This window comes from Dreissena polymorpha, chromosome 15 (genome assembly GCF_020536995.1).
Source record: "Dreissena polymorpha isolate Duluth1 chromosome 15, UMN_Dpol_1.0, whole genome shotgun sequence".
Classification (NCBI taxonomy): Eukaryota; Metazoa; Mollusca; class Bivalvia; order Myida; family Dreissenidae; genus Dreissena; species Dreissena polymorpha.
The window spans coordinates 36,705,419-36,849,597 of NC_068369.1; the positions used below are offsets into that span (position 1 = coordinate 36,705,419).

Here is a 144,179-nt window from a genome sequence, read left to right on the forward strand (position 1 = left end):
TTTAATAAAAATCAAGGAACAACACTTAATGAATTAAATCTTATCGAGTTCTTTTTAAATGTATTACTTTCAGAAAATAAAATACAGTTTCTAGCTGTTGATATCCCCCTTAAGACAATAAAACAATGATAATTCAAAATGATTGTTTGAAAATCATAAGTTTTATCAAATTAAAAAAAAATGAATTAACCCTTTACCACTTTAATAGATACATATTTTGACGCATTTGTATTCCCTTAGAAAGTTACATTTATTTAAAGATTTTTCTTACTAGATTCAAGTTTTCAAGTCTTCATTTCCAACCCTTAGATACTGATGAGCAGCAAACAGCATAAAACCTGATCAGAGTGCTAGTTACTTGCAGGCTGTTCTGGTTTTTTGCTGTTTGCACATAGCGATTTTATCTTCGCTTCTGAGTGGGAAGGGGTTAAAGAAGTATTCTAATCATGCTTCTGATATTTCGCAACATTTCATTGTGTGTTTGAATATTTAACGCGCTATATTTGTTTTGTTAATTTATTTGTTGTTGCTTGCATTGATAATGAATAAAGATACAAGTACCATTCTTTGGATATTTTGTGATTAGGCTCTAACAAAAAGTTATGTGTTTCAGGCCATTAAAGATATCTTTGCTAAGCTGGGATTTTTGTTATGAGTTTAACTTAAATTATTATAAGTGCTTTTATGGAATGCTACATTTAAGACTAAACCTGGCAAAACCTGCGTGTAACACATACTTTTTTTTATTTGGCCATCTGTGTATCAGGTTAAAAGCTTATGCTATAAAGATGAATGTTGTATTCACGCAAGATAAAAGCACACATTAGGACATACCAACTTTTATTTCCAGCATTTAAAAACAAAATCTAAACAACAACACATTATGTGTTGAAAACATACATAGAAATCAGAATATATTTAATAAATGGAATTATGGACCTCAATATATTCAAATGACATATTAAGAATGAATGATCAATTGTCTTATTTACTGTCTTTTATCAAATTCAACTCTTAGTGTCACAAGCAATATGAATTCAATGAATGAATCAATCCATTTACACAGTTTGATGATTCACATTATCGGTCGAAGAATCCATTCACACAAGTTCCTTTCCGCATTTAATACGTTCCGTAAAGAATTCTGGAACAACATATTGTTCGTAAAACAAATTCAACTTTGATGACATTTCTTTCCAGAAACTAGCATCAAAGGGAATTCTTTCAACATAATGTCCTTTCAATGTCCAAACAAAGAAGTCACACCAATGTCGTCCAGTCAATGCCATCTGACCTTGGATTTGGTAATAGAAAAAATGTGTCTTTTTTAATGAAATCTTTCCTTTGAGCACAGAACAACAAAAGGATTTGTCTTGACAGGCCTCATAAACAGAAGCATTCCAATGTTTGTATGGACATTTAATTTCCAAAACACCACACCTGTCCTGGCACTTCTCACAACAGTCTACAACACCATCGGGACTTGCCCCTAAATGTGGGTGATCTACATTAATAACAAGTCCAGATCCAAAAACCTTCAATCCAGGATGTGATGTCTGAATGATATTCTGGTAAACTCGACGTGCTGCTGCTTCATGGTTTTTCCCCCACCTTGTAGCTTCAGTATCAAATGAAGAATAGTTCATGGTGTTTTTTATGATACTATCAGGTTTTGTATCCACTCTCTTCTTGCATACAGTCCCAAACATAGAACTTGTAATGCGCCCTATCCTAGCTTCCATCAATGTGTCGTTCTTGCTTTGACCTTTTGTCATTTTTTTAATTCGTACACAGTCCTCGGTTGTTATATGTAATGATGACATATGGTTTCGGGACGCTTCTTTACAGACTGGGTTCTCTATGCTTACACTGTCACGATACATATATGGAACTGTATGCAAATTTGGTAGTTTTAAATCCTCTGCTTGTTGCACAATTTCTTTTCCAGTCTCCATACTTAGCAGCAATGCTGCATTCGGGGCACAGCTCTTTAAGACATTTAAGACATAGCGAATGAAGATTGAGCGGTTTTACACCGTCCATTGAACATGTATTTAGTTGTTTCTTGTGTTTAGGTTCACGTTCAGTAGTCTTTTCTTCATATTTACTTTTTTTGAAAGTAATGTTTTGCGACTTCTGAGGACTGAGTTTCCGTTTCCGAGGCCTATTCCACTTACATGGTTTTGAGGTTGATGCTCCTGTTCCATCTTTCCGTTTAACTGTAATGTCAACTAATGCATATAGCAGCGCTGCCACATGGTTGCATGATTCGCCCTCTCTGAAATGAAATTAAACATAATTTTAATTATCAATTTCTTACTTTTCTCTAACTCTTATCAATTGAAAAAATTAAATCATCACATGTAAACGTCAGTGGCCAGATAGTTGCATTTAAAACAATATATCTCAGGTTATATTAAAGTTTCAAATAAATATAGTCCGCATCTACATGTACATGTAAGATGTAACTTGTTTCATAAATCTTTTAACTGTTTAAATCATTGTGTAACAAAGATATATTTTATTCAAACTACATGGGTATACATATGTTTTCGAATCTCAAATCTTAATGGTTTTTACATGAATCTGATAGTCTTACTCTATCCTAGTTCTTACCCAGCAGTGCAGTTGCAGCCAGCAGCATGAACCATTCCTGACATCTTAGCCAAACAGACCCAAGCATCGTAATCTTTGTTCTTATTGTCTGTTAGAAGGGATGGTATAACCTTTGCTCGGACATAGCAATGTGAACACTCTTGGGTAATCTGGTCGTATCGTATACTGTGCACATGTCTGTCTTCGTAAAACACTGCCACTTTCAATTGACACCTGGCATTCCTATTTTCCTTGTCATGAGTCCTTGATTTGCTTAATACCAAATAGTTATGCAAGTCCTCTTTACGAAAATTTGGAACTTTATATAAATTCTCATCCCAGCATTCTTTTATATCCGACGGTGTGGGTAATTTCTCTCCGAGCGGCGTTGTAAATAATTGACATTGACGAACATCATGATCTACGTTGTCCGAGATTTCAATCTCTTTTAGCGTCCTCTTTCCTAGTTTCAAGAGCCCCCTGGCTCTTTTGATCAATTCAGGTCGATTTCCTGATACATTTTCGCCTCGATCTTTCAGATATAATCGTAATTCACGCACTGATAACCGTTCAAAAACTATGTCACACTCTACTTCATTGTTTGTCGCCATCTTTGAATTCTTTGCTAACCGGAAGTTGAATCAATTTAAGAACGACAACTCATCAGGGGAGGCTAATCACTTATTGAACTGGGCAATAGCTAAGGGCTTGTTATTACCTACAAGAACTCTCCACAGAAGGTACCATATGACTATGTTGTTTTTATTTTTGCCGCAACAGTTGTCACACTGGAAGTGAGCATGCTGTTCGCCAAGACCGTATGTTTTGAGATAGTGGTGAACCTGACTGACCACAGCATTTGCACCTTTACCATCATCATGGTCCATGTGACTGGCCTTTTTCTGCAAGTAATAACACCTGCTTTGCTGTGAAACAGAAGACTAATAAATAATCCGTAATAACTTACTAGAGATACCAAAATAGTTCCCTTTTTTACCAATTAATAGGTGGTTTGAAACATTGAGATAATGCATGGTTACTGTCTTATGATAAAAGATTGATATTAGACGAGAATGATATCCTCCACACACGACGTGCACGCACGCATGCACACACACAACAATAAAAAGTAAATAATGGGTAGTTGATTACATTTAGGCCTTAACAAAATGTTGTGGTTCTGGTAACATTGAAAGAATTTCTAGGTAGGGTAGTTAGAGTTATTATTATTATTTTATTTTTTTTCTCCAGACAAGATGCCTGTTTTTAAAAGTCATTCTATGCTGCTTATTTTCACATAAAACATTTATGTGTACACCATAGAAAAGTGTTCCCATTATTGTGTAGTGATCTTTGTATATTTATTATTTAAACAATTCTTTTTTCCCACTATAATTCCGGTTTACGCCCAAAAGCTAAGTTTAGTACGTGTGTATGAAGGTAATGAATGCAACTTGATTAAAGAATATATCGATATTATTAAATCACGTAATTGAAAGTTTAAAAAATCACTGTTTTACCCCACCCACCCACGATCGCATGAAACTTACGGTCCAGTGCTTTACACAGGATTTTTTCAAACGACCCTGGGCCGTTACTGGGGGGGGGGGAGGTATTGGCTGCACCCTCCATACGCTATTGTTTTACATTTGTAGAGTGAAATTACGTTATTTGGTGCGTTAGGACTCTTCAAGAAAAAAACAACAGAAATAAAGTCATTTATAACGACATTTTAAAAAATTGTTTTTACCCTTTCCCGCATAGATACGAATAATCCCGTCTCGATCGATTCCTTAATACATCCGTATCAATCATACTTTTTATCTATTACTGCATATACTAACTACTGCTACTCATAACCCGATAATCCCGTTTATTCCAGTTTTAAAGCAAATTCTAGTAAATACGATAAAAGTGCTCAAGAATTTGAAGAAACACAAACATTTGCCATTTTTCTTGAGAATCAAATACATTTTGCAATTTGTTACTATTTAAAGATGTGATGAAATAACGTCCAATCGGTGCGGTTTTATCCCACTGAACACGCTTAAATCGACTGACGTGATGTTCATGTTTTTATACAGCACAAAATACTACCCCACTTTCCATGCGACGTTCTACATGTCTGCATAATTTTCGAGCGCTTTTTATTAAGACAACGGATAAAGCACTGTTTATTTGATGTTAGAATTTGTTAATTTCGCGTAAGCATTAAAATTCGGAAGCGTGTTTCGGAGTACAAATTGAATAATGCTCATTTGAGAATCGAACGAAACATTTACAGTTGTGCGTAATTAATTCAACGATAATTTGTTAAAGCGCATTACGTGTCGAACAAATGTTTTGACCATAAAATGCACAATATCCACGAGGATTTCACCCGGTTGCCACCATCTGTCTTCTAAGTAAGTGGCCGAGATTTCATCGTCGAGGTGTACTCTATAGGGACCGATGAGTGTGTTAGATAACAAAGCCAACAAACTGCCATAAAATCACACACTTATGAAAATTACGTCACTCGTCGTCTGCATGTTTTTACTGCAGGTACAGGTATTACTGCTTAAGAGTGTTGTCGCTCATTCAAAGCGTGCGCTCTCATTGGCCAATATCGATTTTCCATTACAACGACGATCCGCCTTAAGGCGGGCTTTCGGTGGGTTAAGAGATACATCACGTAAGTGACAGAGGATCATAAATCGGCTCTCGCAATTTTCGATTCAGTCGATATCGCTTTGATAATTATCCAACCGGAAAACTGTAAACAAAGTTTAGGGTCGGCACGGCCAATACAAACTTTAGGGTCGGCGCATTTTCTTAGGTAGGGTCGGGTGACCTAAACCGCAACATTTTTTAGGCCTTAGACTGATTCAGTTTGTGGGCAGAAATGATAATTTATTCAAATATCAGATCCTTCACAGCTGATTAAAAACAACTCACACTTCCTCGGGGTCTTGAAAAATAACTTCCTAGCCTATAGAATATCAAATTATTTATCTACATAACACTTTTTATAATAATTAAATTTGCACGTCAACATTTCTAAAAAACTTTATAAACAATCAACTAATATTCCATTATATGTACATCTTAAATATTTTTTCTTAGTTAAAATCATGTTCTTATTTGTTTCATTGAACAAAAATATTAATAGACAATAATCGGCTAACATACCTGATGCGAGCAGTGGGGATAGTGCAGCTGCTGTGCATAGTCCCATGAATACCCCATCATCCCCTCCAGCGAACAGGGGGCAGCTCCTGAAGAAAGCATATATGTCTGCATGTATAAATATGTACTTATTAACCATACATGTACATTGTATTTTCAATTATTTAAATGCAATAGTAATTGATTAATGTTAAATCACAGACATTCTGAATTATCTGAAAATGGTTTAAACAAAGATTTTTATGAACTCAGTACTCGCTAAAAATTACAATAAATTAACCTTGTATTAAAGATGTGCTTTTAAATATATCCTTGCTTTTCATGCAGTTTTCTCTGTAGAAATCTCTCTCTCTAGCACATTCCAAATGTAATTCATAATCTTGGAGTAAGCATTTCTTAGCACCTTAATCAATATTTCCACCAGCTGACAGTTTGCTTACAAATGTCTGACAAACATGGCACAAGTCCATTTGGGGCTTAGCTAATACAATATAGGGACACAAATCTTTCCATAGGCGGGAGAATGCGGACAAACTAATACTCCTCACTCATGACAATTCTGCAGACTGTTCATAAGTTGAATGAATGTCTGCTTGTCTTTTATCTGAAGGCAACAACATAATTTGGGCCTTCTTGACATAGGGGAGCCTACCAGGAAGTGTTACAAGCATTTTCAGAAGCGTACATATGCAGAAATTGTACAGCCTTCTGTCGGTCTTACAGTGAATGTTAAGCTGTTACGTAGAAGCTGATCTTCATTTCCATGCACTCTTGAATTCAGTCCATCTTGATGTAATGATCTTCCAATTACCTGAAGCTTTTGTTTTCCAACATCATGAACAAAACAAAACATTGCCTGACACACTTGCTCCCCTCTAAAAACATGCTCCCCTTTAAAGACATACTTTTGTTATGGCTTTACGCGCTCACTATATTGTTTTCCTATTCCTCTTTTAACAGTAACACTAGTTTTATGCTGCGCAAACAATTCAGTTTTTATGACAGGATAAAGTGCTTCTTTGGAAAATTCTTGGCTGTATGACCTGAACTAAAATCTTGCCTGTTCTACCTAGCGGAACATTTTCTATCGCAGCCACAAGAGTCAACCTTAAATTTGTTGTGTTTATCAGCTTCTGCCAAATCAAGTTCAAACTTTTCAATAAACACATTGTCTGATGTTTTTTTTTATAACAGCTTCTACATCAATATCAATATCAGACTCATCATAGTTCGACTCAAGGACACTTTCATAATCATCGAACACATCAAACAAATTTTGAGTAGCGGGGTGAGAAGTTTCAAAATAAAGTTCCTTTACATTAGATAAATCATTTAAAAACGACGTGTCCTGGTCTTGTGAAACTTCATATGGAATAGTGCTGGTGTTACTAAATTGAAACATGCTATTTTAAAGTCAAATATAAATCTACCACCATTTCATGTAAACAACTCAGTTGATATCGTACAATTTACTTCAGGGTCAAACTTGCGAATCGCGAAAATTAATTACGAAGCCAGATTACACATATATATTTCACTAACCTATTGTATTCTTGTGGAAATATCATTTCCGAACCTTCTTCGATTGAAAACATCCAACAGTACACGATGTCGCTTTGATTTACAGTGTTTAATAGCCATTGAAAATCTACACGAGACAGGTGGCGCTAGTGTACCTGTATGTGAACTGCTCAAACGAAACAATCGGGAACCCTCGGACAATACCGCCATGACGGTGTGGTGTAGCCCACTGTCCGAAGCGTTCAGATTGCAAACGAAACTTTTTCATTCAAGGGGAATAATTTTAAATAAAAAATGGATTACAAACCACCAATTGTGTCAGTGCTTAAAAGACATATTCATGCTTTATTGTGGAATTTTTCAAAACATGACATAAATTATGAGCCGAGAAATTGTGATAATAATGATAATAATTACGATAATAGGTGCTACCTAATTTACGGGTAAAAGCTTAGATATTTTATTACTATGTTTTGTAATAGATATATGGAAATTATTGTGTACAAAACATTACAAGACTTTCAATAAAAAAGTAATGCATCCAAAAAAATAAATTATATTTTTTGCTTGATGATAGAAGTGTTTTATATCAGCCAAGCTTAATTAAGATCTAATATCTAGCCCCTGTAATTCAAAGGTGGTTCAGTGACTTCGACGAAGTGGATATGGTGTCCGCTTAGCGATTGTGGGGTCTTGGTACGATAGGGGTTGACTAATCATTGGTATGAAGACACTGTCAACGTTTTAATGTGTTTACAACCCACCCCCACCCTCTCACACATATATTTCATGGGCATAATAAAAACAAAAAAATGGTTACAATAAAACAGCATATTTATTTAAACTAAAATGTCTACATCAAAACAAAAAGTTAACATTAAACACAAATAAAATATTTTGATTCTACTGGGGCTCGAACCTTGGGTCTTTCACATGTGAAGCAAGCGTGTAAGCACTACACTACGGAACCGCTTGAAAAATCACCATCTAACTAAGATATTAATAAGTGACTGTAGTGTAACGGTTATCAATAAAGCAATAAACCGTGTAATCGCTGTCGTCTTGTAAAATTGAAAAAAATACGCGTTAACCAAAACTCGAACAACAAAAGCCTGCGCTATTGTTAGAAAAACCACAAAATAATATATTTTGATTATGTTTTGTTTTTATACAAAACCAGAAAGTTTCACCGGTTCGGGTACTTGCCAAGTCCCTGTGATCTTGTATTATTGCCCAGTCCCTGTGATCAGTTATTAATTAAAAGAATTAGCTTTGCATCATTTGCAACAAATGTTGTAGTAAATGTAAAAGGCACAAATGCAGTACTTACTTACACTAATTTACACAAACACTCACCACTATGCAAGATATTCTGACAACAAAATATATACATTGATCCGTAAAATAACTTCTCCTCCCATAAGCGAAAAAAAACCGTATTACATACGAGTCGCCGCAGTTCAGTGCGACGCCAATCATAAATTGTGTTTAATGACCATAACATCATCTGCAACATGTGGTTTATGCAGGAACTCCAAGTAAATGTCCCATGTTTACTTTGTAACTGTCTGGACAGTATCCGATCATAACGAGATAATCGGTTTGTGATGAACAAAGATGCAATTAAACACCGGATTAAAATAATGAAACAAACAGTGTCAAAATTGGTTTGAACAATTAAATAAAAACAATTACATTTATCGAGAGTATTTATTGTATGTGTAACATGGTAAGTTTTTACAGACATATTAAGGTTCAAATCAGAACTATATGTTGCGTACATAAAATCGATCTATTTGTTGTTTGTTTTCATCCTTAATTGTGTTCTTTCATTAAATTAAATTTATTAATAACGAATTTACATTTCTGAGATTTTATTAATCTAAAATGATGTGCTAAGCAGAGAGATCTTTGTGGTAACCACATACCGAGCTCGTGGATGTTTTCTACTCCCGAGTTCGTTTTTAGTAAAAACAAATAATAACAACAATGAAATCGTTCCTAAAATGCATTTCCTTGCATGCTAATGTTTTATTCAGATATAATTTAATTATAAAATTATATTTGTCATAGTGCATGAGTATCAATAAAATCGATGATTATGTTCACCGTCTCTATATGCGCTAATATGAATTCCATCTCTTTTTGCCAACCAGTGGGCGGAGTCTAAACTTTGCAGGTGTGCCTGACGTCACGCGTTTACTCGTCTATACCCACTGAAGACTGGGGCAAAGGAAACGTGAAGCGTAAACAAACGGAGGCAGAATATGTATATGTAGCGGAGAAAAACATATAATGCGATAATATTTAGTGCGATTTGCTACACAATTATGATGTCATTTGTATACTTTTTCCTGAGGTATGTATTTACGTGTGATTTAGCATATGTCAAAGTGTTTAAGATTTGTTCAAGGTCATAAAAAGCATCGCGAAAATACATGTCGCGTGGCAATTTTTTTTTAGATGCATCCCTATGTATATTTTTATGTCTAAATTTCTATATGTATGAAGCGGTCAACGCGCGCCGCTGTGCGGCGTGCTTTTGCCCGTAATAATACTTTTATTAATAACAATTACAATACTAGTACTATTATTTATAATAATTATAACAATTATAATATTATTAATAATAGTAATGTTACAATGCGAGCATGTAAAAATGCGAACGTTATTTCATAGAAATAAACTCTAACTACACAGACCCGGTTATTTTATTGGAGGTCTAACATATGGGTCAGGTATTATGTATAATATATACGAGCGGTTTTCTAGGTTCAATAACATGTGCGTAAAAAATGCTCATTATAAAGTAACTACTCCCAGAGTATTTTTCTTATCACACGCCGTTAAGTTAAGGGATATAGAAATGGAATGGAAGGCCTTATTCTTTCCGGGCGTACACGCGCGTCATGTGTGTGTGCCTCCATCTCCCTATTCTGGGTTCATGCAACTCCTTCGTGTTTCTCGCGATTTACGTAAAACTGTTACAAAATGATTACTATCCAAGGTACAGCATATATGTTCAAGGTTTCGCGATCGAGTTTGTTTTAACTTTAAAGGAGTTATCAATCTTTGTTGAAAATTACATATAAAGGCTTATGTGCCAACACCAACATTTGCAAGCGAGAGTTATCACCGGGGATGAACAACTTTTGTCACGTGACCGCAAAAGTCAACGCCGGTTGCAGAAACAGATTGTAATCTTGTACATTAAGGTAAGTTTTGTTGTTTTTTCATATAATCAAAATTTCAGTTTTTAACAAGTGATAGCCTATGACACAGTATACTAAATAAACTTTTATTTGAAATGATTCCATTGCCTTTACTGTTTCCACTTTCCGAGAACACTTCGACACAAAATTCTGAAATGCATTGCAAACGCTGTTTGTTTATGTGGTGTTGATGATTTTCTTTCAACAATATTGGTTTAACGACTGAATTAGTATGATTTTACACTTCATTTTAATATATTTAATAAGATTCATGACAAAAATAGCGGTGCAAATTGAAAAATATCTTATTTTTTTGTTTTGTTTTGTTTTGCAAACGCAGGTTGGTATTTCTTGAGCAATAGGAAATGGCAAACGCAGGTTGCGAGAATATTCAAAGGATAATGAAACGCACACTGTACACATTTTTGAAAGTCTTCTAAAATATGATATGGTTACAAATACGAAAATATTAACTATTCAACACAATATATGACTACGGAACTTCAATTGAGGACATTTAAACAGAGCGGAAATATGCTTATCAACACATTAAGTACTGTTACAAGTATATTGAACCACAACGTGCGTTGCCTCCTTTAAGCGGACCTCGAATGACGCTAAACGCGCCAAAACTCACGAAAATCCCGTGCATTAGTAAACACGCATGTTTATTGAACTGTGACGAAAAGAATAGCAGATAGTGTGTCACATCCAATCACTTGCGTTTCATATCTCTTTTGGTGTAGTCTTTTGGCGACACGCGATATTTGTACTGTTCAAGTTTCGCTATAATCATATCGCCTGTCGACTGTCGCGTTTTCAAAAAATCAGGGGAGACAAAAAGGGGCTATTTTTACTGCATTCATAATCCGAATGTCAATTTCAAATGCTTCGATTGGTTTTATTGCTCGTTTGTGTTTTCTAATTGCATAACAGTGCTTTCGAAACATTGATTTGGCGTGTTATTATTCTGATTTTATTTTTGGTTTTACAAATGGGCAACATTATTTGTGTTTTCAATTTATTCATTAAGAGAAATAAGATAACATTGGTTGTTATATTTATCCTCATCTGATGATGCGGATGGAATTAAATTATGTTCATATATTGTAATAAGTAGGTATGTCTCTTTTTATCATGGTTAGGTTAAAACAAACAAGCAAGTAAGTTTATCTGGACGAAGCGGGTACAGATTTTTTATTCGAATGAGTGGTGTTGCTCTCAGTAATTTTAATCAGGCTGACAATATATGAATGTGCTAATTAATATTAAGAATGGGTTTTAATATTCTCAAACTTTTTAGACTCGGAAAATTGGGCGTCGCTCTGCGAAAAATGGGTTTAATGCATGTGTGTAAAGTGTTGTCTCAGATTAGCCTGTGTAGTCCGCACAGGCTTATCAGGGACGACTCGTGCCGCTTGTATGATTCTTTTCGTTTCAGAAGTCTCTTCTTAGAAGAACGCCCAGTTTAGACGGAAAGTGGCGTACCTGATTAGCCTGTGCGGACTGCAAATGCTAATATGGGACAACACTTAACGCACATGCTTTCAACCCCCTTTTCACAGAGCGAGGCTCAGTTCAATTTTGCTATTATATTAAATTTATACTGGTACGTTGCTAACGGAGACGCCGTGCTACAACCTGTAACTCGAGCCCATTGTCGTAAAGTGTCTCAACATTCAGGTGTTCAATACGTTTTCCCAAACACCGTATATTTTGTTTTTATTAACTTTCAACATTTTAGTAAAATGCTCGTGTGCCGAAAATATAGTATTATGAATTGCGGAACAGTAGCAACACTGTAGAGATGATTCTCACAGTTCTTCTATAAATTGTTCCCTCAATCTTCACAGCTGAGCAAAACATATGCATACAATTGTGTTCATTCAAATTGCATTCTTTAACTACCAAATCTTAATATTAAGATAATATTTAATATTAAATATATTTGGACAACTAACAAAACAGCATGAGAAAAATAACATTCCGACAAATTATTTTTCAATTCTTTTGAGATCTTCATTTTACAATACTCCGCTCCGAATCGCGATTTATTTTATGATGATAATGGCGATGAAGATGGAGATGATGATGATGAAGATGTTGATGATGATTTGATTTGAACAGTACATATCGAGTATCGCTTCGTGTGTCGTGTGTCGCGGTCTGAAATTAGACCGCGTTACACGAAATTCGGATAATATGGGCGATATTTGAATAATAAAATATCGCGCGTCGCCGCGACTGTCGCGCAAAATATCGTGTATCGCTTCGTGTGTCGTGTGTCGCCCTTGATGAAAGAAGGGCAAGAATATAGATGTCACTATCCGGATTCCGTAATCTTAACCAACCTGCGTTTGCCATAATCCAGCTTCAGCAAACTGCGTTTGCTCAACCAACCCGCGTTTGTAAATTTTTGAAATAGCAAGAACTGCCCAAATTAAATATAACAACAACAACTTATATCGCAAATACAATAAATCATCAAAAATTAAGCATCGTGTGCTCTCATTTTTCTAGAAATATGATTTATTCGTGAATGGAAAGTAAAAAAATATAAAATCAAACTGCGTTTGCATCGAAAATCTAAAGTTTGTGTCGAAGTGTTCTTAAAAACTGCAAAGCTTCGAAACAAGTGCAATGCGTCTTAATATGCGAAAAGGTATGAAGCATGTCATAAGCTTTGTATTGTCCAGAAATTTTAACATATTCTCTATAAAAAGATGAAAATTACCTGACGGAGCGGGATTCCTGATGTAATTCAACAACCTGCGTTGACTTTTGTGGTCACGTGACAAAAGTTGTTCATCCCCGGTGGTTATTTATAATTATTTTTGTTACACCTCACATTGAGTTGAAAATAATCGTTGTATACAATTACATATAAATGCTTCTGTGCGCAACTCGTACGTTTTGAATCCAATTTTTATTTAACTTTTACAGAATGAATATCTCCAAGTAATACAACGTATGTTGTAATGTTATTGCGAACGGTATATTCATATAAATGTGATTTCCCTTTATTAAGAAATGCTTATAAAAGATTATGTACACATTTTGCCGACAGTTAGCATGCACTCTCATATTAATTTCGTCATATTTAGTGTTTGTTAATGTTTGTAATATAATGTTTCGACAAGGTCTGTTGATTCAAAGAATGACCATAGAAAAAGAATCATATGGTAAGTGAGAGCCGACTGGGAGATCCGAATCACAAATGCACTCCATGTTTCTCAGTCAAAGCTAAAATACGAAGGGTGTACAACTCGACAAAGGGATACAGCTTAAACGACAATTAACAGATGGCCATATATGCCAAGATAAATAAAGTAAATTTCGTTGACACATAATCCCGACATGACAACCATCCGAACATTTTTTTGGTAATTATCAGTGACACTGTTATCCTTCTTATTGGCAGACATTCCTCTAATCTGCAGCAATACAAAACAGAAATCAAAATGGTATAACGGGTTACTTAAAAAACTATTTTAACAAATTAGTTATCTTTTTGTAAACACTTTTCAGAAAAATATAACAATGAAGGCTTCATTAAGACCCTATAACCATAAACTTCTGACCCTATGGTCTCAAAGTCGTTAACAATGTATACCAGGACGTGGAAGAAAAAAGATAGGCTTATTTGTCCATTATGCTCAAGATCCGTCACACTTTATGAACATTAAACGATAACGCCGACCTGATCATATGTTGTAACGTATTAAATTCATTATAACAACTGTTAAATAGTAAGACATATTTCCTAGTGTCAAGCTTGACATAATTAAAACATTGTGGAAAGTTCTGTATGTGGAGCAGAATAGATGCCATTAAGTGTTGGTAAACTACAAAAAACTACATTGCTTTGTAGACATGATTTGTTTTCTTGCCAAACAACGAAAAAATTATCATGTCTTGAGCATAGCTGATATTTTTTGCTGGAAAACCCTTAAGGTGATCCGAAAATGGCTGTACGGGGATATAGCAAAAAGAAAACGCAGTCTGTCGAAAATGCTGTGCTGTCTTCGGCAATAGTCTCCATGGTGTCCTTAACAAGCTGGCATAACATTCCGTTAAAAATCATCTAAAATGCACTTTCTTTTTTAAAAGATTATTTATTCAAGTTAATCAAGTTGTTTTTTCCAGCCATTTAGAAGATTGTAGAAAAAGGTTATTGGACTGGGATACCAACCCACAATAAGTAGGCTTCATCATAACGTTATGATATATATTACAGTTATAGCTTTAACAGACATTAATAACGATGATACAAGTTACAAAACAAGCAATTAGTATCAAATATCTATACATAAATATCAATTTTATACGGATTAGAGTGCCAGGTTAATAATTTTGCATTATACAGAAAACAAATATCTATTTCAGATTTCAACAATTTTACGGTTAAAAATTGTAAATAAAAATCACGCGCTATCTTGGAAATGACTTCATCCAGAAATTAATTATATGGTGACCTGTCGGTAGCCTATTGAATTCAACATTATTGTAAGGCTTAAATACGATGACTCACTGGATTCCGGTAAAAAATAAATAACCGTTGTTGTGTCGAATTAAGTTGGGGGGCAACTTATAGTACAAAATATTTTTTACTCGTCAAAAAATATTGGGTGCGAACGCACCCCCCTGGCTACGGGTATGCTCATATTACGTTTTTAAAAGGTGATCACAGACATACAGATTATGCATATTGTTTTTAAAACACCATACACAGTTTTTGAGACCGTTCAAGAAAAGTTTCCCTTTACATAAAACGCGGATCAATAAACAATAGCATATATTTGTGAAATATAAAATGATTTTATACTGGCACAATCATTCTGCCGTCGTGTTTGACGTACTAGCATAAGCTAGTATTTTTCTAAATTTTAATAAGTCATTGTTATATTAACGTTATACTTAAAGAAGGCTACCGGATCGGGTATGCTCTTGGTGCAACTAAATTGTTTCCTCTTCACGGCCTTTATCTTAGAGTTTTTACGCTGTGATTACTAAACAATGTTCCATTATTTTTGCTGATTTTGCTATATTGTGGTTGGTTTGATAAAGTTTGCTGAACATTAATGCTAATTTTCGATTCTTGAAATCCGAATTGATTTCGAATATACAAGTTCAACTCGTATGTTATGTCGCATGATCATATGTAATGTGTTCACCTTAAGGTTCGGATTGAGTTATGGCCATGGCCTTTCATCTACCTGTCCGAATCTACATTAGAAATGTCTGCATTTTGAGAATATGAATTGTGTATAGTAAATGTTCTATTTACTCTGTTTTACTTTTCTACACATATCATATAGATTAAATGACGTTATTGAACACACGCGAAAAACGTGTTTATTTGTGTTTGCCGTTAATCTGTAAAAAAAGTGACCCAGCATGACTGGCATTTATAGAGTGTTAACTAGGAACATAAACGTCAACAAAAACATTTAATAATGTTTGAAACATTTAATGAATATAACACAGCACACAGTTAAGTACAATATATGCAAAACTTAAAATACACTAGACGCTTGTATAATTAAATAATGAATTAGTAGTAAATGACTTATTTAAACGAAATGTCATGGCAAAAACACAAGGAAAAAGAACGTCATTCCCCGTAAAAGCAAGGTTTAACGACTCGGTATTTCAGTCTGCACGGGGGCGACTTCACATTTTGAATTATGTGCACCACATTGGTAACGACTTTGCTCATCTGCTTGTTTTAAACATATGAAGCAAAATTTTGTTCCACAAGGGCATGCAATGTGCTTGCATTTGTCAACATGTTCAATAAAAACACCACACTGTGGACAAGCTCTAATCTTAGGACACTTAACCCCGATCACTTCTTTTATTTCGCAAGTTTTTAAGATATTAAGCCTTGTATCTTGTCCACTGCATTCCGAATTTCCACACTGGTTTACTCCATTAGTACGCCACACGTTCATGCAAAACCAGCAAAACTCGTAGTTTTTGCGATCCTTGCGGCTGCATACTGGACATTTAACGCGCTGATCAGTGTTTCGCTGCCTTGAACAGAAAGACGTGCATTTAGGACATTCTTTAATTCCACAAGCCTTGCGATAGTTGTCATTAATCTTCGTTTCAAAGTAAGTTATTTCCGTATCAGTAAGCAAAGCCATACGCTTTACAGTCGGAAAGTCCCATTTCGCGTTGCAAAAGGTTTCCCGCGTGCTTCCTTTGTAAGTACAACGAAATTCGAAGGCACCACCTGCCAATTTGGACTTGCAGAAATCTGTCAGAGACTCTGGGCCTGAAAAGACCATAATCTAGCAAAAGAAACAAAAAGTATACAGGTGCATGACCCTCTAGGAAAAGTAAAATCATGTCCAGATATATTCAAGAGTCCACATGTTTTGTTGATGGCATGTATTTCCAATCAATAAAATTATAATGATATATTAGTACGACAACTTACTAACGACATGACCACATGGCATTTTTGCTCTTTGTCCTCCTTCCGTAGTATCCAAGGAAATAAAGTCTGGTTCTGTTGCCAACACAATATCGCTTCCATACACCTTTGGGGTAGAACCACCATGCAGTCGTATAACTATGAAAACCATGGCATTGTTCCTAACATCGTAGTCTGTTAAACGCTGTTCTTTGCCGCGTTCATTCTTTTCTCGAAGGTCTTTGCCTAACAAACAAACCAAACTAATGTGACAAATAGTTTTTTGAAACAAGACTTATACGTATTAAATTTCTGATGAAGTTTCAGAGCCACACGTGCCTGAATAATCAATTAATCAACAACATGTTTCGGAATAGGGGTATGTCCTTTGGTTATGATTTAAAATGTGAGATAATTCTTTTTTTTTAAACAATGTAAAGGTTCAGTTCCTCATAGCTTTCGTTAATATCTCTACATACCTTAACTCTATGTTCATATATGTGAATGCATATTTTCTTTATACTGTATGTATCTTAAAGCACTGACAATTGAAATGAAGAGTATAAATACAAGAAACTTCGAATTCATACGAGAATACATCTATACGATTCGAAACATAACTGACATTCCATTTGTGCAACGAATTATACAATACAAGAAAAAATTAACAAAAGATAATTGCATATAAAATCATATAATCCTTTAGTTCAAGAAGTGTATATAAATATAATGAACTGTATGTTACATTTATAATATATATTTATCAGTTTAGAGCTGTAAACTGCTATATTTTGACAATGTAATTCAGCTTTGTTAGCATCAAAGACGTGTACATTTTTTGTCGGATATTTATTCCATCGTCCTCGTCAGATCATGGCTGTGTTCGTAATGATTATTTTACTGAATAAGCACATCACTACTTAACAATAGGAAAGAGCTTGTTGACGCGGAAGTAAATGCTAACACAATTCTTTAATTCATAGGACGTTTTCCTCACAGTATCCTGTTATATATAGCTCTTTATACCAGGATATTTATTAATAAAACCCTGAAATTAATAATAATAATTTTAAAGAGGAATCGAAATAAAATTATAAATCTCAATGTTGCGTATAATAAAGCAATTATTTTCCGCATTGTTTCATTATGAAAATTATTATACAATATTGACAGAGCACAACGACTTACTTGTGTAAAGTAGTCTTATATCATCGTCTTCCGGTAAACTGAACGCCTCCCTTATCCGTTTCTTAAGTTCTTTAATACTGGCTTCCTGAAATATAATCAACTTGCTTAAACGTGTACAATAGAAACATTTAATTATAGTTATTAATGACACATCTTATAAACAAATCGAATTTAATGAAACTTTTGAAAAGTTAAATTTCACAGACTTTATTCAGTTGATTCAAAATAAACAAAGCTACAATTATATGTAACTGGGTTTATCCACATTCACTTAACATGGTTAAAAGAATACAATACGTAATATTTGAACATATATGGCACCCACCTCAGATATTTTAACAGTTTTGGTTTCGTTGTTGACTCCCTGCGCAATTATATTTATAAGAGACATTCTTGAAACGTAGAGAACGAACACTATGCGAAACTGGCACTCGAGGTGTCCTTTTATACCATTTTATCATTATATGCTATTTATAGACGAATGTCATTTTTTAAAAATCACGTGCTTGTGTTATGATTAATACGTAATTGATCCGCGAATCTGGAAATGGCGTAGCTTAACTATTTGTATTCCGGGAAATATAGCCAAATGTGACATAAGATGTGTATCGCAGTCAAACTTGAATTAAACACTATACACGTATAATGACTATACATTAAAATTATGATGTTAAAAGAAGATGTTGAAGAGACATGCTCATTTACCTAATAACTTTAAAAACCGGCCTTTTCATGTATTTACTAACAAAGCTACACTGTTTGGAATAGTTAAAAGTATTAATGACACTAGGAATATGGTAGAATTAATTGTATTGCCTGTACCGGGATTCGAACCCGGGACCTCTTGGAGAAAAATATGGAACATAGATCAAGATTTCTCAAGGTCTTTACAAAGTATATGAAACTCTTTGTTTATAATGCATGTATTTTCCACATTGTAGATTGAAACTCGTTACAAACGCTTCATTATTGTACAGATTTCCATATAAAAAAACGTTATTTCAACCATTTTTATTAAGGAAAAGTATTTTGCTAACTAGGTGAAATTGCCGCATTATAAATACGTTTCTTTCTAGCCCAGGTTTTAAAAATTGTAATAGCAAATGTCATGTTGGACAAAGTTACCATTAGAAGACACGAATTAATATATGCTCAAGTTGTATACGCTAATTTGAGAGAAAGTCGACACAAACAGTGGTTGCCTACCTATTTTGAGATGATTGAGATGGCCAATGTAAATGAGACCTATCTCTTAAATTTGATTACTGATCTCACAAAAATGTGAGCTTAACAAAGGATCTTTCATTCTATGACATTCGTAACCATTAGCCATCAGCTATCAACAAAGACGATACCCGCGTTCTTAAGTTTATGTTTTTCTTATTTTTCAAAAGGCAATGCTTACTTATTCTCATGTTCCGGCAGATAAATGGATATGAAGTGATGTGCACGTTTTAAAACTAGCAATAAAGCAGAATGGTGGATGCATCTTCTTGATGATAACTTGATTACCCAAAGCGCATTACTTCATTCTAAATTCGAAAAAAACACATCTTTTTTTTATTCAAAGAATGTAATACAACATATGTCTCACAATTATGCGAAATAAGCCATGTCTTAATTAACTGAAAATATGTATCATAAATTTAAGTAGCATTACTTAATTTGTATTACCAAAGATTGATAAAGAGAGAAATATAATTTTGGCAGTTAAAACATGAATACTTATACAAAATTGTTTTTTCATGGCAAATAAAGTGTTTTTGCGTCCACGACAAAGTCAACTTACAAGAACAACTCTCATCTATCTCAAACACATAAACAAGAAGTCCAAGACTGTGTATTAACGCACTATTGTATAATTGTTTTGGTTAAAAATCGGTTTTTAAATGTATATCAAGTTTTCTGGATATATGTGTTTCTCAATTTCAGACAAATTCATAACCATTACGAGATAACTTCTTTTAGAATGAGAGTGCCACAAGCGCACAGAGCACGTTTTTTTGTATTTGAAGACTACAAAAACTTAAGTATTTATTTATGTTTGTTGGTATGTTTAAAAATTCCGGCTTTTTTAAAGAATGAAGATTTTGAAATAAAGATTATTTATATAATTGGTAGTATTGCTATCGATCTTTTCTGTTGCATAGACTCGTTCTACAATCAACGCCCCCCTTCCGCTAGCTATCGCATTTTCTTTTAATTTTTATGACATGTATTTTTTCGAATTTTGGAAACAAGTTTTTTTCCATTGCTTTCATGTTGCTACGCCATTGGCAAATCAGCTGAATGTAACGTGAACATTGTGGTGACCGATTTAGATACTAACTTCTGATTTTCCAAAACTTCAAGGACGGTTACATCACTATCGAGCGTGAACAAAAACATGGCTTAAAGTGGTGCAATATGGCTGGGAATAAATGTAAATATAAAGTTTATAAATAGAAATGAATTCATTGTTACTCCTTAAGAGGCCACATCTATGACTCAATCCTAAAATGATTAGAATGTTAATATTGAAATATCTAGAACAATTTCGATTCTTGATTACGTGCGTACACAAGCTAAGTCACCGGGTAAAATCTTTGAAACACCGTTTAACCAGTCTAGAGGCTACATGTATGACACAATCTAAAGGAAACCTAGTCTAATGTTTATGTTGACAATTATAAGGCAACATTTGAATCTTGATCATGCGCTTCACAAAAATAGGTCACAAGTTCAATGCTTACAAAAACCTGTTTTAACACTCTTAAAGGCACACAAATGAACGATATAGATAATAACTCTTGCACTGTACAATACTTGAAGGGCAGTTATTATTATTATTATTATCATTATTATTATCATTATTATTTGCCAATATCAAAGCTAATGCAATGGAATTGAAATATGGTCTTATGGTATTGGGTCATTTACAAATGATTTAATCATGCATAGTGTATCAATTTCCGAAGTTTACCTTAAACAATCAAACGTACAACGCTAATTGGATCGTGCATGTAAGTTTTTAATAACCAACATTGTTGTCACCTGATATGAAATGACTAAAAAATAAAAATAGTAACGGTAAGTACAATATAAGATTCATATGAAAAACCATGTAAAGCTTTTCTTAATGTTTGCAAATGTAGGCATTTTTGGTTTATATCTTAAAGATAAAAATCGTAACACCGATCAAAATATATCACATGTGGTAGGTTTACAAGAAGATGATAAGTGTCTAGTTTATTTTGTTCACAATTGAGTTCAAAACATTAAACCAACGAACATAACGGATAAAAACCTAGCACGGGAGCTTCAAAAAAAATTAATAATTTGTTATGTAGTTGTTGATGCCTTATGAGATGCCAAATGAACATAATTGCGAACAGACATTCTACAACGCCCTTCTTTTGTTTGCTATATTAGATCTTCATTGACAAGGCCATTATGTATGAAAACGCTTTCGGCATTAATTTGTTAATGTTGTTGTATGCGTTCGGTCGTTGATTATGTTAAGTAATAAGAAATATATACTCAAAGAATCTGGTCGAACGACTTTATAGCTTTTCAGAAATAATGTGTTTATAAATTTCCGCGTATATCACTCCTGGTATCCCCACACTTTGGCATTCGATAACTGTGTTAATGGAACAAGCTACCCGGGCTATAAATAAACTGCTGCGCCCGTCTTTCTAAGTATCACCACACTTTGATTTTCGATATATCGGTTAGTAGAACAAGCTACCCGGACTGCACTATGCTTATACTGCGCACGTTCTACATATTGCAAAGGTGTAGCCCGGGATTTGATTAGTATTTTAAAGCTTGTTTCACATACTCGGTGATATTTAACTAATAGTTACACACAATTACGAATATACTATTAATTACTCATGATGATGGTGATGATGATTCTACGTTGGGGTATTTATCGCTCTAGCTCATTGTAGAGATTTGTGTCTACACTGAGATTTATTATGCAACAATAATGCAGCAAGTGAACAATTAACTTCCATATGTAATAACTGTCTTTTAAAAATATGTCTGACAGGTAAAAGTCAGGTAATATGAGTGGAGTTTGCAGAATAAGTTCATCCAGGACTTTGTTGTTCTTAAAGTTGTTCATATTTATCTTAACAGATTGGCATCAATGTCACTATAAAGGCTGAATTATGTAGAATTAGTTTATATTATGTTCTACTTTTAGACAGTGTTAAATTTAATGACGGATCAAATATATTTGTGTTAGAAAAAAAACATCGATACAATTTAAAAAGGTATTATTCTCAAAATGGCATTTTCCTTTACCAAAATTATGATAACCAACATTTAAAAAATAAGTTTAATGTCAAACCAGCCACCACCAACACTTTCAAACCTTCAAATATAATTTGAAAAATATATAAAGTGTATCTTAAGAAAATGATCATTAAAACATGTTCTCTCTGATCTCTCGGATGATTTCCGAAATATTTAATAATGTATGATGCAGACTTTTTTTTATGGTGCTATAGTTAAACCATGTACTTATTAAGGGCTCTAACTCTGAAATGAAGTTTATAATCAATTATCCCCTCTTATTGACAGTGACTAGTCCTCGAAACTAGCGGTTAGGACGAGTCCAGTAAAATTACGAGGTTAACTTTAACCGTTTAACTTTAACCTCGCATTGATACTGACGGTAATAAATGTGAGTGTTATTATTGTCATCATCGCCATCATTCATCATTCATTAATTATTGTGCTGAAAAGAAACTCTTACTAATGAATATTAGTTTAAAACAAATCAAGTTTACCGTACTATTGGCAACATGTAGTCAAATAATTATGTGGCGTTTTGTCAAATATCAAAATATGTATACATATCATGTAAGTATATAACCATTCAATTGTAATTATAATGTCTGTTAGTTTAATAAATATGGTTTCTGCTAAACTTCCATGAAAATCCTTGACCTTAACATAAACATGTTGTAAAACATGAGATGGAAATGCACATTCGAAGACGAAGGAATAATAAACAATCAAGAAGAGATTTTTTTTAAACTTCAGATAGTCTTTTATTTCATTCAAGTGGCAAATTGGAATACAGGGTAATGCACATAACAAGACATAAAACGTAAAAATTACGATTTCATGAAGGTCGGACTTAAACAAGTAACACAAGAGGACAAACAAGGTTGCTTATAATATACGTAAGTATTTCAAAGCAAAATTAACATGTGTCGTAACTTAAAGTGATGAATGCCCAAAAGATGTCTCTTAACAGACTTCACTCTGCCCCTCCTCTCAACATTTTACATATAATATGTTTGTGCTTTGTAATGTCCTTATACTTGTTTTAGTTTAGATTACACACAAACAACTATACGTGATAACTAAACATGAAACAGGCTACGTATTGATGTACCAGTTATCTTACTGTAATAACTGGGAAATAATAATAAATACACGTTTTTACCAAAACGAATTGTATTTTAATGAATGTTATGTTACAGTATACTATTTAATATTTTTATGTTCATGAAATCATTTGCCCCCAAAAAATATTTATTGCCGCTTATGTTTGTATCTACATGTACACATATTGCATAACATTTTTCACGTGTCATACATTTTATAAGTTCTTCATGTCATCATTTCACAAAGGTTTATTCATCGTCTTATCATATGGGAATCATTCTAGGAACATAATGATATTTTACTTATTTTGAAATTGCAAGTCGATAAATATTCTACAATAAACGGTAAAGAAATTTTCTGAGATATTGGTGAGAAAATCAATCAAGACCTGCGACTTAACAATTCGGCCATTTGGAGTTACTTCATACAAGAATCGTTTACATGTTGACATGTCAAGTAGTGCAGTTACATGCACATGCTGTTTTGTTTATATTATAAATTCAAAACACGTTATAATGCACTAAGTTGAGATTTGTCTTTTACATTTATTCATATTTGCTACTAATTACAGCTCTAATTTTTATTTTACTCCCGCAACTAACATAAAACAATACTATGACGTGTTTTAACTGCACAACTGAGAAAATAATAAAAATATGAAACACCTCATACGTGACCGGTTCGAGAAATATTTGTTGGGATATTAAATGCATGAACAAAATCGATTACCGATTCTTAAGAACATCGCTGAAACTATGTAAAGTGCAAAAATTAATTGGGGGCTTAAGATTGTATATTTTCTTTCAAATGATTTTATAATATAAAGAGAACACGTTATATTGGAAGGCATATATATGCACATTTTATCAAACACTCTGGCTCACGCATGCGTTTGTGACCAATTTGAAACTAAACTATAGGATATTGAGCTAGGGCGAGCAAATCAATAAACTAAGAAAGTAAAGCTTTATCCGTATATACAGCGCCTTAACAATGTCCTGCACATAAGGACACGTATTTGCTAACTCATTATAATTATCCGTATATGAACGCAATGTCACCATGCCGGTGTTACCGTAGGAGATTTGTTTATTGCCAGCCCTTTAATATTTGTCCTATATAAAATCATGGAAACGCTGTCCAGATGAGTGGATAAGTGTATGTTCGGTTAGCGCCGCAGTAGTTGGTCCACGCGCTTCTAACCTAGACAATCCGGGTTCAATGCCCGTTCCTGGACGCATGTGAGTTTGGTTGGTGGTTACCAAACCGGACAGGTAAGATTTCCCAAGGGAACTCCGGCTTCCACCAAAACATAAAATCACTCCCAAATGCAGCCTAAGGCGCGATAGAACCTCATGTGGATACGTGCATGACATTTTTCGAATACAACTTTGTTTTACTATACATGTATGCGTATGAATTATACATATAAACAAGATGACATTTAAAAGACTTTGAACAAGACCACATGTTAAAATAGGCAAAACAACTGCAATGAAATTAAGGAATACTTAAAATAAAATGTTTGTTTAGCATTTCAAGTTCTTGATTGCATCGTAAATTATAAATAAAGAAAGTATATTTCACACGATAATAAATGTACAACGATATTCCAAGCGGGTTTAAATAACAACCCAAAAGTACACATCTTCGTGGCTACACCACTTCGATTTACATACGGGTCTTTGCAACGTCCTGTTCATATGCCTAGCTTGTCAACGGATTTATTTATCTGATCTGAAGAACGCGTGTGTTTGTAAAATGTTAAACTTGGATATTGGATATTAGGCAGAAACTAGAGGTTAGGTTTTTGACGATTAAACAAATAATATATTACATGGTGTAGGGTAAGGAAATGGAATAAATCAAAACTTTGTCCCGAAGTTCAAATGATTTATGTCGAAGTCCGAAAGTATATGGGTGGTGTATGTTTAAAATAAATAAATAAATATATATATATATATATATATATATATAAACTAAAAAATGAAAACCTACCAACAAATAACTTTCAATTACAACCTCAGAACATTTAGACCACACAAACGATATTCCGAAATGCACATACTCGTTTATTCCAAAAATAAACCAACGTATTAACAATACAGAAACAGACAAATACAAATTATTTTAAACTCACATGGATTTGAAAGATGTAAATGTAAATTGTCAACAATAGACTACAACAATATATGATGTTTGTCTTGCGACAGTCCAAAGGTAAAAGGCAGCATGGTCATAACCCTATACAACATAGAGTAAAAATGAACTATGGATCTAATACACATCCATTTCATTATTCAAAATATCTCCAGACATAACACATTTTCTGAACTAATTCCCAGAAGAGGACATAGTACAGTTGTTATTTATTCATAAGAGGTACGAACTTTGTAAGTAAACAATAGGGTAGACCTAAATAAAAACAATATTCGAACCTCAATTTACAATTAACACATAATTGGTAAAATTAAAGGGATCTTTTCACGCTTTGGTAAATTGACAAAATTGAAAAAAGTTGTTTCAGATTCGTAAGTTTTCGTTTTAGTTATGATATTTGTGAGGAAACAGTAATACTGAACATTAACCATGCTCTAATATAGCCATTATATGCATCTTTTGACGATTTTAAAACCTAAAAATTATAAAGCGTTGCAACGCGAAACGATTGAATAATTTGGAGAGTTCTGTTTTTGTCGTTAAATTTTGTGAAACTACGAACATTGCTTATATAATGTATAAAATACGCTAAGAATGTGTATTCGGCGGAATAGCTCAGTAGGCTAAAGCGTTTTTACTTCAGGACTCTGGCAGGACTCCAGGGGTCACTGGTTCGAAACCTGCTCCGGGCAATGTTCTTTTCCTTTTTAAATTTTTTTCTTGATTTTTTACTGGAGCTTTTACGATCCAATGTTTACATTTATCAATTGAAAGCATTTTATGAATAAGTTAAAAAAATGCCAAAATCTGTGAAAAGGCCCCTTTAAGTAAATTGTATTCTTGTACAGTTGCTGTCAAAGGGGAGCAACTGTTTCAAATCTAAAAATCACTATCAATTCGAGTTGTCTCCCATGTTAAATAAGACAAATTGATGAAAATAACAAAAAGCAAGCTTAAACATGTTAAAAATTCATAGAACCTTTACACATATTAATATGATGCACACAAAAACATCTGAAACAATACTCATATAGTTATCATGTAATTTAAATGTAAACTTTCCATATTAAATGATAATATATGTAAACGGAGGAGTGCAAATAATAAGTGGCCTGTTGTAATTCAAAAAATAAACTTCTTAAATAAAGAGTTATACATTTCTGAACAATATTGTAAATAAATGAAATAGTTACTACTATATATAGATTTATTTGGAATGTTAAGATTTTTTCTCAATGGTTGTACCAAACAAGTAGAAATTGCTCTTTTAACAAATAAAGGCAATGTGTACGCAATACAATTGATATATAACACATGACAAATGATTTCAGAACATAAATTGATAGTTTATTACGTTTCCGTTTTGTAAGTGTAAATATAACGATGGTATGCATAACTTTTTACTCAATGCAAATATTAAAAACTCCTGAAATTTTGAAAATAATGTATTTACACTTATAAACAAGTTACTTAGCAAAATTGGACTTGAAAGGTTACATGCAACCATAAGGGATTACAATGTCTCTATGCAGAGTTTGAATAGGCAACTTGCGTTCCTCTCTCGGTCCTCAGACTGGCTTTCAAATGGAATACATTGAACCACGTATGGCTATCAGCCAAAGTCGGACTGCCTTGATGATTGACTTGCCTAACAATTACAAGATCATTTATCCAGAGCTGATTCTCTTTAAATTTACTAAATTTGAGGCACCCCTGCAATTTTGAAATGTTTGCAGAGTGCAATGGCTCACTTTTCTAGAGGAATGCCCAGATAGCCATTAACTAGTTATCTTGGAAGCCGCCATAACATTAGGAACTGTGTGTAATACCCAGTGGAGCTGCTCTTAGTAATATAGTGTGTCTGTACCAATGCAAGGATGCAGTCTTCCAAAATAAACTTTTTCTCATCACACAGAGTATCCGACATACCGCTCATCTGATGGATTACCCATGTGGTAAAAAGGTGTGGTCTGGGTCTTCAAAACGTTTGCAAGTTTTTCTGCCTTGATCAGAATGGAGTTGCTCATAGAATGATAAAGTGGCAATAAAATGTTCGAACAAGGCTTTGTCACCTTCTGATTGCGACAAGAGACAGCCTTGACACATTTGATAAAGTGGTCCTTTATAACCAACACATCCTCGTAACAAACTTTTCATTTATCAACTTTAAGGAAAATCAATTCAAACAAGTTACGAAGGCCTGAATGTCTCAATAAAAAAAATTCGGACAGGAAAATGAACGTTTTCCTGCACATACAACTCCCGAAAATGAGAAACATGACTGTAAAATCGCTGTCAAGTAAGCAACAGTGACTTTTCGGGACCATGATGGCGTCACGCTATTTAGCGATATGAGTACGGCATAACGATTTGACGAACATGGACCGAGAAAAAACTAAAGAGGTCTTCTCAGGGTCTGTTGCAAAAATGTGTTCCATATATGTAACCGAATTTTTGACGCTCCAAATCCCTTGGTTACCCACTAAAAATGAAGTTGTGTCTTTTCCCTCTTGCACGATCTCGACTTTCCAATACTCCGATTGTAGATCAACCTTTGAAAAGTACTTAAAAACCACAAAGTGTTGTCGAAACGGTAAAAGCATAAAGACATCTTTCTAGTTGAAAAAATTAAGCCTGGAAAACACAATACAAAAACGACGATACTTGTCTTTTTTTCGGACTTAAACAAGGTTTAATGAGTATTGAGAATAGCGAATGAAACAGCAATGCAGCATCTCCTCAATATGTTGGCGCATCTTCCTGTACATTACTGAGGTAATCTTACAGTACGGCCACTTGAAGACCGTGTTGTCATTAAGTGTAATGTGGTGCTTGACCAAGTTGCAGTGGCCAATATCACGATTACAGGAAGAAGATACACGTTTTCATTTCCTCAGAACGTGTCGAGCTCTACGTGACTCTTCAGTTTACAGATAGAAACTACTTATATTGATGCCTAACTCAAATAAAGACGTAAAGATAAATTTAAAAAATGATGAAAACGGAGATAAGATCCATAACAGTTATTTTTTTCACAAAACAAATTAGATGTTGGGCTTTAAGACACTGACTTTGCGGTCATGTTACATAGTTTAATAATAATGTTGGCACACTTTCCATGTTGTGGTTCTTAAACCACGTGATGTCTGACGACCTAAGGTCCTTAATCGGATAGATTGTCTATGACCACTTTCTGTAAATTGAGACTCAGCACTCTCACGCTTCTTGTAAGGGATACATAAATATTTATCTCAATAATCGGTTGGTTTGTAAAGAAGATAGTGGCTGGACTACATATAAATGTTTTGAACGCCATCTGTCATGCATCAGCCAAACCTAAGACGATGAAACAGATTAACATCGGCAAATGAGTTCAAAAGATAACATGGCAAGACAGGCTAGCATGTGTATCTGGTACAATTTTAACAATGCAAATTTTAGAAAACGTATGGAGGTGACAGTTTCAATAAAGCCATGAATTTATCAATGATAACTATTTGCCACAGCAACCTTGAACGTAATTTTGATTGATTTTGACATGGTATATCAGGACAAGACAGGTGGAATGAATGAAAAACAGTAGAGCTAATATAATCTGTTCTAATTATGGATATACAAGGAATAGAATGAAACAAAATGTAGTTTGATTTGAGCCACCAATCAAACGATTATTCGAAAAGGAAGAAGCAGTCGATTGGCATTGTATAACAACAATAGTTAGGAGGCCAAAAGCAGAAGTGGCTATGCTTTTGGAATTGTTTTGTTGACTGGTAACTGATTCCACACTCACGAGTAATTGAAGGAAACTGGTTTGTTTGAAGAGTTCTTTTCATCCTGTCAAATATTATTTATTATTCCTGAATATCATACAGCTTGTACTGTTTGCACATGAAATCGTTTTTTGCAGAATGTCGCAAATGACCAGATTCAATTTAAAATGACCGCCTGCTCAAGGATGACTGCAAACCTAAAACTTAAAGAAGTTACCCATTCATCTAAATTCTGGGTGACGTTAAAGAGTTATTTCATCCTTATCTCCTTCTTGCAAGTTAAATAAAAGGCGTTATATGTTTGGTAAATTATTTTGACAGAAGCAAACTTACCAAGAGATACAACAAGTTTGCGGGCTTTGTAACACAAATACAATTGCTTGCAGAACCTGTGAAAGTGAATATGCATCCGTACGAAGCAAGCAGTAATTGTGTGTAGACGGCAAAAAAGACTGAGGAAAAGCTTAGTACCCAGAACAACTTTCTTTTCAAAATTAAGAGTTACCGTTGGATGAAAGTCATACTTACTAGAAAGCATATAAAGCATTTCAGCCTCAATGGCATACAGCCCACTTCAGATTGCTGGTCTTCCTCAATGATCTATAAAAGAAAATCACTTAATAGAAAGACATTTATACTACAAGGTGGTTATACCAACGTTCACAATTAAATTAGATTAAAAAAAATCAGCCCACATAACAAAGATATGTCGCACTCAAGTTCTCAATCAAAAAATAAATGTTTGATAGCTTTAACTCTCAGATATAATATCACCCTAAGATTTGCAGTGAAATGTATCACATTCTTCACTAAAACAACAATAACATAACAATGCTTTATGTAAAAATCCCAAAGTTACACTTCTTAATGAACAAAACATAATTTGCGATTTATTTCACTGGATTACATCAGAAACAGATAAATACATGCACTGCATATTGTAATATTATAAATGATTTAGTTCATTTTCTTGTATTAACACTTTGTATGTCACCAGCTGCATATATATGCCGATATAGTAACGAATTATATGTAATGTGTATATAGAACAAATCTATGCTTAGGCTGTTTGTCTATGTTGTCAGTATTCCATTTTTTTATTATTTTTTTTTCCTCACTTTTGTGATTAATTGTTTTTAATTCTTAATTTCTATGGAATATTCATCTTTTTGTATCCATATTTTTTTTTGTATGTATGGATGTCTTATTTCTTGTAATAGAAAGCAACTGGACTTTAAAAAAAAGATAAATCAACTGGACAAACACACCCAAATTATCATTTACATCACCCTCCACCACTTTAAATGATTAAAATATGTACTTAAAATGTAAAAGGGCTAAACAATAAAGACAAACGCATAAAAATCTTCAAATGGTTCGACGAAAAAAAAAGTATATGCCTATTACAAGAAAGTCACTTGACACAATCTTTAGCAAACACCTTAAAAGATGAATGGGACGGAGACATCTATCTCAGTGGACAACATACGAATAAACAAGGCATTGCCTTTCTGATAAAAAATAGTATAGGGGTCACAGTCGATAACTTTAACGAAATAATAATTGGCAGACAAGCAAGTATAGATATAAAAATACACGAAACACAATAAACATTAATCAACGTTTACAGCCCTAACATAGATGATTCCACATTCTACGAAACATTACAATCCTTTATTATTAATAACCAAGATAAAAACATTATAGTCGGTGGTGATTTTTATACAGTTCTTAACCCACTATTAGATAAAAAGAAGTGAAACCTTTATACCCATCCTAAAAATAGAAACATTTTAAATAACATAATTGAAAACTACAATATGATAGACATGTGGCGTACAGTATATCTAAACGAAAGCAAATTCACCTGACACTCAAACACAAAACCAACAATATTTTGTAGATTAGACTATTTTTAATATCTGAGTCTCTTTGCAACATTATTGACAAATGTAGCATTAAACCAGGATTCATGACTGACCACTCTCTAGTTGAACTTAAACTGCACAAAATACAACCTGAAAGAAGCCCAGGATACTTTAAAATTAACAACAGCATTTTATTAGATACACAATATCAAACACAAATAAAGCAAGAAATATTTAATACAGTTCAAAATAATAAAGATGCAAACCCAAACACCTTATGGAAAGTAATTTAAGGAAATATACGTAACACAACAGTTAGATACACATCATTTAAACATAAAGTAACACATAAACTTGAAACTGAAACCATCAAAATCATTCAAACACTTGAAAAACAATTACATGAAACAAACACAGGCGACACCAAAGACATTGAAAGCGAAATAACACCAAAAAACAAGTATTAGAATAAATACACATCTCAATGGAATAATACTACGAGCATGTGCACAGCATGTTGAACACAATAAAAAAAAATACATAATACTTCGCAAACATCGAAAAACGTAAAAAAGATCAGAAAACTGTACACAAACTAGTAGTCAATGGCGAAGATATAACAAACAGAACTCACATACTAGAAGAACAACGTTTATTTTTCGAAACCCTCTCTAAACAAAAACATGTTGAAAGTAACACTCTTTTTAAAAATACACATCTAGCTTTAAATCAAGAGGAAAAAATACTGTGCGACGGATTACTTAATGAATATGAATGTGGATAAGCCCTAAAAGAAATGCAAAATAACACAAGTCCAGGATCTGATGGCAATTGAATTTTATAAAATATTCTGGAATGATATAAAAACACATTTAATACGCTACAAAAACAAGGTATAATATCACTCATTCCAATACCTGGAAAACACTTAGAATCCTTATCAAATTGGCGCCCGATTAGTTTACTGAACAATGATTATAAAATTGCAACTAAAAGTATATCAAACAGAATAAAAAAATATTACCATCAATCATTTCAAGATCACAATCTGGTGTCATTAAAGGACGTTACATTGGTGAAAACGTAAGTCTGATACAAGAATGCATAAATTATTTCAACCAACCAAACAATTCTGGCCTCATTTTTTGCAAACTTCGAAAAGGCTTTCGATTCACTAGACCATTCGTTTATGTTCTCTTGCTTAGAACATATGAATTTTGGTGAAAGTCTAATTAAATGGGTCAAACTATTTAAAACCTATAGTAACAGTATAATTATTAACAATGGCTTTTTCTCAAACATCGAACGAGGGGTAAGACAAGGATGTCTTTCATCCTAACTATTTATTATATGCATCGAGTATCTATCTCACTATATCCAATCAAATAAACATATAAATGGAATATCGCTAGAACCCGACGAAGAAATTGAACAGTCCCTATTTGCTGACCATGCAACTTATTTCTTAAATGACAGTAGCGACTCATTCGATAATCTTACAGAATCGCTTACCCTTTTTGGAATGGCATCTGGTCGTAAACTAAACACAAGTAAATTCACTGTGTTACGAGAAGGTAAATTTAAACAAAGTAATATTCATCTTAAAAAAGAAATGAAATTCAACTGGACATCAGATGAAGCAACAACGTTAGGAATAACCTTTACAAACAATGCAGAGCTCGAGATAAGGTTTTGTGAAATTCTTAACGTTACTACCAGATTTTCAAAATGAATTCTTAACTCTGAAATTTTATTCTTAACGTTACTACTTAGTTTTGGAAAATAATTCTTAACTTTTCTAAATGACCTAAAAATAAATAATAATTGTTATTTTCATGCAAAAAAATCAAAATAAACATACTAGCAAACTTTATTTATACGAGTTCAACAGTGTCTATTCAGTCAATACAATTATACAATTTTATTTTTCAAATACCTTCATATGCTCAAACTGGGCTTCGATTGCGTGCCTTCGATGAATTTTTACATATTTTACAATTAAAACGGGTCTCCCCTTCAATCTTTTCAACGATTAACCACGGGAATTGTCCCTTCCACTCGTTCAATGTTTATTTTTGTTTAGGTTTGGACCTGTCGTGGCACGTTTTTTTAGCTGTTCCTACTGTGTCGGCAACTGAACATACAACATCGTATAAGATCTTTTCTATAATGTCTTTCTTAACATTCAACTTCGGCCCACTTTGCGAACAATATGTTACAAGCGTGTTTTTGCACGCTTTGCAGTTTTTAAGGAAGCGCCGCCATTGTTTTTTGACAGCAAGACTGTACACGCCGCTTTTATTGGAAAAAATGCACTTTTTTAAACAAACCCGATAACCATTCTATATAAGCACCGAAAAGATCTTAAATATGCGAAAAGAACTCAATAAAAATCGATACGAACCGAAGCAAAAATAATATTCGTAACTTGATTTTGTAATTCTTAATGGTACGACAAGATTTTAAAATAAAAACGTAACGGACTTGAAAATAATTCGTAATTACGAAAATACCACCCTTATCTGGAGCTATGCAATGACAATGAAACAACTCTAAAAACATATTGCCTTAAGTACAAAAATTAAAAAATTGTTTAAGATCATGGCAGCATCGTAAACTTACACTAATCGGAAAAAACACCGTGTTGAAAACGTTTGCACTTCCTACATTAATTTATACACTTACAGTTCTCCAAAACCTACCAAATGATATTATTGAAGAGATTAAATCAGAAATATTTAATTTCATATGGGACGGTAAACCTGAAAAACTTAAGCGAACTCAATTAATTCATTCAGTAGAATATGGAGGTATCAGACTAACGGATATAGATTCATTCCTAAATGCAATCAAATGCAGTTGGGTCAAAAGATATTTAGATAACACCAGTAGGAGTAAATTTAAATTATTCTACCAGAAAATCCTTAAAACATATGGTGACTCCTTACTTTTTGAATGTAATATCGACAACAATATCTTAGACGAAATTTCAACCAAAAACATATTTCTATCGAATGTTCTATCGGCATGGTGTAAAGTTACTCATAATTTAGAAACCAAAATAAATAGTAAAACCATCCTATGGAATAATAAAGACATAACTACTAATAATAAAACGTTTTGTATAAAAATTGGTTCAAACGAAACATAAAATATGTAGATCAATTGTACGAATAAACGACTTCTATTCCTTTGATAACTTATGCTACATATTCGGAATACCTACATGTAATTTCTTGATGTACTACACATTGATTAAGAGCATACCCATACATATTAAAGCAGTTACCAATACAAATAACACACCATGTACTAAAAAAACTTTCGTAGAAAACATAATTGCAAAACAAAACAAAACAAACACAATATTTTACACACTTCAAATTAAAAACCCTGCCGAAATCTCTAAAGCTCAAACTTAATGGCAAAACCTTCTTGGAAAAAAATGAATTTTATTGGAAACAAATATTTGTCATGCCATATAAATCAACTACTGATAGCATACTGAGAAATTTTCAATATGAAATACACCCAGAGAATCATGGCTACAAATAAATATCTTTTCAAATGCAACCTATCCAACACAAATCTATGTGATATGTGAAGTGAACATATTGAAACAAAAGAACACCTTTTCAGGGAGTGTAAACATATTCAACCTCTATGGAATCAATTGACAACCTTTCTAGAGAAACACATAGTAAATGTTAAACTATCTCTCTTAGGCATCAGTCTGGGGGTAAATACATTAAAAATACAAGAGGTTAATAACGTTGTGAATTACATAATTATATTGATGAAATATTTTATATTCAGCATGAAATACAGAAAACAAGCACAAACAATGAACTGTTTTATCAATTATTTAAAACTGAAAATTCAAATTGAAAATGAAATAGCCCTAAACAATGATACACTTTATATACTTGAACACAAATAGAAACACATTAAATTTTCAATTTTAAACAAGTCCAGTATGCTTTCTACCCACTTTATGCAACTCATCCTTAGTCATAACTATTCTGTTGCTTTTCATCGTGTTTATTTTTTTAAACACCTTTCACAAACAACTTAAGAAAAAATACATTTTTTTTAATCAAAAGTAAAACACTAGGTCAAAAAAGTATATATTAGCATATCTTGTATAACATGTTTGAACATTATTGCTTCTACACGGTATCATTTTGTTTTATAATCATATACATGTATACATTGTATATCATATATTGAATAAAAAACAACAACAAAAAACTGAAAGTGTCTTCCCTGATTAGCCTGTGCGGACTGCACAGGCTAATCTGGGACGACACTTTACGCACATGCATTAAGGCCAGTTTTCTCAGAACGCGGCTCAAATAATTATATTTTATTCATCATTTTTAACTATCACGGTTGTATGCCTCCTTATCAAATGTATACTTTCTTTATATAAATACCTTAGTTAAACAGTTTATGTGTAAATATATTTGTCACGTTGTATCATTGCTTCCACGAGCAAACAATACTAATTTAAGAAGCTTTTTTAACGCACTCCTTCACATATGGTGTTTCCTCTGTATGTTGTATTGTATGAATCTATCACGCCGTTGATGTTGTGGCAACATTGTTCTGCATTTAAGTTCTTATTCTGTATTTTAGTAAGTAATTCGTCAACGTTTTACATGCTTTGAAACAAACGCAGAGGTGTTAAATGATTGGCATTCGGTAAATTGGAATATGATGCATAGCGATTGAAATAAGCATTAAACATAAAAAAAGAAGAAACAGAAAAAGGCCTAAACATATTTAACGACGCGAAAAACATCTTAAGCCTAAACATATTAAGCCTAAATTATGCAGACGAAAAAGAGACTTGCTGCGTAGTTCAACACGACAGTCTAAGGCAAAACGCAGCAGTTCGTTATTTGAAATCTCTTCCAAAGAGTTTTAAATCTTGAGCAATCACAATCCTGTTAACTGCAAGATTAATATCTCTTTATGACAAGACATTATATTCATGACATCGTAGAGCATGGTTGGACGCACTAAGGACAAAGGACTAGATCTCACAACAGATGGACACGGATACATACAAGAAAAGGGACCTAAACATTGGAATATGACACATAGACACATATACAAAATACATTAAAAATGACCTATTATATATATATAGAACTAAGATAATACTTTTGTAACTTTCGGTACATAAAAATAAGGCGAGAGTGATAAGGCACTAATTCTTTTGGGAGAAAGTACGGATAAGCGGGAAACTTTAAAAATAATGTTAACGCTTTTTGCGAAGATTTAGTGTTTTTTGCGTGTTCTGGTAGTTTTTTTCCATCCCAAAATGGTGTGGGGATGGTATTTTTTGTTGAACTTTGACTCGAAATCCCAAAAACCCAATTTCAAACAGAAAACATGTTTATGTTTATTTGAACTCATACCTTTTCTTGCATAAGTTGCTAGTTGTTGACTTGAAATGTGCGATGTAAAAGATTTTTAGTTTGTGAATAACTGTAAGCACCACATTGGGACCAAACTTCTTTCATGATTAATGTAAGAACACATTTATATTTTAATGAGCGAATTGCAATGGCAGAAAAAAACTGCCATTTCTATACCAAATACACGATACGTATTAATTAGCAAATCGCTCAAGCTGCAAGCAGATTTATCGAAACATATGTAGCCCACGCCCAAAAAAACTTGTATTGTGGGAAAAACAGCTTGTTGGCAGAAATGAGTTAAAACGAACTTATTGATAGATGTTTTTGCAAGAAATCAAACAGAAGCAACAACAAGTTAAACCGCAACAACAGAAGCAACAACAAGTCAAACCGCAACAAGAACAACAACATAAAACCCGTTGGTTAACACACAATAAATACTCCATAAAAATGATCATTATAATTTTAAACATAAACAATATAACAGCAATCAACCACCCAAAAAACATCAAAACATGTACCAACCGCAACCAAAACATCAACGGAAATTGGAACATTTTAATAACCCAGTCTACATCCATAGACAAGACCTAAACGTGTCATAATATCTCGGCCCTTTTCTATCCGAGATGTGTATGGAACTCGCGCGTTGCGCAGTTTTTGGCCTAAATCAGAAACGGTACGGAGACTATTAAGCAAAGCAAGGTAAAATATTTACACGCATTAAGCAAATTCATAATGAGTAATCTAACCGTAACATCGTTGGACGCTCCAAGGGGTTTATTTTTAGGCATGTAATGCCAAAATGTATTACTGATCACATTACCTTAATTACAAGTACGTTTATAAATTCGTAAACAGGAAACTTATTTAAAACATAAAAACTATGAAACCAATTCAGTTAATACAAAGACCTTGTAACATAAACACAAACACATAAAGCGGCGCAGCAAGTTTGTGGTAACAAGATGCTCCTTTTTAATTAAATTAAAATAAGTATCAACCTAGACTGACCGTTTGAATTATGCTGTTACTATCTACAAGTCCTCATAAAGTGTTCTTCAAACAATGTGTTTACTCATTCACAAATAATAATATTACTAGATATTACTCAACAAAACTCAGTTAACTAAAGCACAATCATATTATAGTTTTCTTTTGTAATCTAGAATCGATCTAGATCTGATTGCGAGAAACATAAAGATATCGAAATAGACCTAGCCTTAGTACCCGCGCACTTTCAATTCAAACGGGTCTTTAAAAATTGTGAAAACTCTTTCGGTACCAATCATCTACTAATTATCGAGAATTCCCAAAATACAATAAGGAAAAAACCCTTTTCCCCCTGTACTTCACGAATTGACATTTTAATCAAGTAAAGCTTCAATAGTGCGGTAAGGCGGAAACCGACTACCGGCAAATATGAAGGATATCAAGGCAGTATAACATACATTTAAACACACGTGAAGTATAAACATATACCAAACGTTGAACCAGTATTATGACTTTTATTTGTGTCCTAACTTTTCAGAACAAAGTTACGTATAATTGTATGATGCAATGAAAAAAATCGTCAACATGCCTCATTTGTATGGTGTATAGCACTGTTATGTTCTTTTGTCAAGAAAAAGGCCATTAATAAATTAAATAATCACTCACTTAGAGACACAATTCAGCATCACTTGTCAGCTCTTAATATGTATGATTATATCTTTATGGGGTTTTCAGGGTTGGAGGATGAAAATATGATAAAGTCTGCAGAGGCCGTATACATGTAATACAAATAAATGTAATGAGGTGCTTCTTTTCTTTTCTGTACTTTCTTGTACATAGCGTCACAATTGCAAATTTAAACAAGCCCAACAATTCAACTCCTTATGTTATTCTGATGTGTTATTCCGTTTCTATATTGTTACCAATACATGTTACTAATAAACGAAAGTCCAGGACAGCAAAAATGTAGGAAACAATATCCGGGATATCAACACAATGTGGGAAACAATGTCCGGGCTGTCAAAATAATGAATTAACGATTGTCCGGTCTGTCAAAACAACGTAGAAACGAATTTGCGCGTGTTCTAAATTAGTTTTTTTCCGTGGGAACGAATAGCCGGGATTCTTATTGTTCCAAACTTTAAGCAGCATGTGTTGTAGTTTGCTTTCTTTATTGTTTTCGATTTTTAGACCAATACTGAATAAATATCTACAAATATTTATTGTGCTAATAAAAACATATGTATTCATTTTTCGATTCTATGTAATTTTCTTCTTTGATACAATAATGTAAGGAAGAAGGTCTGAAAATGATTTTGCAGCAGCCTTCATTTTAGAAATGAAATCAAACGGCTTCAACGAATTGACTAATCAAAAAGAAAGTGTTTAAATCCATCCGAACTGTATTTTGCAAATATGAAACATTTAAATTGTGGATACCAATATATAAGTCATTAAAACTATTTGGGAGCAAAGTTTTAAAAAGCTTTACTAATTGTAGAATAAGATTGAATTGAAGAATATTAAACAATATTAATTCATTTGTTTATTTATACCGGTATTTTAAAAGCTTTAAAAGAACAATAGAACAAATGTATCTTGCTCTAAAACTTTTACTGTCAAACAACAACTAATAAAATCCTTCATAACTACTTCATTTAATATTATTTCTTAAAACATAGTCTGAAGCTAAAAGGATGTATGCTATTTTAAATTCTAGGCCTATTTTTTTAATGTCTATCAGTCACCTATTTTATTAATTTGCTGTTGTCTCAAAAATACATTTTTTTTAATGTAATTTCTGTTTGACGCAGTTTTGGTTTACTATATAAATATTTTTATTTGAATGAAAAATAATGTTTCCTTTTTTTTATATGTGAGCAAATCAATGATAATGGACGTTTTAGTTACAAAACACAAAATATAATTAAGACCCCTTTCTCAACTTTCGCCAAATGCCCCACTCTGAAAATTCATCAAGCAAAAAATATTGAGATACCAAAAAATGCTCTTGTAAACATGCAGTACTAAAAATGTTAATGTTTATAGATCGCACAATTAATTTGTCTTTTTAATGTATACAAGGAAGTACCTTTTTTCAAGTTTATAACTGTCATTTTCACAATACAAATATATATGGCAAACAACTGTGCATAATGCATGCAAAGGTATTTGCGAAATGATATCTTGAGACATTACGACTTTTAAACCTGTATTTTTCGTAAAGGAACTAGTTCACAGTTTTTCTAAACTTCATATTAAAAAGAATAAATGAGCAATCTATACATGTGAGCGAAATAACACTAATGACGGAGACTCAAACTGAAAAGGCATTTTCGTTTACGAAAATGCAGCGTTAAAAATTGATAAAATTATAAAGCTTTACAAACGCTACACGATTGAAAAAATCCCAAGTTGTATTGAACCGTTATATTTTATAACATAACGTTGAATGTTTATATAAAGTATTAAAAACATGTTATTTAATAACAGCACCGTTGGCCGAGTGGTTAATGCAAAAGGCTTTTACTCCAAATGTCAGTGGTTAAAGCCCAGGTGTGGTTTACTTTTTTTATCTTGTTTTCTTTCTTAAATTTAATTCTTGTTTTATACTAGATCTATTTAGTTCCGAAGATAACATTTTATAGTTAAAAGCCTTTAATGACATGCTTCCAACATGCCAATGTATGTGAACAAGTCCCTTTAAAGGTAAGACAAGTGTCTCGAATGTAATGAACATAACATTTATATATTGCTTCTCAAAGCAGCTAATATACAACGACACAAACAAGTGAATGTCATCAAGAATAAGAAGGAACTGAATATCACCACAAACAGTAGATAGATCAACGCGATGGCAGGGCGTTCTTCAAGAAAAAAGATAAAAGACTCAGAGATGTAAGAAGCTTTCTTCAATTGGGATAATAGCTATTATTATAACTAAGAACTATTCGATAAGATCAAGGCTGCACAATAAATCGCAGCCTCAGCTAGTAGCTTTGGCTGGGATTTCCCCATCTGCACATCAGACCTTTTCCATGTGTGAACGTTTATGCTCGTTGTCGAATAATGCCAATTATTTTATTTACCCATGCGCTCTATTTATGATGTACATATTCTGATTCTATATTTTGATTGCATTCTGGTGTATCATCCTTATAATTCTTGACCTAAAATATTGCTCATAAAACAAAACAACTGTCAAATCAGCGTCCTCTCACGTAATCAATATATTTTATTCTTATTTTGATAAATCAGAATGCTTGTAACCTTTAAATTGCATTGGCTTCTTGAGGCCTGGATTTATTTTGCAGCCCGTCGAAGACAGCTAAGTCGATGTTAAAAGATACAAGACATGTCGACAGGATGGAGGATGAGGAACATGCACCGACACACAGGAGCGACGGTGTAAGCTATAAACTTGATCTATTCATTATTTGAAAATATGAAACATTTTCGGTAATTTAATTTATGTCTATATAGATAGATATTTATATAAAAAGACAAGATGCTTTTTTCCATTGAATAAGATCGTATTTATTTGTGAAACAGACTGCGTAATGTTTTTAAAGAAACACTTAGGCCTCAAAACATTATTTACTGAAAATACACAGTGGGTTATGTTACTTTTACTTTACACCTTTGAGTAATATTTTGTCGTAAAGATGAGAACAAGTTTATGTGCTTATGGTAAACTTAAATATATTAATGTTGCTCAAGAAAACTGTTCTTAGAAGTTACAAAACTAACGGTATCTATTACATTTTACTGGTACTGCCGATGAATCAAAATGCTATGTGGCCTTTAATGTATGCCTCCTTACTAGAGAAACAGCTTTTCGTAGGAATAAAAATTTGAATTGTATTTTTCATTATTTAAATTCAAAAATATATCATTCGTTAAGAAAAGTGTAGTGTGAATAAATTATGATCTACAAATGTTCCCAAAGAATATAATAAGGTCATTAAATAAAAGAACACAAATTACAACTAAATAAAAACGACTGACAAATGAAATGGAGTCATGCTAAATAATGAATGGGTTTTCGTTCATGGCAAAGCTACATATATGTCTGCATTCAGCTAGCAAGTGCTGCGGTTTGCATACTGACTTCTTATTCTTTATACTCTTTTATACTGAGCCAAGCTTGCCTCCCACTATGCACATGATACTTTGAGTGGTGGTTACAATTACGGACCAGTAGGTTTTCTTCTTCCAAACAACAAAACAACTTCAAATGCAATTACAACTATTTTGATTATCAATATTGGGTTTGCAATGGACGTTAAAGTAAACAAAAGCAAATGGTAAAAGCGCTCAGGGTTTTCAGGACACATGCTTTACAGCAGTGTCATCATTATCTTAAAATAAAGCAAAAAGTCATTTTATGTATACCTGTTTGAACATTGTTCATTTGACTGTTACGATTGTTTATTGCAGCAGACGTTGTATGGCAACCCCCAACAGGCCAATACTCTGCGTTCAATTAACACGAATACTAAGCAGCGATCTGGAACACTTAAAGAGAGGTAATGTTCTCAATAGGTTTCATTCCTTGCACACAGACTGTAAACAAACTGATTATAGTCCCGCTACCGAAAGTTTCAGTAGGTCATATTTAAGTCGCTTTGTCCCTTGTCCATCTGTCTGTCGGTCGGTCTTTTGGTATATTCGGATGGTAACTTATTTTTGGTGGGCTTTTAACAGTTTTATTTACACCATTTAAACTATGCAAGAACACATTCACAAACACTACATACATTTACATGAATATAATGGCATAAACAGGAATTAATCATTTATTCGGAAGTTAAACAAATAACTTTATATTACAATATATTTCAGTTGGTTAACATTATATGAATTAAAAACTGTGTGAGAATTATATTTGCTTTTGTTTGACAAACAAAATAATAACATCAGCAAATATTTGAAAAATTATACAGTACATCCGAAAAAAAAGAAAAAGCGTGTATTAAAGGTTTAATTTCACGTTAACATATCTTAGAAAGCAAAGCAATACAACTAATCATAGTAACACGTCTTCAAATTATAACGCATTTGTCGTGAAATAACAGAAAGTATGAAGAAAGTACAAAAAAACACAAAACAATATGGTAAAGCAATAATTATGCATGTAGAAATAAGTTATATGTACACCTGCATAAGGACAATTTAAAACAATTACATCTTTAAGTAGGTCATATGTGGTAGCAAAGGGAACTGCGATATATACCGTATAACAAACTAAAGATTAAAACAAACAAACTATAACCGACATTAGGCAGCATTCATAACGAAAGCGAAATAGAATAGCGTATGTCTGTTAGTGCTGAGTTTTGTTTTGGGATTTAAAAGAAAAAAAAATAATACGATATGTTTACGAGGCACGTTACTTGATTGTGTTGTAATTATTCATCAGTTCCTGTTGAACGACAATGAACTTAAATTATAACTTGAATATTTGCTTGACGTGTCCGTCTTTCACATTTCATATTCGCTTTGTAGATTGTGGAGCATATTTCACTTAAAATTATATTTATATCATTATATGCTGTGTAATATGTTTTGTACTCAATAGTTATGTTATGCATGCTATTCATGGGTTCATTTAGTACTATACATTTAAACATATGTTTGATATTATTCCAGAAATAGGCGGAAAAAACGTGTTCTAGTGTTTCTACCTCCTGGCAAAATTTACAGCATGTGGGGTTATATACGTTCCAATTAAACAATATTTTCATTTGTGGGGACTGTGCGGTTTAAAACGTCTATTTAAATTGTCGAACTGTTGTATTCACTTTTATTTTGTTATTTTGTTAAATGTACTAAGCGCCAGTTTAGTTTTTTTGTTTAACCTTGTTTCCCTAAACTTGTGCAGATAAGGTAACCTGAAGTTTTGTGTTCTAAGTACAGACCTAATATCGTTCTTGCTAAGGGCCTTTAGTCAATAGTTGTGTCGTAATTGTATGTATTTAAATTTTTTATGTATAAAAAATCGATATATTTGTTTTAAGAATTCCCTTCAATTGTATAGGTATAGCTAAGTGAATACTATTTGTTTTTGTGTCTGCTAACCAGTTTCGTTGAAATTTTAGTTTGTGTAAGATAACAGCATCTGAGACATTTTCTTTGTATGTTATAATGTCGTTTTTGCATCATATCCCGGATTCTATCTTGTGAGCAAATAGTAAACATGTTCTATTTAATGAACCTGTTATCCCACAATATCTGAGATCTTTTATCAAGGCAGGGTTTGGGTTTGGGTTTGGGTTTCGGTTTAATATTGTTTATTTAAATGTCGTTTTGAATTAGATCTGTGTAAAAAGGTGGTTGGACACAAGGTAGTGTTTTAAACGAATCTAAATTCATTTTGAAGATTAGTATTTCATTTCCAGATTGGTTTTAAAATAATTTTGGGATAATTGTCCGATTATCTTCATCTTTATGACATAATAATTAACTCCACTTAATTTTTGAACATTTTGGGTAATTTTAAAGGTCAGGGATTTCTTAACCACCTTCTTGCTTGTTGCCAATAATTATTGATCGCTGTATCCTTTCTTGTTTGTTATGCCATACAAACTTTAAAAGCATTTAGTTCGATTAGTCTCTATTTAGAAATCCATATGTTTTGTACTTAATGTGCTAACTTTGGTTGCTATAAGGATTTGATAACCTTTACTTCTCTGAATATAGTTAGATTTCGTTTGTTGAATTCATAATTCATTTATTAAGGGTTGACAACCAGAAGTTTTATTTTCCCAGTTCAAGTGCTCGCATACGAAACGGTTTATACCGAAACAGTACCAGAGCCTTAACGGTGGGTTGGAATATTTCATAATGTATGTTGGTGATTAAGTTACATTTAAATTTACCGATTTATATGTCATCTGTTTTGTTTTTGTAAAGTTTTTATACTGACAAGTCTCCAAATTAATTTATTTTTCATAATGCACTGAAGACTTAAACAGAAAACTGGCAATTCCTTATCCAGCTTAATAAGTTGAACATTAGTAAATATAATATTAAAAACAACTTCCACAATTTAAAAGTATTTTTGAGAAAAAAATCCTAATCAATATTCAAATTGTATATATAAAACGGAACATTTCCAAATCCAAAGAACCCTTTCCCCATTCCCAAAATGTTGATATATCACACGGTGTGGCACTCAAAGACCATGTTTCTACCTTAACATGTAAAGGTTAACCTACGAGGTCAAAACAAAGTATTAAATTTGGATTTTCCAGCCTTTAATTTACTTAGGAATTGAATGTTTTCAAAATAATTTGTAACAAGTGAAATGCGAATCGCTGCGCGCAGAAAAATGTTGCTACCGTTATTGTAAGGGTCATAGTTAGAAGACAAATTTCCGAAAATAGCGATTTATTGTCAAAATATGAATTGTTCCAACTTTTACTTCCCCAAGCATGGAGGGATTTCGAATAAAAAACTACAAACATATTAACTTATATGAGACAGTGTGTTGCACACAATGACCTTGTGTCTATTTTCAAGGTAATTTTAGTTCGTTGTAAAAAAAGATCTGTACGGTAAAAACAAAGCTCACCGAACGCCCGATAGGGTTTTTGTATTGTATTATAGGCCATATTTAATGTAACAACATGGAGGTAAGGAAATGCAATTTGCCAAAGTAACGTGAGGTTTAGTAATATCATCTCATCATCTTCGCCATTGGTTCTGTCTGGAAACTGCACGAATGAAGACAAAAGACTCAGAGATGTAAGAAGCTGACTTAAATGTACAATTACTATTATTATAACTAAGAACTCCTTGTTAAGATCCAGTCTGCAAAATAAAACGGTGCCTGTGTATGTAGCTTTGAAATTTGGCTCCCAAACTGACCGTTTTAATGTGTAAAATGTTATGCTCAATCACGAAGAATGTCAATTTATTTATTTTACCATGCGCTCTATTTATGATGTACATATTCGACTTCTGTATTCTGACGGTCTTCTGGTCTTTCATTCTTTTGAATCGTCGACTCATATAGATTGTTTATTAGACACTAAACTACTGTCATATCAGCGTCCTCGCATTATCAATATCTTTCCTATTATTTTTAAATCAAAATGCTTGCACCCTTCAAAATTGCAAACCGCTTCTAGATTTCGTTCGTGTGATTGCAGTCCGTCCACGACGGAAAACACGATGTTAAAAAATGCAAGACAGTTCGACAAGATGGAGGATGAGGAACATGCAGCGAATTACAGGAGCGACGATGTAAGCTATTAATTTTAGCTATTCATAATTCGAAAATATGGGACATTTGCGGTTGTTTAATGTATGTCTCTTGATAGAGTAGTTATTTATATTAAAGGACAAGGTGCGTTATTTCTATTAAAAGCAACCTTACTTATTCGAGATACATGCTGAGAAATGTTTTTAAAGAGGTTCTTTAACATCAACACTTAGTTGACAGTAAATACAAAGTGGGTTTTGTTCCTGCATCTATACACAGTTATGTAATGTTGCTTTGTTAATATAAGAACAAGTACCGGTGCTCATTTTGAACTTCAATATAAAAATATTGATATAACTAACTGTTTATATTAGGAAATAAATCAACGGTATATAATGCATTTACTGGTACTTCAAATAAATAAATAAATTCATTTGGTTTTAATTTTATGAAACCTTTTTACCGATACTCTCATGAATAAGAATTTGATTTGTAATTTTCATTTTTAAAATTCGAAGTTATAGCATTCGTTAACATAAGTTTAGTGTAAATAAATTATGCCCTACAGCGTTGATGTAAGAATATAATTTGGTTATTTAATCAAACGATACAATTTACAAATGAATAAAATCGACTGAAACAAGCAATGGAGTAATGCTAAATAATAAATACAGGGCATAGATATAGCTTTATGTCTGTAATAATCAATATAAGTTAATTTTCCTGGCAAGAGCGGTGGTTAGAATACTGGCTATTTATGTCAGCATTCTCACTCCGCACATGATACATTAATTGGTGGTTATCTTAACAGATCATTTTTTTTCTTTCTGTTTTCCCCAGGACACAGGCAACATCAAATTTCATTAAAACTATATCATTTAATACTATGGAGTTTTAAGTCGAAGTTTTGGTTGACGAAGTCAAATGGTTAGAGCGAGTATTGCTTATGCGAGTGTCTCGTTTATATCTTGCAGAGGTTTTATGGCAACTCCAAAAGGGCTAATAATATGAGTTCAATCAACAAAAAGACTAAGCAGCATTCTGGAAGACTCGAAGCGAGGTAATTTAGTCAATAGATTTCACGTACACGTACACAGGCTGTGAACAAACTTATTGTAGCCGCGTTACCGATAGGTAAAGTGGTTCATATTGAAGTCGCTTTGTCCCTTGTCCATCAGTCAGACGGTCGGTCTGCCTTTCTTTCCGGACACTTGTGAAGATTTCCCCATGTAGTGAAAAATTTGAAAGTCCATTGTCACACATCATTAAAGTAACCATCACGCTCAAAAATATCGAATATTTCGTTAAATAAAGCTAACCCATAAAAAAATCAATGTTCCTTTTATCAAAATGCAAAATGTCAACGTTAGATGTTGTCTGGTAGAATTGATTTAACCAGAGACAAAATGCTCGTTTTTATTTGTTTGTGGCCACAAATAATTCCATTTATATCTCCCGTGAAATATCCGAACATTTACGGGCGAACACGAGATTGGATACGGTAAGCGTCGGAAGCATGACGTAGCTCTCATGAATAATCATTCTGTGAAATCAAAATGAATTCTGGGTAACTGGAACTTAGCGAATGCGAACATGGCTTGTATAAATTATGCAAATGAACGCAACCCGAATGAATCCGATCCTGACTCGAAAGCGAAAGTAGATTACATCGTGGAACGATATTTAGATATTTAGATGCTTAAAACTTGCCGTATGCTTGTAATATAACGTTTTTACATCAATGTTACTTGTTTTTAGGGTCTTTCTATTGTAATTAACCATCGTATGGTACTACTTGTTGTCGAATGTTTTTATATAGCATAATACAGTAGCCGTATGTATTGATGAGCGTGATAGTGACTTTAACTGTTGCTTTATGGTTAAATTAAGGGAAAATATTTGGCCCTGTTCCAAATCTTAATAAATTGTAACATTAAATTCCCAGTCTAATTCTATCAATCGAACCTTATTTAGTATAATATAAAAAACAACTTTCTTTCTTGTTTAAGTATTAAATATAAAGAATAACACAACAATTTCGCAATTTTAGATATAACATAAACGGGATTTTTCCCTATCCAAAGAACCTTTTTCACATTTCCAAATGATGAAAAAAAACTGCAAATTTATTTGAAGTTGTGTCGCACAAAACAAAACTGTTGCTAACTTAAAAGTTAAAATATAAAGGTTTAATTCAAAGTTAAAATAAAAAAGTAAATAAAATGTTAAATTTAGCTTGTCCAGACTGTAATTTCGCATTCATTTAATGATTTCAAAATACCTTAGAACACTTGTTGACCTATACAAGGCGGAGTGCTGCGCGAAGACAAATGTGGCTACTTTTTCAGTCAAGGTCATAGTTTGAGGACAAAAATCCGAATATAGAGATTTATTGTCAAAATAGGACTCGCCCGAGCTGCGTCTTCCCCGAGCAAGGAATGAGTTCGTAAAAAACCTGATTTGTTATAGATATATCAGACAGTGTGTTGCGCGCAATGACCCTGTGTATCTTTAAGATCATTTTAGGTAATTGTTAAAATAAAGAAAGGTACTGTCAAACAAAAGCTCGTCCGCTATAAATCTTCCTTTCACTCCTGAAAGAGTTCCTAGATTTTATTGTATGTCATAGGCTGTTTACATTCAGATTTCTGCTTTGCACATGATGTAGAATGTATCTGCATATATATTTTGAAAGTTGCATTTTTCAGTCTCCCGAGGCTTTAAGCAGTAGAACTAACTTTGTTTTATGAACAACATGTACGCCAAACTAGTGTGAGAATTTCCTGTTAATAACTGTATAGTTTGATATATTATATAGATGAGTCATATTCTTGTGTATACTTACATCTTCAAAACCTATACCTTAATCGTTTTAATAGATGTCCGGTAGTAACAATGCTCGAACACTGCAAGTATGTGTTCAACATTTAAATAATTCAAGTTTCGTGTTTAGCATTCACATTTTCATTTTTGGTTTGCATAGGTACATTTGATTGAGATAATTATAGACGTTTCAGAATTTTTGGAAAATCTGTATTGTCGGTTTTAATCAAACACGTAGGGTACATTTAATACTTTAGCTTAGTAGGAATATGATACATCCCATTGAAATTTTAACATGAGAAAGTAACGTAAGGTTTAATAATATAATCTCATCTCGTCATCTTCGATTGTGGTTTCGTCTCCTTCTGCCGATCAGCTTCCTCCAGGCGTCTCATTTTTTGGTGATTTGCTCCAGCTGTTCCCACGTCTTATCATCTGCATCAAGGTCTTAGCGCCAGGTGTTTCTAGGCCGCCATCTCTTCATCTTTTGGCGTTTCGAGTTGAGTTTGTCGTATTTGATACAGGCTAATACTGTGTCGCCTGTTCATTTTCAAAATCTCTGAAGTATGTATTCGGTTTGATTCTTTGTTCTTCTCCATAAAAATTTTGTTGGTGCTATTGTTTGGCCAGTGTATTTTAGCGATCTTGCTGAGGCAGGTGTTGATGAAGATCTGGGTTACCTTCATTGTGGCGACGGTGGTTCTCCATGTATCTTATCCATATATAAGTATTGGCGTCAGGATGGTATTGCAAAGACTGGTCTTGGTTTTGATGCCTACCGCGCTGGATTCCCGAATATTTTTCAGCTGGAAGGATGTTCTGGCCCTACCAATGCGGCTTTTTACGTCTGAATCTGTTCATCTATGGTTGTCAAGGATGTTTCCGAGATAGATGAAGCTTTCCATCTCTTCCAGCGCCTTTCCCTGGATTTTCATGGATGTGTCGTTGGTTGCGTTGGTCTTAAACACCTTGCTCTTCCCTCTGTGGATGAATAGGCCCAGTCTGGCTGAGTCATCGGCAACTGTGTTGGTCTTTTGCTACAGCTGTTGTTGGGTGTGGAAGAGAGGAGTAAGATCGTCAGCGAAGTAGTTTACTTCAAACTGCTTCAAAAGTGTCTAATTGATTATATTGAGCTTACGGTCTTTATGACACTATATAAGGCTTTGCATCACTCAGGTTCTTACTTCAAAGGCGTCCATGAGCTGTCTGGCGTAAACAATTCTGCAGGTCAACCCGTTTAAGACTTCATGTTGATGTTGGTGATCTTTACTGGCACTTCCTAGTGTCTCAGTGGTCTCCACAGACTTCTCATAGTCAATCAAGATGGCATAATGAGGTGCGTTTTCTGGCTTGGCATACTCTCTTGTTATTCATTGGCTCTGTTCAGTTGTATTGCCTGTTATTGTTCACTGGACACCACTGTCACACACTGCTTTAGCTTCAGTTTCAATTTGGCGACAATGCTCCTATCTTTACGCTAATTCCAAAAGAGTGCGACGTTTTTGATGTTTCTTCGTTGAAAGGTTTTGTGACATCCATGTTTCCTAGTGTGTCCTTCTATGATGTAAAATCCTTTATCCGATGACCAGGTAACTTGCGGCGCACATGTCGGCGAACCTCTCGCCTTTGTTGTTCATCTCGCTTAGACCTTGCTTTCCTGATCCCCGCATATCTTGAAGTCGCTTATTTAAATGATCAAGTTGCTTTTTTGTCTGTCCTACCCGATGGTTGACAGTCTGTTGGAAAAGTTGTCCTTTTCGTCCTCTTAACTGCCCTTCTCTGTAAGGACTACTTGTTTGGTGTCTGCTTTATCATCTTAATCTCTGGGGTTCATGATACTGTCTTTCCGATCTCGTACATGCTTTGACCGTTCCATGTACCGATGGTGGTTGTGGACTTAGAGGAGACGATTGTTTTCAGCCTGCGTTATTCCAGTTAACTCTGGCTTTTGGTTACCGGAGTCATAGGCGCTCCTCACTGGGGATCGATCTTCAAAGTCCGCGATTTTTGTCTTATGCCGTTTGGCGTTTTAGTTTTTGTAGCTGACGGGTTTTTCATATGTTAGGGTAGCTGTCCCTACGTTCAACCCTTCTCCTCCTTTTCAATTGGTCTTTGGGGAGAGTTGACGTTTAATATTATAATAAATACTTAAATGTACATATTGTGAACATTTCTTAAATGTTTGTAATTGTATCGATGTCGGATACGTATTGTTTTGTCACAAATAGTAGTTTCGGTTTTCAAACAGTTCAAACAAGAATGTTGCCGCTATGTAGATGAAACAGGGCATCACTAACGTACTTAAGTGAATTTTCCGATTAAATTGTTAGAATTGTTTTGTTTTTCAAATTTTGGCTTGATTTTCCAATCAGGCTCAAAATTATGGTCACATTAATGTTTTTAGTTTTGACTCGAACTCAAGCTTAGTATGAATAACACAATTTTCGTCAGTTTTATTGCTGGTTCAATACCTTCAGTAAAGCTCAAAAATAGCCAGAAGGCAATCAGTACTAGTATTTACAATGGCGTCAGCAGATGGAACGCTTTTGCGCCGGTTGCCACTACGCATTCTTTGACTTTTGCCTCAATCTCCTGCATTAATTGACAATGCACATCGATCATGCGCTGTTTATCGACCAATGTTAGCCGCAGTATTGGATAATCGTGGTGAGATACGATTTTCCTTAGTTATTATGATGAATTGACATGTTCATATAATAGAGCGATATAGTTTACATCCTGTCACTGTTTATGAATGTTTTTGTGTAAGAATCTTCAATTAAAATTGATTTTAATAAAAAAAGTTTTGTTAATTTAAGCTTCAAATAAAAGCGGATGTTAATGTCAAATGCCAACCTAACATATACTGTATTGAGTGTATTGAGTTGAAATCTCTGATCCATGAGCAACCTCCAACAAGCTAAATGTAGGCTTGTGACACAACACAATAGCAGCCATCAAAAAGTAGTCCAATATTTATCAGGACAGGTGTTTTAACAAGGTATCAAGGTTCAATGTTACACACCAACACTTTTGTATTTAATTATATTTAATATATAAGCAAGTTACTACTTCTCCGATACTCCCAAATTATATCAATTTAGATTTACTTAAATATTATTTTTACTAATTTTCAGCAGATTTTCTTTATGTCCCCCAGTCTATACTGGGGGACATATTGTTTTTGCCCTGTCTGTTTGTTGGTTTGTTGCTATGTTGGTTTGCGTCAAACTTTAACATTGGCCATAACTTTTGCAATATTAAAGATAGCAACTTAATATTTGGCATGCATGGGGGGACAAACAAACAAATCTTGTTATATTTTGCCAATGACCGAAAGCATTTAATTGAGTTTTTAAAATGTGTCTGAAGTCTAAAGGTTTATTAAAATAAATATTAAAATTGGATTTCATGTAAAAATAAAGCTCTGACAATTACCAGTAGAAGTAAAGCTACATTGCCTTGTGAGACCCAATATTATGAATGACAATAAATATTACACATATGTTAAGCATGTTAATCTTTTTGAACGTATTTGATATTGTTGAGAGCTTTAACTAAATGTTTTAGTTTCTAGACCGCACTCATGTTAAGGTTATGTCACTATCACCTATTTATAGAGGAATACATTCTCTATGTCTCGTAGATTTATTGACAAACAATACTGTTATTCACGAGGAAATTGTTGCGTGAGTATCTTCCGGTGTAAATTCTCAAGGGTGGTAAGAAGACCTTAACTATACACGTTGACACATGGGCAATACATCTAGGAAGTTTTAATATTCAATTTTATGTTTAAACAATTTTGCATATCTAGAATAACACTTATATTCATATTCTTAACAAGTCTTTCTAAAATGTGTTATTAATTTTGCATTTCAATTCAAATACAAAAGTATTAATAATATTTATATCCGCAGTTTCAAATACATGGAAACATATAGGAAAATCTGTATTCGTTTCACAACTTCTTAACATTTGCTGCCGAATTTTGCATATGCTTATTTTATTATATAACACATTTTACAAAAAAATGTATGCGTTCGATCTCAACAAATCGACCCAATTAAATTTAACAACTGACAATATAGTTATGGTTTAAGATTCTATAATTCTTACATTTATACAGAGTTTTAGGGGCTTTTCAAACAAAGTTCTTTATTTGATGTTAAACTACCATAGTATTAATAAAAGTGCAGATATAATTAATATTATTCACTAATTCTTTATTTTTACCATTATATGTCAATGTTTTATCATGTCGATTTTTTTCCAATTTTGCGAAAAACCATTTTTGTTTGTTTTTTTATTGTTCACATTGAGCTCCCAAGACGTACAATACAGAGCAGAAGAGAACAGATAGTTCATGTGGCACTAAAGCATATACAGCTGATCGTCAAAAAACAATGAAGCAATCATAAATACACATGCGTCAAAATAACAAAACATTGTGTGGTATTATTTTTTCAAAATATATGATTTATGTGTGAATGTTATATGTAAGATATTGCTACTAATTTTGTATTAACGTTTAAGTGAATGTTTAGAATCCGTTATTGATTGAAAAAAACACTATGCAGTAAGATATTATTTACACAATTTTAAGTCTGGTAAAAATTAACATTCTCTAATAAAGCTATATATTAATGGCACCTTCTTTAATGCTTTGATACAGCAACTAAAATAGACGTATCAATAAAGATTTTCTTGGTTCATTCAGCAACCGTAAACAATTTAAACCTACTTGGTCTTCTTCTGTAAACATCTGTTGTAAGTGTATGTATAGTATTATCATATAAAGGACATATTAGAACAAAATGGTACATATCTTAAATATCATTAAGTGTACACAGTTTTCATGTATTTCATTTGTTCGAATGTGTTGGTGCCTACCAGTTTCTACAAAACAATCTCAAATGTGCTATTATGTTTCTAAATTTCGATTTTTAGCTTTGTCTAAGTAAATGGATCTTTCAAAATTGGTTTCAATTCCTCGTAAAAGAATAGTTTAAGTGTCATTTACACCAGTTCGCCATTTTGAAATGAAAAATCGTGTAAAATATTGTACACATTACAATAAAGCTTTTACCAATAACATATTCTGGATATAACCACACGTCATAAAAACCTTATTTTCGCAAAACTTTCCGACCGTTTGATGTCCAAGACTTGGTTGGAGTAAGTTGTAGACGCATGACATTTAAAAATCATGTACATAACTTGCCTTGGACTCGCTCAATATAGTTAGCTTTAGTAAATCCCCCACACCTCGCTGCCAAAAGTTAGTGGCAACATAGGTATCACACAGATTTAACATTATTTTAACAGTTACATTCGAGAGTTCGTAGCAATAAAAATTCGTTCATCACCCTAAGCGCTTTGGCTGATTAGTATTTGGACTTGTATAAATGGCCGCTACTTGACATAACTATTCCTAAAAAAAATAAAGAGTTCAAGATTTCAATTGACCCAACTAAAGCAATTTTATGATCTGCTTTTATGAAAAATAACTATGTTTGTTCTGTAGACATAGACCGTTGTATTCCAATGTTCGCAATACTCTAACAAATTGTGAACTGACGACAGAGGATTCTGAAAATAAATACTGCGTCGTCGGCAAATAATAACTGATTAATTGATAATTGATCAAAAGCAATGCCATCATTTATATCAGCTTGTTAGTTCAGCGTAATTTCATTTAAGAACAATTAAACATTTATTAGAGAAAATATTTCTCCCTGTAATAAACCGATGTCGGATTCAAAATATTCGGAAGTACTATTGATATGTTTAATACGTAATTCAATCTGATTATGCAAATATAGCCATCGATACCAGACCGAATGAGCTCAAACTAGAGATTCATATGATCCGTAAAGTCATATGCCTTTATATATACGACTAAACAGCAAAATAGTTTTTGTTTACTAATGATGTGATTTGCAATCACTGATTGAATGACAAATATTGCGTTGACTGTACTATAGCCCGGATTAAAACTGAATTGTGCGTCAGTTAAAATTTCATGAACAGACAGACAGTTTATTTGACTTGCACAATGTGCATCGTCAACAACATATAATAAAACCAACACAATTTGTCAATTGTGATAGGAAAACAGTTTTATACATAATAACAGATCATCTACTTTGCGAATAAAGTGCCGTGAGCACAAATTAAATGTTCAACAAAGAAAAGAAACGAAGCACAGGCCGAATTTTGTAAGCGTTCGTTGAGTATACTAGTGAATAAATTAGCAAAACGACTCACAAGGGTTGTACTGCGATACTTGTTTGGTATTGACGGATCGCCTTTTAAAAAAGAGGAATATTCAAAACGATTGACCAGCTGTAAGGGAATTTCCAGCACATTATAATTATTAAATAACAATTCCAATGCAAGGTCCATACCATGAAAATTTTCTCTACATAATTCGTATTCGATAATGTCCGAAGAACATGCTTTATTATTTCCTAATCGTTTCGTTCTTATGACAATGTCGTTAATTGTTATGTATCTATCGAGCGCCGGGCAAGAACTTCCAAAATTATTGTTACTGTCGAAATTGCGAAAAAATCATACTGTTTTCATTTATATGCCCCCGAAGGGTGGCATTTAGTTTTTGAACTGTCCATCAGTCTGTCCGTCTGCCTGTTTGTCTGTCTGTCTGTCCGTCAGTCAGTTTGTCAGTCAGTCAGTCCGTCCGTCCAAAAGCTTTAACATTGGTCATAACTTTTAAAATATTGACGATAGCAACTTGTTATTTGGCATGCTTGTGTATATCATGGAGCTGCACATTTTGAGTGGTGGAAGGGCAAGGTCAAGGTCATCCTTCAAGGTAAAAGGTCAAATATATGGCTTCAAAGCGGCGCAGAAGGGGGCATCGTGTTTCTGACAAACACATCTGTTTTTTATATTACCTTTGTTTGAGTCAGGTTTTCAAAGTGTTCAACGAACTAATTCAATTTTTTTCCGTTCGGATTCGGAGATCTTTGGATGAACATTTTGCAAAATTCTATAGGTTACTTTGATTTCATGCTGTACATCTTGAGTCCAAATGTTCGATTAAAGTCTGTCTTGCATTTACGAAAACAATTCTGATTTGATTTCCTTTTTTCCAAATACTGACGTGCGTTTGCTCTCAAATAACTATCAGATTCAATAGTCTTAAAATATCCTAATATCAAATCGCGAATAAACTGGTGAATTTTTAGGTGCTATATATGTCACAGCAATATATATGTCATTTTCAGTATTAAACTAATGTGGATCAAGTTTATTCCTTAAAAGCCAATCTATTTTATTTTCAATAACTGAAACGCCTTTTCGTGCATTATATCTTATATATACAATAATTCCAACACTTGCAAACTCCGCTAGGCGATTTTGATAACGATTATAAGAATGTATTTGAATCCATACAATTTTATGTTAGATATTAAATGTGTCCATGTTTACGTTAAATAACTAATGTCATATTGTGATTTTAATTATACGAATTCCGCTGTGAGCCCTAAACGTTCAAGGTTACACATTTTACAACACCCCCACAATCCCCCTTGATATTTGGCGTGTACTCTCGGCTTTTTATCTACTCTTGGGCAGGCCTCACTATTCTTTTAGCTCGCCTTCTTCATGATTTGTTTAACCATCTGTCTTGTTTCCATCACCGCCCTGGTGTATTTTTCCGAGATACCACACGGGGTCCGTTTGAGCTCATTGGACGCCTTCCGCACTCGTTCTCGATCCGGATAGTGAGCAAAGTTTGTGACAATTGGCCTAATGTGTGCGCTGTAATAACGACATATAATTTTCTCACACTGTTCATTTTCCTCGGGCATTTCGTGGAATAGTAAATTATCCCGCATGCTTCGACATTAAGATCAGTTACTTCGTGCTGCATGAGTTGATGTTGTTTCAAACGTCCAGCTAAAAATTAAGTCCTTTTTTGTTTGATTTAAATTATCCAGCAGATTACTGTCGTATTTTTGGGTTTGTTCTATTTTTATTATTTTGCTTTCAACTTGTGACACTTTTTGTCAAGGCACTCATTTTTCATCAAAATAGTATTCATTGTGTATTGAATCGTTTCTAACTGTCAACGTTTTTTTTATATCTATATTGTCCATCCTGCTCATAAGCATATTTACATGCCAGGTATGCGGATACTTTGATAACAGATGGCACTTCGATAACAGACAACAACAAAAGCCACGCGCGAGAGGAGAGTTTTAACCGATCATCTCAATGACAATGGCACTTATGTTCCCCATTAGTCGACATTTTTACCAAATATAACACACTCGTTTAAGTGAATCAGAAATGCAGAATTCCCTGTGGAAAACTGTTATAGTAAGCAGGCAATGCATAAAAGTGTATGTACTGAAGTAAATTAAAAACAAAATACCGAAACATTTTCTTATCCCTTGGAATATGCTTATGATTTTGTATAAATGTAAAAGATAAATGTGAAACTAATTCGATATGTCTGATGAGTACCGTCTATATGACCATACAATTTCCAGTTTTCGAGTCACTCAACGGCCGGATCTTCGCATAGTACACGAGCATAAACAGTTTTAACTACCTTCCCTTGTAGCAAAACGGTTGATCTAAAGCATGTCATGAAACATCACTCTTCTAAAACTGCTACTTAAAAATAAATAGCAGCATGGATGAATGTTCGAAATTCTTTTAAGTCAACCAGTAAAGTGATGTACGGTCAGTTAAATCGCAATGACGTTATCATGGTGTAAAAGAAAGTGCTCTCTATAAGTAGAGCTCAAGATAAAGGGAGTTTTCAATTCTCTTATTAACTTTGTGGCTACGCATTAGTATGATGCAATTCTAATGAGCATCAACGACATCGAATTTTAGGAAGAACAAAGGTGTATTTGCCTTTTAAAGACCCCTTCGCTCCTGTTATTTAGAGCCCTGCTATAAGTAAAATTAAACACGATCGAGTTGATCCATATGATCCGTTGTATTTTCATTTCTCTAAATCTTAAGTTGCCACTAAAAACAAGTTCATTATGTAGACAATTAATTCCGATCGTCACTTGACATATATTTCTTCAGATATAAACATTAAATCTTATTTAAAAATTGCAATTATAATATTGATAGTATTAATTAATAGTAATGTGATTTTTGAAAACGAACAACGCCATTAGTTATATTTCACATGTGTTTGTAATTAAGATATGCATAGATTCCCAATGTGTCGCGCTTGGCTATGAAAATTGATTTGCACTTCAAAATGTTTGGTATGAATAGCCATAAAATATATAAGTGTGTTTCAGGTAGAAGGTAAAACTCTGTTATCAGAGTGCCCAATTTGTTGAAAGTTTCTGTTATCCGAAGTGTCCTTTATCGGGAATCAAAGTGTCTGCAACTTCATGATTACCACCTATTAGAATTAAAACAAACATTTATATTTCATTGAATACTATCAAAATTTCAGTATTTGAAGCACAGTGATTACTCTACATGCTGGAATATCAAACAATTACATGCAATATTTCTAAGTATTTTTTTGTTGTTGAAATGTTAACTGTTCATCCAGTTCATGCTGTTTTCCGATCGAATTTTCTATTTAAGGGGAAAAAAATCTACCATTCGTCCGTGAGTTTTTTTCTTCCCAATACAAAAGGATACATCATTCATTAATTCGACAATGTGTATTGTCAAAAAAATAATCTTTAGGATATAACTTTAAAAACAACTTAGGAACTTACCTGTCGCGCTTGGCGTGTGTTGTTCTCTGTTATCGAAGTGCTTCTGTTATCCAAGTATCCGCATTACCAGCGTGATTTAACACTCCGGTAAAATCTGTATTTTGCTGTGATTTTATGATATCGGGAGTTATTGGCGTATAGAATTGTCCATATCCCGACGAAGCCATGTTCTTAAATTGACCAGTGTGAAAATAACTGTTATTGTTAAAATTCCATGGCTGCAGTGACATTGCATTGAAGGATTGACTTGCCTGAAAAAATGAACTGTATATCTGTGGCGAATGAATAAAGCTATCAGGTGTTGATGTCGCTTCTCCTGAGATATTTGCACAACTGCGACTTTAGGCCGTATTGCCCTTTACACGTGAACTATCCCAGGTTAACTGTTTGTTTTCGCTTTTAAGACATTTATAATCCACATGATATGTTTACACTCATTTCACATATACTTTTCACATTTCAATTATTGTATATAATGTGTTTTACTTATACAATATCGAATCGTATCTCCACTTAAAAACTACCGCGTAGACGCATGATAACTATGTATTTTTGAAGGCGACAACTTTAGTTGAGCGAGCTGCGCTTTTTTATCTTTTAAAAGTAAAGTTATCTCAATGGTCATTTTCTTCATCTGCTTTTTAATCATCAATAGTCATGTCATCCGCACATAACAATACAATTAAGGTTACGCCGTTCATATGTAAGCCAGACTATGTGCTATATTGTGAAAAGAGTTCAAAATCTTCAACAAACAGTGAAAAAAGAATCGGTGACATAACCTGAATAACTACAGTATTCAGAACACACTGTACACGACTTAACAAAATAATTTATATTATCATATCCTTGAATAATGTGCATACTTTACCTTTTATACCAGTTTCATGCATGCTTCACCAAAATGCACTTCGATATACTATCAAAACATTTAAGCAAATCAACGTATAAAACATACACACGTTTTTATTTATTTAAAAAATGCTGCCAATCATACATCAAGATATACAGAGCATCAACCGTTTAACATCTTTTTCTGAATCCAAATTGTGCATCTGAAATTTTAGTTTTATCTTCAATAATGCATAGTATAGTAACTTGGTGAATAGTTATTACAATACAATCGAAACTGCACCTGTCCATGCTCGCTTCATTCTTTAAAACCACCTACAGTTAAGTGTGATTACAATTTAAAATAGCTTTCTTTGGTAAATGGACAACCAGTTACAGAATAACTCTTATTCGAGCTTAATTTACACGCCAAAACGACAGCACTAGACATACATTTATTGGTATTTCGCCCATTTTTGGTTTGTGATGGTGCCTCCGATTTGTAATTATGACGCGTTCTCAGTTTTGAAAGTCGCTAACATGTGGACAAGTGTTGGCGGGCATGAAGGGCAAAAAAAAAACACGAAAAAACGCCAGAACGACAATATATAGGTGCCGATAGAACAATTACATAATGTGTCCTGCTTTTGTGGTAGCGGGTTTGAAGTCCACATCACGGGGACCCACCGGAACGACAAAATAGTGAAAACAACAGGTAAATCGTCTTATACTATGTCTGAGAGAACCATCTCAATTCAAAAACTGATGTTCGTTATCCCTTCTCATTAAATCGGACACGTCTTATCTATTGTAACTAGGTCTGCTGACGTTATCTACTTGATAACCGCAACAGGTTAAATATCCCTAAATTAAACTGCTTTAAAATCAGATCAGGTACTTAGGAAGCCTAATTATCCAATGTATTCTCGTTTCCAATGAAACCAATGAACATGCTTTGAAAATACTTACTGACATTGAACTTACGAATACTACATTTAACATGTTCCAGAACGATTGAACCGAAAAGGGTTATTTCCAGGTGAAATTAAATTAGAATTTTGTCTTCATATGTAAACTTGTTTCAAGATCATCACGACATTGCGTTTAAATACAAGATATGTTGTATGTGGAATAGAACAATTATGTGCTGCTTTACTTACAGGATTTAAAATCAAACTGTGTTTGCATTGACGCTACTCATATCTATAAAATGATAAGCTTTCTGTTTGTACTAAAAAATATCTTCTAAACTCGGTTATCATTTACGTTTTAATCTAAAATTCTTTATGTTACTGGAATTTGTAACTCTTACATATATGTGCTACGCACCGAGCGTACTTAGTGGGTGATAGTTAAAATATGTGTTCAATCATGGACCTAAAACAAATATAAATGCGTGTTTTGCGAAATTTTGTAATCGCAAACTTTGAATAAACGGTTCCGTTTTCGTCGACCCTCCGTATTAAAAAACACACGACTACCATTTATTGAACATTGTTTACCAATATGCACCTATTAGTAAACACTGCACGCTAGCAAATTTCAAGTTGTCCATCAGTGTCCACTTACATCCTGGTGATTATAGGCAGCGCTTAAAAGTATATAATACCTTCGCCTATGTTATTACATTTGAAATGACAACTCTATATGACGAAGTGGTTAACATTTAATATCTAAGTCACATTGCTAAGAAGGCAGAACACGAGTCTGAGGGGGGGGGGAGGAAGTCTACAAGCTCTATTACAACTGATAGCTAAACTATTGCAACACTTACGACATAAAACAAAATAAAGAAATGAATATTTGTTCTTATAGATAACAAATGCAGATGTATACTTAAATTATATTAACAAATCTGCAGTAACATATTATCTAAGTGAAATACTTTCATGAAAACACCTTCCCAAAGTAAATTTTATTTGTTGGGTTCTTAGCTCACATGAGCTATGTACTTGACATGAATACTGCGCTAGTTACACGCCAACATTAAGTAAAAAAACATATAGAAAGCTTTTTAAACCCTTCGATGTAAATATAATATAACAAAACCCAAACAAACCTTGATTTTTTTAGTCTTATATACGGATCACTCTTTGGCAGTGTATGTGTCGTTCCTAAAACAGTTTAAAGTTTCGGTTAAAAGGAAATCAATCATGTATTGAAAATACTTTTATAAACGTATCAGGATATTGTTCTCCAACCTTCCATTATATGAAGCTATTTAGAGAAAAGCTGTAAAATAAATTTTGCTTAAAAATAACATTTAGGACTTGCGAAACTCTTTTAAAGTTTGTAATCCAAGCTGAATTGAATATATAGGCTATGTTGATAGAAGCCATCACCCGATAATGCATATTGTCACGTGGTGAAAACGCTAGTACTTTACCAATAAATGTCTTGTGGCTTTTGAAAATTGAATTGGTAATCATTCATTTAAGGCGATAGTATTGCATGTACGGTTTTAATAGATTAATATTGGTTAATGACTTTTGTTAAAACAATATCTAATATAAAATAAAATACGCCTGCATATTTCTGCCCATACTTCCGATAGATACGTTTATCCGAAAAGAATCCTGAAATCACATACGGTTATAAGTATACGGATTCTGGCATTGGTTGATCTTCCTAGTTTAATTAAAAAAAAAGTATATTCGGTTTATAAGTGATTCCGTTATTATGCGGTGCACAACAGTTATCTCAAGCAGCATAGGGTGAGCCAAACGATTGAAATCAGAAATGGATGATTTCTTGAATATTCCATTGTTTACTCGTTTCTAACAGAAATCTAAATTAAAGCATGATGATATATATGAAGGTACAAATATATCCGAAATTGTATTAAATCATTAATATCATGTTCTAACATCCATGTGAATATATAGTAACCAGAAAATAAATTTTTGATACAATGCAAGTTTGAATTTATAAAGATTCAAAGGAAGAGGGGCAATGATAGGTTAAATAAAATCTGGAGCGAGAATGTATAATGCATTGGTTATTCAAAATAACTAATTCTAAACACATATTTAAGTGTGACATCGTCATTGGATCTGCCATAGGGCACGATAACAGGAATATAATGTACGAAATAATAATAAAAGTAGTAGTAGTAGTAGTAGTAGTAGTGATGGTGGTGGTGGTGGTGGCGGCACCGGCGGCGGCACGGTGGCGGCGGTGGCGGTGGTGGTGGTGGTGGTGGTAGAAGTAGTAGTAATAGCAGTAGTGGTGGTAGTAGTATTATTATTATTATTATTAGTAGTAGTAGTAGTAGTAGAAGTAGTAGTAGTAGTAGAAGTAGTAGTAGTAGTAATAGTAGTTGTAGTAGAAGTAGTAGTAGTAGTAGTAGTAGTAGTAGTAGTAGTAGTAGTAGAAGTAGTAGTAGTAGTAGTAGTAGTAGTAGTAGTAGTAGTAGTCGTAGTAGTAGTAGTAGTAGTAGTAGTAGTAGTAGTAGTAGTAGTAAGTAGTAAGTAGTAGTAGTAGTAGTAGTAGTAGTAGTAGTAGTAGTAGTAGTAGTAGTAGTAGTAGTAGTAGTAGTAGTGGTAGTAGTAGTGGTAGTAGTGGTAGTAGTGGTAGTAGTAGTAGTAGTAGTAGTAGTAGTAGTAGTAGTAGTAGTAGTAGTAGTAGTAGTAGTAGTAGTAGTAGTAGTAGTAGTAATAGTAGTAGTAGTAGTAGTAGAAGACGTAGTAGTAGTAGTAGTAGTAGTAGTAGTAGTAGTAGTAGTAGTAGTAGAAGTAGTAGTAATAAAATAAATAAAAATGTAAATAAAAATGTGATATACGAATACTATTCGGATAACCATATAGTTCGGCAATATCGTAAGAAATGTGCAGTCCTATAGGAGGTTTTAGCGTGACGTCACAAGAGGGGTTTTCCGTTCCGTTCCGTTAAAATAGATTGGCCGTCACACCTCTCGATCACGGCCATTTACATTGTATCAGATTAAAGGTCGTCGGAAGACTAAATACTGAAAATTTCACAAAACAAAACTATAAATACCCGTATTGTTTCTTAAAGTTAGACTTAAATAAATGATATTTCAAAAATAATAAAACATATAATAATTTAATTATAATTATAAGTGGTGTGAATGCGAGTGTTATTTTTCATCAGCGATCGAAATTTAGTGTAAGAGATGCATTGAATCATTTATAAAACAAAGCCCTTAAAAGCGCAGTACATTATAATCTTTAATTGTAATTTTAATTTTCTTTAACATTGAATGAATTTTCGTTTCGTTTACATTGAATGAAAATATTAATAACTTTTAGCATTTAATTGGAAAAAACACCTGCATATTTTGCAAATTTAACTGTCTTTGCATGTACATGTACATGAAAACTCTTTACTAGTGATAATGAGCGATACAAATCTAGCATTTTATGATACTATTAATCTATACATTTAATTTATTTTACGCAAGTATATCCCTATTATGATCAAACGTGATTGCTTGTTTTCATGATGATATGTTTCGAACACTGCAGTAACACACGGTCTTTACACGTTATAGCGGAGTTTACATTTGCAGGTGCCCGTTAAATACGTTAATTGTGTAGCAGTAAATGTGTACAAGATTTTAAATTTATAGTTATTTAACACTTTATTGTTATGCTTAAACTGGCTAATATATATACACTTTATAGTTCCTGTTAATCCATTTCGGACAAATGTCAATTTTTTTTAAATATGTTCAAATATTTTATTAAAGCAACTGTTAATTATTTGGCTTAAATGAGTGCTCAATATGCCAAGAGATGACATGGAGGTATCATTATTAAATTGTGTTTATTGACCAGACACATGTGGTTTATGCAGAGACCAATACAAGTATAGGCCCCTGGGTTTTGACACCCTGTTTTCTTAGTGATTGTCTGGACAGTATTCGATCATATCGAGATAATCGGTTTGTGATGAACAAAGGGGCAATTAAACACTGGGTTAAAAATGCTGAAACAAAGAGTGTCAAAATTGTTGTGCACAATTAAATAAAAACAATTACATTTATCAAGAGGATTTAGTTCATTTGTAACAAGGTAAGTTAATTTTAACAGACATATAGGTTCAAATCAGATTCTTTATGTTGATTACATAAAATCAATATGTTTGTTGTTTGTTTTCGTCCTTATTTGTGTTCGTTAATTGAATTCAATTTATTCTGAAAGAATTTCAATTTCTGATTATTTTGTTTTTCTTCAAAAGGGTATCAAATATGTGTCAAGTAGAGATTGTTATGGTAACCTTATCACAATGCGGTTCATCAAATGCAAACAATAGCAAAATGGCCGCAGTTTTGACGGCCAAAATTTGAGCATGCGCAAACGTGACGTCATTATCGGAATCCCCAAAACCTCCTTTTTGTATATTCTGAATAGCAAAAGTCATTAATAAATAAAAAGTTATTATTCCCGTTAATTCAATAATATCGCTTTTTAGAAATGATTACAGGTTACATTTTCGAAATTCACAATAAAAGCACTGATAAAGTACTAGCGTATTAACAACATTACAATATGCAATATCGATTAATGGCTTCTATCAGAAAATGTCTATATATTCAATGCAGCTTGTTTTAAAAACTTTAAAGCTGTTGAGTCCTAAATGTTATTTGTAGCCATTTGTTACAGTTTTCTCTAACTAGTATCATGAAATGGAGGGTTAGAAAACAATATCCTGATATTTTCATATATTTGGGAGCACCCTAGTTTACATGCCCCGAAATACTATGCATACCTTACTCATTCCATATTGGTCAACATAGTGTGTTAAAAATCGATGTTGTGTTTGAATATCTCCATTTATAAAAATTCTGGTATCCATTCTTTTTCTTTGTTCAAAATTGATGACAGAGTTACATTACAGAAATGTGATCACTACTGTTCGTGGAATTGTAATGAAACAAATATGCAAGAAACAATCCATAGTGCATATAAAACTGCCATGATATTGACAATTTAACAAACGATTGAAACATTCAAATTAAAAGAGATAGATTTTGTAAGAATGTTCTTGTTTCGTTAATACATGTATTAAATTCAAATATAAATCCTTAGCGCATGCATTAAATTGCAAGCAACATGTTTTTTAGGTGAGTGGGAAATTACATTTTTAAATGTGAGGACCAAGCTTGTAAAAAAACAAAATTGGCAAGATATTATTTAAAGTCTTTATTTAAAACAGCACGAGTGTTTATTTACAGAGTGGGTATTTAATTGTTAAGTGTCTACAATTACTAAGCAGGGCTGAATTTCTTACCAAAGAAATAATATTACATCTAAATTGAAGTGGAACATATTAATATACAAGGTGAAATGGCATTCATATCATTACCTTTATTGCACATTTAAATCTGTTTAAAAAGACACGAACAAACGATGTTTTAATATTCATAATCACAACCAACGAATAATGAGTTTTATTCATACTTTATTCATTTATTGCTCGTTTCCATTTATAACTCCTTCGTGTTGGTATGTTATTAAATATTATTGAAGGACATCATTTATAATTTTTAGATTATGGCTTTACGGTTACATTTTGATTACTGCTTTCGTAGGTTTGGTTCTAAAATCATACTTAAACGCAAACACAATCACACATCATTGAAATAAACAAACGATGATAATGTTAGATTTATGAATGGACACTGGGCCTACTTATACAACTGATTGATTTTTGTGATAAATAATTAAGTTGCAGATATGATCATGTCTTATATTATTTAAAATGTGTCACTATATAAACTTTACAATGGCGCCCCTTTCCATCAATTTGCTCTTTGGATTGTAAGTTATGAAACGAATGAATTATAACTGGTTTCCTACAACTAAGTACGATTAATAATACATCACATATTGAAACACTCCTAATTATGACTTCTTTGATGTGTCAGATGTTTTGTTTCTTTAATAGTTGTTACAGAGAAATTAAATTCATTTGGGAATACATTTCATTTATAGAAAATAAATCTTTATACATACAAAATATTTATATCTTCAACTGGAAGTTTTTTGTGGTTGTTCTACTTATAAAAAAGAAAGACATTAAAAGATGTGGCATGCTAGTTTTATACAACAGTTGGTTTTCAATACATGGTCAAATTATATGTGAGAATAACTTATTGATTCAAAATTAATTATGTTTTCGTAGGTAAATTATTCACATGTAATTGGTATGTTTGTGTTTTCTGAATTTGAATTTGAAGTCAGATAACATGTTTATTGACTGATTCCTTTTTATTGAATGCTTTTGATGATTTACATTGTCTGATATGTACATTGGATATTTTCAAACTCTCTTCAGGTCTATGTCAACAGTTGATATAAATGTATTAAAGAACAATGTTACAGTCCTATGTGTGAGAAAAGAGTAAAGTATGTAAACATTTTCCAAAGTATATTCTTTCCTGTTCGTTCGTTCTGTTGTTAGTGTAAAAATATGTACATAATAAAATTCTTACTGCATTTATAATATTCTTATTGTCTAATTTTAACTTTTCTTCAATCTGTTCGATAGTATAAGCGTTATATATATATATGGTTTAAATACACAATTGGTTTTGAATCTTTCATAGTAAAAACTCCAGATACATTTCTAAAATACTTATACGAATTTGCACAAGAAATAACAGATTACCCGTCGAAACTGGAAGTTGGCATGGAATATAATTGAACCGAAGACTGTGTTGTTTATTCACCTCCAATACTCATATTTGCGATGAATTCCATTATTTACTTGAATGTGATGCTCTCAATGATCTTAGAATGGAGAACCCTTTCTTAACCAGCAACTTCGATTTCATTGCCCAGTCTACTGCGTCATAAACTTCAATAGAATAGCTGGATCTGATTTTAAACGTAAAATATGGCTATATAAATATGGGGACTACACTTATCTAAGACAACTTGTGCAGAGTTTCGATTGGAACAGTTGTTGTGATAATTATATAGACATATATACTTCAAATTTCACACGTCAACTTATCAGTCTCTGCGAAGCTACAATCCCGAACAAAATAGTTACAATAAGAACAGCCGATCCTCCATGGCTACATACTAATATTCGTAAGGAAATCCGACGCCGCAAACGAGCATACAAAAAAGCCAAGGCTACTAATTTAGACCGACACTGGCACATCTTTCGCCAACAACGTAATATTGTTAATAATCTTGTCAGATCAGCGAACAAAGTGCACTTTGAAAATCTCGCTAAACTTATACGTGAAAATCAACACCCATCATCCGACTTCTGGAAAATAATAAAAAAAATCACAAATAAAAACACCACACAAAACGAGTTGCCTCCCTTAATTCATAATGGTACCATAAATGAGTCACCCCTCGATAAAGCAAATATTCTTAACTCATTCTTCCAATCGCAATCTACTTTAACTTCACCAAGTACGCATATGCACAACCTACATTCCCAAGAGCCAGATTACCCCGTCTTTGAAGATCTAATTATTTCCCGTCAAGATGTATTGGATTCCATTAAAGTGATGAAAACGGGAAAGGCCTCAGGTCCAGACCAAATAAATAGTCAAGTTCTAAAGCAAATTGCATCCGAGATTTTAGGTCCACTACAAAATCTTTTTAATTTTTCTATTAGTAATGGTAGGGTCCCACGGAGCTGGAAAGAAGCAACTGTTTGTGCACTTCACAAAAAGTCTGATCCTCAGGATGTTGAAAATTACAGACCGATCTCTCTTTTAAGTGTTTTAAGTAAATGTCTCGAGAGAATTTTCCACAAATATATTTTTAACCATTTAAGGGCTATTGAATTTATAACCCCATCTCAATCAGGCTTCATTCCAAAAGATTCCACTGTCAACCAATTAGTCTCTGTGTATCACTCCTTTTGTAAAGCCCTTGACGAAGGTAAAGAGGTTCGAGCCGTTTTTTGCGACATTTCTAAGACCTTCGACAGAGTATGGCATGAAGGACTTATCCACAAGCTCCGACTTAGTTGTATCTCGGGCAATCTTCTATCTTGGTTAAAAGACTACCTACATGAGAGGACCCAGTGTGTTGTAATCTCTGGCTGCCAATCTGACCCATTACCCATAAACGCTGGTGTCCCTCAAGGGTCTATATTAGGGCCCCTCCTCTTTCTCATTTATATAAATGCCATTGTACGAGATATTCACTGTCCAATTCGCCTATTTGCACACGACTCCACGCTATATGTCATCGTCGACAACCCTGTTGATGCGGCTAATCATCTTAACACTGATCTTGCAAAAAATCATTTCTGGGCTGATAAGTGGTTGGTAACCTTCAATCCATCCAAAACCGAATCCTTGGTTGTATGTAGAAAAATCAACCGCCCAATCCATCCCCCTCTCTTTTTCAACGACTGCCAAATCACTGAGGTTTCGTCTCACAAGCATCTAGGCTTAACTTTTTCTGATACATGTTCCTGGCATGACCATATTGAATCAGTCAAGAAGAAAGCATGGCAAAGACTCAATGTAATGCGAACGTTCAAGTTTACGCTCGATAGAAAGTCCTTTCTATCGATTTACACAACATTTATTAGACCAATTCTTGAATACGCTGATATAGTCTGGGATAACATTAATACACAAGATGAACTAGAACTTGAGAAGATTCAACAGGAAGCAGCAAGGATAATCAGCGGGGGGACACGTTTGGCATCCTTGCAAAACCTATACAATGAAACTGCTCTCGAACCATTAAAAAATAGGAGAACAAAACATAAACTTACCCACTTCTATAAAATATAAGAAAATAATTCCCCAGCATTTCTACGATGGGGAGCGGACATCTAATATTCTACATGCGCGTTTACGAATGCATTGTAGCAGTTTAAATGAACATTTGTACTCAAAAAACATTGTACAAAGTCCATACTGTCAATGCGGTGCGATTGAAGACACATATCACTTTTTCTTCAATTGCCCCATTTATGCAGAAAAAAAGAGTTATCCTTTTTATCTGTCTAGATTCTTTCCCATAACTTTGCAACTTCTTCTTTTCGGTGTTAAAGACGGCTCATATGAAGTAAATTCATTAATATTCAAACACGTTCAGTCTTACATCCGAGATAGCCATAGATTCTATCCCATTTCTATCTCAGGAACCATATTCTGCTAACGATGCCCCGTTCCCGCAACTGCTTCCTTTCTTACCGCAACTTCTCTAATTCTGAAACTCTACTCTTCCATTGCTATCCCTTTCCTTCTCCACTTATTAGCTCTTATGCTATCTACATTACTCTGTTATAATTTTTGTATTATAGGTTATATTATTTTTACATTTCTAACCAGTATGCAATAATCTATCACTGTAATATATTGTTCGTAATTTTAACATGTCTTTAAATAGTTGTTATACGTTTGGTTGTTTACACCATTACAGCAGCGCTTCTAACTGACAGAAGAGAGACATAGTATAAGCCTCGAGCTTCCTTCTCAATTCTGTCCAATTGTATTCTACAGCCTTTATGTAAAGCAATACTGCAATTCTACCTGCCTAGCATATTGCTCAAATATAATATGTATGTCTGTATTGTATTGCTTATATGTACTTTCAATGAACTAAATAAATAGTGTTTAAACCAATGATCTTAGAAAACGTTGAATTGATAACAAATATTACACGAGAGCAAATATGATAAAATTTAAATCGCTAATGTCCATCGATTTTCACAGTACGTACAGGGAATTATGTTTGTTCGTAAAGTAATATTGAAACATTTTTTTTATTTTCAACGTGTTCTACGTGTTTGCTTATCTATAGATCAAAATAATGTATGTTTCCCCTATGCTCTCAATGTAAAAATATTGTTCGTATATGTTGTATAACATATAAATATTCTCTATCTTTAAATGTAAAAAATTGCTGTATAGTATGTAGCCCCTTCAACCGTGTACCTATTGATACACTTTGTATCAGTGTTGCTCATAATGTCATGTTATGTATAAACTGAGCTTAAACTTAACAAATTTGGAAACTTCGGAATCTGTGTTGTGCTAGAGATTTTCTTTCCGCTTTAAAATGCGTTTTAACTATTCGTGTACAAGTTCAATAGGCTTAACACTTGTTTTTATTTTGAAACGTAATTGGCGAACGTGACTGTCAGAAGCGAATTGCAAACAAAGATTGCGTCCCGCACCGCTATCTGGTCGAAGTTGGGAATGGTCTCTCTCGTGTATGGATATGTTAAAGTGCTTTTATTATGGGATACTTTTTATATACAACAAATAAAGAAAAGTAGTCTTAACTCGTAATCATAATCGGCGTCATGAGTATTTTATACATACTTTTTATGACAGAAAAACTACAACAACAACAATTACATAACAAATAGCATACCGAAATATAAAATGTACCATTGGTTTCGAAATATTGAAATGCATTTTGATTTATGGAATAGTGTTTGTTATAAATAGTGATAAAAATAACGCATTATGTTTGCTTTTCCTGTTATAGAGCTGAAAAGGTTGGATATTTTGTATAATCAAATAATATCATCTAAGTATATCAAATTATTTTTCATTTATTATTTGAATTGCTTAAATATCAACTTTAAGATATCATATCATAAATCTTTTATAAAAACTGTGATTGTGAGGTTCAACATGTTAAATGTTATAATATCTTTTTGTAGAATTTACCTAATATTTATCGGGTAGTTGGTTTAATAAATAAGTATTGGTGACTGGAAGTTTTGCTCGGAATTGTAAAATAAAAATATCACACGGCATAAATATCTTATCAACTTACGACTCTATAAACAATTACATTACTATTATTCTTTGAGTACGATACATCTTAATATCGCTTCACAATGGCCATGATCCGATTTTTTTTGTTTTACAATTCATTTTCAAATACTTAAGTATTACAAAGAGGCCGAAAATGTTATAAACATCAAACTGCGACCCATAATATAAGTTTAAGTACTGCTAATTGCAAAATGCTTTAATAACACAAATTTTCATACTAATTGAATAGTTGTTCTTTACAATACAAATAAATATCACACACGAAATTTCAACCCGAGTGTGGCATTGTCACTCAATATTAAAAATTGACATAAGCTTATGTAATGTTGTCGAATTCATTACATGCCATTACCGTTCCGGGGACGATAAAACGTTTTATGTATACAATTAAATCGGTTTATCTTTGATAACACGCTTAGATCCCTGCTGATTTTACAGTTCAAGAAGCATAACTTTAAATGCCGTGTACCTCTGTATTATAAAGTAGAAAATTTGCTTGGTTTGGCGATAATGGGCATCTACTTAACACTGATCTAGAGTTTTAGCGAATGTCTTAAAGGGATCTTTTCACGCTTTGGTAAATTGACAAAATTGAAAAAAGTTGTTTCAGATTCGCAAATTTTCATTTTAGTTATGATATTTGTGAGGAAACAGTAATACTGAACATTTACCATGGTCTAATATAGCCATTATATGCATCTTTTGACGATTTTAAAACCTAAAAATTATAAAGCGTTGCAACGCGAAACGATTGAATAATTTGGAGAGTTCTGTTTTTGTCGTTAAATTTTGTGAAACTACGAAGATTGCTTATATAAGGTATAAAATACTTCACGTATATGTACTCGACGGAATAGCTCAGTAGGCTAAAGCGTTTTTACTTCAGGACTCTGGCAGAACTCCAGGGGTCACTGGTTCGAAACCTGGTCCGGGCAATATTCTTTTCCTTTTTTTAATTTTATTCTTGATTTTTTACTGGAGCTTTTACGATCCAATGTTTACATTTATCGAAATAAAGCATTTAATGAATAAGTTAAAAAATGCCAAAACCTGTGAAAAGGCCCCTTTAAATGAGAATATAATTAAAAATTATAAAGAGAAACTTATTTAGATTTAAACCTGATTTTTGTAATTGAATTTATGATATTATACTATGTTGAGGGTAAAACATTTTGATTTCAATAATGGCAAAAGTGTTGTCTTGAGAAAATAAAAGAAATCTTCTGTAATTATCTAAGCCTAAGTATTGATTTCAGGTATGGCTTGATGGAATCAGATTTGATTGCTAAGGAATTAGCTTCACTTGAAAACAAGAAGCCTGATAAGAACAATACTTGTGGGGAAAAGGAGGAAGTTGATGTGAATGCAGCCAATTCAGAAGAAAAATATCCTGAGGTGGAGGAAGCCACAAAGATAGAAAAAAAAGATATTTTTGTTCATACGATAAATACAGAAACCCAGTTTGAAGATCATGTTGATTCCACCCATAACTGGGACCCGGAAGCCATTGATATGGTAGCAACGGAGAAAGAGGACAAACATGATATTGACGTAAATGCACCAAAGAAAGACAAAACACAGAAGATTAATTTAGATGCAGCACAAACACATGACAAACCAGGAATTGGTGTGCATGCACAGCAGAAAGATGAAAGGCATGTTATTGGCATGGAGCGAGACAGCATGGAGCAAGACAAGAAGGACCCGAAGAGCATTACTTTGCATTTAACACAGAAAAAGGACAAACATGACATAGAGATGAATGCTGCGAAGAAAGATGACACACATACGATTGATTGCGATGGACCCAAGGACAATGATGAACATGATATTGATAAGCATGGATATAATCAAAATGTTGATTTGATTGGCGTGGATGCAGTCATCACATATGTTAAACCGGAGGTGGATGTGCATTCTGACAAGACAGAGGATAAACATTATATTGATGGGACTGAAGACAAGAAAAATGAAACAAAGGATATTGGTATTTATGAATACAAGCAACAGGAAATACAGGGGATTGATTCAGATGCAGTGAAGAAAGAGGAAACACATGAGATTAGTGTGCATGTAGACGAGCGGGAGGAAAAAACGGAAATAAGTGTAGATGTCGACAAGAAAGATGAAAAACAGAAAATTGGTGAGGATGAAGACTATAAAGTACAAAAACGCGAGATTGATGTGACTACAGTCGTCAAGACAGAGCATAAAAATGATATCTGTGAGATTCCAGGTGATAAAGATATTGAACATGGGATCGGCGGGAAGGTAGACCAGAAAGATAAAACACATGGCATTGATAGTAGTGCTGACGAGAAGAAGAAAGAACAGGAGATGGGTTTGGGCGCAGACGACGAAGATGAAGAAAAAGTTACTGGTGTTCATGCAATACATAAAGGGCAACCACAAGACATTGATGTGGATGCATGTAATTATGATGAAACAGTTGAAAATTTAGTCGAGAAAGATGAAATTCCGGAAAATGGTTTAGGTGCAGGCCAAAAGGAGCAAACACAGGTGATAAGTTTTGAAGCAGACATGAAAATAGAAACAAATGACATGGATATCGTTTCTGACACGAAAAAGCAAAAACAGGCTTTTAAACCACATGTGATAGATGTGGATAAAAATATTAATGAGGAACAACATAACGATGATGCAGACGGAAAAGAGGAAAATAAATGTGCAGATACAGGCAATCCAGAAGAAAAACAGGGGATTGGTTTTGACAAAAACAAGAAAAACGAAGGATATTGCCTTGATGTGGCTAGAGGAAATAACGATGACACATATGGGATTGTTGTAGATGCCGACAAAACAGAGAGAAACCTGAATACAACCAAAGCAGAAGGTAAACATCACATTGATGTAAAGGAAGAAAATAAAGATGAAAACCGGCAAATTGGTGTGATTGTAGAGATGCAATATGAACAACATCAGTTTGGGGTGGATGCTGTCAAAAATGAAGAAAAATCGGAGGTTATTTGTTATGCAGTCGAGACAAATGAGATACATGCGATTGTTGTTGTCGATGGAGATAAGCAACATGAAAATCAGGCAATTGATTCAAATACAGTAACGAAAGAGTATAAACATAAGATTGATTTAAATACAGTAATGACAAGTGAAGAACAGAAGATAATTGTGGGTGCAGACAAGAACGATGAAAAACATGAATTAAGTTTCAATACAGACAAGAAGGAGAAACAGCAGGATATTGAAGTGGTTGAAGCCAAAAAAGACGAAGAACTAAAAATGTGTATGGATGCAGACAAAAAAGATGCTGAACAGATGATTTGTGTTGGGGCAGTTAAGAGTGATGAAACGCAGGAGATAATTTTGCGCGCGGAAAACAAAGACGGAACACACTTAATTAGTGTCAAAGAAGACAATAGAAAACAAGAACATTACATTGATATGAATGCAATTAAGAAAAACAAAAAACAGGCAATTGGTGTTGCTTTAGATAATAAAGAGCAAAAACAGGAAATTGGTGTTAACGAAGACATAACAGAAGATAAACATGACAATTTTGTTGATGCAGAAATGCAAGATGAAACATATGACATTAATATAAAGGCAGACGAGAGAAATAAAAAACAGGTGATTGGGATTGATGAAAATATTAAAGAAGACAAACATGCCATGCATTTGGTTGCAGACAAAATAGATGAAAATAATGACGTGTATTTGATTGAAGACAAAACAGAGGATAAACTGGAGATTGGTGTAGATGAAGACAAGTACGACGCAAAACAGGAGATTCGTGTTTATGAAGACAATAAAGAGGAAAAAAATAACATTGATCCGCATGCAGACCATAATGAGGAAAAACTTGAGATTGTTGTAGATGCAAACAAGAAAGAGAAAATACATGATACATGTACGCATGCAGTAAAGCTAGTGGAACAACACAATATTTGCGTTTATGCAGCAACGATAGATGGAAAAACGAGTGTTGCTTTTGAAGTGAATACAGACGGTCAAGAATATATAAATAAGAATGTGGGCACGAATGGAGAAAAAGAGATTATTGGTGCAAATTCAAAGGCAAATGAAAAAACCAAAAACCAGGCGGTTGGGGGATACTCAGAACTGATGGAGGAAACAACGGGGATTAGTGTAGATGCATATAAAAAAGATGAAACACTGGAAGTGTTTGTGGATGAAAACAAAAAGAGTGAAACAAAATTAATTTATGTGAATGCAGATAATAAAGATGCAACACGGGAGATTGGTCTTGATGCAGACATGAACAAAGAAAAACAAGACATTCATATGGTTGCTGACAAGGAAGATAAAAAACATGAAATTGATGTGGTTGCAGACGAGAAAGATCATCAACATGAAATTGTTGTTGATAAACACAAAACAGAACGAAATAATGTCATTGATATGGGCGCAGACAAGATAGATAAAAAACAAGAAATTGGTGCTAATATACACACGAAGAATGAGCTACAGGTGATTGGTGTTTTTGCAGATGAAACAGAGAATAAACATAACATTAATATAAATGCAGACAAAAAGGTGGTAATAAAGAAGATTTGCGTGGATGCAGACAAAAAAGAAGACAATGAAGAGCTATGTTTGGATGTAGGAAAACAAGAAAAAAAGCAGGTTTGTATAAATGCAGACATGAAATTGGAAAAACATGATCTTGAAAACGATACAGACATGAATGATAAAAAACAGAAGATAGATTTGGGCATTGACAAGAAAAACGAAGAACATGATATTGTTGTTTATTCAGACAAACAAGATGAAAGACATAATTTGAAAGATGAAAGACAAGAGATTTGCGTCGATGCAAACAAGAAAGATGAAAAACAGAATATTTGTGAATATGCAGTCAAGAAAGATAAAAACGAGACTTTTGGAGTCAGAGGAGGCAACGAGATCGCATATATTGATGAAGAAAAAGTTGTTGGCAAGCTTGAAATGGACGTGGATGAAGCCATGAAAGAGGACCAGCATGGCAGTTATGTCGATTCGGTGAAGAAAGAAGACATGTCAGTCGTTTCTTTGGGTGTAAAGAATATATGCGGTATGGGGGAAATTCTTGTGGGTGCTATCGAGAAAGAAAACAACACCTTTATTGGAGTGAATGCAGTCAGCAAAGGCGACATTAATGACGACATTTATTTAGGTGCATCGAGTGCAGAGGAAAGTGATGAAATGTATGTAGATGCAGTCGATGTAGATGACAAAGAAGGCAGTGATGTTGAATTTAATAATGCTGATGACAAAGGTGTTATGAATGGGGTATCAACCAATATAGAGAAAATGGATGACATTTATGAGGTTTCAAGCATATCAAAAATACAAGTTGCCACTAATGCAGATGCGGCCAATAAAATTAATAAGCGAGAGACAGATCGAAACAAAGACGTCAGTCTAAAAATAAATGAGGGTACGATACATTTGGGTAATCTTTATGTCATTTCAAATTTTGCCGACTGAAAACCTTCTATTCATTGTGTGACTATATACAGTTTGCTTTATATTTCTGAACCAAGTTTGCCATGCTAGATGAGAAATCATAGAATATATTTCCGTTCGCACGAAAACATCGCTCAACAGTGCTCGACTATGGACAAATAATGAATATTACAATATAGAAGGTTAATTGCGCTACGATCACATAACAACACAATTGCATACAATGAACGAACGGTTTAAAATTGCCATAATTAATCCCGTGTTGTTACACTGCATTCATAAACTCTTAAGTCTATATTCTACTATGAAAGCAATCGTCAAATCTCGATGATAGCAGAATAAGCGAGCAATTATGAGCAAATATGTTTTATATTTGTAATTAATATTTTCTTCTATTGGATGATTTGTCTTTTGAAATTGTTCAAGTGAAAGGGCTTGATAGTTCAAATATAACATTTAAATGATAGAGCTTAATTTTATGTAAAATACACAGGTGGGAAGGAAAAGATTTTTTTATTTTAACATGAACGGAGTTTTATTGTACATACATGCATATCGCAAATGGCGTTGACAAAATGGCAAAACAATCTGCAATTAACATGCCAAGTAAATTTTACACATCCTATATCACACTTTCTGAACAGCGATGCGTTTCATCAATACGGATATAGTGTCACTTCACATGTATTGATACTTTACTGAACTTAAGTTTCTTTCTCCATAATCATTTTAAAAATACCACCCTTATTGATTGAGCAAGGCACGCCTATAATACATTTCGATGCAAGTGAATCTTTAACGATTTATCAAACAAAGCTGATACATATCTTATAGAATTTGACGATTCATCTAACATCACCAACCTATTTGCAAATACGGGCGAAGTGATTCCACAGGAGAACATGCCTTCCAAAACTGTACACAGGTAATGGAAAATCATTTTTATAATTCAGCTTCATCTTACCCTACGTGTTGGAAAATCAAACTTTACAGATTAAATCATGAAAAAAACTATTTAAAACAAAGATAGAAACATTAATAAATTCCCTTTTCCGTGTGAGCTTACACTAGCAGTTTTTTCTGATCATCCCACTTGCTATTTAACTCCAATTTATATAAGCATTAGCGTATTTTCAGAATGTTCCAGGCTGGTTTCATACATGCAAACAATGAGAACACATAAATAGCAACATACACACTGCAAATTTAAAGCTGTTAAACACGATGTTAACATTAATGTTCCGGTTATTTGGCCGATAAAATGGTGCATTCAAATTATCAACGTCCATTAAATTTTTCGTTTTAAATGATAGTTGAGAGCAATAGTTTGAAGATATCTTTAGATGCACAATTGCTTATACGTGCATTAATGAATGTTTTATTCCCCGCCTGCCCCCCCCCCCACTCCCACCGCGATAAAGGTGGAGCGTCATATAATGGTACTCTAGTTTGTATTTTTTTAGGCTTGGGCTAGGGCGGATGACATTTATTTTGCGGTTCATATATATGTCGTGCATGATTAAATTTTGCAACCAATTAATATAATCATATCAAGCCGCTGTTCCCCGTAAGAAAGCCATGTCGCTAGATACATTTCAAGGGCAAAGTAGAAGGTCAGATATTAGTGTCCGGCCTATATTTTGTTTTTACATGATGACATATCGAAGTAAATAGGCGAAGCTGATCATCAAATAAAGACGACGAGTACTTCTTAGCAAACATCTTGTTCGCTTTATGGTCGATGTCACATTTTTTTAAATTAAGTGGAAGTACTAGTCCAGCACAATACTGTGTCTTTCATGATAGGATTTCAAAATAAATTAGATAATTCATCGTGTTATGATTACTTCCCGTCACTTGCAATAAAATATGTTACTTGCTCAAAGGTCAAGGTAACATTGGGCATTGGACTAGCGTGCATATTCCTTGTATTGATTTATTTAAAAATTTGCACACATGATCATATCATCACAAAGTGTCACATTTAAGCATCCTCTTACAAATCAATGTTTCAGTGGATACGTACATCTTCCGTAAATACATATCATGAAGGAAAATATCCGTTGCCGGCCTTAAATTCGAAATTTATTGCCGCAAAATTGTCCGGCGTAAATTCCTAAATATATTGGCAGAAATGATATCAAGCCAGGTAAACATGTCACATGTCAAATATGTTACTAATAGGTCAAAGTGGAGACGTGACGTGTTTGCATATTACAAATATAAACATATTAAATATTCTTGTCCGATCAGTAACTTTATAAAGAATAATCGGATTTCGTTTTAGCATCATATCACGACATTGCGTCGCTTGTAACAAACATGTAACAGCCTTCTTATAGGTCAAGGTCTCAGATAAAACTTTTGGCAATAAGGAAAAAAGATGTGTATATCCTGCCAATAACTGGTTTGTGTATTTTTTTTATTGTTATTTATATCGCTTGCACTCAACAAGAAAATAAGCATGATGTGTATTAACATTTAAGAAGCATAAACATAAATATGTATCTTCTTTATTGTTTACCATTTGATATGCCAAGTTATCACATCATGCCTGTCACGGTTCTCCAGATTATGTATCCAGTAACATCAATATTTTGCATTTTGAAATTTCAGGTTAACATTTTCCTGCTACCAGTTTATATCAATATATCTACTACAAATATTTAAAGGAAACTTAAAATAGCAACCGCAGACCAATACCTATCAGTGTTACAAAGTATTTCTACAGAATTATTCCCTCTTTTGTGTTTATAAACGTCAGGTTAAGGATCATAAATATGTTCTGCAATTAAGCTATTGTATGCCATCTTTTTCTTTGCTAAATATTTAGATTGCAGGAGCTCCATATCTCGTTATCTTATATTGAAGTGAAACTGTGCATGTGTCTTAGGGTCTATAACTTTGACCGATCTATAAGCTAAATAAAGCTACAATCCATTTGTTATGAAAAATTTGTTATGAAAAACCAAGTTCACTTTTCCGAGCAAGATGGAATTAATTTTAAATATTCGTGTAACTGGTACATATCTTTGAATCCATATATATTTAATTGAAATTTCACTAATTTCATAAGAATCATCATGCAACCACACATACAAAGGTCCGTACCTTTAACAACAACTGATAGATACTTGATAATACACATTTCTCTTTTAATGCAATATGCCAGATTACTAGGGCCCATAGCTTCAATATTTAGGACAAAACTGTTCGTTTTTGTTCTTAGTAAATTCCGATAATGTTGCCCTGTAATAACCCCTAGCTAAATTGGCATTGAAAGCCCTCGATAAAACTTCCGATATCGAAAGGTTGCAATGTGGTCTAGAGTGGATGTGGATATTTTGCAAGTTGGGTGAAGGTCACCGTTGCTAAAACAAAATCGATCAATAACTTGGCCTTTATGATTGGATATTAAGTAATTTGTGTTTATTTACTGAAACTCAAACCAACTTTTGGGGGCAGTCATAATAAACCTTTCGTGTACCATACATTCATACCAAGTATGTGGGTGGCTGAAAATAATAGCATGCTTTGAATTGCATCATTTATATTGAGAAGGATGCATGATCATGAAAAAGTACTGGGTTCTGCTAAAAAGGGCGGTGTAGAAAGCCGGATCGCCCTGGTGACATTTTCTAGTGATTCGCAATGCATTTGTTAGTTTAGTAATTTAGGTTTTGTTAAAACTATTAAATATGCCGACAAACAGGAGGAGCAGAAGCGGGAATAAAGCAGAGGGCATAACTTTAGCAAAAATTTCATTTGTTATCAAAATATTGAAAACATTATCATGTTTCGTCTTGAAATGTATGGTTTTACAGAAGGATTTATTCCACATATACTTATTTAAGAACTTTTGATATTTAACTGTTCGTACCTTTTACTGTTTACACATAACACCAGTTTGTCTTGTGACAGTTGTTTTTTTATAAATAAACATCTTCTGCAGAAGTTAAAAGGACGAAACAATTATAAATACTTGTTAATATATAAATGGAAATTTCTATTTGCTAACAGGGACTGAAGCACGTGTTTTCTTTAGGTGTAGTGAATGCGATGTAAGTGGTATTTATTGCGAATGTTTTACAGCTAGGTTACACAGTTTTAGAGTGGTATATTGGTTTTGATCGGTAAGTTGTTCAGTCCGCATCAAATGTTTCATTTTTATGGATCAAGATTGTGTAAGCAACTATATAACAATTTACAAACATAACATCAACATAACATGTGATGTGCAAGATACCTTTTTCATCCCCAATGACCACGCACTCTTTAGTTATGTGCCCTTCAATCTACCAAACACCGTAATTCCGGAGTATTAGTTCCGTTTGTGACAAAGTTTTGTTGTGAATACGATATTTTTGTTTATGACTTCAGTGCATAGTAATGTGATGCAGGCAGTATTTAAAGGTCCATAAAAATGCAATCTGACCTTCTGGTTACTGTAATAATCATAATTCTGATTTACTGTGCTTACTTTGCAGGTGTACGGATCTTACCGCTCTTATAAATAGCACGAGATCTAAAATGAAGTTCTTGAAAAATATCCAAAAAGGTATATCTAATGCTTTAAACCCCAACCTTAAGTTGATGATCAAGTTTTATGTTATAAAATGTTATTGGAAACGCATTGCTCTGTTTTCTTTTGAAATAACAATACATCTTACATGTTTGGCAAAATAACATATTAATGCTTTGAATTTCTTCTTTAATAAATACGAACCTTGGAACAGATAATAAACATTTATTAACAAAATTAAAATTTCATGTTTAATGACATATCTTTAAAACTCAGGACTGTACCTATCAATCAAATCAGAACATCGCTAGGACCTATAAATACCAATATTTTGTGTCAGGTATTTTAACATAATTGATGATATAAATTTAGTTTTTTTTCTATTTAGAGTGTTTTGCTCTTCGGGAGGCCTATACCAAGGTGATGGAGATTGTGAACGTGGAAGGGGCAACGGATTCTTGCATCAACACATTAACTGAGCTCAACGTCTTGATATCAGAGGTGATAAATTGTGTGCACTTTGTCATATGCAGCTGTCCTATTGATGTTTCGTTTTCATAATCTGCATGGAAAGCGTGTAGATTTAATATAAGTGATATCAAGTTAATCACTAAACATGTATGAATATTGATAACCACTTACATACTCGTTATTAAGAAAATGTCCTTTTAGTAACCAGTTTCTATGACGAAGTAATAACAAAGTAAGCTTTCTTCAATTTCTACACATAAAATACAGCCAAGTTATGCTAGGCATGACTAATGCTTTATGCTGAGCCTCTCGCGGCTATTTTCTAAGATGTTTGCGTCTGCCAATTACCAAAATCGGTAGAATTGTGCAATGTAAATAACAATGGCTCAACAACTAAATAAACATCGTTAAATTCTTTATCAATCCATATACTATCAATGTAGAAAAGCTATGTTTACAGTTTTAAACCTGTTTTTATTGTCTTGTAATATCGCATTCTTTGTAAATTTTCGTTACCCCGTACGGTCTCCGAGTAAATGTATGATAATTGTGTTCAAATAAATAAAGATATTTGCTCAAATATTCATCTTCCAACACCAAATGCCTCTGTTGTGTAAAGCAAAAAGATAATATTTTGCTATTGTTCTCATTTTAAACTATTCTAAATAGCACGTTTTTGCAATCAAATACATTAAATGATAATTTTAAAATGTGTTAACAAATTGTATGTTACAATATTAGTTGATTATGATGTATCCATTATTTTTACGTATTTAAAAATACGTGACCCGATTGAAATATTCAATATATAGAAATGTTATTCTGATTATCAATGCGTAGGTGAGCAAGATGAAATGTTGAGTTAAAGCATTTGCGGGCCGGATTGTTTTTGTTTTACAAATGATGCCATTCAGGGGTTTTATGCCTATAAACAGTTATGAATTTACAAGCTACAATATGTCTAATAAATGTAAGTGATATCTAACATTCTCATTTGCAGCATGGTTATCATTTGGTACCCGTGCCGGTGAAGCTGAGCTTGCAAGAATTTTGTTTTCGATTAAGGATTACATTCTCAATTTTTGTATTTTCTTCAACGTTGTTTTAAAAATAACAACTCGTTTTGCTATGACGTCAATATTTTTTAATCAAAGGGTCTGTTAGCCGTCAAAACACCCTAGCATTCCATGCTTTTCACGCTTTTATCGTGTTCGACGTTTTCAGTTCTATATGTCGGATTATATTGCAGCCCAAATAAATGAAGCAAAGTAAATATTCATTGTGTGTATGTCATGTGAACATAACATTTCGGATAGTATTTTATAAGTAGACTATTATAACTTCACTTGTATGAAGCAATCTGATGCTCATTGTTATTTACTATAAAACATGTTTGTGGAGTGAATGCACATAAGAATAAGAATGTGAATGTTGACAACAATTAAAATGTGCGTCTGTTATGCGGACATTTTAAGATCTCGAATTTGGCTTGTATATAATTGCGTTTATATGTATACAAATGTGAAACTGAAAACATGGTTCAAATGAAAAGACATTGTCCCGACGATTGTTTGCAAATGACATCATACAAATTCTTTGTAAAAGCTTTATAATAATAGCCACGTTTTTGTATTTGAGTAACCTTATTTCCTTCCATTACAAAGAAACATTTTATATTGTTTTCTTAAATTTCCATCTCATCATGATCAATACACTCCGTTTTCATAGCCGAATTGCCGCATTTCTAAATTCAAGTAACACCATGACCGACTTAACCCATTTTTCGCCCAGCCACCTTTCTGTTAGCCTTGTTTAGCACTTAAAAAAACACTATTAACAATGTGCTTGTACAGTTCCCAACCAAGTAACCTAAATTTTATCATCAAGTTTATCCATTCCTGCGACTATGAAATAGCAATTACTGGACCAAGTAAACTCATTTTCCATGAAAAAGTTACCCCTAGTCTAAAAATAAGTTACCTGATTTCTATGAGCAAGTAACAACATATTCATGTTCAATTTCTTATGGCATAGTTCTTGGATGACAAAGAGCTCCGTAAGAAGTTTGATCAGGGTGTAACCAAGATGCAAAATTTGAGAGAGGAACTGGATACATACCTTGTCAAACCTAGCAAGGGTGATATGGAGGGCAATTTGAAGGAACGCAAAGATGGTATATTATTGGTTAAAATGGTTATTAGCCTTTAACGATAGTCCTAAAATGAGAATGTTATGTCCGCTATTCGCAATAACAAACGATGACTACAAATAACATTTTCATAGAAGGCTAAAGATCATTCATGATACCCCTCTATGAAGAAGAAGGGGTATATTGTTTTGCTGGATGTCGGTCGGTCTGTCTGTCTTAAGACCAGTATGTCTGTCGGTAGACCAGTTCGTTTCCGATCCATAACTTGTCAACGAATTGACCGATAGGCTTGATACTTCACATGTGCATTGGCCTTAACAGTAGATGATCCCTATTGAAATTAGGGTCACTAGGTCAAAGGTCAAGGTCACTATCACACTAAGTGTGAAAATCGTTTCCGATCAATAACTCGTCAACAAATTGACAGTTTGGCTTTGTACTTCACATGTGCATTGGCCTTGGACAGTAGATGATCCCTATAGAAATTGTGGTCACTAGGTCAAAGGTCAAGGTCACTATCACACTAAGTGAGAAAATCGTTTCCGATCAATAACTCGTCAACAAATTTACCGATTGGCTAAATACTTCACATATGCATTGGCCTATGAAAGAAGATGACCCTTATTGAAATCATACATCATACTATACATGGCTACGAAATTACCCATTACATCTTATTCGGTTGTCGTCTTATTTTTAAACATTTTCCTTAGAATATTAAAACATGTTTTTGATAATTATTGTGTATGCTATGAATAAAACATGAACGTGTTGCACACTCAACAACATATTAATATATAACATAATTAAACAAAAATACAACTGATAACAATAACCTTTGTTAATATGAGAGATAAAGTTTTTGCATTGCTCTTTCGTCCGTCCTTCAGTCACGTCGAAACAATTCAGTACTATATATCAGTAACTAACGGAGAATTTCAATTAATAAAAACGGTTACCCTACACGTGTTAAGTTCTGAGTCATTGTCCTTTGTTACTTGTGTACGTTGTGGTTTTTCTGGGCTGTTACTTCGAAAGTTGATCAGATTTCTTTATATCTCGGCATGTTAATTAAAACAATTCTTCACGTAACCTTTTTGTTTAGTTCTGCACTACTTTTTTGACAGGGTATATCAACTTAACGAATTGGCTTTTGTTTATAGTATCAGTTTTGTATGATGCAATAAACTTATATTTTAAAGAAATTTTAGATGTTCGCTTTTTACGTCAATCGGCGAGGTGCAGACGACGCTCGGTTGAGACAGGTATTATTGTACATGATTCAAACGTTATCACTCAGATACTTCTTACCATAAAATACACACGTTCTCTTCTGAATATTTTATTGTCTCTTTTTTAGTCCTCAAGAGTTCACTTTCAAAAGACAAGGGTCCACCCGCTTCTGATTTCCAGAACAAAAAGAACCCAATCAAACATGCTGTACGTACAAGGTCTATGATTTCATACTTTTCCAATCACTAGAAATAGTCACCACCTTGCTTGATAATAATTACAATCAAACTGATTTATACGGAGGCAGTTCATGTCTTTCAAAAATCGTTTAATGGTAAATATTTTCAAGGGACCTTTAACATTTGTGTACATTGACAAACTTGAAAAAAAATGTTTCAGATTCGCGAATTTTTGTTGCAGTGCTGACAGTTGCGAGGAAACAGTAATACTTAACATTTACCATGATCTCAAACTTCCATTATAAGCATCTTTTTTACGATTTAAAAACCTGAAAATTATGGAGCGTTACAAACGCAAAACGAATGAATAATTTTTAGAATTATGTTGTTATCGTTATATTTTATGACACTTTTATAAAGTATAAAATACACTACACACTGAATATGGACGGATGGTCGAGTGGTTTCAATGCTAGACTTTTACTCAAAGGGTCAGTGGGTTTAGCCCAATTTAGGATTTAGTTATTGTTGTTTCATTGTTTACATGTATCAATTTAAAACATTTAACTTTAATGCATGCCAAAAGCTGTGAAAATGTCCATTTAAGGCAGTTGCGGTAGTTTTGGCATTTGTTTCCAAAAACAGAAATAAATTATCTGCAAATAATAATTACACAAGCAATCAGAAAATGAAAGAAAACAGGGTCAACCGCCTTGTTTAAATTGCATATTCATCAACAATATATGTACTTTTGCATGTAAACTGCTTAAGTAATACTTTTGTGAAACCTAAATTAATCACTTACACTCTGCAAATGTCATATAGGTTGTACGTTTTTTGGTGCACACAGGTGCACACATTTATATCTCATATAACTTAACATTAAACATTGCATGAAAACAAGCATAAATAATAAAATGCATTACATTTCATAAGTGTTTTTAAATTATGTTTATATTAATTATATATGACTTTAAAACTTCGTTAATTTGAGCCACATATTTGAGATTTAATTGAATGATTCTTAATTACAGAATTTTGCCAAAATTTCTAAATGTACGTCTGTTTATGTCCTCGGAATAAATAAAGATTTAAATCTTAGGTCAACACTTAGGTCTAAGCTCAAGGTTTTGAATACAAATATAGCATTACCCTCAATTAACCAATCATATTTTACCATATTGAAGCACCAAAGTACCATATTGAAGCAACATAAATACTCAAAATCAACGAATATTTCGTAAAATATTTCGTAAAATAAAGTTAACCCATAAACATTTAGTGTCTTTATAGCGATAGCAAAAAATTCAACCTTTGATGTGGTATGGTATCATAGATTTAATGAGATACAAACGGCTAGTTATGTGTGTCACGGTGAATTCCATATGAATTCCCCACGACGATATCCGAACATTTACGAGTAAATGCGAGATTTGCTTCGGGTAGCTGCGCAAGAACGACGTAGTTCTCATAAGCTGCCCGAAGCCAATCTCGCGTTCGATCGTGAATGTTCGGATGGTGTTTTTGAGTATTTATGTGGCTTTAATTCACACAGTTTGAATTAAAAGCACTGTTTTACGGTGTAATAACAAGTTACAAAACCATTACAATTGAAGAACTGTCAAATTTACAACTAAAATACTGACATTTCTATAAATCCAAAGTAGTGTTGTCACAATTATTTGTCCGTGTAAAAGTACGAAATCCGACTTTTATATATGGTATGTTGTATTTCCATGTCATAATGTCATTATGAAACATATTTTGATATGAATCATATTCCTTCCAAAATATAAATGCATATAAAAAGACGTGCTGGAATGTAAAAGACGTTCTGGAATGTAAAACAAAACAAGCAATTGAACTGCCCAAAATCTACATTATGGCAAATCACCGGTGATATAACTTTGACTCAACAATCCTTAAGTTTTGACAAAGTTTAAGATTAAAATCACATAGAGGGCAGGGTGTTGTATATAAAACACAAATATTATTCTTAACTTTCAACTCTATTATGTTACACTTTTTGAATGAAGAAACTGTTTTAATTACGAGAAAATACTGCATAGATAAATTTAAGTTCACAATGCGTCAATGTTTTTTCACAAGACTTTCTTTAAATTAGCTGTATGTTAAAACAATAATCGTTACATTTGACAGGGGCACTTCGATGAAGACGTACTAGCGAAAAACGACAGTTTAGAAGCCGCTGCATTAAATGAAGAGTAAGTTTACTCAACTTCAACGTTAAAATACAGAACAATTTGAATATAAATCTAAAAAGGAAAAAAATCTCACGAATGTTCGCTGCAATTACAAAAACTATTTATAATAAGATTGTTTAAATACATCAACACAAGCTAATTCCTAGTAATGTGTGTTTCGACATCCACAACAATACAGGCGGATAATGTAAAGAATATATTTATCGGCAAGGTTGTATATAAGACTGTGCCGAGTTATGGTAATTCAAAAATACTTTGACATGTTATATTAGTAATTTGCTAAACCATACATAAACCTGCAAAGAATCCCAGTTTTCATTGTATCGATCTGTCGTAGCATCGAGCTAATAGTTCAGTTCATTGACAAACTCCTAGTTTTGATGTCTTTGTCATGATAATCAGTGAGCAACATGAAGTGTTATTCCTGTCCGTATGTGCATAGATTTGTTTCCGGCTCAACACTAGTCCGTGCATTAAGGGATTTTAGCTCAACGATTATTTAGTCAGGAATAATATCCAAAAACTATTTAAGATTGACGAGAGAATTTCGAATTTGGGCACAGCATTTCATTCGTATTTGTGTTTATTGTTCGCATAGCGCATAATTATTTATCTAGTGGCACAAGGCATGATCATCTTCGTCCCATGTACATATTTTCGCATCCAATATAAACGAAAAAAATATTGATGTTTATTATATTTGGTGCCAGAAAGACGTTGATTCACATTCCGAACAAGAAAAGCGATCTGGACCCCGCTTGTACGGTGAGTGGAAGATTTCTTTGATATGTAAATTTGAAATGGGGTGTATCTATTGTTTTCATTTAATTATCTATGGAAATAGAGCATTATCTGTAGGAATTTGGTCAGTGAATAACGACTTTAAGAATTGGGACGGTATGAAACGCAAGTTTGTGTCACATCCTAAGAGTAAAACCTCTTCTTTTCTTGAGATGTATCAGTATATGGTGTATGTAACTTCTAAGAGAGCCTCATGATTGGACAACAAACCCGTGTCGCTCGGTCGCACGGGGATATTTTTTTTGTAAATAAATAATGCAAATGTTCCATCTATAATATAGAATCTTGCTTCTGTAGGTTCTGGCATTGACAGGACTTAATAACCTAGGCAACAGTTGCTATATGAACAGCACCATTCAGTGTCTGAACAATACGTTGCCGTTGGTAAATTACTTCCTAACTTACCACTATCAGCATTTCAACAGGTCAGTTGGATTGTATTTGCCATGGTTTTCGTTGGAATTGTTTTTCATATAAAGATGTACTTGCCTGCATAATGTCTGTACAATGAATGTTTACTTTAGGAAATTGTTAAATAATTAATTGAGCGGCGTTGTGAATAGAGAAATACAGTTTAAATTTGAATTACTTGACGCATTTGTGCACGGTGAATTAAAATAATAAGATCCTTATGCAGCCGAGTTAAAAATCAATTACAATGTTCAACCATTTTAATAAAGTATTCGTCTTGTGTGTGTAGCAACAACCTCAATGGACAACTTGTTGATGCATTTGCTAACCTGGTCAAGGATCTGTGGTCAAGCAAATATAAATGTAGGAGTCCCGGAAATTTTAAGGTAAAATATAATTAAATTTTGGTTTGGTTTCAATTATGTTGTAGTCCAGTTTCAGTGAAAAGGTGTAAGTTAACGTGAGTTTTCCAAATTGTGTTTTTGTTATATATTTCGTTTTTCAAACAAGCTTAAATTTAAAGAAGATATGAATTTCCTTGCGTCATGTGTACTGCCTTGCCAGAACAGTAAATATATTAGTGTTGTGAATAGAAAAACTAAAACTTTAAAATTTAAATTCAGACGAATTAAAATAATTCCATTCCTAACCTTGCAAAGCAACACATTTTAGGAGGCAATAGATCGATGTCAGTCGAAATTTGCGGGCTCTAGACAGGAGGATTGCCAGGAGTTTCTTACATGTCTCATGGAAGGACTGCATGAGGGGCTCAATGAGGTTGTACTTACGTTTTCGGACTTTTGTCATGAACGGGCTTCACGAGGGTCTCAACAATATTTTAATTTTGTAGCATGATTAAAACCTACTTCGTTCACGAACTGCATTAGGCGCTCAACGATGTAATGTGTGTCTTGCTTATTACTTTCGTCTCGAAAGGACTTCACTTAGAACACTTAAATATTATACTAACGTTAACTGATTATCATCATTATAATTGACGGACTGCACACTTGACTTGATACGTTGGTACCTAGATTAGCTGATAAAACTTATGTTCACCACTTTTAATAAGACCACTTATGAAATGATAATAGGATCTTTAACTGAAATCCGCACACTTTTTTCAATTAAGCTCACACGAGCACAACGTGCTCATGGTAAATATGTAGGATCGCATTTTGTCCGTCGTACACATTTATTTTATTAATCCTCTGAATGCCACATGTTTTGTCTGATCTAATGAACCTTGTCGCGAACAGCGTCCCAATGGTGTATTGTCAGTTGTACACGAGTTCCAACGCACGTATTTTATTTGCGTGTAACTGAACATCAACATACCATACATAAACAGTTGGGACGTTACTTATTTTTCATTCCCGTTGATTACAACAATATCATAGTGCACATCTTACAAAGCTACATCTTACATATGTATATTTGACGTTGGTATATTGTGAACGTCGTTAAGTTATAAACAGTGATATTCATCTAAATTGACAATAGCTTGAGACAGCCCCAAAGTTAAGGTACTGTTTTTTTGGATAAGATTCGTCAAAAGAAAAAAATTCTGCAGTTGGCAAACAATATTGTTAACTTTTTAAGTTTCCTTGGGTCATGAACGAATTTCATCGATTACCGTTTCTGTCTTCCTCAATAGTCGCCATTCCGCACGTCATACCTTTGTTTCCGCGTAAGATCACAGCACCATTGATCGCGATTGGATGAACATTTATATTTAGCAGTCCCGTCGGTTGGACATTCTCTTCGTTCCGGTCCAATGGTGTTTCAGAGATTTATTAATAACATAATATTTTATTGGATGTCCCATTTCTGTGTCCGATAACAGGAGCTAGTGTTATCCAAATTAGAAGAAACCTTACACGAAGTATCCCTAAATGTTGGACATGCGCATATTTTAATATTGGTGTACTCCAGCTCTAGCGAATTTTAAAATAGTAAATGCCTCCTTAATAATAAGTCGTGTCCATTTATGAACTCGTTCATTTACATAACGGTCAAAATGTGGCAGTTAATATATGCTGGCTTTCTTTTTAGTGAAAAAAATTGGTTTCTCCTGATGAGGCCGACATGGGTCTGGTATTCACTCATTTTGATCTTTTGTTTGAGGGGTGGTAAATCATATTAAACATTCTTTATAGGATCCGCCTTGGCACTCTTAGTGGACGTGAGTCGATTTATCTCTCAACTGTTCGTCTGTCTGTCCGTCCTTCCGTAAGTCCGGCTGTCCATCCGTCCAGCATTCCGTTCTCGGAGTTGTTTTGCCTTACCGCTTTGAAATATTTGCCAGATTTTTTTGTATTTGCGAAGTTATTGAACTTATAACATTTTCTAAAATAACAGTTTTTAAGACTGTTTCGCTGAAAACCTGCGGATATTTACCTGATTTTTGCTGTGTGAGTATATCTTCATTACTTACTTAGTCCCGTTTCGGTCCATTACCTTTTTGACGAAGTTATGTGCCCTGGACTTTTCTTCAAAATAATACTTTCCGGATTTCTTTTCCGAAACGCTTCGAGATATATACCTGATTTACGGTAGTCTAACGGCATGGGTTACAGATCAATTTGTAGCTTCGTAATGGGCTTAAGAACTTAATATTTTCTGTACAATAACAGGTTTCCGGACTTTTTTGCTAAACTCTTGCAGATATTAACCATATTGGTGTGTGAGTCTACATGACAAACAGATGAATTTTGAGCTTCGTTCCGGTCCATTGAATTTTGACGAAGTTACTGGGCTTTCACTTAAGAATTTCTTACAAATCATACTTGTCCGGACTTTTTTTCAAAACGCTTTGAACTAATGACCTTAGTTTTTGGTGTTAACGTCTACTTACATGATTTACAGATCGATTTTGAGTTTCTATGTATGTGCATTTTGAGAAAAAAGTGGAGTTATGTGTCATCTAAACCTATCGGCAAATATCTTGATTTTGATGTGTATTCTGCCAGGTTTCTTATTTTGCCACTTTATGAAGTACATTGAGACCCCTATGGGTTTATTTTATGGAATATTTTGGTCATGCTTCTAGGAGACCCATATGATCCTTTTAAGGAGACCCATATGCGTTTGCATTTTTGAAATCCAACTAACTGCTCCTGGTGGGACTTGTTGACCATAACGGGTGTAAATGTTTGGGACCTTAATAAACTTTTCTGTTATGGATGTAATTGTTGGTCGCCCTGTGCGCTTTGATAACCTATAGAAATTTGCTGGCTCGGGACCCAACTGGGTCTTATATGGAGAAAACATATATAAGGGTTCAAGATAGGTCACATCTTCTGCATTAGTCTAAAGAAGCTCATATTTAGCCCAACTGATTACTTAACATTACCAATATGGGCAAACGATTAGGAAAAACCAATGTGGGTTTGTTTTACTCCTACGATATTTTCCCTATTTTTCAGAAATGTATACTTAGTCCTACATGGTGCCCATTTGGTATAGCATATAGCCTATTTAAGGCCAACCTGGATTCTGTTTGTACTGAGAAATATTTTCAGATTAAAAAGCACTTTTGAGCTAGCGGAAGCAAAACTATATAAACTGATTCGACATTTGATCTTAGGTTACAACTTAAATATAATGGTTTCATGATCTAAACTGTTGTACGTTCCAAAAGGTATGTGTTACTTTAACAATTAAAATGTCAATATCGCACACGGTTATATTTCTACAACATGTTCAGGATTGTGAAAATATGTAGATGTAACACAGTTTTGATTGCAGGGGAAGGACAAACCACGTATCCAGGAGCAGAGCAATGAGGGACACACCGAAGAAAGTTCTGCGAAGATTCCCTGGCGGGATCACACATTGCATAACGACTCCATCCTAGTGGACCTCTTTCAAGTATGTTGATAGTGAATGGGTATTTGCACTATATTAGCTTTTACATTAAAATATAAACAATACTTGATAAAAAAATATATGATATAACATACCTTATTATGTCTCTTATTTCAACTTCTTACAATGGTTCCCTCTCTTTACTTTGCCACAAATAATTAAAAAAGTTAATTTTATTTCGTACATAGCAATTTAAGGACTTGTATGATTGTGTTGCTTGAAGAGTGGGTTAAGTTTAGTTCATTTCATACTGTTATAAATATACATTTTGATCAGAACAAATATTAGATGTAAGGGTCCATTAGTATTCGCGAGTCCTAGAAGGCATTGCAGAGAGTTCGAAACTTTATAACAGCCAGAAAACAATATAATATTAAGCGATTGACATTATACATTCCAAAAATAAATGTTGAATTGTTTCAAATAGCGGTTTGACTAAACGTGTAGTTGGCTGAGGTGGCATATTTAATTTTAAATAAGAAAGAGTTTGTACATATGATTATATGTGTAATTCTGTGTAATATGAAAAGGCATGTCAAAACCATTACGCCATTATTTTGTTTAATAAAGTTAATTATTATTCGACCATTTATCTTTGCACACAGACAAAAACACATTTTTCCATAGTGGGTTTGTACCCTTTATTTTAACTATGATGGACCGGATGCAAGTGGTAATAAAATGCTTCATAGAAAGCAAGTGCCGGAAGAGCTTCTGAGCTTCGTGTTTATTTTAACTGCATTAATAATTCCTATGAAAACATAAGTAGCTTGGATTGAAGAAAACAATCATCATAACTGAAAAGGGTTAAAAGTTCAGCGAGCTGAATCAAATGGAACCGTGTCTAAGTGGTAAGCTTCTGGTGTAGGAATCGGAAGGTCCCTGGTTCAAATCCTGCTCAGACCACAGAATTTTTTAGCAAAAAATTAAGCCAACGCTTGCGCCTCTCCACCCTGGAGAATAAATGAGTACCTGTGAGTGAAATTAGTCATGTACCGTGGGTTTATACTACGCCGAATGGACGACTAATATCCCAGTGGTCAGAGGTTAAATGTGAAAGTCGCTTGAAGCTGAGTCTATAAACACATACAGTTTACCTTAACAAGTCACCAACAAAATAAACGCCTTTTTATACATTTTTTTTTCAATTGTTATTTCTGAATTATAGAAAAATAGATTTTGAAGCAAAGTACTGATTTTAAAAATGTCTTTTCTACAGAGTTCTACAAATGAGTTCAAGGTATCTTTCCAGAATTCATTTTGGATCTCGTTAATTTAGTTTTCAGGATAGTGACTTCGAAAGTTTTATACTTTTGAACGTATATAATTGTTAAACAATAGTTATCTATTTTCCATTCCCAGTTGCAATTGTACGGATCTATAAGCAATTTAAATAACTCGCCAAAAATCATCTACAAGTCACCTTCTGGAAATTCTTTAAGTACAATAGTTTTGCTTATTCATGCTTTACCATTCCACACACAATTTAAATAATAGTTTATTGATCTCTGTTAGCAGATTATGTGGTGGATTCGGAAAGGAAATGTTCATATCCTTGTGTATGATCATTTTAAGGGAAAATGCGTACTTATTTAAGTTTTTATAGGTGGATTATTTCAATGAATATGGTTGGAAACAAACACATCTGGGCGATACAAGACGTTGAGACAATCCGTCGTTTGCAATTGTTATTTAATTGGCATCTTCTTTGTTTGACCATGACATTGTTAACGGTTCATATATTATGATATTTTATTGTGGTAATCACATGTATTTTAGTCCCCTGCCGGTGTGAACGCTAAGGACTATAGGTTTATTCCACTTCCGCACGTATATCCGTTTGTATCAAGCGACAAACCTTGAAGTTTACAATCTAGGGTTTTGAAACTTGGCATGAGGACAGAGGACCTAGTGAGAGAATAAGCAAAATAGGTTTTGCCCTTAACAAATATAAAGCTCCTTCTTTGATTAAAATTATTCGTGGGGACGAACTGCTGAAAACGGTTCACAGACAATTAACTGCGGGAATCGGCATGTGTCGATCCTTAAAAAACGTAACAAAAACAAATCTGCGTTCTTATTTGACAATTCAATACCACTGCGTTTTCTGTAGCCGGTTATCGAGGAAAGTCGTCGATGAAAACACATTTTAAATCAATATGATATTCAGTTGTATCTATTTTTATTTCTGAGATAATGTGATTTTGGAACGAAATATGCACTATAATGTTAATTTATTTGTTGAAATTAATTCTTGTATATTTCAGATTTCTTCACAGAAATAGAAAATATACCGATGAGACTTTCCTTTGAATTTAGCCCATCAAAATTTATCTCGAAATTCGCGTCATAAGTCTAATGTGTTATTATAATATGCACGTTATTTCAGGTTTTGGCAACATAAACAATTGGCAACTAAAATCTGAATCATAATCAAAACTTATTAATATATTTTATTTGTGCCCGTATTTGTCTGCAGTTTGTCTTTCTGAAAATCTTGGATTCTTCGATAACTTAAATAATACAAGTTAGTTGACAAATTGATAGATACAGGGTCATATGAAGAGTATGCAAACGATTTCCGAGTGTTTGTGTTTTGACACACAATCAATGTGGTTGCTATTGTAATATAAACCATTTAAAACTCAATACTCAAGTTCTTAAGATAGATTTGTTAAAACTCAGTATTTTGAGCGTCATGTGGTGAATAAGCGCGTAATTGTTTTTCGTCTAACCACAATTGTAGTTGCTATCGTTACGGAAATACCCTGTTACCCTGTCATTAACTAAAATTTACTTAAAACGGGATAATCAAACTTATGGAGCTCCTGTTAGCACCTACTCCACTTAAGCCAGATAAACTGCTGCTGTTGTATGTATAGAAATATTTTATTGTATCAGGTAGTGTTATTAATTTATAAGCAATAAGTCATTTGTCTTATTTAAATGACTAGTTTGTGTAAAGAAGAAATCCTTTAAATGTTTTGGGAGTTGTATTAATCCGATATTGGGTAGTACTAGATGAGCTTTTACGAAATATCTTCACAGTATGGATCATAATATCATGTCAAACTGTTATATGTTGCAATACAGTACTATTTTACCTGTTTAATCTCTTCGCATGTTAATGACCTATATGGCTTCAACTCAGGTCTGCGTTGAAACATCTTGCGTTTATAAAAGTGTGAAATACTATCAAAGGATTGTGTGACGTTACCTTTTGACTTCAAGTCATTGAACAAAGATCTTAAGACAAACAGAGATCGAATATACAGTTAAACCATTATATTTCGTTATGTGTGTGTGTTTTTTTCAAGTAATCACTCTTTAGTGGACACTTCATTTCGTGTAATTCTGATTTTGGCAAACCAAAATATCAATAAATACATTATTGGACTTAGGGACGGTCAAGTTCCGATTTTTTGTAATCATTGTCCGCGAAGCGACGACGCCAATTTTAAATTTGTATTATTTCATTCAAATCATGGTCAAACTGGCGACATTCTTAACTTTATCGGCGCCTTTAATACCTCGTTTCACACGTATAGAAAAACTAGACATTTGACCATTTATGAGTATTGGTTCGATTATGTATGGTGTAAGATTGTATTAAAAATGTAGAACTGCAAATTAAATGAAAAACAAGTTTGGCAAATTCATTTTTTAATTATAATTGAAAAAACATTTGTGTTATGACTCAACCAATGCGAAAGACATCGGACCTCGGACAAATCCGATAAAATTCGACGAGGTCCGATAATATTTCCCAAATTGTCGGACCTCGTGTCCGACAAGAAAAAAAAAAAAAACAATATGTAAAACTTTGATTAAAAATGAACACGAAACTAGGAATATTAAAAAAAGGTCTAATTCATGTTTATTTTACTTCGATAGATTATTTAACTTTAAAATCAATTTTCCAACCAGTCGAACTGGCTGTCTTTGCTGGTGACGTAACAAACTCCAAGCGCGATTCTTAGAACCAGTTAAATATTGCACATTGTTTCGTGACGTAGGCGACGCATCAATGACATCATGGTTGAATTAAATTTTACTGGTTTCGAGCATTGTGATGATCGTAAATAGAAAGCGGGGAACCACACGACCGTTGCCTGTCCCGTGTCAAGATTTGATGAAGAAGTAGAAGTGGCTGTGTCAACGATCGCGAAAACGTGGATCACAAAATTACAGCTCCCGCGAATAAAATTCGTAGCGAGTCAAGTCGAGATATGAAACTAATATTAATACAAAATAAACGCTAATCACTTTCTTACTGATATCATGATATGGCTGGAAAGTGAGCGGCATTTAAAATTTAACAACTTTTAATAAAACGGCGAAACATACTTGTCTCGGCACGGACGAAAAACGAGGTCCGATAAAATCTGGCGAGGTCCGACAAATTTTAAAAGTTATCGGACCTCGTGTCCGACAAGATTTTTGCGTCTTTCGCATTGGTTGGTTATGTTAACGAGTTTAAAGTGTGTTTTTTTCTGAATTGAATGCTGCCTTTTAAAGCTGTTGCAAGCATATTTACAAGCACCATTATTAAGTATGTGTAAATGAATTTAATGCTTTTGAATCGAAACAATAAAATATGGATACTAGTACTAGATATTAGTAAATATAGATAAAAACAAACAACCGAATTCAAATCAATAATAAAGTTGTTAACAATTAGCGCACATCCTTAATATTCTTCCTAAACGAAGTCAATGTCAACGTAAAAGCTTTACAGCATTAGTGTTAAAAAGAAATTCCATTTTGAGTAAATTACACAGTATAATGTACTCCTCTTTGTGAAGTATCTGGATTTTCCTGCATTGCAAAACATACCCAGGATAGGAGCGTGAATTACATTGGAATGTTATGTATATCATGTCTAGGATAACTTAGTCTTTTAAAAATTTACACATTCTACATCATTTTTAGTTAAAACTTTAAATTCGTACATCAGTCTAAAACCAAACCAACGACAATTTATGTTCCATGACATATAATTACTTCACAGTATCTTAAGTCGAGTATTATCCATTGTATGCTGCTCCTTTCAGGGTCAGATCAAGAAGACCATTACGTGTCGGACATGTAACGAACAGATCGTGGATTTCGAGACATTCATGTATCTGTTTCTTCCAATACCCAATACAACTGAGTGTACACTCCATGTAAGTCCATTAGTTATCATTTCTTTATCTGTTCTTGTTGTTTTTCCATCTTTTATTTGGTTACTGTTATTGGTATTTATTCGTTTTATACCATTGTCGGATGTCCTTAAATCATGTTTATTTGTTGTTGCAAAAATTATTCTTTTCTCTGTAATTGCACTTGTCTATGGTCTTCTTTGATTAATTATACATTTAATTCATTTAACTTAGTCTGTTTATTTTTATCGTCTTTGTCTGTTGTTGATAGCTCACTTAAGGATGAAGTGCTCTTGGTTAGCTTGTGTTGTCAGTCAATGCCGTGCGTGGTGAATCGTACGTCTTACCTCTTAGGAAGTAAAAGATAACTAATTTCTACCACAGATGTTTTTTTTTGCCAAACGGTTATTCTTATTTTTGCTGTTCGAAAATTGTATGTTTTCATACGAAACTGTACACCGTTCAACCATATCGATAATTGGCTTTTCTCTATATATTGGTCAAGAATAATATATATGTGCTGACCTCAGTGCCTATGTGTCAGGCTGGGTATGCCAGAGATCTGAAAAAACATAATGTACCAAAAATGGTGAATCAAGTATACTGCATATTTTATATTACGTGTTCAAATGTACCATAGTGGGAACAGTGGTCTTGTGGTAGGATTTTGGTCTAGGGATCGGAAGGTCCCTGGTTCGAATACCGCTCAGGGCACTGGATTTTTCTATGCAAAAAATTAATCCCACGCTTGCTCCTCCCCACCCATGTGTACAAATGGGAACCTTTGAAGGAAATAAGTCAATGTGCCGAGGCTGCCTTGTGCGCCATGTGTAAACGGACGACTTAAATCCCAGTCATCGGGGGAGGGGGGTTAATATCGAAGTCGACTGAAGATGCGTTATCGAAGCATACTATAAACCGCACCTTTAACCTTAATGCTATCAATCAGTATAAACATTGTGTTACACATTATACTGATCACAAAATCTCAATAGTTACATGTAAAATTATTTCATTTTTTTAAATATTATTATGACATGTCATGTAATGATAATCAATACATTAAAATTGATTTGTTTAAGCTTATTTTAAACTTATTTATCTAATTATAATAATTACTTCTTTATAAATGTGCAAAAAAAAACGTGTACTTTTGACACTCGAGATATAACTCACATTTAACTGACTCCAAATGAACGGACAATGGATTGGTGAATCAGGCATGTTTGTTAACTGATTTGCTCTTAAATGATATTTTACTTGTGAAGAAATCTCAGTTAATTGATATTTGACTTGTTTTCTTCGGATCATTGATAATTATACCTCCATTACCATTGGTTATGGGGGCTATATAGGAGTCACTTTGTCGGTCGGTCTGTCGGTCTACGTCGATATATCTAAGGTCAAGGTCACACTTTGAGTTGAAAAGTCAAAAATTGCCATAAATGAGCTTTTCCGGGCTATAACTATGTCATTCATTGTGAGATTTTAAAATGACTCTGTACAATAATTTAGTTCACAGTCATTGGACGTCGTCTCATGCGAAATAATTCAATAGGCCAAAGGTTAAAATGGCCATACATGATAATGGCATAATAATTCTTAAAAATCGCCAGAAATTAGCTTCTCTTGTTTTGTGAAGACAGCATGCAAAATAGTATGTGTCAATGCAGCATGTGGAGGGTTACGTTACGTCTGTGACAAAGCTCTAGTTTATATTTGATTAATGTAATACGGAAATAAGATAAATGATTGTTCACTTGTGTGCGGATCTTAAATAAATGTTATTTGACTTGAGTAAAGAATTTGTATTATTATTATTATTATTATTATTATTAGTAGTAGTAGTAGTAGTAGTAGTAGTAGTAGTAGTAGTAGTAGTAGTAGTAGTAGTAGTAGTAGTAGTAGTAGTAGTAGTAGAAGTAGTAGTAGTAGTGGTAGTGGTAGTAGTAGTAGTAGTAGTAGTAGTAGTATTTTGAAAATGATGATGATGATGCTGTTGCTGCTGTTCCTGATGATGATGATGAGAATAATGATGATTCTGATGATGATTGATATTATTATTATTGATTACTATTATGATGATAATTATTTTTTATGCCCCCCGGTAGGGTGGCATATAGCAGTTGAACTGTCCGTCAGTAAGTCAGTCAGTCCGTCCGTCCAAAAACTTTAATGGCCATAACTTTTTAAAAATTGAACATAGCAACTTGATATTTGGCATACATATTTATCTCATGGAGCTGCACATTTTGAACGGTGAAAGGTGAAGGTCAAGGTCATTCTTCAAGGTCAAATGTCAAATATATGGCGTCTGTCCGTCCGTCCGAAAACTTTAACATTGGTCATAACTTTTTCAATATTCAAGATAGCAAGTTGATATGTGGCATGCATGTTTATCTCAAGGAGCTGGACATTGTGAGTGGTGAAATGTGAAGGTCAAGGTCATCCTTCAAGGTCAAATATCACATATATGGCGTCTGTCCGTCCGTCCGAAAACTTTAACATTGGCCATCACTTTTTCAATATTGAAGATAGCAACTTGATATTTTGCATGCATGTGTATCTCATGGAGCTGCACATTTTGAAAGGTAGAAGGTCAAGGTCATCCTTCAAGGTAAAAGGTCAAATGTATGGCATCTGTCCGTCCGTCCGAAAACTTAACTTTCCCAATAACATTTTTATGCCCCTGAAGGGTGGCAAATAGCTTTTGAACTGTTCGTCTGTCTGTTCGTCAGTCAGTCCGTCTGTTCGTCCGTCAGTCTGTTCGTCCGTCCGTCCGTCAGTTCGTCCGTCCGTCCGAAAACTTTATCATTGCCCATAACTTTTGCAATATTGAAGATAGCAACTTGATATTTGACATGCATGTGTATCTCATGGAGCTGCACATTTTGAGTGGTGAAAAGTTAAGGTCAAGGTCATCCTTCAAGGTGAAAGGTCAAGGTCAAAGGTCAAAATTTTCAATATTGAAGATAGTAACTTGATATTTTGCATGCATGTGTATCTCATGGAGCTGCACATTTTGAGTGGTGAAAGGTCAAGGTCATCCTTCAAGGTTAAGGTCAAAGGTCAAATTTTGCCATATTGAAGATAGCAACTTGATATTTGGCATTCATGCATATCTCATGGAGCTGCACATTTTCAGTGGTGAAAGGTCAGGGTCATCCTTCAATGTCAAGGTCAAAGGTCAAATTTTGCAATATTGAAGATATCAACACGATATTTGGCATGCATGTGTATCACATGGAGCTGCACATTTTCAGTGGTGAAAGGTCAAAGTCAAAGTTATCCTTAAAGGTCAAGGTCAAAGGTGACAATTTTTGCAATATGAAAGATAGCAACTTGATATTTGGCATGCATGTGTATCTCATGCAGCTGCACATTTTGAGTGGTGAAATGTCAAGATCATCCTTGAAGGTCAAGGGTCAAATTTTGCAATATTAAAGATAGCAATTCGATATTTGGCATGCATGCGTATCTCATGGAGCTGCACATTTTGAGTGGTGAAAGGTCAAGGTCATCCTTCAAGGTCAAGGTCAAAGGTCTAATTTTACAATATTGAAGATAGCAACTCCATATTTGGAATGCATGCGTATCTCTTGGAGCTGCACATTTTGAGTGGTGAAAGGTCAAGGTCATTCTGCATGGTAAAATGTAAAATATATGGCTTCAAAGCGGCGCAGTAGGGGGCATTGTGTTTTACGAACACAGCTCTTGTTTATTATTATCATTATAATTATTATTAATTTGTTTATCGTCAGTATTATTGTTTTCGCAATTAAAAACTTTTATCCGACTTAAGAAATTGCAAAAAATCCATTTGGAAAAAAATCCATGGCAAAAAAATTCCATTGGAAAAAAATTCTCATTGGAAACAATCCAATGGGAAAAAAAATCACATGGATTTAAAAAAAAATTAACACGATTTAACGAATTAAATCGCGTTAATGGTTGATCATTTGATGAACTATAGTGTGTCTGGAAGTTTCATGAATAAATCCCTCAAAAGAAGAATCCGATGAACACGAACTATACACATATACTGATTAATACTTGAATCACCCCTTACGAACGATAAATCAAAGGGTTAACTTCGGTTTGAGGGCAAGCCGAACCACACAATTGTTATAAAGAGCATTTATGTAGTTAAGTTGTATGTGTTGAGAGAAATAATGTCTGTTTTAACATATTTATAATTACCAAACCGAAACGCAATGTTTGTATATAGATTTGTCGAATATGAATTATACCTTGTATCAATATATTGTATGTTATTCCGTTTCAGTTTATCGTTAATATCTACACAATACGCAATATTTCTAAATGCAACTTTTTAGATTACCGTCGTTTGACAATATCGTTCAATATACCGAACGAAATCGATACGTTACGAATGCAGTCGATATTACCCAATATCACCTGAGTCCATTAGTCTTCTACGACCTTTAGTTCAGTAACATTCTAAAAGCTTCATTTTTCATAGAATATTAATTAAATTTGTTCAGAATGTTATTTAAACATTATCTAGTTTTAGACTCCTGGTAACGTTCGTCCAAAAGCTAGGTAACCTAGTCAAATCTTTAAAAAAAAATGTTTCTACTCTAGAAGCAATTTTTTTCAATCCATCTTGATTTATCTTAGTCTGACTGTTCTTCGTGACGATATCTAGGTAAGAATTTCACTTTGGCAATATTTAGACCGAGTACAACCTTAGAAAATGTACGTGCAAAAATAAGGAAACCACGTCAAATCTTAGATAACCCTTGTTACAATTCTCGAGACCAGAATGTTTATCTTAATAATATTAATGCACTTTTCTAAACTGGGCATATTAGAATGAAACACTAGGTCACAATACGACAATTTGTGTAACTTGACCTCACGTGAGTGTTTCATGGCTAGAATGACCATTTTGTTTTTAATTTTCTTTCTTCTGTTTATGTATATTTATACTTGTCTGTATTTTAGTGAACCTAATTTAAATATACGTTCAATGTCAGAGCTCGCTTATGATGTCATTGTGCCTACGTTATAAATATACACTATGCTTTGGTTTATTTAAGGAATGCCTGAAGCATTTTTTTGCCGAGAGAAGGGTAACAGGAAATTGTTTGATGACTGTCAAAAACTGCGGGGAACAAAGTGACACTGTCATAAAACTAGAGATCTGGAAACTGCCTCCAATACTTATTATAGCTCTGAAAAGGTAATCGATCAACGGTTTAAACCAAGTTTACTAAGCAAACCACCAAGTAGCTTTGTGAAGAGCTTCTGACCGGTCAATGTGAGGCTTTGAGGGTTTAAACCGGTTTTAAGAAAAACATTACATTAAAAATACAAAACAACATAATGACATAACAAGTTAAAAGAAGCAATGAAGGAGAAGACAATTTATTTTAGTGAGCATTAACCTATTCAATTGTAAAATGCAAACCTGCTTTCGAACCTTTGATGTTCTGTTCTTGTTTTAGTGATTTTGTTTGATGGTAATATAAATTAAGCTACTGGTAATTTCATAGAGCTTTATTATTCCTATATGATGATGTCTAAGGAACGTTAGCAGGCGGTCAATCATTGGTTTGGGTTCCTTCTAATAGTTTCCTGACATATGATTATTACACTAGGTTCAAAATCGAAAGAAATTGGTGGAGAAAGATCGACGCGCCCGTAGATATTCCGACGAACAATGTGGATTTCTCCCGGTTTGTTATTGATCCACATCCGAAGTCTTTTAATCTGTATGCAGTATCGGTGAGTCGTTTTTCGCAGTGTTTCTAAATGTTGTTAGGCATGCTGTTTGATCATTTGTTCGTGTGATAGCATTTTGTTTTATAAAGGCTTGCCTGTGCACAACGTTAATATGGTCATCTTTTGGAACCGTATTTATTTTGTCGTGCGTCGCGTGTTGTCCGCTGTGAGTAAACGTTTATGCAATCAACATGTCCTTAACTGCAAGGAAGTTTTGCATGACCCTGAGTTTAAAACTGACTACGGTTCAACATGATTTATGTAGACTTATACAGTAATTAATTTAGGTGTGTATTGTAGTATTGTGGAACTTTACTCAGTTTGAAAAACTGCCGGGGTCACATGATTATTAAGACTTTAACAGCAAATAACTTAAAATAATCTTCTGTAAAAGCGCACGGGACATGGGTGAATGATTTGGTGCGTAAACTATTGTGTTCAAATAATGACCCCTGAGGTCAAAATAGGACCTGCCATGGGAGTTTATTGTTTTCTGTATATGTATATTATGATTGGTCTTCGTTAAACGTTATTATTATTAAAATATTATTAAAATCGTTCCGCTCCCCTGCATGTATAGGTAATACGCTATATAAACGTTTTAGGAATTAACACTTCACAGATCCGTATCAAACCAAGAGACTCAGAGGTTTAATGTTTCGTGTGTAATAGTGTATAATTGCCCTCTACACATACAGTTAAAATCATGCTTCTGTGGTCAACCAAGCCTCGCTCGTTGGGTCACATAATTTGTATCATATAAATAGAAAAATATGTAATTCTTTGATAGTTGGTATTTAGTGGTCATATGTGTTCACAATATGCTTCTGGTGTCAAAACGGATTATAGCCAAGCGGTCACATACTTTATTATATACTTATATAAGAGAAATAACATAAACAGGATCTGTTTTTCTGAACCCACAACTCTAAGAGGTTTGAAATTTGGCATGTAATATGAGATAAATATATACTTATACAATAACATTTTAATCAAATAATAAAATACCGTAATCTCAGAGAATTCATATTTGGTTCTGGTAGTCATGTACTATATGTGTGCACATCATGCACTTGTGGTCAAAATGGCCACACCCCAGGGGTCACATGATTTACATATTCTAGAATAGCTTCTACGTTAAGCATTCTCAGGAAATAACAAATCCAATGGCATTTTAGTTCTGTATGTAAAATTAGTTTGTGGTTATATACACACTTTTTTCAAATCATGTCACAAGGGTTTTGATTGCCACGATCAATTGGCAACATGATTTACTTAGACGTATGATACATGAAAAATCTTCTGTAAATAAACACGGCCTTAATCCTTGTTCTTGGAACATGACATTAATTATTCAATGCATTTTATCACATCCTGTTATCTTAACATAAAGTCTAATTTACACTAATTTAGTTTAATTAATTAGTTTAACGTAACAGATACATGAATATAAATCTAAAAAGTTTCACCGATATGTTTATATCTAACATTTTTGTTTCGTGAAATAATGTTTCCACATTTGTTCAATAAAACCAAACATTTTATTGTAGAATCATTCTGGGACCCTGGCTAGTGGTCATTGTAAGTGTTAACGCACATATATTATTTCTTGAATATTAACATGATTAATCGGGTTTTTCTGTGTAATAACTTGTTGAATATACACTACTTGATTCGTTCATTAAGATTGTTTGCAACATTTAATTAACAATTATACATCATTACTAGTACAAATTATTTATATGGATTAATATCGCTTTTTGTAACAATTCAACGTGATGGTCATTGTTAAGCTTCTCTGTTATAAACAATGTTATATTATATTAATGTACAGACACTGCTTGCTGTAGAAACCCGTTTAATCCAAAATGGTACACGTTTAATGACTCTATAGTCCAAGAGGCATCTGAACCCATTGGCAAGGTATGATTGTTTTTCTTATGCTTGTGGATCATTGTCCTAATATTGAACATTAAAGTTGTATGTTAAAGTGATATTATGCGCATGCAACAGTATACGCTATGTTTATAGGTGTTTATCGCAACGGTTTTGTTTATTTTTGGTGGTTTCACTTCATATGCACTTATATTTGTTAATGCAGCATCAACATACTTAAACAATATCCCGGACAAAGAAAACTAATGCATTTAAATATCAACCGTACTTTCGTTTGACATCTGATCATGCATGTACGATGTGAATCTAAGTTTAGATTTATTACAGATTCGTGCATTTGACACGCGAACACTAACTCCGATCCTTATAAAAAGACAGTTCCGTTCGGCTTAGAGGACTGGGACAGTCATGTAAAATATCGAATATAATGTTATTTTTTTTAACAACTGGTTGCAAGATAAGTTTCAGATAATTGGTCAGTTACAACATTTTAACTAACTCTTTTGACCTTATTATTCTTATATAGCTTATTTCAACAGTGACGAATGTGCATAATATCACTTTAACACATTTATGCCAAGTGGACTCTCCCATCCTTCCAAATTGGATCAATTTATTTCCAAAATTAGGGATGTCTAGTATATTTATTTCTATATTTAGAATATTTCTTACAGAAATTCATTTAAGCAATCAGCGCAGACCCTGATGAGATGCCGTCTCTTCTTGTTCTAGGCTATCTGCCAAAGCCTTTTTTCTAGACACTAGGCATAAATGGGTAAAAAGAAACAACTTAACTATCGTTGACTAAATGAAGACGTGAACAATAAATTAAATGGGGAAATAATCTCGATTTTTATCAGTGTTGAAACCATTTCTTCATATAAATTTGATTTAAAATGTAATTAAATGTAAAGTTTTATAACTGTCTTTCCGTAAACGATCAAACCAAAAATGAACACATACATTATCACTGTAAATAATACCCATTATGCTCACAAGTTTAAATTATATGCATACATCATTCAATTATCAATAGAAAGAAATCGATGGGGAAACAATTAAACCATGCCATGCATATGTGACTATCAGACAATGTTTCGTATGTTCAATTTATCCTGATATTTTACTGGCAATATTGGTCTATACATTTATATTGTATACAAATATTGTTTGTTTAATCAAACGTAGTTTAACTCTCCGATTATGTTCATAACTGACATTCCTTACTGGTTGTGTTGATATTTTGAAATAAGTAGTTTTGACAGTTGTAAGTCTTCGTTTGTTAGAACACTTCACCGTAATTTTTTTAGTTCACCTGATTGCTCAGGTGAGCTTTTGTGACCGTTCTTTGTCCGTCGTATGTCCGTCCGTCCGTCCGTTAACATTTGCTCGTAAACACTCTAGAGGCCACATTTCTTGTCCCATCTTCATGAAACTTGGTCAGAAGCTTTGTCTTAATGAAATCTCGGCCAAGTTCGAAACTGGGTTGTGCCGGGTCAAAAACTAGGTCACTAGGTCAAACAAAAGAAAAACCTTGTAAACACTGTAGGAGTCACATTTCATGCCCAATCTTCATGTAACTTTGTCAAAATGTTTGTCTTAATAATATCTTGGTTGAGTTCAAAAGTAGTTCCAATCCGTTGAAAAACATGGTCGCCAGTTTGCAAAGCAGTTTTCCTTATTTGGCTATAGAGAAACCTTGTAAACACTCTAGAAGTCACATTTTTTACCCAATCATCATGAAAAATGGTCAAAACATTGGTTCAATTGATGTCTCGGACGAGTTCAAAAATGGTCAAGATCGGTGAAAAAACATGGCCGCCAGTGGGCGGGGCATTTTTCTCTATATGTATATAGTGGCAGTTTTCCCTATTTGGCTATAGAGAAACCTTGTAAACACTCTAGAAGTCCCAATTTTTGCCCAATAATCATGAAAGTTGGTCAAAACATTTGTTTTATTGATATCTCGGACGAGTTTGAAAATGGTCGGGATCGGTGAAAAAACATGCCGCCAGTGGGCGGGGCATTTTTCTCTATATGTATATAGTGAAAACACGTGAACACAGTAGAAGTCACATTTTTGGCCCAATTTTCATGAAATTTGCTCAGAACATTTGTTTCCTTTATACGAGAGTTGAGTCAAAAAATGGTTCCGGTCAGTTGAATAACATGGCTGCTGGGAGAGGGGCAGTTTTCTCATTAATCCCCCCCCCCTTTCCAAGAAGAGGGGGTATATTGTTTTGCTCATGTCGGTCCGTCCGTCCACCAGATGGTTTCCAGATGATAACTCAAGAGCGCTTATGCCAAGGATCATGAAACTTCATAGGTACATTGGTCAATACTCGCAGATGACCCTTATTGATTTTCAGGTCACTAGGTCAAAGGTCAAGGTCACGATGACCCGAAAATAGTAAAATGGTTTCCGGATGATAACTCAAGAACACTTATGCCTAGGATCATGAAACTTCATGGATACATTGATCATGACTCGCAGATGACCCCTCTTGATTTTCTGGTCACTAGGTCAAAGGTCAAGGTCACGGTGACCCAAAGCAGTATTATAGTTTCCAGATGATAACTCAAAAACGCTTATGTCTAGGATCATGAAACTTCATAGATACATTGATCATGACTCGCAGATAACCCCTATTGATTTTCAGGTCACTAGGTCAAAGGTCAATGTCACGATGACCCGAAAAAGTAAAATGGTTTCCGGATGATAACTCAATAACACTTAGGCCTAGGATCATGAAACTTCGTAGATACATTGATCATGACTCGTAGATGACCCCTATTGATTTTTAAGTCACTAGGTCAAAGGTCAAGGTCACGGTGACCCGAAATAGTAAAATGGTTTCCAAATGATAACTCAATAACGTTTATGCCTAGGATCATTAAACTTCATAGGTACATTGATCATGACTCGAAGATGACCCCTATTGATTTTCAGGTCACGAGGTCAAATGTCAAGGTCACGGTGACCTGAAATAGTAAAATGGTTTCTGGATGATAACTCAAGAACGCTTATGCCTAGGATCATGAAACTTCATAGGTACAATGATCATGACTCGCAGATGACCTCTATTAATTTTCAGGTCACTAGGTCAAAGATCAAGGTCACGGTGAACTGCAATAGTAAAATGGTTTCTGGATGATAACTCAAGAACGCTTATGCCTAGGTTCATGAAACTTCATAGGTATATTGATCATGACTCGCAGATGACCCCTATTGATTTACAGGTCACTAGGTCAAAGGTCAAGGTCACAGTGCCAAAAAACGTATTAACACAATGGCTGTCAAGGTCACGGTGACTCAACTTAGAAAAATGGTTTCCGGATGATAACTCAAGAATGCTTACGCCTAGGATTATGAAACTTCATAGGTACATTTATCATGACTCGCAGATGAAATAATGCTGAAACTTGACCAGGATGTTTGGCTGGACAATATCTAGGTCAAGTTTGACATTTTGGTAAAGATTGAATGAACCGACTACTCTCAGGTGAGCGAACTAGGGCCATCTTGGCCTTCTTGTTTCATTTAGGCTCGTGTAGAACATTATTCACCATGTTTCTGCGTAACCTGGTTGTGAATGTTATCATAAATATTACCATTGCCTTGAGGCTATCTTATACAGCGTTTCTCTAGGGCCACTCATTAGTTGACATTGTCGATTCTTTTGATGACAATAATGACGTTGCGAGAACTTGTTAAGTCAAGCGAATCCTATGTTATGATGCAAGATGAAGATGCGATAACATTTAAAAAATATTTATAACGTTATCTCGCATAGCTGTAGATAATCCGAGAATGCAAAATTGCGATATACGGTTTAGATTGTTGCGTATGCGCAGATTTTTATCAGGACTAGTTGCCTGTTTTTCTGTTTTATTGCGCATGTGTAACGTAAGCGTTATTTTGATGCATGAACATGATATAAGGACGTCGGATGTGAATATAACACGTTTGATGCGCTGACATTGCAACAGTTAATAATGAAAAGATGACGAATGACATTAGTGTATAATTACTTAAGGATTACTATTGACAATGATTATCAACATGTCACTCGAAATGTCAGCACCAAGCGTGCTGGCAGCCAGACGCGTTTCGCTGTTCTCAATATCACCGCATCTAATAACTAACGCATTGACAATCATGCAAAATTACGCCATAAACATAGTCCTTGTTCCCAAACAATAGCCCTCGAGTAAGTCGTTTTGATTTACTACCCAGGCTTAAAACACCATGGTTTTAGTTTCTTTAAAGTAAAACTTTCTACTTCGAAACACGCATTCGTTAACTCATAATGACATTTAATGTGACGTGGACCATTGCAGTATGTGTTCACTGTACAGTTAATTGACTGAAGCGTTGATGCTTGAAGTCGAATTTAAGTGATACTCGTAGCTTGTAGACTCAAATCTATGGTAAGAACTACAAAGGCAACTATGCTTGTTTTCCAGTCATTCCAGTCATCTGCTGCATACGTCCTTTACTACACGTCTATGGATAAGCAGAGCTGGACACCCAGCTTCATCTCAGAAGCAAAAAGTACGACGAAAAAATGAAATGTGCAGATGTGTGTACTTACTATCTATACCTAACAACTATCTTCGGAAATACTAATTAACAGCAAAGTTTTAAAATTATCAAAGATATGTTTGTCAAACGTGTGACTCTCTGAAATTTTAAGATTTTAAAAGCCTCGATTACCGACGATCATATTGAAGATTTTCAAATGTATGTTGAAACCTGTGAAGATAATATAGATTTTTTAAAATATTTATTTAGTGTGGAATATATACAACGTTGAGCGAGGCTTAGACAACTTAAACAAGTTTTGGTGGTTTAAATCACTAAGACAAATGATGAAAATAGCTTAAGATGGGATGATTGTAAAGAGTGTGATACTTTGTGAGTTTCGTTTTATGTTTTTTTTTTAATGTTTGCATTTAAGGTATGGGTTTGTTTTGTTTTTTTTATAACATTTTATTTCTGAAAACATACATTTTACAGTCATACAAACTATCATAGAGGTTTGACAATTTAAGCTCTAACAAATGTAACTGAAAGGAATATAGTTTCATAGTAGTATGTGGTGGAGAGAAGAAAGAGAAGGAGGTAGGCGGTCTAGATTCTATTAAAAATCTATTAAGAGTATTGTACTAAGAAGAGATTGGCGTGTTCATACGGCTGTATTATCTAAGAATGTGCTCCATCGTTGATTAAACATTTCATGTGTGTGTTTTATGTGTGATATTGTTTCCTCTATTTTTAGCCTATGGGTTAAGTAGCTCATATATTGTTGGAAAATAGGTGCGATGCTTTCGCATTTCCATTTAAAGATAAAGTATTTGGCTAAAAGAATGATGAAATTAAGTGCATTATTTTTTTGTACTTGTGTGAACTTAAGATTACAATGGGAAATTATTTCAAAGGTAAGGTGAGTGTTATGTTCCAAAGCATTTATTTTGTACCATGAGTGTTACTTGCGACCAGAAATGTTGAACTTTATTGCATTCCCAAAACATGTGTTTTGTAGAATCGGTATTTGCCGAACAAAAATCGCACATGCTCGACTCTACGAGTTTACATTTAAACAGATAGGAATTATTTGGTATAATGTGTGTGATGTATTTGTACTGGAAAGTTCTGAGTTTAGTATCTGCAGTAAGTAATGGGGCTTGACAAAAGAGTTGTGTCTTGTCAATTGTATTTGTATTAAGTAGTTCTTTCCACTTTGCTTCACATTAAATTTGTGTAGGTTTATTTGCGATATGAAATCGTTTGTACACTATTTTGCATATTTTAGTCTTAACTGTTATATTATCAACAAAGTATTCCGGGGTTGTAAATGATATATTGCCGAGTGAAAGAGATTGTTTCCATTCTACTGGGATGCTCTTTACGAGTGAGTAAAAGTTTAATACATTATGTGTGTTAATATCATATAATTCTTGGAGTTTTTCAAATGAATAAAATCTTTTATTTTGAAAATCGTAAATATGCTCTACAGATTGTATGCCTATGTTATGCCATTCTTTAAAATAGAACATTTGTTTGTTACATTGTATGTGCGAATTGTTCCAAATTATTTGTTTTGCAATGATATCTTTATTTCCGTTATATGTTGTTTTAGACCAGGCTTCCAAGATCTGTTGCAAAAATATTGACGGTACTTTGAGTTTGTTAACATCTGTTTGGTTTAAATTGCATTTGAAAACTAGGTTTCTTCCATGCGGTTTAAGCATCGAGCTATATAATTGAATTATCAATGATTTTTTTTCGTGGATGAAACGTTTTACCCAACTAGCTTTTAATGCATCTAAAAATAATTCAACATCAAGCATTTTTAATCCGCCTTCGTTATATTCCTGTATTATTTGTTTCCTTGCAATTTTGTCGGGCTTTCCGTCCCAAAGAAAATTGAAAAACGTCGTTTTAAGTTGGTTTATCACATGTAAGGGTGGAATTTTGGAGAACGGTCAGAGGATACACAAGCTTTGGGAATGCAAATGTTTTTAGTATAGTGATTTTGCCTATCAACGAAAGATTCCATTTTTTCCAAGAGTTAAGAGAATTTTTTATTGGTTGGATTGTAATTATTATATTACATGCTATAGTTTCGTCGGGATTATTACAGAAAGTTATACCTAATGATGTCGCTTGGGTTAAGCTCCAATTAAAATGTTTCTTTTTGCAAAATTCTATTTGAATATCCCTTAGAGATCCTAAACGCAAAATGGTACATTTTGTTCTATTTAGTGTAAGGCCCGATATTTGTCCAAAAGTATCCAACGTTGAAATAAGTTTTCAAAACTTGTTTGTGAACCTTTTATAAGAAAACAAGCGTCGTCAGCAAAAAGTGTCTGATTTGTTTCTATATGTCCTATTTTATACCACTTATGTTTTGATCATTGTGTATTGCGATTGATAAAATTTAAATGCAGATTATAAATAGATAAGGTGATAATGGACAGCCTTGTCGAACACCTCTTTTAATTTGGAACAGTTCTGAGAAGTACCCATTATTAGTAATACGCGATTTTGCATTGTTATAGAATAGTTTGACCCAATTAATAATGTAGTCACTGAAGCCAAAATGACGAAGGCATTTGAATATAAAGGCGTGATCTAAGTTGTCGAAAGCTTGATTAAAATCTGAGAAGAAAATTAAACCAGGTTCATTGTTTTCATTCACTTTATGTATCATCTCTTCTAATAGTCTGACGTTTTCACCGTTAAATCGACCTTTCAGGAAGTCTGTTTGCGCATTGCTTATAATGTTGTTTAAAAGGCTTTTTATTCTATTTGCTACGCTTTTTGAGGCGATTTTATAGTCAACATTAAGGAGTGAGACGGGTCTCCCGTTATTTAAGGATAATGTATCGTTCCCTTTTTTGGAAGAAGTGTAATAATGCTTTGTTGCTGTAGATATGTTAGGCAATTATTGTCAAGAGAGAAGTTTAGAGAATTAAGTAAAAAAGGTTTTAAGTCGTTCCAGAAAATCTTATAGAATTCTACTGATAAACCATCTGACCCAGGACTTTTATTATTATTCATTTCTTTTAGGGCAGTCGCACATTCGTATTCTGAAAGGTGTACGTTTAAATTGTTTGGGTTATCATAATCAATTTTATTGCACTCATTGTGGAAAAGGGAGGATGTTCTGAAACATTGATGTTGTGATCTGCTTTATACAAGTTTTCGTAATAATCTGCAATATGTTTAAGAACTTGGTTTTGGTTGTTTAAAATTTTCCCTTATTCGTTTTTTATTTGGTAAATAGTTTTTTCTTCAGCCCGTTTTTTTCTCCAAATAAGCAAAATATGTTGTATTCTTTTCGGCCCCTTCAATCCATTCTGACTTTGATCTTAATAAGATTCCTTTTATTTTCTCTTTCATTAGGTAATCATACTGTTTTTTCGTTTCGTTAAATGCATTGATTTTATCTTGGTTTATTGGATCTTCGGAAATATATTCTTCAAGTTCAGTAATTTTAGATTTAAGATTAGTTTCCTCGTGTATTTTGTTTCTTTTTAATTTGCATGCATATTTGATTGTGTCATCTCGTATTCGACCTTTAATCACTTCCCACTGTGTGTTAGGGTACTTTATTGATATTTGCTAATTCTTGAATAGACTCTTTGATTATGTTTTGATATTCTCTCTCTAAAATTATCGAATTGTTTATTTTAAAATATCCTGGCCCTCTCGTATTTTGTGTGTAGTTAAAGGTGAAAGAAACTATTTATCTGATTTAAAGCCTGGACAAATTTCACAATCTATAACGTGGTTTAATAAGTTGGAAGACAAAAGGAAATAGTCAAGTCTACAAAAAATAACGGGATTTTGTATTTGAGTGCCATGTGTACTGTTTATTGGTAGGTTAAAGTAATCTCCAAATGTCATGAACATCATGACTTTCTATAAATGCATTGACCATTTTGTTACATTTTAAGTTTGTATCTTTTTTACCATTAAGTTTGTCTATTTTATAGTCGATAAACGTGTTAAAGTCTCCGCCAATAATGAAAGATTCATGGGGGTTTTCGATAAGAAGATTTTCCAAAGTTTGGAATATTGATGTATCGCCTTTGTTTGGATCATATATATTAATTAGACTGATGTTATTGCTTTGCAATTTTATTCTCAACAATTAAATACGCCCTACTATTGGTTCTATATGTTCTATTACCTCGTAGCGCAATTTTGAATTGATTATGATTCCAACTCCTTGCGAGTTTGAACAGTTCCCGCTTAAAAACAGTTCGCCATCCCATTGTTTTGCCAGTTATCTTTTATCTTTGAGAAATGAGTTTCTTGGAGGAAGCATATATCAAATTTGTTATTTAACCATTTAAACACATGCTGACGTTTGCTTTTTGATGATAGGCCTTTTACATTAAAACTGCATATACGAATATCCATGTACGTATTTTATCGAGTCCCCCCCCCACGTAAGCCCTTGAATTGCCTTAGACCCATGTATCGCTGGTATTATAGTGAATTGTTTGTTTGACCGTATGAACATGTCTGAAAGAAAAACAATGGAGTAAGGAGAGCCCATATTACAATCTAGAAAAACAGAAAGATGTACAGAAAGATGGATTGGACATTTTAACAGCCTATAATATAATGGATTATTTGAGATGATTTGCTGATTTGTTTTTTACCGAACATATTAACATAATATAGTATATTTATATACATTGGTCCGAAATAAATTAATATTTAACATATAAATAAAGCAGCATACAATACATGTTACTGACATATGCATAATTGTTTGTGTTTAGATATCCGAACATGTATCAACATTGTCTAAAAATACGACGTTTGTACAAAAGTTTGTTTTTCAAGGGTTCTGCAAAAATTATTGTAAATATATGGGTAAAAATATAATATTTGATATTTCTAATTATAGTTAATTAGGACAATTTTTACAGGTAATTTTAATGATTAAACTAGAATTATAAACTATACTGGTTATTTTTAAAGTGAGATACAGGTACATGTTTACTGGATATGAAATAGAGCATTAATCTAGGTATTCATACATGGTGTATAGATACCTTAATTGAAACACAAAAATAAAAAGATCAACAGATAGTATATACAGTATTGCTAAGATTAAATATTTTCTTTTCTCTGTGCTAATATTAATTGCTGATGCTTTTTATAACTGTTTATAATAAAAGAAGGGCAGAAAATTGCAAAAATATTAATTTAACATTATTATCATAATCATTTTGTATAAAGTATTATACTAGCAGTAAAGGTTATGACGATGGTATCAAACATGAGCACATGTACGTTTTTACATAATACGACAAAGAGCAATAATAAAGGTACATGTCATATATATACCTAATTTAAAGAACAAAAAAGAACTATATTGAAAAAAAACTGTTTTGTTATCGAAATTGAACAAACATTATTGTAACGGTTATTTGTAGAGATTAATTTATGTATACAAGGAATGGTCTATGTTACATATACATGGCTTAATAAAAAATGTAACGTCCATAAAGATACTTCTACATATCAAAGAGTATGTATATATATTTTAATGTGTTAGTTTTTAGTGTTAGGTTATTAGTTTTAGGTTATAAGTTTTAATTTTTTATATTACATATTACTAATGCACTGATTATAATAACACAGTCAATGACCAAACTATTAACATCACATTTCATTTCGTTGTCATTTCTGGTACATATTTTACCAGTAACAGAGACTATAGTGATGGTATTCAGCATGAGATACAAGGATTATGTAGATAACTTAATAAGAATAACTACGCTAGTATAGGCGCACTTAATGGCATACAGACATATCTTAAGCTGTATAATCCATAACTAGGGTACGCGCATTTCCTTGTCGAAACAAAATACAAGGATCTGTGTTAGCTATTAAAATCGCTTATCTGCGTTGACCTTTTTCATTTTTCCGTATAACTTTTTATAAGGAAAGGTTAAAAAGGCGTAGCATTGAGAAAAAAAAGACGTTTTGTTTAACAATGTCTATGTGGTATTCTACAGGATCATTGAATTGTGTGTTACACAGATTATTTAAAGCAAAATCATATTTAATCTTTTTTTAATAAACAGAATGAGCCATATGTATATTGTGTATATCGTATTTATAACGTTTGTATTATCGCATATGGTATAAATAGTTGACAAATTTGCACAATAGTAATACTGCGATTAATAATTACATTATAGGCATTTCATAACTTACTTACATGCTTTTTATACATTTGCTATCATTACTTGTAAAAAAAAACAGATTCAAATGTTCAACGCACGTTGACATGAAATACTCGTGTATATTGTTCCATGTTAATTGCTTTAAACAGTAAAAGCAGTAATTCGTGAATATTTAAAACTTTAAAATAGTTGTTCGCAACAAATGATAAGAAAACCAATGAGTGTTTGGGAAACGTTGCTGAATATTACTATACGATTTCAAACACTGGCCTAACATACACAATATTATACATTCTCTAGCTTTCACTCTGAATTATATAATTTTTTTGAATCGCATATTAAACGTTCCGATATATTATGTCACGTTTCGTTTTATGTTAACAATTAGTGGATGTTTTATTGCCATTTCTCTCTTGACGTCACAAGTGACAAGCCATTTATAAGAGTAATAGTGCTGTTATTTTGTCACATAAAAGGTATGTCTTTACAAACTGATACCTTAACAAAAACAACACGACTCTTGAAATCTATTAAAACTTTTTCCAAATAACGGGGATATAAAATGAAAAACAGTTATACATTAAAACAATTTCATTTATAAGCTTTTAAAAAACACTGCCCATTCTGTTTCCTGTAACGTTAATCAACTCTTTGTGGAATTAACACTTGGTAATTTAACTGATATTTAGTTTTATAAAGAATCTATCATTAAGGACAAGTCAATACATTTCCTTCTATTTTAATAAACGTGTAAGAAACAAGCATTCAAATTGAGTTAGGAAATATAGTAACATTTGATTTAAATTGACTGTTATATGTTATTGTTATTATGACGAGTCATGCCGTTATGTCTATCTTCTGATGCAGCACTTTGATTTAAGTGGCGAATTGTAGTTATGAAGAGCAATTCACCAATGTCCTCTGTACAATAACTATAGGTGTAAATTTGGTATAGACGAAGTACATTTGTGTCATGCTATGAAGTAAATGAGATAAGAATACTCATTGTTAGGTACCATTTCTTAATCTCCTAGCTACTACCAAACTAGGTGTATACCTGAGGTACGTTCAGTACTTGTAGTTTATAGGTGAAACAAATCTCAGTATAAGAAATAAAAATTGATACTAATCACATTAATTCCCATTAAACGTTAACCGATTTATAGTTATCTTACATTGCTCTTTAATTTGACTAAAAATACTTTGAGCTTAATGTCTGGACTAAGTGTGAGGTTCGACACGCCATTTATCCATTTTAAACCCTAAAGTATTTCAATGACCATTCCAAGACGGTAATACTGCTTTATTCATTTTCATAATGGAACCTTTATCTCTCTTTATGAATCAAATAAAATGTGTTATTTATACATACATTTCATTCAATATAAAGGGGTGAGAAGAGAAATAGATAAATTTGGAAAAATAATGTATATCTTGCAATACCCAACAAATTATCAAATTCTTTTAGCCCCATTACTTACTAAAAGATTAAACATCATTCTAAATTAACATAAAGAACAAATATCAGTAAAAGCAAAATGATGTACACAAATCAATATCATATTTTATGAAAAAGAATGGCATTTTTTTATTTCGCAGACATATTGAGGAAAATTTAGAACATGCATTATGAGAATGTCAAATACCGTAAGAAATTATTGATGCCATGTTACCAAGACAATCTTTTTTTCCTTTCATTTACATGACATTCTTTCTACTTGGATATTCATTTAAGTCTGTTAGAACCATAAATAATGTTATTCCGTCTATAAATCTATACTTATACAAGTCTAAAATGAATAAATGCATTCAAAACATAACATGTGCAAAGAACTACACTTAGTGTAAATATGATATTTTAAGAAAAATGTCAATTTAAAAAAAAAGAATCCATTGACGGTGAATGGGAATTTTTAAATCCTATTGTCCCACAAGCAAACAAATTAAATTTGATGATTGCTGTATTTGTAGATACTTTTTACAAACTCTATTTTAAGCGTACCGTTACTCAAATAAAATTGAATGTAGGACCTGTGTGTTTTTAAATATATTTGTATGCACCTAGTATTGTTTGTCTATGCCCTCTGAAGCTGTTATTACAATGTACACATTCTTTGCTGTCGATACACACTGGAAGATGTATTTTTGTTCTATTTTATGAATTTCTTATATGATTTTCAACACACAACTTCATGTAATTTTAACGTTTACAAAATATTTCACTAACGTATACGCTTTATCTGTCGTTGACTACTATAATATATTGACTTGAGATATGTGAGGATGCATAAAATGTTTTTGTTGTTGTTTATTTTTCGTGTCTGAATGCATAATATTATTGTTATACTTCATAGTGTATGTGTGCTTGTTTGCAATCTTGAAATAAAATATGTTGGAAAAAATACTTTGTGTTCCTTCCTTTGGATGAGCACAAAATCAGAGCAGCAGTGAATATACTGATGTGTACGTTCAACCATCTTGAGCTAGATGCATATAGTTAAAATCTATTATTACTTCAATGAATGTATCCGAAAGAATAGGTACACTGCGGATCTCTGTGGTCCGTATGCGCTAGACTAATTTGTCGTTCGAAAATATCGAAAATGTACCACGCAAAAGATCGTTTAAACATTATATCCCCTAAACGGGTTGTCATTGATGGAGATATATAAAAGATACAGATTATTCCGGTAACCATACTGGCGTTCTTAAATTTGGTCACAAAATCATTTGACTTCGGAACGCTGATGAATTGTCCTCTTCTTCCGATATAGCAGTGTTGCGTATTCCTTAGTTTCATTCAATAACTCATGTTTGACATATTTCAGTTATACTTGGTTTAAAACGGTGTATCCTCCGAATCTCAATATATATTTGTTTTTGTAATGCTCCCCCCCCCCCAGCAGAGCGTCAAGGGGAATTTAAGAATGCGAAAAACTTTATATTCTGAAATATATGATCAATATACCTTATCCTGAAAATCTTTGAAATATGTAGTATATTGGTAATTGCTAACGCTACATTCAATGACTGTACACACATGATAACTTGACAAGTAATTATCCACATCAATTTATTATAACAGCAAATATTAACATTTGATTCGCAAATATAGAAAGTTCAATTGACGAATACATTATTATTTAATTAATAACGTGTGTACTCTGACATTTGTATTGTAAGTATAACGTTTCTAACATAATTGTTAATTCAGGATTTCCAAATGTAATCGAGAGAAGCAATTTTGCATTTTCATATTAATTTTGATTTTATCATTTCTTGAAAATCTACATTAATGAGTGTCTATTTAATCATATATCTGATATATAAACATGGTTTTAAGACGAGAATTATAATTCAATAAGTACAGCCTGTATACCTGTTGTCAGAATATGATGCTATAATAAAGTTACAGCTGTTTTAATATTCTGTCCTTGTAAATTTCAGGTGTTGTAACTTGAATACTGTATTTGATTTGAAATGCATGAAAGGCCTACTGTGTAACGATTCAAATGTAAAGCCGTTTTAAACAGCAATGCGTCTCGTATTCAAGTTCTAAATGGGAGATATATCGACCCAGATATCGTACAACTGAGTACAGTAGGTTCGATTACATACTTGAGAAAGACATCGTAGGAATGCACATTCTTGTTGTATGAAGGAAATATCCGCCAGTCCATTCATGTTGCCAAATAACATTACATATTGCTAATTGACAATTGCATACTGCTAAATGACAATTGCATACTGCTAAATTACAATTGTATTTTGCTTTATTTTATTTGTTACAAAATAATTGCGTCTTCCTTACGTCTTTACGCTTGTTTCTATCAGTTAGTGAAATATTGATTGCATACTTCTTTTTAATGTTTACTCGATGTATGTTTATCATGTATTCTCTCGAGTAAATGACAAATGAATTATTTCTGTTAAATTGTTCATGTGGCTATCTTCTTGTTGCTGAAATATTATCATTTCAATACTTTATAGTATTGCTAGAAAATGGCATATTTTGTAAGTTCTACTAAGCGAAATGAATAAGCACAAGGCAGCAGCTCACATGAAGTAAGCCGAATGCCGAATGCATTAAGACGAATGCATTAGTAATACTGAATTCATACACGACGGAGAGCCAGAGTTGTCGGTCGTTTACGGTAGTTTTCGTAAAAGGTTAATATTTAGAACGGTGTTGTATTATATATCTACCAGATGAATTACTTTATCGCGTCGTTTCGAACGTATTTTCCACTGTTCTTATTCAGGTAAAGGTTACTTGTTTAGTGTACTTGTTTATTAGGTAAATAGCATATGAGTGTAATCCCCATTTCGAACGTTGAGTTGTCATTTGGTTTGTGATTAAGGTCTATTTAAAGTTAATGGACGTAATCTTGTTTTCATTTGTAAACACGCCAAACGTCCCATAGTATTGTTGTAACAAAAGTGGGTTACGATGATCAAAACGTCTAACTGTTGGCTTGTTTGAATTTAACTATTAATTTCATTCTGTTTTCATCGTCATTTATCTAATCAAATCGGTTGATACCTAGGTTGGTAAAATTGTATCTTATTCAAATGATTCTTTTTAATTGTTTTTTACTAGTTTATCCCCAATACGGCATGGAAATTCATACAAAGAGCTAATTAAAATGGAAAGCAATGTGAGAAAATAAGTATGCACAGTTACCTCATTTACGAACAAAAATAATTATGTTTTCTGGAATTAAATGGTTTGTCTTTTTCATTTCAAATGTTTATATTTCGGATACTGTTTTATACTATTATCAATATATGTTGACCATCTTACACCTGTTTCTGTATTTTGGGTACGAGATTACTTTGGATAGGTACCAGTTGACCAAAAACAGGTATAAGTTGACCAAAATGGGTTTGAGTTGATCACAGTATGTGTTGAAAAGTTCAAACAGACACATTTAATGAAGATTTTTCTTGTATAGACGTAAATGGTAGATCGATCTTATTTTTCTTTGCATCTATAATGTGTAGCTCAGTGACCCAGTTAATGTTTACGGTTTGTAACTCGGGGGTCCTGGGTTCGATCATCACGTGAGGTGCTGATTTTTTTCATGGGAGTTTCCTCTGGCCAGACTGCAGAGCCCTAGCCTAGTACTGGTGAAACACAGGAAGCATAATTAAGTGAATCATTGCCTTAATGTAAGTTAAATACACGGGCAAAAACACCATTCAAACAAACACATCAAGATGTTAGTACATGTAGGATAATGGGGGGAGGGGGGTTGAAGATTTCCCATAAAGATGGTACTTAGATGATCAAAGCAGATAAGATCATATTTCTGTGAAAAATGTATAGAAACTTACATCAGCAAGTGTAATATCTGACTACGTAACATTTATTATCTCTCGAATCTATGATTATACTACATAATTGTGACTTGTTTTTATAAATAAAAAATAATGTACATGAATACATTTGCAGATATGAGCCAACAGCAAAGAGCAGCTGCTCTTTAAAGGCAGGCGGCATATTTGTTGAATGTCAACACATGTGACAGGAGTACACAATACCAGCACCTGTACCAGTAGCCTCTGTCAGTAGCACTAGTGCTGCAAAGGCAATTTTTGCACCCGACAGTAAAAGAAGGAGGCATGGACATGCAAATATAGGAACTGTGGCACTGTCAGCACTGGACTATTACACCCAGGTGTAATCAGGTAGGCATCACTAAAGAGGCCTGTGCTAGATATTTTGGAACTACAGTCTATACCACACTAATTCTTTTTTAATGTGAAGATTTCTATTGTTTCATAATATTCATGCATATACATCTTATTTTAATGTGCAAACTTAAAGAAGTCATTTATTATTGAATACTTCCTAATTATTGTTTACAAGACCTTCCTGTACTTTCAATTTGTTCTTGAAACTCCCTACATAATTAATGATTAGGAAAAATTCTTTTAGCAGTTAACTCTAAAAAGGTTTATGGAATGAGTTCCATAGTTTATGATATTTCAAACACCTTTGAATTAAAAAATAATAATTCCCAAGTGTACTCGTCCTTTTTCCAATTGGGCAAAGACATCGCTGCAATACAGAAAATCAGATTCCACAACACGGCACTTATAAGTATTGTATACAAATTAACATGTGTATCAAGTTGAGTCAGGTTCAAACTGCACATGTTATACCAGTAACTCTGGTGGTATCAGTTATAGAATTAAAATGTTTTTTGCCCATAAAATCCAAGGTAAATAACTATAATAAGTTATCAGTTATACAATTGTATATACGTAACGTTTCTTAATAAGGCCTAAGCTCTTGCATAAATCAAGCTAAATATTAAATGATTTCAACCTTAACAAGACAAATGTGTTGCATTCACTTCCCTACTGTAAATGCAGGTTCCTGGTTACAACTAATGACCACTTGTTGAAGGAGCTAGACGTTACCAGGGAGAGACACCAGCACAAAGGTGAATCAGATTAACTGGAGCTACTAGCAGCTTAAGAAAAACCTTCAGGGACCAGTCTAAATGTTCTGATAATGATAATAGTGTTTTATGTGTTTTATTGCTAAGAATTTTGGCTACTCTGTATCCAATATCTAAAGTGGTATTTTATTAAGATTTAGAAAAAAATAAGGCCAATCTTAATAAGAAATATTCTGCTGGAACATATTGAACTGTTTATTTAATCATGCAGCAATTTGTTGTTTGTCATTTGATCATTCGACATGCTTAAGCTCAACATAATATTAGAGAAATTGATTTATTTCACAATATTTTACTTATCTTGCAATGATTTTATAAGTATCTTTTTCACACATCTTGTAGATTGGTAAGCAGATAATTTTATGTTCTTGCTAGATTTCAATGGTTTTTTAGTAAAAATATATTGCCTTTCTATTTTATTCTGCTGACATTAAGACATTAGTTATAAATTTTTTTGCAGTGAACAGCCTAGGTTAAGTAGACCTGGTACATGTATTCAATCAAATTCAGCCGCGTTCTGGGGAAATTGGCTTTATGCATGTGTGTGAAATGTCGTCCCAGATTAGATTATGTGGTCCACACATGCGTATCTGGGACAACACTTTCGGCCTAGACTGGATTTTTTTTTTCAAAATACTTTCTTTGAATGAAAAATCTCATAAAACCAGAAAGTGTCTTCCCTGATAAGCCTGTGCGGACCGTACAAGTTAATCTGCGACAACACTTTAGGAACATGCATTACACCCCATTTTCCCAAAGCAAGGGTCACTTGTATTTATTTCCTTTCAATATTTACATGCCCTTTATTTTAGGATCATACAGATTCTAAATGCCTATTTATTGTAGGCTGAATATTCAGGTATAACCAACAAGAAATATCTTTAAAAAAGATATACGGCGTAAATAGTTTAATGAATGAGATCAAGGATAGCGAATGTCTTTTTCTGTGCAGTTCTTAGCTGCATCACACGCAGTACGGGATGTTACGGGGGGTTTTCGCGGCTTATTTTACATTATAACATATTGCTGGTCATAAACCTATAGATACAAAACAGAAAACCAAAAGAAGAATGGAAGTGAAATTTAAACATATGAGTCAACCGGCCACACGAGAACAAACCTGTTTTAGTGGTCTGTCGGGCATTGCTATTTGATTCGATTATTAACAGTATCGAGAATCATCGTGCTCATGCTTAAAGTGATATTATGGGCATTTTGCACTGTTGAATTGAGCTGAAAAGAATTAACAGGTCAAAATAGTTAGTTAAAATGTGATTACTGATCAATTATCTGCAACTCACCTTGCTACCAGTTGTTTATAAAAATATATTTTATATTCGATATTCTTACGTGACCCACCCAGTCCTGTAAGCCGAAATGATCCGTAAAACAATATTGTGTCTTTGTGTCGTATGAACAAATCTGCACTAAAACTAAATTTAGGTTCAACTCGTAAACGCATGATCAGTTGTCAAACGAAAGTACGGTTAATATTAAAATGCATTATTTTTCTCTTTCTGGTATATTGTTTTAGTATGTTGATGCTGCATTAATTACTATAAGTGTATATGAAGTAGAAACATCAAAAATAATCAACGGTTGCGATAGACACCTATAAACTGTTACATGCTCATAATATCACTTTAGTACATTAGGCAATATGGTGGAATAATTATTGTTAAATTTATTAAAAATAATATTTATCATTGTATTGTTGAAAACACATTAAGAATCTATTATTGACATACCATAATTATATTGCTGAATATCTTCTTTTAACATATTTCTGGTCTAAAGAAAATTCCAGGTCACCTAGTTCACGGATAGCGTCTTTATTATATAACGATTATTTTACTGACCGCGAACTCCGGTGATGACCTGTATATAAACTCTGAATGTCCGCGACTTGACCCGAAACCTCGCGGGTTGAAATGCAATTCTTTAAAGTGAGGCCTCGCTTCCACTGCTCTTTATACTTTTACATGTTAACATGTTGACAGGAATATGGAAGTAAGTACTAAATATGAGAACATAGCCTTTTAAGTATAAACGCTTTTGCGTTGGTAATACTCTGAAAATAAAAGGTGTACGCACAAACTGTATTGATGTCGATAATTGAGTGTAAAACTGTTCTATCTATTAAGCCTTTTCATTAGAGATAAAATTGTTTCATACAGTAAAACAGTGTTACAAAGACGCGGATATGTTTCCAATGTTCTGGTGGTATACTCAAATCAGCCAATGGAATAAATGAAGTGTATTCATTCGTACCTAGCCGCGGGAAATTTTATTTGAATTTTATTGGACACTAACAAAGGTCAAGTCAGGGTGAAAAGCTGGCTTATGCAGCTTACGCCGAAAAAGTGTCATAAGATCTTTGTTAAGACAGGGCCCTGAATTCTAGCATTTAATGAGGTTATGTGCTTTTCCACACTTATTCTATGTCTTTTATAAGTAAATGGTGAACACTAGCAACAATATAATTTGCTACCAAAAATGTTTTCCATATATATTTCTTCTTTTACATGAAAGAAGTTAACATGTGTAAAAAAAAAGTTTGGCAAACAAAATGATGGGTATTAATTTCTTTGTGATTTTATGCATTTATTTTACACAAATTATAAAACCATGATGAAGTATATGTAATTAACAAATGGAAATCAGTTTATGTATTGTTCATCCGGGCATATAACCAGACAGTAGTGCAATCTCACATGTACATGTAGGTTTTTAACTTATATTGCACCAGTGTATAGATTGTTTTGAAAACAATTGTATGATCATGTTAAAGTTGCATATGTCTAGTCATAAGCAGTATGTGTGGAATACACAAGCAACAGAACCAGAGTGATCATTTTGTTTTTTTTAGATGATGTTTATATAATATTTAATCTAATCTTATATCTAATATTTATTTAACCAGTATGCCATGTAATACATATATTTCCCTATAAAATTTTAAAAAAGGTTATTCAGTATTAAGATTATGTTGACACGCTATTTCATCATAGATGGCTTCATCCACAGTCATTACAAGACACACTGCAACAACATAATTGAGCCAATGTCTGGGAAAATGGGTCTTAATGCATGTGTGTCAAGTGATTATCAGGGCAAATCAGAGATGACATTTTACTTAAATGGAATTGTTCGATAAAGAAAAGTCTCTGGCAGAAAGTGTTGTCCCTGATAAACCTGTGCTGACGGTACCGGCTAATCTGAGAAAACATTTTGAGCACATGCATTGAGTCCAATTTTCCCAGAGCCAGACTCAAATGTTAAAGCAATGCAATAATAAAAAATATATTCAATGAAGAGCAGCAATAGTGGTTTGCAATTTATTAAAAATCTCATAATTTTTCAAATAAAAAAGATTTATTCATTATTTACAACAAGATGCAATCATCTTTCCAAAACAACAACACAAGTGGCATTTCTTGGAAACTTAAAAAGGCTATTCACACTATATGATTAATTAAACTGGTATTTATTATAAACAATACCATACTAAAGAAGCCGTGACAGTTCTGATTATTCTATTCATAGCAATTCATATTGATTTCAACAACAACTACCATAAACAACATTCCCATTTGCATCTTTTAAAAGGAACAAGTATTTTAAATGCTATTTCAAAAGACAACCTATCATGGCAACAAAATGTTGACTTTGGAAGAGACACTGTCGTATAAAGCTCTTTCTTAAAATGAACGCTTTTTAGTAATCAAGATAGAAAATTACAGTACCTCTTCGACTCCTTCAAAATATATTGGTACATACAAAATAAACACAAACTCATACTGATGAAACAACCGGTGACATGCAGTCTGATTTCTAGTTGTCTGCTGAAACACCCTTTATAGAGTGTGAAAATTACATAAAAGATTATTTTAACTAAGACATTTATGGCTGAACAAAAGCTTTTTATAACAAACAAGAGCTGTGTTTGTGAAACACAATGCCCCCTACTGCGCCGCTTTGAAGCCATATATTTGACCTTGAAGGATGACCTTAACCTTTCACCACTCAAAATGTGCAGCTCCATGAAATACGCATGCATGCCAAATATGGAGTTGCTATCTTCAATATTGCAAAATTTGACCTTGACCTTGAAGGATGACATTGACCTTTCACCACTCAAAATGTGCAGCTCCGTGAGATACGCATGCATGCCAAATATCGAGTTGCTATCTTCAATATTGCAAATTTGACATTGACTTTGAAGGATGACCTTGACTTTTCATCACTCAAAATGTGCAGCTCCATGAGATACACACGCATGCCAAATATCAAGTTGTTGTCTTCAATATTGCAAAATTTTGACCTTTGACCTTGACCTTGAAGGATGGCCTTGACTTTGACCTTTCACCACTCAAAATGTGCAGCTCCATGAGATACGCATGCATGCCACATATCAGCTTCTATCTTCAATATTGCAAAATTTGACCTTTGATCTTGGTGGATGACCTTGACCTTTCACCACTCAAAATGTGCAGCTCCATGAGATACACATGCATGCCAACTATCAAGTTGCTATCTTCAATATTGCCAAATTAGACCTTTGACCTTGAAGGATGACATTGACCTTCACCTTTCGTCACTCAAAATGTGCAGCGCTAAATATAAAGTTGCTATCTTCAATATTGAAAAAGTTATGGCCAATGTTAAAGTTTTCGAACGGACAGAAAGACGCCATATATTTGAAATTTGACCTTGAACGATGACCTTGACCTTCACCTACCTTGCCACCCTACCGGGGGCATAAAAACATATTCCACCAGGTAAATATCAACAATTATGTTAGTTATATCTAAGAAAAGGTTGTTGATGTTTTTTTACAAAATCATTACCTCAAGTGTACAAAATCTTGTATAATCTATATAAAAAAAATCATTTTAAAATCATTTTTCAAATTTCTAGAATCATTCACAATAGTTTGCTAATAAATGTTCATTCATGTATTTACATGATATTTAGTATACATGTATACATTTAGGAAATAATAATAGTACATAATGATGTTATTTATCATGTCTTTTGCTTGTTCTAATCGAGCAATAATTTAAAAGCAGACGAGATGTCTTTTCCACCAAACCCGTGATTAATCATGATGCGGTAAATCTGATGAGAAAGAGATCCATATGGTGTCGGTCACTTCACTGCCATCACTGCGTTTTGAGCAAGACCCAGGTCCTACAATGTTGAACATTAATGTTTATTAGCCTTGTCGTGCGAATGGATAGTAGAATATAACTTCAACAGATGCGACCTAAAAAACTGCAGACCAGCCTGTGCATCTGCCTACCTGTCTGCTATAAAGTCACGTAAGGTTTCGTGGTCTCATAAGGGGACATTATGACTCCTTATCAGAGTTTACGAATGGCAGAGGCATATCTGCAGCACCGCGCTGATATGTCCTAAGACCCATTTTTGCATGAGCTTCTGAAGTAAATTTCTCCTTTAGACATTTTTTGTGATCAAAATCTCAAAGATAACAAGCTGGTATATATTGTTTATAACTTGTTTGGAATGTGGTAGAATATACTATTAAAGGGAAAATAAACCAAAAAACTACAAGAAAATTTAAAATCAGATGCACTAATAGTAGAGGAATCGTTCGTAAAATGATAAAGGACTAGTCTATAGATGCATTTTAACATTATTGTTTTCACAAGAATAGCTGGATACGGATGTTCTGATTATTGCAGTAGTATATTGAATGCTTACTTTGGTGATCCTCACTCAATGCCGCATTGTCATGACAAAACCTCATAAACTTTAAGAACAAACACACATACAAGATATGCACTTCCCTTGGTCATAAAGGGTGTCCTGAATCCACCATTGAAGTGATTGCTGGATGGAGCCCCCTAAACGACACCAGGGCCTTGGTTTACCATTTTAGAAGATCAGCATCGCCCTGAACGCATGTTTAGAACCTTGGCAAGCAACATAGGATATGGATTTTTGATGGCATTCACACTTACGCAAGAACATGACTATATACATATATAATTTATCCATCTCTTCAATGTCGTTCATTCATGTTAAAGGGACAAAGAATACTTGTGGCATAGTACCTCATTTTTATGCCCCAGGATCGATTGATGGGGGTATATTCTTTTTTGCCTGTCTGTCTGTCTGTCAGGTCTGTCAATACTAAATAAACTGTACGCTGAAGTTTCTTTAGCTAGTTACAACAGAGACACGTTAAGCTTTTAAGTTCCTGTTATAGCGTAAATAAATCAGAAAAAGTAGAACTTACCTGGGCATCATTTTTCTCAAAGCGTTGCATCATTTTTCTCAAAGCGTTTACAACAGCAATAAGGTGTCGATAGTGGGAATCCAAGCAAAACAATAGGCATTATGTCGACGGGCAAGTTTTTACTCTATCACCGCTTTTTACGAAGGATTCCAGAAATAGTCGATGTATCACGGTTGATACCGGAGATTTTGATTTTGATGTTCAAGAGTGATCTCCCGGCAATAGTAATTTACGCTGCAATTTGCGCTGGAATTAGGTTTTTTAATACTGGTTCCCCTTTCGGATTGTGAACTATTTATATGCAAAACCGAAGACTAGTTCTTAATCAAAGACGCACTAGCAATCGACTTAAGAAGTAATAAAGATCCACAAAGATATTAACAGCTTGTTAAATTTAGTAGCAACATAGCCAAATGCACATAGTTAAACAAAGAATGCCGTTAGAATAAGCATTAATACAAATTCCATAAGTTCAACTGCAGTTGTCAATAACACACACGAAGTAAAGATATATATATGAAGTAATTATATACTTATCAACATGCGACATTAAGATGAAATGTTTGCATAGCAAATGTAACTAGGCAAAATGCAAAGACCATGTATCAGAAAGCGTATGACAGAGGTTAAAATGAGAATGTCATTTAACATCATGCATGGACTGGCGGATATTCCCTTTCATATGTATTTAGATGTTTAATTTTGTTTTTGAGTGGAAGTAACGCAGACATGCTCACATGTAAGTATGCATATCCTTTGTCTATTCTTCAACTGTGATACCAAGTATATGAAACATGATTTTATTAGGCCTCACACTTGTTTTCATTCTGAGTATTAAATTATAATTGCTTATGTAAGACACAAATCAATGGGATCCGGGTAGATTCAAAAGAAATCTACACAACTTAACATGTAATGAATAAACCGCCAGAGAATATAGGTTATTCAATAAGACTTTATGTCTACCATCCATTCGTAAACCAGTTTTTCGTGTAAAGGTAGTGTCGTGTAAGTTGTGGTAAACAGGTCATTTAATAGGACAATATTTCACATTAACCCATTTATGCCTAGCGTTTAGAAAAAAGGCCTTGGCAAACAGACCCAGATGAGACGCCGCATGATGCGGCGTCTCATCAGGGTCTGCGCTGTTTGTTTAAAGGAATTTATGTAAGGAATATTCTAAATATAGAAATAAATATACTAGACATCCCTAATTTTGGAAATAAATTGATCCAATTAAGAAGGATGGGAGAGTCCACTAAGCATAAATGGGTTAAGGCAAGTCGATGGTAGGGCGTGGTTGTGAAGATCTTATTCATTACGATTGGAGCGGATAAAGTGTATAAATACTATATACAATATGTATTTGTCATATATCAATGGTACGATAATAATCTTATCATACCAATTATCTTAAATAAACGAGCGCATGGTAAACATGTTTGCGTTACCATGTATAGAGGGTAGTGTTTGTATATTTTAAGCTTATCTTTGTACAGAACGTAGTTCATGTATGAGTTTGATGACTAAGGAAATTCATTAATTACCAACAATGCTGAACTCTCTTATCACAACCAAGCGCGACAATGAGGCCCGCGTGTCGTTATCGCGCCTCGCGTTTCAATGAAAATGCGTCATGCGACACTCATCGGAATCTATATGACTTCCATGAGAACATCGTTGATTGTTTTGTTTTGCAGACAAAATCGTGTGTGACGAATATAAAATGACGTCATATTTTGGGGAGCTGTCGTATCGCCCGGAAGTTAATATGACGCCATCTAAGATTTGTCGGTTCGACTTCCGGCCGGACAGGAATGTCGTCGGCATTGGCGGCATCATGCTCTACTTTACAGAACTTAGAATGCCGCATTCTTGCGAACGCAGTTATTTAAAATTCATGGACGGCTTTGGTTGGGTCAATGGTAAATGCATATCTTACATGACTCTTGCATATGTATGTTATGAAAAGAAATAATGTTCCCTTGTTAAACTTCCCATTAAAACAACGTCCCGAATCAGAGTTAAGTATAGACAAAATGTGTTATGTTTCATAAAGAAACGAATTCCACGTCATTGTGTCTTTTTTGTTATAAATATTAAAATGTTTTTGTAAACAATAATTTCCTTGAATTTATTTATTTGTTACAATAATGGCTATCAAAAAGTGTTTTCTCGTAAATTAGGTAACATCTATTATGGCGTTATTGAATATTTGTCTATGGTTTATAAAGAAAGATCAGTAATTCCAAAAATGATAATTCAATGATTCAAACCGTGATAAATAAGAGTGAACATTATTGATAACTGTATAATTATAACATGACGCCATTTTTTTAAGCCATGACTTCAAAATAGCAGCGCAATTCTCCAGTAATGGTAATGATCGATGCAAAAATAAAATAAAAACTTTTTGTTCGCTAGATTTTCGATTTTATTAACTCGTGATCATAGAAAATTTCCCACTGCGCAACTCGTGATAATTTCTCTGATCACTCGTGAATGAAAAGAGAGCCTTTTTAAATGTCAATTAAAAAACTGGACGTATTATGGAATCACCGTCGGCTTCTTGCGGGTGGGCAGTATCCAGGAGAATGATGTTCGGTCTCTAACTCAGTTTAAATCACTTGGTGATAATATAAATGGGTATACATATTTATTCTTGGCCATGGTCGATCGCTTGAATCATGTCTGACTTACTGCCCTTGAATTATCCAGGCTTTGCCAAATCAGTTGTGTCAAATTAATATAACCATATAACGCAAACAACTCTTATAACGGTTACTTTGTGACTTAAGCTAGCTCACACAAACAAGTTTAAGTTCTTAAAAATGCTATTTTTGGTTGACAAAACTTTTCCGTGGTGGTTTTTTTCCAGCTAAATATTGTATGATATGTAATAGTGAACATACATTGTCAGGCCTTGAAGAATTTTTTTTCCATAACAACTATACTTTTCTAGACAAAGACGTGCTTTTCATCACCAACGACAACACACTTAAAATAGAGTATTCAAACCCGTACGCTTATATGAATTTCACCGAAAACATTTCAGTCTATTCGCCTGAATCATGTCTGACTTACTGCCCTTGAATTATCCAGACTGCCAAATCAATTGTGTCAAATCGATACAACCCTATAACGCAGACAACTCTAATTATGGGTATTTTGAGGCCAGATTGCAGTCTAAAACTAGCTCACACGGACAAGTGTAAGATCTCTTCAATACCAATGTTTGTTATGACAATACTTTTCCTTGATGGTTATGTTTTTTGCAGGTTAAAGCGAGATTATACGATTTTGCCAAATATTTATGAATTTATATAAAATGTGTAAATAAACTTCTTAAACATATATTTCAATATATATTTTTTTTTAAGTTAAGAAGAACATGTGTCCAAAAAGGCGAACTAAGCCAGATATTTAATTCTGAAATCGAAAATTTCTGTACAGTCCAATTTGCCAGCATGTAAATCATGCATGTACTTTGTGAATCTAAATTTAGTTTAACGGTTTATTTTAAATTCCTGCTACGATATCTATTCAAACGGCACACGAACACTAACTATGTTCCTAATAAAAAGACGAATGCTACGGTTATTGTAGGAAAATATGTACGAACTATCGTCGTCACAATTGGCTCGGGGCGCTAATTTGTTTTTCTTGCATTTTATGAAATTCGTCTTCAATGTAGAATTTTTCTTGCCTATTTTGTGTTATTGTAGACTTTTTTTATCAATATATTACAATTTAACACATATGAAAATCGTATAATCTCGCTTTAATATTGCATGATATGCGATGCGCTCTGCGAAAAAGGGATTTAATGCATATGCGTAAATTGTCCCAGATAAGCCCGTGCAGCCCGCACAGGATAAACAGGAACGACTCTTTTCGCCTAAACTAGATTTTTGCCATCTAGAGACTTTCTTGAAACGAGAAATATCATAACAGCGGAAAGTGTCGTCTCTGATTAGCCTGTTCGGACTGCACAGGCTAATCTGGGACGATACTTTACGCACATGCATTATACCCCCTTTTCACAGAGCACGGCCCATATATAATAGTGAACATACATTGCAGGTCTTGAGGAAAAGCTTTGCGTTGACAATGATACCCTTCTCGACAAAAACGTGTTTTTCACCACCAGCGACAACACACTTAGAATAGAGTATTCAGATCCGTACGCTAATATGAGTTTTACCATACAGTTTTCAGCTTATTCGAATAAAGGTATATAAATTAATGTTACCATAATAATATAGTATTGTACATTCTTACAGAGTATTACTTTGCAACGTGTTAATATTTTAACTCGAATTGCAATTCGACATATTTTAAACGAATGTTAACAAATACAATTCCGGATTTTTCACTGATACCACACCTTTGTCATATTCTTCTCTCATCTCTTTTTTAACTTCTTTTCTAATTCTACATTGGGTTATACTAATAATGAAAATTAACTATTTATATATATAATGTACTAAGTTTTCGGATGTTTCGGTTTTAAGACTGGGACTGTGAGGGAAACAGATGCCCGACCAAGCTGTGCGTACCGTCGGGGTATGACTGTAGCTCCGAAATTCGGATATGCGGTGCCGCGAAGAATAGCTGTTCCGGAAAGAAAATCTTTGGCGAAACGATGTCTTGCAAGATCTTTGGGGACGTTTTACGAGTTATCGGAATTGCAATTGCGGTGATAGCTGGAATACTTATTTCAAAGAAGCTGTTCCAACATAGAACGGAGTATTTGTCGAAATGCCGCAACAGTTGTGAATATGGGTCTTGTGGATTATGCTGTTATCAGGTACATTTCTCTTCACTATGGTCTTCATTGAGTTTGAAGCTTTCTGTGTACATGGACGATATAGTTTTTTTCCGTTCAATACTTTTTATTGTCCTCGTGTTTGTCGAGGGCATCCCACATCAGACCGTACAGAGTTTACCGTCAATACATGCATATTGTATGACATAAGCTGTTACATACCAATATAAACATCATTTTTAGCTCATCTATTTTTTGAAGAAAAAAATTATGAACTATTGTTATCACATTGGCGTCGGCGTCGGCGTCCGGTTAAGTTTTGCGTTTAGGTACACTTTTCTCATAAATAATCAATGCTATTGCATTCAAACTTGGTGCACTTACTAACTATCATGAGTGGACTGGGCAGGCAAAGTAAGATAATTCTGGCTTGCATTTTGACAGAATTATGTGCCCTTTTTATACTTAGAAAATTCAAAATTTTGGTTAAGTTTTGTGTTTAGGTCCATTTTATTCCTTAAGTTTCAAAGCTATTGCTTTCATACTTGCAACACTTACTGACTATCATAAGGGGACTGTGCAGGCAAAGTTATGTAACTCTGACTGGCATTTTGACAGAATTATGTGCCCTTTTTATACTTAGAAAATTGAAATTTTGTTAAGTTTTGTGTTTAGGTTCACTTTTTTCCTAAAGTTTAAAAGCCATTGCTTTCATACTTGCAACACTTACTAACTATCGAAAGGGGACTTTGCAGGCAAAGTTATGTAACTCTGACTGGCATTTTGACAGAATTATGTGCCCTTTTTATACTTAGAAAATTGAAAATTTGGTTAAGTTTTGTGTTTATGTCCACTTTTTTCCTAAAGTATCAAAGCCATTGCTTTCATACATGCAACACTTATTAACTATCGTAAGGGGACTGTGCAGGCAAAGTTATGTAACTCTGACTGGCATTTTGACGGAATTATGGGTCCTTTTTACTTGAAAATTTGGTTAAGTTTCGTGTTTTGGTCCACTTTACCCCTAATGTATCATATATATTGCTTTCATACTTGGAACACTCGCAAACTATCATAAGGGGACAGTAAAGGACAAGTTGCATAACTCTGGTTGTCATTTTTACGGAATTATGGCCCTTTTTTGACTAAGTAACTTTGAATATATGGTTACATTTGTGTTTAGATCCACTTTACTTCTAAAGTATCAAATCTATTGCTTTTAAACTTTAACTACTTTCATGCTATCATGAGGTTACTGTACCTGGCAAGTTGAATTTTACCTTGACCTTTGAATGACCTTTACTCTCAATGTCAAATTATTAAATTTTGCTAAAATTGCCATAACTTCTTTATTTATGATTAGATTCGATTGAAACTTTAACAAAACAACTCTTACCTGACATACCCCAATTGACTCCGTCCAACCCCCCCCCCCCCCCCGAATCCCCCTTCCCCGAATCCCCCCTCAATCCCCCCCATTATTTTTTTTAATTAAAGATCATCTAATAAATGACCACCACACCCTCACACTATACCCCCCCCCCCCCCCACCCCCACCCCAAAAAATAATTTTATGCCCCAGGTAGGGTGGCATATAGCAGTTGAACTGTCCGTCAGTATGTCAGTCAGTCCGAAATTAACTTAACATTGACCATAGTTTTTTCACTTTTTAAGATAGCAACTTGATATTTGGCATGCATGTGTATCTCATGGAGCTGCACATTTTTAGTGGTGAAAGGTCAAGGTCAAAGTCATGCTTCAAGGTCAAAATGTCAAATTTATGGTGTCTGTCCGTCCGAAAACTTTTACATTGGCCATAACTTTTTCAATATTGAAGATAGCAACGTGATATTTGGCATGCATGTGTATCTCATGGAGCTGAATATTTTGAGTGGTGAAAGGTGAAGGTGAAGGTCATCCTTCAAGGTCAAAAGTCAAATATATGGCGTCTGTCCGTCCGAAAACTTTACATTTGCCATAACTTTTTTAATATTGAAGATAGCAACTTGAAATTGGGAAGGCATGTGTATCTCATGAAGCTGCACATTTAAAGTGGTGGAAGTTCAAGGTCAAGGTCATCCTTCAAGGTCATCCTTCAATGTCAAAAAACAAAAAAAATAAAAGCGGCGTTCTCATGAAGCTGCACATATTGAGTGGTGGAAGTTCAAGGTCATCCTTTAAGGTTAAGGTCATCTTTCAAGGTCAAAGGTCAAGAAACAAATAAAAAATTTCAAAGCGGCATTATCATGAAGCTGCACATTTTGAGCGGTGGAAGTTCAAGGTCAAGGTCATCCTTCAAGCTCAAGGTCAAAGGTCAAACAAAAGACAAATCAAAGTGGCGTTATCATGAAGCTGCACATTTTGAAAGGTGGAAGTTCAAGGTCAAGGTCATCCTTCATGGACAAAAAAAAATCAAAAAAAATCAAAGCGGCGTTCTCATGAAGCTGCACATTTTGAGTGGTGGAAGTTCAAGGTCAAGGTCATCCTTCAAGGTCAAGGTCATCCTTCAAGGTCAACGGTCAATAAAAAAAATTAAAGCGGCGTTCTCATGAAGCTGGACATTTTGAGTGGTGGAAATTCAAGGTCAAGGTCATTCTTCAAGGTCAAGGTCATCCTTCAAGGTCAAAGGTCAAAAAATAATAATTTCAAAGCGGCGTTATCATGAAGCTGCTTAAATTGAGTGGTGGAACTTCAAGGTCAAGGTCATCTTTCAAGGTCAAGGTCATCCTTCAAGGTCAGAGGTAAATAAATAATATTTCAAAGCGGCCTTCTCATAAAGCTGCATATTTTAAGTGTTGGAAGTTCAAGGTCAAGGTCATCCTTCAAGGTCAAAGGTAAAAAAACAACAAACAAAAGCTTTTTCAAAGCGGCGCAATAGGGGGCATTGTGTTTCTGGCAAACACATCACTTGTTTTTTTTTGTTTTTGTGAGATAGGTCCCTACACCTTTAAAAGGAAAAAATAGATGAGCGGTCTGCACCCGCAAGGCGGTGCTCTTGTTTAGAGTAATAATTGAACACAACAAAAAGTCCCTTATCACAACTACTGGAAATCACAACTACTGGAATATGGGTAACACTATAACCATTCTTTACTTTTACGCAAATTTTTAAAATCATTTTTTTCGTTTAATACATTGCGATGCGAATCTAGGTACAATTTCGCTGCTTTTAGAGCAGGTTTGGTTTTACTCATTTTACAATGTAAATTAAAATTTGTATCATAAAACATGTAAAGTATAATGGTCCATGTGTATTTCCATTCCCAGTATGAAGGAAGGCATATTTAGAAAAATCGAAAAATGATTGCATCCCGAAAATAATTCAATTATTAACTGATTGACATGCTTACATTTCAAAAATATATGTTCGATAGTGTCACGCTCAGTTTGACCGCAAGTACAGTTCTCAAAAGTGGCATATCCAATATTAAAGGGGCCTTTTTACGTTTTGGTACATTGACAAAATTGAAAAAAGTTGTTTCAGATTCGCAAATTTTCGATTTAGTTATGATATTTGTGAGGAAACAGCAATACTTAACAATTAACATGCTATAATGTAGCCATTATATGCATCTTTTGACGATTAAAAAACTCGAAAATTATAAAGCGTTGCAACGCGAAACGATTGAATAATTTGGAGAGTTCTGTTGTCGCTATATTTTGTGAAACTACGATAATTGCTTATGCATAGTATAAAATACATCTGGCAGAATGCGGAAAAATGGTCGAGGGGTCTAAGGCGGAGACTTTTTATGCCAGAACTCCAGGGGTCAGTTGTTCGAGCCCTGTTGAGGTTTACTTTTTTTTCTTTTTTAATTTTATCCTTGATTTTTTACTGGAGCTTTTTAGAGCAAATGTTTACATTTATCAATAGAAAGCATTTAATGATAAAATTCAAAATATGCTAAAATCTGTGAAAAGGCCCCTTTAAGTATAAGGAGTTTGAACCTATGATTTTATTTGCAATTCTTTCTTGAAATCACTGTAAATGGGTATCCCGTGTGATACGAAAAGGCATATCAAAATATCTCGCCATTCCTTGTTTTTTTTTTAATGTAATTAAAAATAGTTGACCACTTGTTTATACACATTGGCAAAGGCTCGTTTTTGGAAAGTATTTCATGCATAGGTATTGTACCATTTGTGTTTGCTAGGGTGGACCGTCGACTTAAGGCAATAAACGGCCTCTAAAAGCAGTTTTTAGTAGAGCTTCTGCGCGTAATGTATCGTTTAACTGCCTTTACAATGCCTTGAAAAAATATAGTTTTAAACAAGGATTTATGTCGCAATTGACTTCCTGTCAAATAAAGATGAAGTACTATTTCACTAATATACCGCCTCTAAGAAATTTATAATCTTGTTGCTTCGTGCATATCATTTTTAGCTCATCTATTTTTTTTTTTAAATTGGGGCTATTGTCATCACCTTTGCGTCGGCGTCGGCGTTGGCGTCCGGTTAAGTTTTGCGTTTAGGTCCACTTTTCTCAGAAAGTATCAATGCTATTGCATTCAAACTTGGTACACTTATTTACTATCATGAGGGGACTGGGCAGGCAAAGTTAGATAACTCTGGCGTGCATTTTGACAGAATTATGTGCCCTTTTTTTACTTAGAAAATTGAAAAATTTTGTTAAGTTTTGTGTTTAGGTCCATTTTATTCCTTAAGTATCAAAGTTATTGCTTTCATACTTGCAACACTTACTAACTATCATAAGGGGACTGTGCAGGCAAAGTAATGTAACTCTGACTGGCATTTTGACAGAATTATGTGCCCTTTTTATACTTAGAAAATTGAAAACTTGGTTAAGTTTTGTGTTTAGGTCCACTTTATTCCTACAGTATCAAAGCTATTGCTTTCTTGCAACACTTATTAACTATCATAAGGGGACTGTGCAGGCAAAGTCATGTAACTCTGACTGGCATTTGGACGGAATTATGGGCCCTTTATACTTAGAAAATTGAAAAGTTGTGTGTTTTGGTCCACTTTACCCTTAAAGTATCATAGATATTGCTTTCATACTTGGAACACTTGCAAACTATCATAAGGGTACAGTAAAAGGACAAGTTGCATAACTCTGGTTGTCATTTTTACGGAATTATGGCCCTTTTTTTACTGAGTAACTTTGAATATGTGGTTAAATTTTGTGTTTCGATCCACTTTACTTCTAAAGTATCAAGGCTATTCCTTTCAAACTTCAAATACTTTTTTGCTATCATGAGGTTACTGTACCTAGCAAGTTGAATTTTACCTTGACCTTTGAATGACCTTGACTCTCAAGGTAAAATTATAAAATTTTGCTAAAATTGCCATAACTTCTTTATTTATAATTAGATTTGATTGATACTTTGACAAAACTACTCTTACCTGACATACCACAATAGACTTCACCCAAACCATCCCCTGTGCCCTCCCCCCCCCCCTCCCCCCCCCCCCCGAATCCCCCCCCCTATTATTTTTTTTAAGATCATCTCACAAATGACCACCACACCCTTACACTATACCCCCTACTCCCCCCACAATTTTTTTTTCGAAACGGTTAAAAAACACAAATATTCATTTTTATTATTTTATTTTTGAAATACCGTCCAACCATCGCACCCAAGAATCCCCTCCCCCCCCCCCCCACCCCCCCACCCCCGATTTTTTTTTGCATTTTTTTTCGCATTTTTGGAAGATAATGTAATAAATGTCCACGACTCCACACTATACACCCCTCTTCACTCCACCCCTCCCTCCTTTGTGATTAAAATTGAGAGTCCCTTCACCTTTAAAACGAAAATAGATGAACGGTCTGCATCCGCAAGGTGGTGCTCTTGTTTGTCATTTATTTTTTTCTGTAATACTTCAGGTTCAAAAATCTCCAAAGAAAAGATTTATATTTTTGTAAAACAAACATAAACTATTTGTAGAACTGATGTTTGCGGTGTACTCATTTAATGAAGCACTGGGCTGAAAATTCAGCATTCGTGCGCTTTAAGCCATGTGTAAATCTCGGTACTGAAATTTCTTCGGTCACCCTATTACCCTTTAAGTTTAAGTATGCACTATGCAGATCTCATTTACTGTCATAGGTAATATGTACACTAGTATCGGCGTGTTACCGAATCCGGATAGTGCCAAGTTGATTGTCGCGTGTCGACTTCGAGGTCGACGCACAACATTAAGCGACTCACGATATGACACTCGACATTTGAAGTCGACATGCGACAATCAAGATTTCAATGTCGCATATCGCGCTGGGTTTTAGAAAAAAAATATTGCAGAAAATCTTGACTGTCGACTGAATTGTCGACTGTCATATCGTGCGTCGCGATAAATGTCGCGTGTCGCTTTGCATGTCGACTTCAATTGTCGTGTGTCGACCTTCGAGCGCGACACTATACTTTTGAGCGACGCACGATGTCGACAAGCGACAATCAACTTGGCCCTTTCCGGATTCCGTAGCTTGATGCTAAATTGTCGCAGGGCAAGTGTGAGTTAGCCAAATGATATTACTTCCAAAATTATTTCCGTATTATATTTTTGTCAGTTTGATTTGCACTTTGACCCAATCTAGTTGCGGAGTTAAGAAAACTTAGCCTCAAGGGGTGCAAAACGCATGTGATGACATTTCAGGTCAAGCGTTTGAGAAAACACACTTTTTAAAATCTTTATGTATATTTGACTGATCATATTTGTCAATTGGTTAAGGCGGATTCTCTTAAACTGTATACATGTATACTGCAAGAAAGCTTGCTTATTGTCATTTTCTGAATGATTTCCATACAATAAACGGCAATCTTACAGTGATTTTGTAGCTATACCATTATACATTGTGTATACTTATTTTCATTAAGTATATTAAACAAAATTCACAACTGGAGGTCGCGTTGGTAATACGAAATGATGTCTTCATAACGATGTCTCCTTTCTGAAAACTTTCTAAAGATATCCTCTTTTAAGTTGTAACCAGAAAATGGACTTGTAAAGAGTCCTAGTAAATTACGTTCGAGCATAATTTGATAGCTTAAACAATTCTTAACTTAAACTCGTTGCAGATATGTGAGTGTTTCTCTCAGAAATGCTGCAAGAAAGGACCAGAACAACGTGATATCGGTGTCATCATGACCCGGCACAGACAGTCGGCGGACACATCAACGACACGTCCATATCCGGAAACAAGCGAACGCAGTACAACAATAAACAACGGAGTATCCAGCGTAACAGCCGAGTAATCATCAACAAGACACGATCCGGAAATAGCCGAACGCAGTACAACAATCACCGACGAAGGTTCTAGTGTTACAATACCGCAAGTAACTAGACAAAATGGAAGTAACACAAGACCGTGCGTTGCAGATGTGTCAAATGACTATGACCCCCCGCCATCACACAGTCAATTAGAATTATACAGCTTGGATAATCATTCGAACACTAATGTAGATATACCTGCTTCAGACACGCGACACGATTATAATGGTAACAATGTAATATTGAGCAACGCTTATTCCTCTAACGTGATAACACTTGGGTCCATTAATATCGAGACAGATTCAGCCATTGGGGCTCACGGTAATGAAGCACATGTACCTGAACCGGAAATGCTGACAGATTTTTCGGTCGATGATGTTTTACCCGCTGTGCCTCCACCTCCGTATGACGAAGCCGTAGACCCTCCTTTATATAGCGAGTTCATTAGCCACGAGAGCGAATATATGGCGTCAATTTAAAAATGAGTTTCTTACACGAAGTCGTCAAAAACTAATGTTATTTTAAAATGGCGTAGCTTCAAGGCACTTCGATTAACCGAATACATCAGTATTGCTTAAAGTAAACAAGGGTTCTTTAATGGCTTCAGTAGCATTATTATATGTTAAATTGAACTAAATGTTAAAAAAACTTAATATGAACGACCGAAGCCTATTAAGAAGATTATAAACCGTCCTAAAGGTAAAAGAATAAATATACTGATAAACGTGATTATTACAAGTTTTGGGACGTTTTAAATAATCAACTTGTGTTATATCCGGTAATAAAGATACACAAAAATATTCCCAGAAGTTAGTTACCAAAAATGTACAGATGCACTGTCAATATATACATATTTCATCGACGTTTGGATGTTGCAAAATCAGTATTATGAAAGACTGAAATACCAGAGGCACAATTTTCATTGATATCGAGGGTTTCTACCAATAGTTAAATAGGGAGTATGGGCCTAAAAGGCGTGAGTTAGGAATATGAGGGGATGTCGGACGCAACACGCCACGCGGGCCTGGAGTACACATTGTAATATCAAAGCGCCGAAAGCATTTAAAGGCTGTTGACAATATACAGGGTAGTTTTTGTTATAGTCGATGTTAAAGAAACACTTAACCGAATGAAAATGGAAATGGGTATAAGAGTAAACAGTTTATCGAAAATAATAGACACTGTCAAGGTGATGAACTATTGCAAGTTTAAATTGAATTTAAAAACGTGACATTAATTCGCTCCACAGACTTAAAACGTGTATGCCTACGCAATTGTAATAGCTAAGTCAAAGGTCACCTACTCGTGTCGATCACTGGGGATGAGAATGTTAAGCTCGCCAATATTGAGCTGGAAATGAACTTTATACATGATAATATTTGTTTCTCATATGGAAGCGAGTGAAGACGAAGCAATAAGTATATATGTAATGTTATGGAGTTAATAAATTTGTGAAAAACGTGCACGAACAAAACCGAATGCAAATTGAGGCAATAATCTTAGGGTATAATTTAAGCTCAAGGTTCACGAGTGCCATGTTAAAGGAACCTTTTCACAGGTTTTGGCATGTATTGAAGTTTGTCATTTAATGCTTTATATTGCTAAATGTAAACAATAGATCAAAAAAGCTCCAGTAAAAAAAAAAAGCATAAAGTTAAAGAAAGACAAAAAGTAACCCTCAACTGGGCTCAAACCACAGACTCCTGGAGTAAAAATCTATCTCTTAGATCACTGGGCCATCCGTTCTCATACAATGAGTGATGTATTTTATACTTTATGTAAGCAATCCTCGTATTATTACAAAATATAACGACAACAACAGAACTCTCCAAATTATTTAATCGTTTCGCGTTGCAACGCTTTATAATTTTCAGATTTTTAAATCGTCTAAAGATGCATGTACTTGATATTTTAGAGCATGATAAATGTTATGTATTACTGTTTCTCACAAATATCATAACTGCTACGACAATTTGCGAGTCTGAAACATGTTTTGTCATTTTTTTCAATTTACCAAACCGTTAAAAGGCCCCTTTAATATTGTCGAGCCATACAGAATGCTGGGCATGTACACAAACATCATAGTGATAACATACTTAAAGTTAAATGTAATCGTTATAGAAATTCAAACAAAAACAGTTTGATTGACAAAGTAAAGAGAACCGTGTGACTGAATAGAAACCGCAATAATAAACGCGCATGGACAATATTTAAATGTAAAACTATCAATAAAAAGACATGCATGTAAAACGAATTATCTTACACTCATCAGTCCTCTGTTCCTCTTAAAAGTAAGAGAACAAATGTAATATAACTATTATTATGAATGGCATGTATACAACAGAACGGGGAAAATTATTAATCTATTATTTTAATACCAGGCACAATATAGGTATCTGATGAAAGTCGAATATCAATAAAACTCAGAGGAATACGATTGTTTGTTGGTTAAATGTTGCATAACAAGATAGGTAGACAATCCAAAACGACATTACAATTTGTTTACAATTTTAAAGAAAAAGCATATCAAAGCATATTCTTGTATGGATGTACTGAGAAAACTAAGTAAGTGTGGCACACAGAAAGCTTATTAAGCCAAGCGTAGACTACCTGAACCAAGATCAACGGCCTTGTTTCGTTCATACAGAATGGCCGTGGACGGCAATTTCACAATTTCGATATGGACACGTCACACATCTAACACTCATAAACTATTTGACAATAGCTGACATTTCAAACAGTGAAAATCTGCCATTTAGCGATCAAAACTGTCGAAAACAACCATTTTACAATAACGTTTACGCTACTGAAATTTAGCATCTTAAGCTTTGTGTGGGAAAGCAAAAAAGAAGACCTCAGTAAACAAGTGTAAACACAAACAGAACTGCTAGGACTAATTGCTTTCGAACAAGAATGAATACCAAAGTGTTTCATACTAAAATTCTTTTCTTGACACTTAATCGGGGAGGCGGAAAACTAAAACGGGCGAGGCATGGTCAGGGGTGATAACCCAAAAAAAGGGTTAGGATAAGGGTTAGGATTAGGGGTCGGGTTAGGGTTAGGGTTAGGGTTGGGTTTAAGCTAACCCAAACCCTAACCCGACCCCTAACACTAACCCAAACCCTAACCCTAACCCTCTAACCCCTCCCCCTTGCGCAATACCATACCATGCCTCGCCCGTTGTAGTTTTCCGCCTCCCCATCCGTTTTGAAAAATTTACTTGATCAATGAAATTGCTACCAGTGAGAGACATTCTGAAAACGACCAGTCTGCAATATCATTGGTCCGAAGTGGTTGAAGAGACAATGCATGGCTAGTGTTATTAAACAAACCGTAAAGCAAATCGGCTACGATAATCAATGCAATAAACGAACAAAGTTCTTTTACAAATTGAAAAAAGGTTATAACGAAAAAAAGTACAATGTATATTTTGTTAAATCGAAATGATATTCCCCCAAAGCGTGGACAAATTACAATCCAAAGCGGCAGGCAAATACCATTACCTCTTTCATCGAAACAAAAACACAACATGTAGTTTTTTAGTGGTCATTAATTCAAAAGCTTATAAAAA

General features: G+C 33.7%; 3 protein-coding genes across 5 annotated transcripts; 2 read left to right on the plus strand and 1 right to left on the minus strand.

The window, feature by feature from the left end:
• Nucleotides 1-15,933: 15,933 nt before the first annotated feature.
• Nucleotides 15,934-18,558, minus strand: LOC127861169 (uncharacterized). Its single transcript, XM_052399553.1, has 4 exons — nucleotides 18,431-18,558; nucleotides 18,106-18,190; nucleotides 16,942-17,163; nucleotides 15,934-16,776 (listed from the first exon to the last, which is right to left on the minus strand). The coding sequence occupies exons 1-4, from the start codon at nucleotides 18,494-18,496 to the stop codon at nucleotides 16,133-16,135; spliced, it is 1,017 nt and encodes a 338-aa protein (XP_052255513.1). The 5' UTR covers nucleotides 18,497-18,558; the 3' UTR covers nucleotides 15,934-16,132.
• A 6,615-nt stretch (nucleotides 18,559-25,173) lies between these two features.
• Nucleotides 25,174-111,157, plus strand: LOC127861162 (titin homolog). 3 transcript variants are annotated; one of them, XM_052399536.1, is made up of 25 exons: nucleotides 25,174-25,294; nucleotides 40,482-40,611; nucleotides 41,028-41,121; nucleotides 42,154-42,242; nucleotides 45,870-45,963; nucleotides 46,897-46,982; nucleotides 72,319-76,478; nucleotides 77,342-77,432; nucleotides 80,995-81,065; nucleotides 81,418-81,530; nucleotides 83,535-83,673; nucleotides 84,861-84,914; nucleotides 85,010-85,089; nucleotides 87,222-87,286; nucleotides 87,997-88,051; nucleotides 88,385-88,512; nucleotides 88,788-88,884; nucleotides 89,171-89,275; nucleotides 92,249-92,371; nucleotides 97,423-97,536; nucleotides 102,576-102,718; nucleotides 103,137-103,263; nucleotides 104,811-104,841; nucleotides 105,095-105,183; nucleotides 109,624-111,157. In XM_052399536.1, the coding sequence occupies exons 2-25, from the start codon at nucleotides 40,568-40,570 to the stop codon at nucleotides 109,726-109,728; spliced, it is 6,297 nt and encodes a 2,098-aa protein (XP_052255496.1). In that variant the 5' UTR covers nucleotides 25,174-25,294; nucleotides 40,482-40,567; the 3' UTR covers nucleotides 109,729-111,157. The 3 variants fall into 3 exon arrangements, with proteins under 3 accessions (XP_052255496.1, XP_052255497.1, XP_052255498.1); XM_052399537.1 differs by having other exon boundaries at nucleotides 42,157-42,242; XM_052399538.1 differs by lacking the exon at nucleotides 84,861-84,914.
• An 18,142-nt stretch (nucleotides 111,158-129,299) lies between these two features.
• LOC127861173 (uncharacterized) lies at nucleotides 129,300-141,528 on the plus strand. The gene is made up of 4 exons (XM_052399558.1): nucleotides 129,300-129,349; nucleotides 132,694-132,843; nucleotides 133,125-133,420; nucleotides 140,416-141,528. Exons 1-4 carry the CDS (start codon nucleotides 129,340-129,342, stop codon nucleotides 140,590-140,592), a joined length of 633 nt encoding a protein of 210 aa, XP_052255518.1. The 5' UTR covers nucleotides 129,300-129,339; the 3' UTR covers nucleotides 140,593-141,528.
• The last annotated feature ends 2,651 nt before the right edge of the window (nucleotides 141,529-144,179 follow it).

Bases quoted from the DNA above. Each gene is read 5' to 3' on its own strand.
- LOC127861162 (XM_052399536.1), top strand. From the start codon at position 40,568: ATGGCAGGGCGTTCTTCAAGAAAAAAGATAAAAGACTCAGAGAT. The intron at 46,983-72,318 runs GTAATTTAGTCA...TATTGATTTCAG, and splicing joins TCTGGAAGACTCGAAGCGAG to GTATGGCTTGATGGAATCAG. The intron at 97,537-102,575 runs GTAAGTCCATTA...GGTTTATTTAAG, and splicing joins CAACTGAGTGTACACTCCAT to GAATGCCTGAAGCATTTTTT.
- LOC127861173 (XM_052399558.1), top strand. The intron at 132,844-133,124 runs GTATATAAATTA...TTCGGTTTTAAG, and splicing joins TTCAGCTTATTCGAATAAAG to ACTGGGACTGTGAGGGAAAC. The intron at 133,421-140,415 runs GTACATTTCTCT...AACTCGTTGCAG, and splicing joins GTGGATTATGCTGTTATCAG to ATATGTGAGTGTTTCTCTCA.
- LOC127861169 (XM_052399553.1), bottom strand. From the start codon at position 18,496: ATGTCTCTTATAAATATAATTGCGCAGGGAGTCAACAACGAAACCAAA. The intron at 18,191-18,430 runs GTGGGTGCCATA...ATTATATTTCAG, and splicing joins AAACTGTTAAAATATCTGAG to GAAGCCAGTATTAAAGAACT. The intron at 16,777-16,941 runs GTAAGTTGTCGT...TGGTCTTTTCAG, and splicing joins GCCATGTGGTCATGTCGTTA to GCCCAGAGTCTCTGACAGAT.